This window comes from Lolium perenne, chromosome 3, assembly GCF_019359855.2.
Source record: "Lolium perenne isolate Kyuss_39 chromosome 3, Kyuss_2.0, whole genome shotgun sequence".
Taxonomy (NCBI): Eukaryota; Viridiplantae; Streptophyta; class Magnoliopsida; order Poales; family Poaceae; genus Lolium; species Lolium perenne.
In genome coordinates this window covers 118,463,792-118,607,970 of record NC_067246.2, presented here as the reverse complement: position 1 = coordinate 118,607,970, position 144,179 = coordinate 118,463,792, and the positions used below count along the sequence as shown (strand labels likewise).

At 47.0% G+C, this 144,179-nt stretch overlaps 2 protein-coding genes and 1 pseudogene across 2 annotated transcripts; 1 reads left to right on the top strand and 2 right to left on the bottom strand.

The window, feature by feature from the left end:
• Positions 1 to 55,872: 55,872 nt before the first annotated feature.
• On the bottom strand, positions 55,873 to 56,286 carry LOC127339558 (uncharacterized mitochondrial protein AtMg00810-like). Its single transcript, XM_051365396.1, has one exon. It carries the CDS (start codon positions 56,284 to 56,286, stop codon positions 55,873 to 55,875), a length of 414 nt encoding a protein of 137 aa, XP_051221356.1.
• Positions 56,287 to 67,325: 11,039 nt separating this feature from the next.
• Positions 67,326 to 74,035, bottom strand: LOC139837973 (uncharacterized). The gene is made up of 2 exons (XM_071827308.1): positions 73,482 to 74,035; positions 67,326 to 67,359 (listed from the first exon to the last, which is right to left on the bottom strand). The coding sequence occupies exons 1-2, from the start codon at positions 74,033 to 74,035 to the stop codon at positions 67,326 to 67,328; spliced, it is 588 nt and encodes a 195-aa protein (XP_071683409.1).
• An 825-nt stretch (positions 74,036 to 74,860) lies between these two features.
• Positions 74,861 to 123,671, top strand: LOC127339560 (endoglucanase 19-like; annotated as a pseudogene).
• The last annotated feature ends 20,508 nt before the right edge of the window (positions 123,672 to 144,179 follow it).

Below are 144,179 nucleotides of genomic sequence, written 5' to 3'. Positions count from 1 at the left end.
AATGAAAGTTGCATACATATATGAGGATCACTCACGTAAATTGGCAGATTTTTCTGAGTTACCTACAGAGAATTCAACCCAAATTCGTGACAGCAAGAAATCTGTTTCTGTGCAGTAATCCAAATCTAGTATGAACCTTACTATCAAAGACTTTACTTGGCACAACAATGCAACAAAATTAAGATAAGGAGAGGTTGCTACAGTAGTAAAAACTTCCAAGACTCAAATATAAAATAAAAGTGTTGTAGTAAAATCATGGGTTGTCTCCCATAAGCGCTTTTCTTTAACGCCTTTCAGCTAGGCGCAGAAAGTGTGTATCAAGTATTATCAAGAGACGAGGCATTGGCATCATTTTCACAACTTATCCAATTAGGTATCTTAGATGCTCCCTTTTCTATAGTGGTATTAAGAGCTTTATCAATTTTAGGCCTATAATAGTTTTTTGGTTTAGGCACCTTAGAGACATACATGAACTTTTGCTCCTTACCCACATAAGCTTTCTCTCTAAACTTAATAGATAAAAAATTTGAACCCAAGGTTCCCATAGCTTCTTCAAGTTCAGTAATCCTTTGGGTTTGATTATAATGAATAGCACAAGCTTCTAATATGGCAATTTTCTCATTAATTCCACCTAGAGATTTGTCAAGTTTATCGTTGCTATTAAGTAATTCTCCCAATTTAGTCTCAATACTTGGAAGATTTTGCTCTATGGTCTCCAACTTTTTCATGACATCTTCAAGAGAGATTTCAATTTTAACTTCAATAATAGGTGGTATTCCAAATAGACTCTCAATAATGCAACTAACTTCTAAAGCAGGAGTGCCTAGGAAATTACCTCCCGCGAGACAATCAAGAACATACCTATTCCAGCTAGAGATACCAACATAAAAATTCCTGAGTAGGATAGTGGTGGAGTGTTTCTTAGTGCACCTATTATAAGCATCACTAATTCTATACCAAGCATCTTTTAAACATTCTCCCCCTTGTTGCTTAAACGAACGAACTTCAACTTCAGGATTACTCATTTTAGCAATAGTAAATAAAGTAAACTAGATAAAGTAAATGCAAGTAACTAATTTTTTTGAGTTTTTAATATGGAGAACGCAAACAAGACAGTAAAATAAAGTAAAGCTAGCAACTAATTTTTTTGTGTTTTGTTTTAGTGCAGCAAACAAAGTAGTAAATAAAATAAAGTAAGACAAAAACAAAGTAAAGAGATTGGAAGTGGAGATTCCCCTTGCAGCGTGTCTTGATCTCCCCGGCAACGGCGCCAGAAAAAGCTTTGCTGCTTGTGACGGTAAAGCACACGTCCGTTGGGAACCCCAAGAGGAAGGTATGATGCGTACAGCGGCAAGTTTTTCCCTCAGTAAGAAACCAAGGTTATCGAACCAGTAGGAGTCAAGAAGCACATTGAAGGTTGATGGCGGCGGAGTGTAGTGCGGCGCAACACCAAGGATTCCGGTGCCAACGTGGAACCTGCACAACACAACGAAGATACTTTGCCCCAACTTAACAGTGAGGTTGTCAATCTCACCGGCTTGCTGTAACAAAGGATTAGATGTATAGTGTGGATGATGATGTTTGCAAAAAACAGTAGAACGAGTATTGCAGTAGATTGTATTCAATGTAAAAGAATGGACCGGGGTCCACAGTTCACTAGTGGTGTCTCTCCCATAAGAAATAGCATGTTGGGTGAACAAATTACAGTTGGGCAATTGACAAATAAAGATGGCATGACAATGCACATACATGTTATGATGAGTAGTGTGAGATTTAATTAGGCATTACGACAAAGTACATAGACCGCTATCCAGCATGCATCTATGCCTAAAAAGTCCACCTTCAGGTTATCATCCGAACCCCCTCAAGTATTAAGTTGCAAACAACCGACAATTGCATTAAGTATGGTGCGTAATGTAATCAACAAATACATCCTTAAACATAGCATTGATGTTTTATCCCTAGTGGCAACATCACATCCACAACCTTAGGGGTTGCTGTCACTCCTCCTGATTTAATGGAGACATGAACCCACTATCGAGCATAAATACTCCCTCTTGGAGTTACAAGTATCAACTTGGCCAGAGCCTCTACTAGCAACGGAGAGCATGCAAGATCATAAACAACACATAGATGATAGATTGATAATCAACATAACATAGCATTCATTATTTATCGGATCCCAACAAACGCAATATGTATCATTACAGATAGATGATCTTGATCATGTTAGGCAGCTCACAAGATCCGACAATGATAGCACAATTAGGAGAAGATGACCATCTAGCTACTGCTATGGACCCATAGTCCAGGGGTGAACTACTCACACATCACTCCAGAGGCGACCATGGCGGTGAAGAGTCCTCCGGGAGATGATTCCCCTCTCCGGCAGGGTGCCGGAGGCGATCTCCTGAATCCCTCGAGATGGGATTGGCGGCGGCGGCGTCTCTGGAAGGTTTTCCGTATCGTGGCTCTCGGTACTGGAACTATTATCGACGAAGGCTTAAGTAGGCGGAAGGGTAGGTCAGGGGGCGCCATGAGGGCCCCACACGCCAGGGCCGCGCGTCCAGCACCTGGGCCGCGCCGCCCTGTTCTGTGGGCGCCTCGTCACCCCACTTCGTATCTCCTCCGGACTTCTGGAAGCTTCGTGGAAAAATAAGATCCTGGGCGTTGATTTCGTCCAATTCTGAGAATATTTCCTTACTAGGATTTCTGAAACCAAAAATAGCAGAAAACAACAACTGGCTCTTCGGCATCTTGTTAATACGTTAGTGCCGGAAAATGCATAAATATGACCTAAAGTATGTATAAAACATGTGAGTATCATCAATAAAGTAGCATGGAACATAAGAAATTATAGATACGTTTGAGACGTATCAAGAAGCAAAGCCATGCGCAACGTTATACTCACGTAGGGTTAGGTTGAGCTCTTGCTAGGCCTTGACGATGTCCGCTGCACCGGAGAGCAGCTTCTACCGCTGTGCCTCCAGTTCGGCTTGGGTGGCCGCGGCGTTGGCGTTGTGCGCGATGGGCGTGGCCAACACGCTCATGGCCACTTGTAGTGGGGTTGCCACCGGTGGCGCAGTAGTGGTACCGGTGATGACTTTGACGCGCTCGGTCGAAGGCTTGGCCGTGCGCGTGGACTTGGTTTGCCCAGCGCCCCCCTGCAGTTTCTTTGTCGGCGCCTCCTGCGCCAGCCATCATCACCTCGACGCTGCCGGCAGCGCGGTCACAGCGCGGTTCGTGAGCAACTAAAGATCTTGGCATATCCGGCACCACCAGCACCATCGATGGGTACTAGCGCTCCAGCACGGTGCCGGAGTAGACGCGGTGGGAGCCGAACTCGATGATGCGGCCGTTCTTGGGGAAGCGGCCGCCGTTGGCGAAGAAGACTGCGTTGTCATTGACGAAATCCAGTGAGCCGAGGCGCACCACACGCTCGCTGGAGAAGGTGAGGAAGCCTGCCCGGATATGAACTCTAGCAAGCGCAGCTACTGGCCCCATGGTGGGCGCCAACTATCATCGTGGTGTAACAACAGATGCCATAAGATGGCTTAAGTTGGGGCCGAATGTGCACTAGAGGATCCGGGGGAGGGATTGGTTAACACGGAAAGAGAGAAAAGATAAGGTATTGTATTGATGAACTTAGCCTACTTCCAGAGGTTGAAGATGGTACGGTACAAGACCTCTCCTACTCGCTACTGATTGTCTCCCGCGCAGGGGTGTGCCTCCTCATATAGGGGAGAGGGTGGCTTACAGGGGAAGAAACCCTAATGGAATATTTGATGAGCTAAGCTACTTTATAAAGCTTCTTTGGCCCCGCTGACCCCGCTTCTATCTTTAATCAGGGACTGATGACCTCGTCCGGTATCTTTTACGTCACCTTCTGCTTTGGCGCCAGGGCTTCGATTAAAGCTGAAGTGCTTCGCTCATCTTGTCCTTTGTTCCTTGGGGGAATCTTTGACAGGAGTGCCGACATGCTACAATTGTGCCTATGTCGGTTCTCCGGTATCTTTACCTTAGAGCTCTGGCATCTTTTCCTTAGGTGGCATAAACTCTCTTGCTCCCCATACGCCGGCATACCCCTCCTGGGATACCAGCTTGTACCAGCTTAGCGTAGCTGAACTTAACCTTCAGAATCCGGATCAATCTTTAATCCTGTTTACAGATAACATATTATGGCATATTTACCATATTCTTGGCCTACCGGGGGCCATCCCCCCCCCCCCCGACACAGCTCTTCTTGCAAGAAGATTTTTAATAGCACTTGCATCTCTAGTAGCATGACATTCTTCAATGAAGTCATCATCAAGTTCAATATAAGTTTCATCAAGATCATAACTAGGATCCCCCTAGCTTCAGGTATTTTCAGCATTTTCAATTTGTTTAGCTCTAGCAATTGTAGTATCTAGGAATGGACCTAACGAACCACTCTTATCAAGCACAGTAGAAGCATCATCAAAATCATTAGGAGCATTATCAGATTCAGCGGAAGTAGCAGCATGTGGTGGAGTTAGAAGCTTACTTGTAACAGATGGAGAATCAAGAGCAACAGAGGTGTTCAGGGTTGTACCTCTTCTTGTAGTGGATGACAATATAGGGAACTTCGATTCAGAAGCTTTCCCCATAATAAATAAATTGCAGCGAACAATATCACCTTCAGGTGGGCTTGTAAATAAAGCTATGCTCCATGGCAACGGTGCCAGAATATAGTCTTAATGACCCACAAGTATAGGGGATCGCAACAGTCTTCAAGGGAAGTAAACTCAAATTTATTGATTCGACATAAGGGGAGCCAAAGAATATTTATAAGCTTTAATAGATGAGTTGTCAATTCACCTGCACATGGAAATAGACTTGTTCGCAATAGTTTATCAGTAGTAACAGTTTTATAGCAGTGGTAGTAGTGAAGTAACAACAATAATGAAAGAAAAACAGCAGTAGCGATGATTGCAGTAGACAACAGAATTAAAATACTGTAGGCACATGGATGGATGAACATGCGTTGCATGAATGAGAGAGTCCATATAATGGCAAGACCTAGGCATTTCAAGTAATAATGATATAAGCATCCTATTATAAGATAAGCATAGGCGTGTGTTCTTATTTAGTCGTGCGTGCTAGCAATGAGAAACTTGCACGCCATCTTTTATTCTACCGTCTCGTTGCAGCGGGGCCTCAAGAGAAACTACAGGTAATTAATGTACTCCTTTTAATAGAGTACCGGAGCAAAGCATTAACACTCTGTGAACACACGTGATCCTCACATCATAGCCATCCCCTTCGGTTATCCCAATTTCTATCACTTTGGAGCCTCGGGTTACGAACAACAATATGTGTATACAACTTGCAGATATGATCAAAAATAATAATTATCATCATGAATCAATAACATGTTCAGATCTGAGATCATGACACTCGGGCCCAAAGTGACAAGCATTAAGCATAATAAGTTGCAACAATGTCAAAAATACTAACAATGGATACTAGGCACTATGCTCATAATAATCTTATAGCTATTACATGAACAATCTCATCCAATCCCTACCATCCCCAACAGCCTACAGCGGGGAATTACTCACACATGGATGGGAGAATCATGGATGGTTGATGGAGAGGCATCGATGATGATGATGGTGATGATCTCCTCCAATTTCCTGTCCCGGCAGGGTGCAAGCACAGAGTTTCTGGTTCCCTGATTGAGGTTTCTGGAAAAATGTCAAAACCCTGGTATTTTCAGGTTAGGGGCTTTATATAGTGCGAAGGAGAGGTCGAGGGGGTGGCTGAGGCGGCCAGACCACCCCTAGGCGCGACCCAGCCTAGACCGCGCCTAGGGCAGGTGTGGGCCCCTCGTGGCCCCCCTCCGTCTCGTATTCTGGCTCCGTGAGTCTTCGGGTGAAATATGGATTTTGCGATATTTTCCAGGAATTTTCCTCAAAATTGGATTTCTGCACAAAGACGAGGCACCAGAGCAATTTTGCTGAAAACAGCGTTAGTCCGTGTTAGTTGCATTCAAAACACACAAGATAGAGGTAAACAACGGCAAAATTGTTCGGGAAAGTAGATACGTTTTGAAGTATCGTCATGCAAACAAAAAAAAGTACGAAAGTAATGTTTTTCTATACAGTCATTTCTGTTCTACGGCACAAACTTCATTCGGCCAAAATATTTCGCAAGAAAGATTAGGTTTCAATTTAAGGGTAGTTGAAAGAATCTAGCGATTTTTTTGTGCTAAAGAATTAAGTAAACTTTTAAGCAATAAATTCACATATGCATAAAGCTTCATAAGTACTCAAAATGCAAGGTCAAATTCAAATTATGTTCCCACTCTGTTGGTATGTACAAGGTTACTTTGTAGTTTGGGGTTTACCCCTCCAGTTCTAAATACAAGGCTACTATAAAGAATATGATTTTGGAGCTATGTAGTGCCACATATCTTTCAGAAAAGAATTGATTATATTTATACCATAAAATGATGCTCATTAATGTGAATGTTACATGTAACTATGAAAAAGATCCATCACATGCAACATACTCCTTCTATCCCAAAATATGAGGCGCCTTTAAAAAAAATTGCGGGTAAAAATAGACCTTTATTATGAAGTAGGAATTACAGATAGCTCAAGCTGAAGCTCCTTTTTTTCGAAATGGGGATATACCCCGGCTTCTGCATCATGATGATGCACACGGCCCTTTATTAATAATAAGGTTCAGAATAAATCTATTGTTTACAAACGAAACGCCAACAGTGATTGATACAAAAATCAACCAAAGCACAGAAAACGTGATAAAAAAGGAGAACTCATCAACAAAGCCTCCTAGTATGCCGCCAACAAGCCTGGCACAAGATATCCTGAGCGACCATCAGGAGCCGTGTGCATCCAGTAGCCATAGCATCCCGCTGTCCCTCCGGCGAAAGGAGAGACCAAAGCTGAACCCAATGTGCTACCATATGGATAACCTGTAAAAAATGAAAATTATTTTTCCTGTTAAAGATATCATTTCTGACCCTCCATATAGACCAGCATAAGGCGGAAACCCCAATACGAATCAAAGCCTTAGATTGTCTATCTACTCCATTTAACCAATTACCAAACAAATTAATAATATTTAAAGGAGGTGGAAGATCATAAGTGAAATTAACTGTGCGCCAAATAAATTTAGCTAAAGGACATTCCAGAAAGAGATGTTGGATAGTCTCCTGATCCCCACAGAAAACACATTTCGTACACCCATTCCAATGTCTCTTTGTTAAATTATCTTTGGTTAATAAGACTTTGTTACTCAAAAACCATATGAATATCTGTATCTTAAGAGGAATCTTAACTTTCCAGAGATATTTTGCAAAAAAGGAGTATGGTCATTCATAAGATCCTCATACATAGACTTAACCGTAAATAACCCTGTGGGTGTCAAATCCCAAATAAAACGATCATTATCTCCATTCAAATTTACCCTCATCAATTTGCGACATAAATTTACCCATGAAGTCCACTTATTCCCCCTCAACACTCTACGAAAAGTAATATTGAGTGGAGCTTGAGCTAAAACGTGGACAACCGTTACATTCCTATGGTGTACAATATTATATAAAGATGAATACTGTTGTGCTAAATGAGTTTTTCCTAACCACGTATCCTCCCAGAAGCGGGTATTCAGACCATTTCCCACTCTTAAAGAACCTCTAGAAAAGAACTCCCCCTTAACCTCCATCAATCCCTTCCAAAAGGGAGAATCAGTAGGTTTTGCTTGCACCTCGGATAAAGTGTAGTAGATATTTATTTTGAAGTAGCTCTTGCCACACCCCTTCTTCATTAAGAAGTTTGGAGAGCCATTTACTTAGCAGACATTTATTTTTAATCTCGAGGACTTCAATACCGAGCCCCCTCTGATCCTTAGGGCGGCACACAATATTCCATTTCGTAAGTCTATATTTTCTTTTATTTTCATCGGATTGCCAAAAGAAACGAGATCTATAGAAATCCAGACGTTTCCTTACCCCAATAGGTATTTGTAGGAAAGATAACATGAACATAGGCAAACTTGATAAAACTGAATTGATAAGGACTAACCTATCACCATAGGATAATAACTTCCCTTTCCAGCATCCCAATTTGCTTTCAAATCGGGTCTCAACTGGAGACCAATCAGAATTTCTTAGTTTCCTGTAATGAATTGGAATACCCAAGTATCTGAATGGGAATGACCCAGCATCACATCCAAAGATATGATTGTACTGATCCTCCTCTTCCTTGGCCTTTCCAAAACAAAAAATTTCACTTTTATGAAAATTAATCTTAAGTCCTGATAGTTCCTCAAACAGACACAATATTAATTTCATATTAACCGCTTTTTGGAAGTCATGCTCTAAAAAAAGTAATGTATGTTATCACCAGAATTTGACCGAGTCAGAGGTGGGCCACGATTGAGATAGACTTGAAGATATACATGGAAGGAAGAACAAGAATTGGCCTTATACACGAAGTTGGGCTGAATTGCCCATGTATCTGTAATATAGTAGATCGCATCTTAGATTAATAGTTAGAGTTTTACCCATGCACGGTTAGGTGCACGCCTGAATTAGAAAGTCCCTTGGACTATAAATATGTATCTAGGGTTTATGGAATAAACAACAACTCACGTTCAACCCAAACAAACCAATCTCGGCGCATCGCCAACTCCTTCGTCTCGAGGGTTTCTACCAGGTAAGCGACATGCTGCCTAGATCGCATCTTGCGATCTAGGCAGCACAAGCTCCACGTTGTTCATGCATTGCTCGTACTGAAGCGTCTTTGATGGCGAGCAACGTAGTTATCATAGATGTGTTAGGGTTAGCATAGTTCTTCGTATAACATGCTTACGTAGTGCAACCCTTGCATGTCTAGCCGCCCTCACACCTATCTCAGGTGTGGGGGCGGCACCCCGCTTGATCATCGTTTAGTAGATCTGATCCGTTACGATTGCTCCTTGTTCTACAAGGATTAGTTTAATATCTGCAATAGTTAGGCCTTACAAAGGGGGGGAGGATCCAGCGGCACGTAGGGTGGCGTTCGCAAGTCCTAAACAGGATGTTCCGATGATCAACTTCATGTTGGTTTTTAGGCCTTGTTTAGGATCGGCTTACGATCACCGTGCGTGGCCGCGAGGCCCAACCTGGAGTAGGATGATCCGATTATGCGGTGAAAACCCTAAATCGTCGTAGATCTCATTAGCTTTATCTTGATCAAGCAGGATCACCATATATTTGTGCACCCCGTACGAATCATGGGTGGATCGGCTCTTTGAGCCGATTCACAGGATAACCTGAGAGCCGATCGAGGCTCGTATTTAATGTTTACGTGTATGCCATGCAGGAAACTAAGCGAGGCATCCCCATCACCTTCCTGACCAGGTATAGGTCAGGTGGCACGCCCTTGCACTTCGCATCGGACGTGTGACCGTAAGAGCATTGCGGGCCGTCGCTCGGAGGGGTCTCGGCCAGCCGCAGCTCTAGGCTCTTCCCGGCTCTCTACGGTGTTGACAAGTCGCTGCCCGCCGGTGGGTTTTGGCAGTCAACACATTCGCACGCCGGTGGGACAATCGTCTACATCAACCACATCGCCATCTACATCTGAGATGGCGGACGGCACGCCAGTCACCTACGAGGAGCTGCCTGACGAGCTCAAGAAGAGATATGACGAGATCAAGGTCACCCTCGAAGCCGACCTCATCGGCTCTTTCCAGAGAACCCGTTCCCATGGCATCAGATGGAAGGGATTCTCACCGCAAGGTGCACTCGATGGGATAGACCTCTCTGCCCCGTCGGAGGAATGCACCAGGGGCCTGCGGCAGGAGATCAACTACTTGGTGGCTCATTCGCTACACCGCCACTCTGAAAACTTGGTCAACGTGTTGGAGCGTGTCGCTCTGCGCGTGATCCAGGAGATCATGAGCCACCAGTACTCGCCGTCAGGACCAGCTCTCGGGACGCATCAAGGAGAGTTGCCACTCCAGTCCCGTCCACCGCTGCCATATGCGTTGGCAGCACCAGCTGAAGTGCCGGCTACACCGGCATTCGTCGTCTACAAGATCGGTGGTGACCCTAGTGACTACCAGTTCTTGGTTGAGGCGCCTAAGGAGATCCCTCAAGGATACACGTGCACGTATGTGCCAGATTGTGGCAACTGGGCACTCTCAAACCAGGCCACAACATCAGGGACTCCGGCGAAAACAGGAGGAACGTCGGCGTAGCCGAGAAGCAGACGTGGCTAACTAAGTACGCCACCCCGACGAAACTCCCGAGCCCAGCTCCTGCAGTTGGCTCAGAGCTGGAAAAGCAAACATGGCTGGCTAGGTACGCCACCCCGGCGAATCTTCAGAGTGCAACTTCTGCAGCCAGCACAGCGGATCAGATCAGTACTATACTGAGAGACCAGTTCGGTATGGTGCCGAAAAGGAGGGCAATCGGCTATTCCAAGCCATACCCCGACGAGTACGAGATGATCCCGCTGCCACCTAAATATCGGCTCCCTGACTTCTCCAAATTCAGTGGATCAGATGGCTCCAGCTCCATCGAGCACGTCGGCCGATATTTGGGGCAACTAGGACCGGCTTCAGTGTCGGATCAGCTACGCGTGAGGCTCTTCTCGCAATCCCTCACGGGATCGGCTTTCGGATGGTACACCTCTTTGCCAGCAAACTCCATCCGGTCTTGGAAGCAATTGGAAGAACAGTTCCATATGCAATACCATTCAGAAGCTTCCGAGTCTAGCATTGCCGATCTAGCACAACTACGTCAGAAGCGCGGAGAAACGGTGACAGAGTACATCCAGCGCTTCAGAAATCTTAGGAACCGATGTTATTCGGTTCATATAACTGAAAAGGAAGCAGTCGAGTTGGCAGTAGCTGGCCTTGCAACACAGCTCAAGGACATGGCCTCCCAAGCAGATTATCCCTCGCTGGCGCACATGGTTCAGAAACTATCAGCATATGAACAGCGCCACCGGGACCTGTACCAAGACAAGTTCAAGCGTGCAGTAGTCCTGGTCGATGCAGAGGAAGACGAAGTTCCTGCGGGAGACCAAGAAGTAGCAGTGGCTGAGTGGACTCGGGGAGGAGCCCCCGTATCCTGCAAATGGGTAAAGCCACCAGGGCCGCCGAGGGGATTTGATTTTGACGTGACCAAGACTGAACAAATCTTCGACCTCCTGCTCAAGGAGAAACAGTTGACGATTCCTGAAGGTCTCAAGTTCCCCACGGTGGAAGAGCTGAACGGAAAGCCATACTGCAAATTCCACAACTCGCTCTCCCATGCCACCAACGACTGCAGGGTGTGGCGTCAGCACATCCAAGCGGCGATAGAGAAGAGGCGCCTAATTTTCAACCAGTACGCCATGAAGGTCGACACCCAACCCTTCTCCGCCGTTAACATGGTAGAAGTTACCTACCCTGAGGGTTGCCAGCCAGGTCCCTCGTTCAGCATCAACATGGTAGGACCTGGGAACCACTCTGGCAAAGATGGAGATGAGGGCAGCTGCTCTCATAGCAAGGACACAGAGGAGGCCGCTCCACGCGATCGGCTCCATCATGATGGCAAGCGCTACGTCACAGAGGGAGAAGTGAAGAACATAAGATATCAACGACCCCTCTCTGATCACCTCCTCAACAAATATGTGAGTCAGTATGACCAACGCCGACGATCCAACTATGATGATGAAGGAGATCGTCTGGCTAGAGAAGCCAGAAGACATCGTCGGCATGATCGCGATGAGGAGGAGCACGAGCGCCATACCACGGACAGGCCAAGGGAGCAAGATGACAACGCCAGACACTGGGACTGTCCTTTCTTCAGACACTGCTGGGATTCAGGAATGAGCCGATTGCCCACAATCGGCAATTGCCCAGAATGCAACAAGAAAAAGAAGGAGGCAGCCAACGTGTCTGTGTTCGAGCGCTTAGGGCCTCTCCCGCCACAAAGCAAACGCGCTGAGTCACCTCGTTGGGCAGATCTTGAGGATTCCGAAGACGAGGGACTAGAAGAAGAAGAAGATAGGTACCACCGTCCAAGGTGGTGCCCTGACGGACTCAGCCGTTCACAAAAACGCAGGGTTCAGCGGTTGCGCGGCCTGGAGGAAGCCGAAAGGTTATACCTGCATATGCTAAGGAAGGCACGACCTGATCTGGCTGCGAAGGTTCAGCGAGCCCTGGATGAAGAGGGTCGTCCACGGAAAATGGAGTGGCGCCCCAAACAAAGGAGAGCCGATGATGAAACATCGGCTGGCACGAACATGGTGTTCATCCTCCCTTCGGAGTTCAGTGCTCCAGGTTTAGATGAGACATCCGTGGCACAACTTGACTGCGGCCCACGGCCGGTTATCTTTGAGAAGCCACGAGAAAAGAGCTACAGGCATCTGAAGGCCCTGTACTTGCGAGGATATATCGATGGGAGGCCTATAAATAAGATGCTGGTGGACACCGAAGTGGCAGTTAACATCATGCCGTACTCTATGCTACGTCGGCTGGGACGCTCTAGCTCGGATCTAATCAAGACCAATGTGACATTGAGCGACTTCAACGGCCAAGCGTCTGAGGCACAAGGAGTTCTGAACGTGGATCTGACCGTAGGAAGGAAAACTATCCCTACAACGTTCTTCATCGTTGATAGCACGAGCAGTTATCTTTGTCTTCTGGGAAGAGATTGGATCCACGCCAACTGCTGTATTCCCTCCACGATGCACCAATGCATAATACAGTGGGATGGAGATGAGGTAGAGGTCGTCCAGGCCGATGACTCAGCCGAAATTTCAACGGCTGGCATGAACGCATGGGAAGCAGCAGGCCAAGAACCCCTCTCAGGCATCAACTTGGACGACTGCGAGCGCATCGATGTGACAAAGGGAAGGGTTAAGCTGGTTTTATCCACTGGCCTGACCATGTAGTTGAAGCAAAGCGATGTGCAACTTGGCGAGGCTGATCCTTGTGATCGGCCCCAAAGGTCTATGAAGGGACATTACAGAACCTTCAGTCAGCGCTCCAATCATTATGGAGGCCGGTCCCAGCAATCGGCCAAAATTATCCTCACCACATGTTCTGTTTGTGTTCGCCCTTGACCCTATCAGGAGACGACGTGCGAATTACAGAGCCGATATCTGCCATTCTTTGACAGCTTCGGCTCGGGGGGCACCTAAACATGGGAACAGATGCAGGGGTACATGTGTGCAATGAAATACTGGGGGCCGATAGGAGAAAATCGGCCAGTAAAAAAAAAAAAAAAAAAAAATTTAGCCGATGCAAGGGCATCGACTTTAGAATTGAGAAACAGCCGATGCGCAGCCATCGACTCTAGTGGAATTATGCGATGTTTATCGAGTCTCCACCAAAATCCAGGCCAGCGGTGGTGCCTTCTGTTGCTTCGAGGGAATAAAACAATGGAAATTTCTTCAGCTGCTTTGAGCCGATCCGGGTTCCTGAACCTTTTTGTCGAGGATTTCCAATCTTTGGGGCTAGTTCAGCTGAAACGGAAGATTATCGGCTGTCTGAGGAAGAAAGAGGATCGGCTTTGGCGCATTCTCTCTGACATTCTCGCCTCGAGTAAGGCTCGGGGGGTAGCAGGCCTGGTGGATGCTCTGTTTTGCTTTGTTTAAAGAGCCGATGGGGATACCATCGGCTGCTCCTTCATTGCAACCTTCTTCACAATGATGAGTACTGAAGAGGATTATTGGATTTGGTTGGAAAAGTTCAAAGGTTTCCCTGAAGATCCTGCATTTTCCACCAGATTTAGAAAATCATCAGTTGAAGAAGGGAAGGGTGAATTTCAAAGAACCGATGTGGTGCTATCGGCTCAATACGCATTGGCAAAGGGGACGAATCGGCAAGGTCAGTAGAAGAGGGAATCGGCTCAATTAAACTCAGAAGAAATCGGCAAAATCAAATTGGGGAAAAGTTCTTCATTGATAGGCGAGATTTCTTACATAAAGAGCTAATTGCTCTCAAAAGGAAATACTAGGGGATACATTGCCCCATCTACTACTGCTGGCCCTATTCTAGAGGTCCTATCTACGGGCCATCACTGCCCTCGTCGTCGCCATCGTCGCCACTATCGGCGCTGCTCCCGGCGGGCTCGTCGTCGCTCCAATGGCTGCCGACCGGGCCCTCGTTGTCTTCATCTTCTTCGTCAGCGTCGTCCTCGTCGCTGTCGAAGTCGCTAAGATTGCCCGGCCAAGGGCAGAACCGCTTGGCCGGCGGCTCGTCGGAGGAGCTGTCGTCGTCCTCCTCCTCCTCTTCCTCCTCCTCCACCCCCTCGGAGGAGGTGAAGTCATCCCAGGAGAAGCGATCGTCATCGCTCTCCTCCTCCGATTCCCCGTTGGCGAGGAAGCGGAGGTCGCTCTCCCCGTCCGTCGAGGACTGGTCGTCCTCGGACCAGATGGAGAAGTCATGGTCTGACTCCTCCCCGGCCGCAATGGCGCGGCGGATGTTCGCCGCGTGGACCTCTACCGGGTTGTACTCCGGCGTCGGCTCACGGGATGTGGAGGACTGGCTGGAAGGATCCGATGGAGCAGAGGAGGAAGAAGACATGGTGGCAGGAGGGCTTTTGGGGTGCTAATGCGAAGGAGATGCAGAGGAGAACTGTTCGTGGCAGTTAAATAAAAGGGGATATAGTGGAAATTCAATGCCACAGCAGTTTCCGAGGAAGTGGTGCCTAAAGAAAAAAAAAAACTGCCAGATCACGCGGAGAAGTTGAGAAGGCAGGGCATCATGATGAAGGGTACTGCAACGGTTCTGCCACGACATGACCCGACAAAGGAAAACAGAGTGATTTTGGAATTACCAATTCCAAAACCAGGGGGGCATGTGTTATCACCAGAATTTGACCGAGTCAGAGGTGGGCCACGATTGAGATAGACTTGAAGATATACATGGAAGGAAGAACAAGAATTGGCCTTATACACGAAGTTGGGCTGAATTGCCCATGTATCTGTAATATAGTAGATCGCATCTTAGATTAATAGTTAGAGTTTTACCCGTGCACGGTTAGGTGCACGCCTGAATTAGAAAGTCCCTTGGACTATAAATATGTATCTAGGGTTTATGGAATAAACAACAACTCACGTTCAACCCAAACAAACCAATCTCGGCGCATCGCCAACTCCTTCGTCTCGAGGGTTTCTACCGGAGTAGCGACATGCTGCCTAGATCGCATCTTGCGATCTAGGCAGCACAAGCTCCACGTTGTTCATGCGTTGCTCGTACTGAAGCGTCTTTGATGGCGAGCAACGTAGTTATCATAGATGTGTTAGGGTTAGCATAGTTCTTCGTATAACATGCTTACGTAGTGCAACCCTTGCATGTCTAGCCGCCCTCACACCTATCTCAGGTGTGGGGGCGGCACCCCGCTTGATCATCGTTTAGTAGATCTGATCCGTTACGATTGTAGGTGTGGGGGCGGCACCCCGCTTGATCATCGTTTAGTAGATCTGATCCGTTACGATTGCTCCTTGTTCTACAAGGATTAGTTTAATATCTGCAATAGTTAGGCCTTACAAAGGGGGGGAGGATCCAGCGGCACGTAGGGTGGCGTTCGCAAGTCCTAAACAGGATGTTCCGATGATCAACTTCATGTTGGTTTTTAGGCCTTGTTTAGGATCGGCTTACGATCACCGTGCGTGGCCGCGAGGCCCAACCTGGAGTAGGATGATCCGATTATGCGGTGAAAACCCTAAATCGTCGTAGATCTCATTAGCTTTATCTTGATCAAGTAGGATCACCATATATTCGTGCACCCCGTACGAATCATGGGTGGATCGGCTCTTTGAGCCGATTCACAGGATAACCTGAGAGCCGATCGAGGCTCGTATTTAATGTTTACGTGTATGCCATGCAGGAAAATAAGCGAGGCATCCCCATCACCTTCCTGACCAGGTATAGGTCAGGTGGCACGCCCTTGCACTTCGCATCGGACGTGTGACCAGAAGAGCATTGCGGGCCGTCGCTCGGAGGGGTCTCAGCCAGCCGCAGCTCTAGGCTCTTCCCGGCTCTACAGTGTTGAAAAGTCGCTGCCCGCCGGTGGGTTTTGGCAGTCAACAATGTATCATCGGCATATTGTAATATGGAGAGACCACCCTCAACTAGATGGGGTATGAGTCCTCCTACTTGGCCATCCTCCTCCGCCCTCTCAATTAAGATAGCAAGCATGTCCACTACAATATTAAAAAGCATTGGAGACAAAGGGTCCCCTTGCCGCAATCCTTTTTTTGCCTGGAAATAATGACCAATGTCATCATTAACCTTAAGACCAACACTTCCTCCTTGAACAAATTGTTGTATTAATTGGCCCCATTCAGGAGCAAAACCCTTCATCCTCAGTGTCTGTTGCAAAAAGGGCCATTTCACTTTATCATAAGCCTTTTTCAAAATCAATTTTAAACAGAACTCCATCCATCTTTTTAGTATGTAACTCATGGATTGTTTCGTGTAGAATGACCACTCCTTCCAAAATATTCCTCCCCAGCATCAAAGCAGATTGTGTTGGTTTTATCACTCTTGGGGCAATCCCCGAGATGCGGTTTGTACCAACCTTCGTAAAAAATTTAAAACATACATTCAGTAGGCAAATAGGTCTATACTGTTGTATCTGTACTGCATCCTCTTTCTTGGGAAGTAATGTTATGACACCAAAATTCAGTTTGTATAAGGGCAATTCCCCTTTGCTAAACTGAGAGAATAGCGCCATCAAATCAACTTTTATTACTTCCCAAAATTTCTGATAAAACTTTGCCGGAAAACCATCCGGACCAGGAGCTTTATTGAGTTCCATTTGTGAGATTGCCTCAAACACCTCCTCTTCAGTAAAAGGAGCTGTCAGAATCTCATTCTCAACCGGTGAAATTTGCGTGATACCATGTAAATGATTCTCTACTAACGAGATAGTAGTATGTGCTGGTGCCCCAAATAATTTCTTATAGAATTCAGTAATATATACTTTCAAATTATCTTCACCAACAATAGTACCCTCTTCTTGCTCCAATTGGAAAATTTTCTTTTTGCGATGTTTACCATTCACTATTAAATGGAAGTATTTAGTATTATTGCCCCCTTCCTGAATATGTTTAACCTTCGCTCTTTGAGCCCATTTAGATTCCTCTTCCCTCCTTAAGTTATTTAAGCTTTCATTTGCTTTTTTAAGCTCCTCTCTTTCATTCACACTCAACAAGTCTGATTCCTCTTTTAAATCCAAATGATCAATAATATTTAGTAATCTTTTTTTTCCTGTTTATATTTTACACTCTGATTCTTGGCCCATCCTTTGAGAAATCTTCTTAAATGTCTTAATTTGTTTAACCAATTCACCATAGGATCCGGCCCTCTCAAAACCGAATGCCACTCCTTTACTATCAAATCAAAAAAAAAACCTTCTTGTCGCAACCAATATAGCTCAAAGGAGAATTTTGACTTATTACCCAGATGTGCTTTCACACCTGAATCAATGAGTACCGGAGTATGATCGGAATCGGCTCTTGATAAGGCACGCACAGTAACTAATGGGAACTTCTGCTCCCAGGAGATGGATGCCGGCACTCTATCTAACTTCTCATATGTAGGAACATCCCGACGACTGGCCCACGTAAATTGTCTCCCAGTAAGTGCAATTTCGCGGAGGTTCAAATGTTCAATGATTGCATTAAAAACAAAAGTCCACCTTGCCTTAAAGTTATTATTATTCTTTTCTTCCTTTTTCCTAGTAATATTAAAATCTCCACCTATCAACATAGGTAGTGATTCGGATTCACAGGTTCTCACTAATTCCGCCAAAAATTCTGCTTTGTGCGCATCTTGGGCAGCCCCATAGACCGGCACCAGAACCCATTCAAAACCATCCCTCTTGCATTTAATATGGAGTTTGACACAAAAGTCACCAGTGGTCACCTTCAACACCTGAAGTGTATCCGAATTAATTCCCACTAGAATACCCCAGAACGACCATGTGGCGGTAAACAAAACCAAGAAAAATTATATCCTGCAGCTAGTTGATTTAAAAAGGGAATAGTGAAGTTAGACCTTCCAGTATCCAATAAGGCTATAAAGTCTAACTTATGTTCCCTAATTGCCTCTTTAACAAACAAGTGCTTAGCAATATCACCAAACCCCCCCAGATTCCAATTTTACCTTTTATATTCTGCATTAAGAAAATTGTTTCTTAATTCGTTTCCTATTCCTCCTTCTAATATTATTTGTATCGTAAACTTTTTTCTGTCTAGGTTTTCTTGCCCTCACAACCGGATTTAGGAGATCAATATCATCATCTACCCCCGACTGGATGTTATCTTCCTCCACTAAATCCTCACATAAGGTAGAGACTTTAGACATCACAAGAGATGACAAGCCCTCCTCCTCATTATCAATATCATGAGATTTGTTATGCAACAAAGTTAAAATCCGATTTTCTTCCACAAGCTTGATTCCTTTGATCGAGTTTTGGACCTCACTATCCGAACAACCCAAGGAAATTCCTAACCGTCCCGCTCTATGACTAATATCCTCATCCGGAATGTTAACAATCGAAAATTTTGGAATAGTGTTGCGGTCAAAACCCACCGGCGGGCAGCGACGGGCAACACAGTAGAGCCGGGAACAACTTAGGGCTGCGGCTGGCCCTGGTCCCTCCGAGCGACGGCTCGCAAAGCCTCTGGTACACACGTCCGATGCTGGTGCAGGGGCGTGCCACCTGACCTATACCTGGTCAGGAAGGTGATGGAGATGCCTCGCTTAGTTTCCTGCATGGCATACACGTAAACATTAAATACGAGCCTCGATCGGCTCTCAGGTTATCCTGTGAATCGGCTCAAGGAGCCGATCCACCCATGATTCACACGAGGTGCACGAATATATGGTGGTCCTGCTTGATCAAGATAAAGCTAAAACGATCTACGACGATTTAGGGTTTTCACCGCATAATCGGATCATCCTACTCACGATTGGGCCTCGCGGCCACGCACGGTGATCGTAAGCCGATCCTAGACAAGGCCTAAAAACCAACACGAGGTTGATCCCCGGAAAATCCTGTCTAGGACTAGCAAACGACACCCTACGTGCCGCTGGATCCTCCAACCCTTTGTAAGGCCTAACTATTGCAGATATTAAACTAATCCTTGAAGACCAAGGAGCAACCGTAACGGATCGGATCTACTAAATAATGATCAAGCGGGGTGCCGCCCCTACACCTAAGATAGGTGTAAGGGCGGCCAGATATGCAAGGGTTGCACTACGATAGCATGTGATACGAAGAACAATGCTAACCCTAACATATCTAAGATAACTACGTTGCTCGCCATCAAAAAGGCTTCAGTACGAGCAACGCATGAACAACGAGCATAAGCTTGTGCTGCCTAGATCGCAAGATGCGATCTAGGCAGCATGATGCTTACCGGTAGAAACCCTCGAGACGAAGGAGTTGGCGATGCGCCGAGATTGATTTGTGGTTGAACGTTGGTTGTTGTTTATTTCATAAACCCTAGATACATATTTATAGTAAAGGGGACTTTCTAACGTGGGAATAATCCCCACCGTGCACGAGACAAACTGTAACTAAACGACACGTAATCTACTATGTTACAGATACAAGGGCAAACTAGCCCAAACTTTGCATAACAGGCCGATTCACGTATTTCTTTCATGTATCTTCTTTAAATCCATCTTGATCGCGGCCCACCTCTGACTCGGTCAAATTCTGGTGATAACACATGCCCCCCTGGTTTTGAAATTGATAATTCCAAAATCACTCTGCTTTTTCTTCGTTGGGTCATGTCGTGGCAGAACCATCGCAGTATCCTTCATCATGATGCCTTGCCTTCTCAACTTCTCCGCGTGACCTGGCAGTTTTTTTTTTCTTTTAGGCACCACTTCCTCGGAAACTGCTGTGGCATTGAATTTCCACTATATCCCCTTTTATTTGACCGCTCCGAACAGTTTACTTCCGCATCCCCTTCGCATTAGCACCCCCAAAAGCCCTCCTGCGCCACCATGTCTTCTTCCTCCTCTGCTCCATCGGATCTTTCCAGCCAGTCCTCCTCTTCCCGCGAGCTGACGCCGGAGCCGAACCAGGAGGAGGTCCACGCGGCGAACACCTGCCGCGCCATCGAAGCCGGGGAGGAGTCCAGCCACGACTTCTCTGTCTGGTCTGAGGACGATAAGTCCTTGACCGACGGGGAAAGCGACCTCCGCTTCCTCGCCGACGGGGAAACGGAGGAGGAGAGCGATGACGATCGCTTCTCCTGCGACTTCACCTCTTCCGAGGAGGAGGAGGAGGTGAAGGAAGAGGAGGAGGAGGAGGAGGACGACCCCTCCTCCGACGAGCCGCCGGCCAAACGGTTCTGCCCCTGGCCGGGGAACCTCAGCGACTTTGACAGCGACGACGACGACGCTGACGAGGAGGACGAGGACAATGAGGGCCCGGTCGGCGGCCATTGGAGCAGCGACGACGAGCCCGCCGGGAGTAGCGCCGACAGTGGCGACGACGGCGACGACGAGGGCAGCGACGGCCCGTAGATAGGACCTTTAGTAGTAGATGGGGCAATGTATCCCCTAGTACTTCCTTTTGAGAGCAATCAGCTCTTTATGTAAGAAATCTCGGTTATCAATGAAGAACTTCTCCCAATTTGATTTTGCCGATTTCCTTTGAGCTTAATTTAGCCGATTTCCTCTCATACTGACCTTGCCGATTTGTCCCCTTAGCCAATGCGTAATGAGCCGATAGCAACGCATCGGTCCTTTAAAATTCACCCTTCAATTCTTCAACTGATGATTTTGAGATCTGATGGATAATGTAGAGTCTTCAGGAAAGCCTTTGAATTCTTCCAACCAGGCCTAATGGTCTTCTTCAAACACTCATCATTTTGTGAAGAAGGTTGCGACGAAAGATCAGCCGATGGTACCCCAATCGGCTCCTAAACAGAGCATCTACCAGGCCTGCTGCCCCCCGAGCCTTACTCGAGGCGAGAATGTTGGTGAGGATGCACCAGAGCCGATCACCTTTCCTCTTCTGTCAACACTGCTGAACTAGCACCAAGGGTTGAAAATCCTCGACAAGAAGGTTCAGGAACCCGAATCGGCTCAAGGCAGCTGAGGAAGCTCTCATTGTTTTACTCCCTCGAAGAAGCAGAAGGCCCCACAGCTGGACTGTACTTGGTGGAGAGACTTGGTAAAGATCCGGTAGACCTTAGTCCTAAAGTCGATGCCCTTGCATCGGCTGTCCTCTCATGAATTTTTTTTTTACTGGCCGATTTTTTCCTATCGGCCCCAATATTTCACTGCACACATGTTCTCCTGCACATGTTCACATGTTCATCGTGTTTAGGTGCCCCCCGAGCCGAATCTGTCAGGGAACGGTAGATATCGGCTCTGTAATTTGTACGTCGGCTCCGGTAGGATCAATGTCGAACACAAGCAGAACATGTGGTGAGGATAATTTTGGCCGATTGCTGGAATCGGCCTCCATATTGATTGAAGTGCTCAATGAAGGCTCTGCAATGTTCCTTCCTAGATCCTTGGGGCCGATCCAAAGGATCGGCCTTGCCACGTTTCTCATCGGTTTGTTCTTGCTACTCGGTCAGGCCAGTGGATAAGACCAGCCTAACACTGCCCTTCGTCACGTCGATGCGCTCACAGTCGTCTAAATTGATACCTGAGAGGGGTTCTTGGCCTGCTGCTTCCCATGCATTCATGCCAGCCGTTGAAATTTCGGCTGAGTCATCGGCCTGGACGACCTCTACCTCATCTCCATCCCACTGTATTATGCATTGGTGCATCATGGAGGGAATGCAACAGTTGGCGTGGATCCAATCTCTTCCTAGCAGAACAGCATAGGTGCTCTTGCTATCGACGATGAAGAATGTCGTAGGTATGGTTTTCCTTCCTACGGTCAGATCCACGTTCAGAACACCTTGCGCGTCAGACGCTTGGCCGTTGAAATCGCTCAATGTCACGTTGGTCTTGATTAGATCCGAGCTAGAGCGTCCCAACCGACGTAGCATAGAGTACGACATAATGTTGACTGCCGCTCCGGTGTCCACCAGCATCTTATTGACAGGCCTCCCATCGATATAACCTCGCAAGTACAGGGCCTTCAGATGTCTGTAGCTTCTTTCTCGTGGTTTCTCAAAGATAACCGGCCGTGGGCCGCAGTCAAGTTGTGCCACAGGTACCTCATCTAATCCTGGAGCATTGAACTCCGAAGGAAGGATGAACACCATGTTTGTGCCAGCCGATGTCTCATCATCGGCTTTCCTTTGCTTGGGGCGCCACTACATTTTCCGTGGTCGACCCTCTTCATCCAGGGTTCGCTGAACTTTCGCAGCAAGATCAGGTCGCGCCTTCCTTAGCGTATGCAGGTATAACCTTTCGGCTTCCTCCAAGCCGCGCAATCGTTGACCCCTGCGCTTTTGGGAATGGCTGAGTCCATCAGGGCACCACCTTGGACGGTGGTACCTGTCTTCTTCTTCTTCTCCCTCGTCTTCTGAATCCTCGAGATCTTCCAACCGAGGGGACTCAGCGCGTTTGCTTTGAGGCGGGAGAGGCCCTAAGCGTTGGAACACGTACACGTTGGCTGCCTCCTTCTTCTTCTGGTTGCATTCTGGGCAATTGCCGATTGTGGGCAATCGGCTCATTCCTGAATCCCAGCAGTGTCTGAAGAAGGGGCAGTCCCAGTGCCTATCGTTGTCGTCTTGCTCCCTTGATTTTCCTTTGGCACGGCGCTCGTACTCCTCCTCATCGCGATCATGCCGACGATGTCTTCTGGCTTCTCTAGCCAGACGATCTCTTTCATCATCATCGCTGGATCGTCGGCGTTGGTCATACAGACTCACATACTTGTTGAGGAGGTGATCAGAGAGGGGTCGCTGATATCTTATGTTCTTCACTTCTCCCTCTGTGACGTAGCGCTTGCCATCGTGATGGAGCCGATCGCGTGGAGCGGCCTCCTCTGTGTCCTTGCTACGAGAGCAGCTGCCCTCGTCTCCATCCTTGCCACAGTGGTGCCCAGGTCCTACCATGTTGATACTGAACGAGGATCCTGGCTGGCAACCTTCAGGGTAAGTGCACTCCACCATGTTAACGGCGGGGAAAGGGTGAGTGTCGACCTTCATGGCGTACTGGTTGAAAATCAGACGTCCTTGTTCTATCGCCATTTGGATCTGCTGATGCCACACCCTGCAGTCGTTGGTGGCATGGGAGAGCGAATTATGCCATTTGCAGTATGGCTTTCCGTTCAGCTCCTGTACCGTGGGGAATTTGAGGCCTTCGGGTATCTTCAACTGCTTCTCCTTGAGTAGGAGGTCGAAGATTTGCTCAGTTTTGGTCACGTCAAAATCAAACCCCCTGGGCGGGCCTGGTGGCTTTACCCATTTGCAGGACACGGGGGTTGCCCCCCGAGTCCATTCAGCCACTGCTACCTCTTGATCTCCCGCAGAAACTTCGTCTTCCTCTGCCTCGACAAGGACTACTGCATGCTTGAATTTGTCCTGGTACAGGTCCGGGTGGAGCTGTTCATATGCTGACAGTTTCTGAACCATGTGCGCCAGTGAAGGATAGTCTGCTTGGGAGGCCATGTCCTTGATTTGTGAGGCAAGGCCCACCACTGCCAACTCGACTGCTTCTTTTTCAGTCACACGAGCCGAATAGCATCGGTTCCTTAGATTTCTGAAGCGCTGGATGTATTCTGCCACAGTTTCCCCACGCTTCTGATGTATCTGTGCTAGATCGGCAAGGCTAGACTCGGAAGCTTCTGAGTGAAACTGCATGTGGAACTGTTCTTCCAACTGCTTCCAAGTCCGGATCGTGTCTGGTGGCAACGAAGTGTACCACCCGAAAGCCGATCCTGTGAGGGACTGTGCGAAGAACCTCACGCGTAGTGGATCCGACGCTGAGGCCGTTCCTAGCTAAGCCAAATATCGGCTCACATGCTCGATGGAGCTGGAACCATCTGATCCACTGAACTTGGAGAAGTCAGGGAGCCGATACTTGGGTGGTAGCGGGACCAACTCGTATTCATCGGGGTACGTCTTGGAATAGCCGATTGTCCTCCTTTTCGGCACCATGCCGAACTGGTCCCTCAGGATCGTGCTGATCTGATCCGCGGTGCTGGCTGCAGGAGTCGAACTCTGAAGATTCGCCGGGGTGGCGTACTTAGCCAGTCATGCTTGCTTTTCCAGCTCTGAGCCAACTGCAGGAGCTGTGCTCTGGAGGTTCGTCGGGGTGGCATATTTAGTTAGCCACGTCTGCTTCTCAAGATCTGTTGCTGATGTTCCTCCTGCTTTCCCAGAAGTCCCTGATGTTGCGGCCTGGCTTGTGAGCACCCAGTTACCGCAATCTGGCACGTATGTGCACATGTACCCGTGAGGGATCTCCTTAGGCGCCCCATGCAAGAACTGGCAGTCACTAGGGTCACCACCGATCTTGTAGACGATGAATGCCGGTGAATTCGGCACTTCTGGTGCTGCCAACGCAAATGGCAGCGGTGGACGGGACTGGAGTGGCATCTCTCCTTGGTGTGTCCCAAGAGCTGGTCCTGACGGAGAGTACTGGTGCCTCATGATCTCCTGGATCACCCGGAGCGCGACACGCTCCAAAGTGTTCACCAGGTTCTCAGAGTGGCGGTGCAGCGAGTGAGCCACCAAGTAGTTGATCTCCAGACGTAGGGACCTGGTGCGTTCTTCTGATGGGGCAGAGAGGTCTATCCCATCGAGTGCACCATCAGGCGAGAACCCCTTCCACCTGATGCCATGTGAACGGGTTCTGTGGAAAGAGCCGATGAGGTCGGCTTCGAGGATGGCTTTGACCTCGTCATACTTCTTCTTGAGCTCGTCGGTCAGATCCTCATACGTGACTGGAGTGCCGTCCGCCATCTCAGATGTAGATGGCGATGTGGTTGATGACGAAGCTTGTCCCACCGGGCGTGCCAGAATGTGTTGCGGTCAAAACCCACCGGCGGGCAGCGACGGGCAACACAGTAGAGCCGGGAACAACTTAGGGCTGCGGCTGGCCCTGGTCCCTCCGAGCGACGGCCCGCAAAGCCTCTGGTACACACGTCCGATGCTGGTGCAGGGGCGTGCCACCTGACCTATACCTGGTCAGGAAGGTGATGGAGATGCCTCGCTTAGTTTCCTGCATGGCATACACGTAAACATTAAATACGAGCCTCGATCGGCTCTCAGGTTATCCTGTGAATCGGCTCAAGGAGCCGATCCACCCATGATTCGCACGAGGTGCACGAATATATGGTGGTCCTGCTTGATCAAGATAAAGCTAAAACGATCTACGACGATTTAGGGTTTTCACCGCATAATCGGATCATCCTACTCACGATTGGGCCTCGCGGCCACGCACGGTGATCGTAAGCCGATCCTAGACAAGGCCTAAAAACCAACACGAGGTTGATCCCCGGAACATCCTGTCTAGGACTAGCAAACGACATCCTACGTGCCGCTGGATCCTCCAACCCTTTGTAAGGCCTAACTATTGCAGATATTAAACTAATCCTTGAAGAACAAGGAGCAATCATAACGGATCGGATCTACTAAATAATGATCAAGCGGGGTGCTGCCCCTACACCTGAAATAGGTGTAAGGGCGGCCAGATATGCAAGGGTTGCACTACGATAGCATGTGATACGAAGAACAATGCTAACCCTAACATATCTAAGATAACTACGTTGCTCGCCATCAAAAAGGCTTCAGTACGAGCAACGCATGAACAACGAGCATAAGCTTGTGCTGCCTAGATCGCAAGATGCGATCTAGGCAGCATGATGCTTACCGGTAGAAACCCTCGAGACGAAGGAGTTGGCGATGCGCCGAGATTGATTTGTGGTTGAACGTTGGTTGTTGTTTATTTCATAAACCCTAGATACATATTTATAGTCCAGGGGACTTTCTAACGTGGGAATAATCCCCACCGTGCACGAGACAAACTCTAACTAAACGACACGTAATCTACTATGTTACAGATACAAGGGCAAACTAGCCCAAACTTTGCATAACAGGCCGATTCACGTATTTCTTTCATGTATCTTCTTTAAATCCATCTTGATCGCGGCCCACCTCTGACTCGGTCAAATTCTGGTGATAACAAATAGCCAACTTACCTGAAGTAGCAGGGGACTGACGCATCTGCGTAATCTGCTTAGCTTTCTCCATCTGAGGCATATCCACATTAGGCAATTTCTCCAACCTAGCACTAACCCTGAGCGTATCTGAGGATTTGGGTATTCCTCCAAAAGCAACAATATCATCCAAGGAGGGTTGAACTGGTGAAAAAGTCAAACTTTCCATTAGAGATAAAGATAATGTGGGTACAATATTAGGTGTGTAATCCGAAAAAGAGACCGAAGAGGTACCAATAGCTTTCTTTGGTGAGGCAATCCTCACAGATGTCTGAAAACCGATTGTTTCTCCCGCTTCTTTGTCCCCCCTTGTCGTAATACCATCCTTTGGTTGGTTCAAAGATCCAACCAACACAGACTCTGAATTTTTACCTAAATCATTAGATACAAGTTGAGAATAAAAATCTGTATTGCCTGCCACATTATCAGTCAAAATATCATCATAATTCTGTAAAAACACACCCATACCCTTTGCTGCAATCTTTGCAAGCATAGAAGATCCTAGCAGATCAGTACACTGCGCCCCAATCATTGTTCCGTCAGTCTTCATGATTACCTCATCATTGTCCAAATCCACTTGTTCTGCCAAAAACTCAGTGTCTTTCACGTTTTGGATACTCTGTGGTGGGGGAGCCCCCTCGCGCCTCGCCTGAACACCCGAAGTGGTCACAGACGATCCCGCATCGAGAGCCCCACTGCCAGCCGACAACAGTCCTGCCTGCCCTGCGCCCAGGCCCATCGCATCGGCTTTTGGCACAGACAGTGATGACGCCAGGCACGTGTCCACCAGAGCATGGCTAGCTGCTGCTGTGTGCGTGCAGAGCATCTGCGTCTGCCCCAACACGCCAACAGCCCCACCACTTGGAGTATCCACAGCATCGGGAGACGCCAAGCCATTGGACGTGGCATGCCTCTGTTGGCTGCTAACGCTACCGCCAGCCCGCATGGCATGCTGTCTGCTGCTGTGAGACTGCAGCGAGCCTAACTGCTGCATCTGCTGCCCAACGGCCGAGGTCACCTGGGGCAATCCCGAGGCTGACACACAGGGCATCAAATGTGCATTGTAATCAGAGAGAAAATTGTCATTTTGCATCAGATTTTTAACATAAGGTAAAGGGAGAACCAAATGATCTTTTCCACCCAAAATTTGAGCATGTGAAGGAGTACCTTTTGGGCTAAGAGGCACATTAATAGACCCAAACTTAATCTCATCCAAATGATGAGCATGCATTTGCATCTCATGGGTTCCATTAATATTAACTTGACCATCTTGCTTGTCCTTGGTTGAGGTATCTCCTTCATCTAGCCCTTGAGGGTTCATATCCATTTCATTACCACCCTCCTTACTATGTTCTTCATTAGGTCCATCATGTTTGCCACCCTTATCATTATTGTCTTCTGTCATATCAACTTCTTGGGATCCATTATGTTCCTTGACCACAAAATGCAGCTTAAAAAACCTCTCCTAATAAACATTTCAATGGTCAGAGGAATAAGACCACGGTCCAAGCACCCAATTTTAATCCTAAGCATCTTATTCCTTCTAGTGTAAGCCGTATCAACATCTAGGGTCTTTCCAAACAGAGTCCCGACACCCCATAAAGATAAATAATCAGATATAATGTCACTTGGCAAACCATTTACTCGGACCCAAACTTCTGGTAGAGTATACATTGGCTCCTCCAATGAAGACCAAATGTCAAAAGACAGCATAGAATCCCTGTCAGTGCATATATAAGTACCAAAATTCTCCAACCTCTGTACCTCTTGCTTACTTGGCAATTTGACCCTGTATATATTGTCCTTGAAGTGGAAATACTTCCCAATGGAACTTATCAGAAGGAACAATCTTCTTGAGCTGATCAATAAGTTGAGGAATAGTCATAGCATCACCATCCACCATGACCTTAGCTAACTTTGGATTATCCACTTTGGCCTTGAAAGCACCACAAGCAAGCTCAAAAAACATAAGTGCCTCATTGGCATAACCATGTAAAATAGCAGTGGGCTTGGGAGCTTGATGAAGATGACAAGCATGGGTAGCATGATGTACAGACTCACATAAATCACAGAAAGGAGTTGGACAATCATCAATATAATGTCCAGGCTGTTTGCATCGAAAGCACCCTGCTTTTTCTTCCTTTTTCTTCTTCTGGGGACCATGACCTTCATTGTCCTTTCCTTTAGCTCCTTCATCTTGATTCCCATGTACTGCTTGTGCTGGTTGTATTGCTTTTGCTGGTTGAGAAATTACATTAGGCGCCGCAACCGGCGTGATCACCTTCTGGTCCTGCTTACCTCCTGCCCCAACATCAATATTCACTACAGAAGCTGTACTCTGGACTGGTTCTGTAACTTTGGTGGCTGCAGTAACAACTGCAACAACAGCCTGGACAGTTTGCTGAAGAAGGTCCGCATCAATACCACTCCTTGGTTGCACATTAGCCACATTATCACGAGCACGATATTGAAAACCTCGTTCAGCATTCCATCGTTGTTGATTACCAGAATTATAACCAGAACCACCCTGATAGTTACCAACCCACTGTTGTTGTTGATTTGCAAAGTTTGAGGCACCCGCAGCACTAGATTCCCCTTGCACATAATTACTATTCCCTCCCATGCCCGGATGAAACTCATTGTTACCTTGGTAGCCACGATTAGCCTCAAAACGTTGACCACCCCGACCAACGCCGGTATTCAGCCGGCCTGCTGTGAAGTTCTGCCGACCGCGCTGTGCCGCCAAACCCCGTCCATGGAAGGGTCCCCTACCCTGAAAGCCACCACGGCCCTGATAGCCGCCGCGACCTTGGTAGCCTCCCCGGCTAGCATTGAACCCGCCACGCCCAGGGTTAAAACCGCCGCGGCCACCGTCGCCATCCATGACGCACGATTGATTGCGCCGCCGCACGACAGGGTCACCTGATTGGATCTTTCGCCAGGAGAGCCCTAGCAAATTACGGAAGGCACGACCCGCCGCGTGATCGCCAACCTTGACTTGTCGTGGACCACGACCGGCTTCCGAAAAAGTCCTAGTCACCGTGCGTTTCCTTGCAGTCAAGGGGTTCCAACAAACCACGGTTTCGTTTGGGCTAGCCCGCTTTGCCAGGCCCAAAACCGAAGAATTCGAAAATTCCATAATTTTCGGATCGTGATCAGCACTGGTGGGCGCCGGCGAACCACCGTCGCCCAACGCCGCCGGCGAACCACCGTCCAACCACCAGAATTGTCATCACAGAAAAGTGATGGTTCCATGACCGGCAACACATGTTCTCTTAATTTTGTCACCGAACTGCCCAACGGCAGAGAAGAAACGCACCACGTACCTTCCGAAAAGTCGAGCATCATTGCTGCCTTGGTCGCCGCCCGTTGCTCCTCCCGTTTCTTCATCCTCCTGAGGGTCCGCCACGCTAGTTCCTGCGAATCATCAGCAATGTCCCGGCCACTCACCGGCGATGGAGAACGGCATAAGTATCGGATGGCGATGTCGAAGTCCTCAGTGTCCCGCGACACCTCGTCATGTACTCCCTCTTCCTCGTCATCGGATGGTTGAAGAAGCCAGAAGCGACTCCCATAGATCCACTCCGGCGATCCATCAGCCTCGCTTACCTTCCGGCGATCTCCCGGCGAGAGGGTGGCGAGATCGCCAGCCAGATCGCCAGAGCCTTCACCAATGGTCATATCCTCACTCATCAAGCTGAAGCTCCTGAATGTCCAAACGAGACAGTGACTAAACCTAACTTCTGAACGGTCTACTTTTATAAACTAACACAATCTATCCTGATTAGATTAAAGCATAATATCCGAAATGATTTTTAGAAACCTCAGTGAGCGATCTAGTGATTTCTCTGAAGCAGGACGAATTACCTGGGAGCAATCCAACTCCACTATGACAGGTAATGGACTATGTTTCAAGGCTAGTTCCAAGCCCTCCTTACAACATTTTCTAACTTTAACTATGATTTGTAGTTATAACATAATTTAAAAAATTATACTAATAAATGTGAAATAAAAGAGATTCGCAAGAAGGTAACGATACAATTTGAATATTCTGAAACTATATAATTTTGTTCAGCGACCGCGGTGAGAGGTGGTGGTCAGACTTCAGAGACGCGGCTGCTAACCGTGGCCGGTCGGTAGAGCCGGACCTGCATCCTCTTGCGCGCGAGGGTCGTTGCCGTATGGTCGCCGCCAACGTCGGCGTCGCAGGCTGTGTACGCTTGGATGAGACGGTTGTGACGTTCTGGCTGGGGTAAGACCGTTTGGCTTCCTCTTTCTTTTCTCTTGCGTCTTGGGAGAATACGTGTTGGCACCGCGTGCATTGTATGCGTTTTTCCAGCGTACGTGACTTTCTTTTCACGTGTACCTGCTCCAAGGAAAAGAAGAACTGAAGGCCAATCGTGTTCACACTATCCATAGACACCGAAACTAGATTGCTCATCTAGTTGAAACACGCTTCACGGCTCGTTTACATCCCTCTTATAAATATTGATTGGAGCTCATGAGATGTACTACTACAAGTAATTACTGATGGCTAAAGTTCCGTCTCCACGTAATACAAACACAAGGCACACATAAAATGTCCAAAAAATATGCGGAAACTATGCAAAAGAAATAACAATTGAAATCATAAATATGCAAATTGCCAACGCATGAAAATGAAATGATGATGATGGTACGAGTCAAATTAAAGCTAGCAATGTACGCTGACTTCACCAGCTGACGGTTTCGTAACGTTTCCAAATACTAGTGCTATCAAACCATCAATAAGTCCACATCCCGTCCCCCTCCCGTGTCGCCCCTGCGTGGCGGCCGGGGGGAACCCTACCGCGCCGCCGCTGCTTCCCCCCTCTCCCCCTCCTCTCCCTCGCAGCCGCCAGGGGGCGCGGTCAGGCAAAGCCTAGCTGGCGCCAACGGCGGCGGAGATATCATCATCCTCTCGAGCGCGGGGGTTAGGCGTGGGTCGCCCTCCTCGGGCCAGGGCGCGGCCCTATCATCAGGGTCCTCGATGGTGGCGCCTGGCCTCGGCTCGGCGGCGGCATGATGGACGACGAGACAGTGGTAAGCCTTGCTGGTGGCGGAGGGAGGGGTGGGGGCGGGCTGCAAGGGGAAACCCTAGGTCCCCTTCTCCTCGCCTATCGGCGGCTGGCGGTGGAGGGTTGGCGTTCGGCTGCGGCGGTGCCAGGCATGTGCGGTGTCTCCGGACTACGCGATATGTGCTTGGTGCCGCAGGCGGCAACCTTGGCCAGCCTGGAATGGTCGCCGGCGTGGGGGCCCAACCTGAATAAAGGCGGCGGTCCTAGGGTCTCTCTTTTGTGAAGATGAAGACTTACCTGAGCCCTGCCCTTCTCGATATGGCCGGAGAGTTGAGTTCCGTAAGGCGCCGCCGATGAATGTGACATTGCTTTTTTGCCTGGAGTTTGCTGGATCGGTGGTATTCGGTCATGCGCACCCATGCTTTTATTCCGACCGTTTGGTTCTGGAGGGAGCGGCGCGAAACTCTGTTCTGTATAGGTATCAAGAGACATTTTGGTCCATGATACAGTCAAAAGAAGGGAATAAAATGACTGCCGGATTGTAGGACTAGCCAAGAGAGGTTCAAGTCTCCGCGTTGTTGAGGGACTTGCTTGGTGTCCCGGGCTCCGCAGCAGTGGTACGAAAGTGGAGGCGGCAGCACAGATGAAGTTCAGAGTCCTATCTTTCAGGGTGAAAACTCAAGGTCTAACCTTAACTGGTTTTGTCTGACAATGATCTTGTTGGAGACATTGTTTTGAGAGCGGGATCTATCTTCAGGGTGAAAACCTAAGATCTTTGATCGGACGACGATGACGCTGGTGCACCGTTTCCTTCTTGGAGACGTCATTTTTGGAGAGTGTAACATCCCAAATTTTAAAACAAAGAGAAAATGAATTTCCTTTTTCCAAAAATGAGAACCAACAAAAACTTTTCTTACATAGAGTGCTATATAGAGTGCTCATACCTAATACTTATGTTTTGCCATGATTGTTTGTTTATTACTATGAACCCATTTTCAAAACCCTAAACCCTAACCTTCTCAAAACCAATTGGATCTTTTTGAGAAACCCAAAATAAAGAAAAAGACATATGTGGGCCTATAGCCCTAATATGTAAATCTTGAACCTTACCCTTTCTTACTTTGATAAATGGTGGTGAACCTTGGTGAACCCCACTAAACCCTAAACCTCATCCCTCTTGTCACCAACCTTTGAAAAACAAAATAAAAAGAAAAGATCTTAAATAAGAAAAAGGCAAATGCAAGCCTATGGCTACTTTTTGCAAATGCTAAACTTTGATTGTCTACCTTGGTAGATGATTTTAAATACCTCAACACACTCAACCAAGTACTTACCAACCAATTCAAGTGAGAAACAAAATAAAATCAAACATATGCATAGAGGCATATGTGGCACTTAGCCAAAATATCAAATCTTGACCTAGGCACCCACATTGCCCCAAAATGGTTTGAACCTTTTACCCAACTCAATCTAACATCAAATAAACCTCACCCTTGACAAAGTGAAGCAAAGAAAAATAAAAGAATAAAAGTTAGAAAATCACAAAACCCTCACATATGGTTTATGCCATTATTCCAAATCTTTGACCTAGACCATTTTGGTCTTCACCATTAGTTGTATTATGTTACTAAACACTTATTACAACTTTTGGACTCAAAGAAACACAAATCAAATCAAATTCAAACTCAAAATGGGATCACATATGATAATGGTCAAATCTGCCATTTATATTCTGGTCACTACTTTGAGCCCCTCTATCTCAAGTTTTTAAAACTAAACTTTCCCAATTCCTTGCACCTCATCCAAGATCACATGAAGGAGAACAACTTTGGTAAAGACCACCATGTCAAATTCATCTTGGATCAAATTCTATGCTCATGCTAAGTTGGAACTTGTCATCAAATGCAACAATCTCACTTTGAGCAAATTTGCATTTCTTTGATTTTTAAAATTCCACCACCACACATGTTTGTCTCTGGTCATTTGCAACTTATCCAAATGCACCATTTTCAAATTTTTGAACCATAGTGCACAAACCAAATTTTGGCAAAATTTGCAATTTTGCAAATAGGCATCAATTCAACACTATTTGAAATAGTGTTTTTCCCACCCTAAGCGACCACCACTTGACTCCACCTTGTTCCCCTATCCCCTCTCACCCTACACCATGCACAGAAACCCTAAGATGAGGCCAAACCTAGTCAAGACCAAGCCATGCCGGCCATGTTCCACATGGCAAGCCCTCTCTCTTTTCTCTCCATCCCAAACCCTGCCACCTTGCCCCTCTGCTCCACCTTGCTCCCCTACGCAGGCTAGCACCCGCCATTGCCGGAGAAGAGCACCCCACGCGCCAGACACGGACGCGCCCGTGGCGCCCAGATCATGCCGATCACGGCGCGGGCACGCGCCAGAGCGCGCCACGACCACGCGCCGCCCCAACCTTCTGCGCCTCCCCCAGACCCCCTTCCTTCGCCGTTAGCTTCGTCGTCGCAGCGCCAACCCGTGTGACACGCGCCCGTGCCCTCGCGCAAGCTGCCACCGTCGACATCATCGCCAATTTACCGCGCCAGTGCCGCCAGACCTCGCCGTCGCGCTCGCTCACCAGGCCGTCCCCCACCTAGCTGGCAAGCGCCCTAGCACCGCACGGACATCGTCTACCTAGCGCTGGCCTCACCGACCCCCTTCCCTTGCCGGAGTCGCCGCGCCACTGTCGACCTCACCGCGCACCCCACGGCCACCTCGCGCCCTATAAAAGGAGAGCCCCCGCGCTTGATTTCTTCACACCAACCAGCTCCCCTCCTCTCTCTGATCCTCCTAAACCTCTTCCCCTCCTCGATTTGGCCCTCCATCGCCGGAATTTGACCGGAGTCTGCCGCGCCCGTAGCTCATCGCCGTCATTGATTCAGTCCATCTCAAGCTCCTCCGCGACTACCAGTCGATTCCCCGTCGTCGACAACGTCGCCTCGCGTCAACACCGCTGCTCGCCGGAGCCCAGGATCGCCGCCGACCCCCTACTCCACCGTGCCAGCACCTCCCCTCTCATCAACGGAGACGACGAGCCTCGACTGTCGGATCGCCATCTAATCCAACCGCTCACGTTCGCAGGTACCGCTTCGGCGTGGATGACTCGCTGACAGGTGGACCCCTTTGTCAGCTGGCCCAAAACGTTACTGGGCTGGCCCTTCTGCGTTTCAAACAAATCGGCCCATTCCTTTTCCCGCCTAGCCCATTAGCAATTTTTCCAATTTAAATGGTTTCAGAGATTTCAAATACTGGTCCAGTCTTGGAAATTGAATAGTTTCAAATCTATAAGTCCAAATTTAGTAAATCAAAATGTTCTGGAATCCTTATGAATTTATCTAACTAACTCCACTGGATTCAACCTTATAGCTCGTGTATATTTTGAATAGCAAAAATAACAAGTCAGAGGCTTTTCAGTATTCAAATAAATCTTAAAAATAAACCAAAAATGATATTGAGTTAATTCCAACTCCAATAGCTCACTTTTAACTTACACTAATTGTTTCTACGAAAATATGGTGTGGTCACTTTGAGTGATCATGGCCCAAATTAAATAGAGGACTATATGGCTATTTTAGTTAGTTGATATTGTCCAAAACTATTATGCAAATCATATGAAGTGTTTCACTTCACTTAAATCTTGTCCCAAGTACTTTCATATGAAGTTTGAACCCCTGGTCAAATACTCTCACATGAAATACTTGGTGATTTTAAATCATGATAAGCATTGTTAAAGAGTATGAGGTATGCTACCTCATTTAAATCATTTTCTCAAATGATGATGATGAATGGTTGACTTAGGTCAACATGATTTCATGTATGATTTTTGAGGAAGTTAAATCTTAAGAAGATTCAATGAGAGGAAATTATTCCTCAAGAACTAAATGGAAACTATCATTTACATATGTAATGAGAGGAAATTATTTCTCCAACCCTAAGTAAGAAAACCCTAGATTAATTCTTGGTAGCAATGTTAAGTGATGATGCTAAATCATTTGGAGTGAGCCATTAAAGCTAATTAAGGCTACTTAAGTATTGTTTGGTGATTGTATCCTCGTATTCATGTATAGACGCTAGTACCGGAGAATACCAGGAAGAGGAAGGATTCTACCCAGAAGAAGAAGAGAACTTTGATCACCTCAACAACCAAGGCAAGCTAACACCTTTGCAAGCTCTATGGTTGCAAGCTAATATTCTTGCAAAGTGCAAAGCCCTTTGGGGCAAGGCACCATTAGTCTTACCTTTCTTACCACAAGCCTATCCCAAGTTTTTACCTTACAAGTTTTTACTTATTTATTTAAAGGGTTACTTTTATAGTTAACTTTGGTCTAAGTTAATGAAGGTTACTAGAGTAGCAAAGTTAGTCTTAAGTTAGCCAAGCAAGATAGCACCCCTCATGATTAGTGCTAGTGCTAAATACTAAAACTTGACTACTCTAGATGGGACCTTGTGACATGAACTAAAATTTGAAACCTTGGAATGATGAGTCATTCCATTGAATGATTTTTTAAGGTGAATATGACCAAGAGAAGATGGTGATTTTTGATAAAACTGATATTGGTTTGAATGCGATACCTTTCCAATATTGAGTACCCCCACAATACCTGATTATGGGTAGGGCTTAACTGGAAATTTATGCATCTTAGTATGGGTTCCTTCTGAACACACCTCATAGGGGTTATGCTTGAGGCTGCCTCCGTTGTTGAGAAATGATGTGAATTGAGGTGAATTGTACGGCCAAGCCCTGTGCAGTTCCTAGGTTGACAGTTGGTCTTCACTGGGAGGCCAAGCTCATGGGGAGAGGTGTTCATACTATGGTTTGTAAGTGAAAGGTTATGGTTGATGATCCGCGTACTGTGTTACGATGATTCGGGGTAATCCCGATAGATTAAATCAAATGTTGTGGCACAAGTGTGCAACCTCTGCAGAGTGTAAACCTATTCGAATAGCCGTGTCCACGGTTACGGATGGTTGGAAAGGCCATACAGTTTCCGTTGTCAGATTCTTGAAAATGTCGGTGAAATGAATGGTGAATGGTGACTTGTTGTGAATCACAACTTGAGTTGTGGGAATGACACTAATGTTCCCACTTGAGTTAGTTAGCACTTGAATATGTCTTTTCTCAAATACTTGTGAACTAAAATTGGCTTTATGCAAATAAACTAGAGCTTAGCACCCTTACTTGAATTGTTAGCACTTACACTAGTATTAGTTTGCGAGTACTTAAAGTACTCACGGCTTTGTCCCTGGCTATTCAAATGGCCAGAGTATGAAGATGAACAAAACTACCAAGGAGATGACCAGCAGGACTCCTACGACAACTAGGAGTCTTCCGACGTCAAGCGTTGGCCTGTGGACTAGAGAGTCCCTTCTATTTATGCTTCCGCCATGAACTTGTGTTTGTTCGTTGATCAATAGATCAACTATTTGTGTAATATGGATAATGTGATTCAACTTGTAAGACGACTATGGTATGTAATGAATGATGACTTATGATATTCAACTGTTATGTCTCGCAACAACAATATTCCTGGGATTGCGATGTATGGCATAACAGGCATCTGGACTTAAAAATCCGGGTGTTGACAAGTTGGTATCAGAGCCATTGTTTGACCTTAGGAGACCCTAGTTAGAATGGACGTCTGAAAAACTTAGTTTCAAAACTAAAGAAGTGAATATTTGTGAAAAACTTATTCTCACTCTTATCCTTGAGATCTTTTTCAAAATGAGAATGTCATGCTCTACTTTTTTCCTTTGAGAACTACATAAAAATGTACACACTTGACCAGTTCTTTAACTTACTCATCCTAATTGCTCACAGATGGAGTACAAATGGGAGTTCTATCAACTTGGTCATGGAGGAAACCTGATGTTCGAAAAGGATTTGAAGCAACTAATGGAATATCTAGGACGCCCGTATCCCGAGTTCTTCGGAACACCCCTCAACAATCAGTAGGGAGGACCACCTCGGTGGGAAGTTTCTGCTGATCTACGACGAAAGCTTGGAGCCCCGGTATGGGAAACCATATGGTTTTCTGTAACAGGAAACACTTGGAAGGAAGGACTAGTCAGAGCTATGCAAGAAGCAATTGCCCGTTTGTGTGGACAAAATGAAAACCAGATCAAGAACACTCGCTTCATCTACTACCAAAGACATGGCCCCATGGGAAGACCGATGACCATGCCCCCGCACACAGAGATGAACCACTATGTAGCACACCTCGACTTCATGCTGTACAAGACCCGCAAGGAGTTGGACAACGCCCTCGCTTCTCGTCAAGCACATTAACCGTGAAGCCGAAGAATCCACCCTAAAGAGTAGTATCACTCCAGCACTTGAGTAGGTGTGAGTGGTATCAGGATCCCCTTGTATCGTAGAGCGAATGAATGGTTCTTCAAACCAACGGTGTGTTAGATTTGTAATGTATGTTGTTTGGTATGAATGAAAAAGTGTTGCTGGTTTTTACCCCCTCAACACTACTCAAGATTTCAAGTTTTGAACTTCATGAACTTTAATTCAAACAAACCGTAGAAATTTCCCTCTTATCTTATCATCTACTCCGATGTTTAGATGGTCCCACCAACCTGCAGCGCCACCCAAGACGCCATGATGCAGATGCTAGAGATGATGATGGCCGACCGAGAAGCAGAGAGAGCTGAATGCCAAGCCAACATTGATGCACTGCAGCAGATCGCTCAGAACAACGGCCATGGAAACCACGACCACCCGGGGTCAAAACTGAAGAACTTTCAGAACACCAACCCACCCATTTTCATCAAGACCGAAGAGCCCCTCGACGACAATGACTGGCTCCAGACAATGGAGAACAACCTCGAAGTTGCGGGAGTTGAAGCCACAGAGAAAGTGCTATTCGCCACCCACTACCTGTCAGGACCTGCACGGGCCTGGTGGACAAGCGCCCGCGCAATGAATGCGGGACAGATGATGACCTGGGAGGACTTCAAGATGAAGTTTAGCAAGTACCATGTGCCCCAAGGACTGATCAAGAAGATGAGAGACGAGTTCCGCGAAGTCAAGCAAGGAAGGATGTCCGTGGTAGAATACCGCGACAGGTTTCTTACTCTGTCAAGGTACGCCCTGGACGAAACCGACACCAACGAGAAGAGGCAGGAGAGATTTCTGAACGGACTACACGACGAGATGACTGTACTGGTCAACATTCCCTTTGCTGACCTAGAAGCCCTGGTGGACTCCACCATCCAGATGGAAGGGAAGCTTCACCAAGCCAACGAGAATCGCAAACGCTGGATGATGAACCAGCATGGGTCCAGCAATACCCAGAAGTACAGCAACAACTCATCAGGAGGATTTGCTCCAAGATACAACAAGCCCACTGCCCAGACTTACCGCCCAAACTACACCAATAACCAAGGAGGACCTCCGAAGCCCGGAGGCAACAACAACAACAATCACACCAGCAACAACAACGCCAACAACAACAACAATGGGAACAACAACAACAACAACACTGGCCCTAGGACTGGAAGCAACGCCATCCCCATCGCCACCAAGGACAGGGCCACCATCACTTGTTATGAGTGTGGAGTGGTTGGGCATTACTCCAATGAGTGCCCCAAGAGGTTAGCCAAGATTGCCGCCAACACCGCTGCACCTGCTCAGAACCAGCGCCGCTTTGCCGCAAGGAGGAACCAGAACAACAACAACGGCCACCTCTACAACATAACTGCAACAGAAGCCCAAGAAGCACCTCAGGCCATGCCAAGTATGTTTCCCTGTTAAATCATATCGCCCAAATCTCTCTTAGGAACCTAACTTTTCTTAAAATCTCGGGACGAGATTTGTTTAAGGGGGAAGGGTTTGTAACATCCCAAATTTTAAAACAAAGAGAAAATGAATTTCTTTTTTCCAAAAATGAGAACCAATAAAAACTTTTCTTACATAGAGTGCTATGCATAGTGCTCATACCTAATACTTGTGTTTTTCCATGATTGTTTGTTTATTACTAAGAACCCATTTTCAAAACCCTAAACCCTAACCTTCTCAAAACCAATTGGATCTTTTTGAGAAAGCCAAAATAAAGAAAAAGACATATGTGAGCCTATAGCCCTAATATATAAATCTTGAACCTTACCCTTTCTTACTTTGATAAATGGTGGTGAACCTTGGTGAACCCCACTAAACCCTAAACCTCATCCCTCTTGTCACCAACCTTTGAAAAACAAAATAAAAAGAAAAGATCTTAAATAAGAAAAAGGCATATGCAAGCCTATGGCTACTTTTTGCAAATGCTAAACTTCGATTGTCTACCTTGGTAAATGATTTGAAATACCTCAACACACTCAACCAAGTACTTACCAACCAATTCAAGTGAGAAACAAAATAAAATCAAACATATGCATAGAGGCATATGTGGCACTTAGCCAAAATATCAAATCTTGACCTAGGCACCCACATTGCCCCAAAATGGTTTGAACCTTTTACCCAACTCAATCTAACATCAAATAAACATCACCCTTGACAAAGTGAAGCAAAGAAAAATAAAAGAATAAAAGTTAGAAAATCACAAAACTCTCTTATATGGTTTATGCCATTATTCCAAATCTTTGACCTAGACCATTTTGGTCTTCACCATTAGTTGTATTATGTTGCTAAACACTTATTACAACTTTTGGAATCAAAGAAACACAAATCAAATCAAATTCAAACTCAAAATGGGATCACATATGATAATGGTCAAATCTGCCATTTATATTCTGGTCACTACTTTGAGCCCCTCTATCTCAAGTTTTTCAAACTAAACTTTCCCAATTCCTTGCAAAAAATCCAAGAGCACATGAAGGAGAACAACTTTGGTAAAGACCACCATGTCAAATTCATCTTGGATCAAATTCTATGCTCATGCTAAGTTGGAACTTTTTATCAAATGCAACAATCTCACTTTGAGCAAATTTGCATTTCTTTGATTTTTAAAATTCCACCACCACACATGTTTGTCTCTGGTCATTTGCAACTTATCCAAATGCACCATTTTCAAATTTTTGAACCATAGTGCACAAACAAAATTTTGGCAAAATTTGCAATTTTGCAAATAGGCATCAATTCAACACTATGTGAAATAGTGTTTTTCCGACCCTAAGCTACCACCACTTGACTCCACCTTGTTCCCCTGTCCCCTCTCACCCTAAACCATGCACAGAAACCCTAAGATGAGGCCAAACCTAGTCAAGACCAAGCCATGCCGGCCATGTTCCACATGGCAAGCCCTCTCTCTTTTCTCTCCATCCCAAACCCTGCCACCTTGCCCCTCTGCTCCATCTTGCTCCCCTACGCAGGCAAGAACCCGCCATTGCCGGAAAAGAGCACCCCACGCGCCAGACACGGACGCGCCCGTGGCGCCCAGATCACGGCGCGGGCACGCGCTAGAGCGCGCCACGGCCACGCGCCGCCCCAACCTTCTGCGCCTCCCCCGGACCCCCTTCCTTCGCCGTTAGCTTCGTCGTCGCAGCGCCAATCCGTGTGACACGCGCCCGTGCCCTCGCGCAAGCTGCCGCCATCGACATCATCGCCAATTTACCGCGCCAGTGCCGCCAAACCTCGCCGTCGCGCTCCCTCACCCGGCCGTCCCCCACCTAGCTAGCAAGCGCCCTAGCACCGCACGGATATCGTCTACCTAGTGCTGGCCTCGCCGACCCCCTTGCCTCGTCGGAGGCGCCGCGCCGCTGTCGACCTCACCGCGCACCCCACGGCCACCTCACGCCCTATAAAAGGAGAGCCCCCGCGCTTGATTTCTTCACACCAACCAGATCCCCTCCTCTCTCTGATCCTCCTCAACCTCTTCCCCTCCTCGATTTGGCCCTCCATCGCCGGAATTTGACCGGAGTCTGCCGCGCCCATAGCTCATCGCCGTCATCGATTCAGTCCACCTCAAGCTCCGCCGCGACTACCAGTCGATTCCCCGTCGTCGACAACGTCGCCTCGCGTCAACGTCGCCGCTCGCCGGAGCCCAGTATCGCCGCCGAGCCCCTACTCCGCCGTGCCAGCACTTCCCCTCTCATCGATGGAGACGACGAGCCTCGACCGTCGGATCGCCATCTAATCCAACCGATCATGTTCGCAGGTACCGCTTCGGCGTGGATGACTCGCTGACAGGTGGACCCCTTTGTCAGCTGGCCCGAAACGTTACTGGGCTGGCCCTTCTGCGTTTCAAACAAATCGGCCCATTCCTTTTCCCGCCTAGCCCATTAGCAATTTTTCCAATTTAAATGGTTTCTGAGATTTCAAATACTGGTCCTGTCTTGGAAATTGAATAGTTTCAAATCTACAAGTCCAAATTTAGTAAATCAAAATGTTCTGGAATCCTTATGAATTTATCTAACTAACCCCACTGGATTCAACCTTATAGCTTGTGTAGATTTTGAATAGAAAAAATAACAAGTCAGAGACTTTTCAGTATTCAAATAAATCTTAAAAATCAACCAAAAATTATATTGAGTTAATTCCAACTCCAATAGCTCACTTTTAACTTACACTAATTGTTTCTGCAAAAATATGGTGTGGTCACTTTGAGTGATCATGGCCCAAATTAAATAGAGGACTATATGGCTATTTTAGTTAGTTGATATTGTCCAAAACTATTATGCAAATCATATGAAGTGTTTCACTTCACTTAAATCTTGTCCCAAGTACTTTCATATGAAGTTTGAACCCCTGTTCAAATACTCTCACATGAAATACTTGGTGATTTTAAATCATAATAAGCATTGTTAAATAGTATGAGGTATGCTACCTCATTTAAATCATTTTCTCAAATGATGATGATGAATGGTTGACTTAGGTCAACATGATTTCATGTATGATTGTTTGAGGAAGTTAAATCTTAAGAAGATTCAATGAGAGGAAATTATTCCTCAAGAACTAAATGGAAACTATCATTTACATATGTAATGAGAGGAAATTATTTCTCCAACCCTAAGTAAGAAAACCCTAGATTAATTCTTGGTAGCAATGTTAAGTGATGATGCTAAATCATTTGGAGTGAGCCATTAAGGCTAATTAAAGCTACTTAAGTATTGTTTGGTGATTGTATCCTCGTATTCGTGTATAGACGCTAGTACCGGAGAATACCAGGAAGAGGAAGGATTCTACCCAGAAGAAGAAGAAGAGAACTTTGATCACCTCAACAACCAAGGCAAGCTAACACCTTTGCAAGCTCTATGGTTGCAAGCTAATATTCTTGCAAAGTGCAAATCCCTTTGGGGCAAGGCACCATTAGTCTTACCTTTCTTACCACAAGCCTATCCCAAGTTCTTACCTTACAAGTTTTTACTTGTTTATTTAAAGAGTTACTTTTATAGTTAACTTTGGTCTAAGTTAATGAAGGTTACTAGAGTAGCAAAGTTAGTCTTAAGTTAGCCAAGCAAGATAGCACCCCTCATGATTAGTGCTAGTGCTAAATACTAAAACTTGACTACTCTAGATGGGAACTTGTGACTTGAACTGAAATTTGAAACCTTGGAATGATGAGTCATTCCATTGAATGATATTTGAAGGTGAATATGACCAAGAGAAGATGGTGATTTTTGATAAAACTGATATTGGTTTGAATGCGATACCTTTCCAATATTGAGTACCCCCACAATACCTGATTATGGGTAGGGCTTAACTGGAAATTTATGCATCTTAGTATGGGTTCTCTCTGAACACACCTCATAGGGGTTATGCTTGAGGCTACCTCCGTTGTTGAGAAATGATGTGAATTGAGGTTAATTGTACGGCCAAGCCCTGTGCAGTTCCCAGGTTGACAGTTGGTCTTCACTGGGAGGCCAAGCTCATGGGGAGAGGTGTTCATACTAGGGTTTGTAAGTGAAAGGTTATGGTTGATGATCTGCGTACTGTGTTACGATGATTCGGGGTAATCCCGACGGATGAAATCAAATGTTGTGGCACAAGTGTGCAACCTCTGCAGAGTGTAAACCTATTCGAATAGCCGTATCCACGGTTACGGACGGTTGGAAAGGCCATACAATTTCCGGTGTCAGATTCTTGAAAATGTCGGTGAAATGAATGGTGAATGGTGACTTGTTGTGAATCACAACTTGAGTTGTGGGAATGACACTAATGTTCCCACTTGAGTTAGTTAGCACTTGAATAAGTCTTTTCTCAAATACTTGTGAACTAAAATTGGCTTTATGCAAATAAACTTGAGCTTAGCACCCTTACTAGAATTGTTAGCACTTACACTAGTATTAGTTTGCAAGTACTTAAAGTACTCATGGCTTTGTCCCTGGCTATTCAAATGGCCAGAGTATGAAGATTAACAGAACTACCAAGGAGATGACCAGCAGGACGCCTACGACAACTAGGAGTCTTCCGACGTCAAGCGTTCGCATGTGGACTAGAGAGTCCCTTCTATTTACGCTTCCGCTATGAACCTGTGTTTGTTCGTTGATCAATAGATCAACTATTTGTGTAATATGGATCATGTGATTCAACTTGTAAGACGACTATGGTATGTAATGAATGATGACTTATGATATTCAACTGTTATGTCTCGCAACAACAATATTCCTGGGATTGCGATGTATGGCATAACAGGCATCTGGACTTAAAAATCCGGGTGTTGACAGAGAGTATGTATTCAGGTGTTGTTTTGGTGGTGGTTGTATTGTTGTTGCTAGGCCTCGGATGTTATAGCGAAACTTTTGTTTCTTAGTTTTCTTTTCTATTTTTTGGTTGTGTGCATCCGTACTGTTGTTAGGGTGTTGCGTAGTTGCAGAGACTGAATGTAATTGATATCTTTTAATATTAATATATTGTTTTTGTCAAAAAAATAAGTCCACCCAAAGTAATATTTGTGAATCGATGTCAACGTTCCCACGGCACTGGTCTCACACCCACCTAGTTTACGCGTGTTTATTGGTTGGAGAGCCTGGCATATCCTTTACTTTCAGTGAAACATCGACCAATACATGAATAGGAAGAGGTGATATCAAGTTTAGCTTTTGCCTAAGAGCAACTTCAATAGTATAGCCGGTTGTTGGCTATAAGCAAGATGTCATGTCATCTATAGTCAATACATAACCAACAAGTATAATAGTTGGCTATAAGATGTACTACTTTTCAATGGATGATCCACCTTTCATTCATACGACATGCCTAGAAACACGTGCTAGAGCTAGCTCTTGCATAAGAGCCCACTTACATTCTCTCTCCTCCAACTAGACATAAATATACTATTTTAATCCTTTTAGCCAGCTAACTAGGATTTATTGTACTTGCTCTAATGGAGAGGAAGTTGGACCAATATAAGTTCGTTTTCTACATTTCAACTAGGAGCTTGAGAAGAAGATTGGTTCGTGCTTGCTATTCCTCCGCCGCCCATCTCTATATGCAACCGTGATACGATTTGGTTCATATAAGTCAATTAAAAGATTGCTTAAACTAGTAACAGATATCATATAATAGTATCATGCATATGATACTAATGGATGATACTATCTTCATAATGCATAGTATTATGGAGTACTGTAGTATCATATGTTACACGTATTTAATGATTTGTAAAATCTCGGTACTACAAAAGTGTGTAGATTTGTTTGGCATTTATTTTTCTAGTTCTACGCGCTGTGATACGGTATCTACTACCTATAATATCACTATCATCTCTTTCATCATTAATTGATCTGACACATCAGCTTTTTACATGCATGTAACGCATGATACTAGATATGATAGTCCCATTATAAGTAGTCTTATTAATTCAACAAAAGCTATTGTTACAAGAAAAATTGTCTTGAGAAGGTCGATATGCACAAATATAAAATAAAAGGGTACGTTTCTAATAAAAGTATCACTAAGGGTGTCAAGTGGGATCCCACTTTTGTCCCACTTGTAGTATAATTTGACTTTTTTAGTACAAATTTTGACATCAAAATTTGAACTACATAGTACAAAATGACATCCCACCGGGATCCCACCTTGACACCCTAAGTATCACCTCAACGAATATTGTGAGATTTTACCCATTTTTTATTTTACAGGCAAAGTGAACTTGATTAGTGTGTTATGGCTCTCCATTTGTACTTGGTATACATCTACATGTTGTTGCCTGGTACACAATATCTGAAACAAGAGAGTCGATCCTCCAATAAGAAATAGGCGTGGAAGACATGGCAATCAACTAGCGAGTCGAGTAGGCAGGTAATTCTCGTTACCAAGCTAAACATCCATGAACACCTCCCGCGTGGAAGCAAACAAAAAAAGTACGAAACCTACTGTTTTTTGCTGAACAATCATTTCAGCTCTGCGACACAAAGTTTATCCGCCTAAATGGTTGCATTTTGAGAAGTTCGATATAGAAAATATTTCACATGAAGAGTAGGTACCAATTTTAAAGTACTCGAAAGAATCTCGTGATTTTTGCTGGTCTCATGCGCAGAGCAGGACGGCAAAGAAACACGTTGGGAACAGTGGGTCTAGCCGTAATTTCTTAAATCAATCACACATGGAGCTAAAGGCATCTTCATCGAAGCGACGTATTTTGGATGTTCAAATTATCCGCGAGCGTCCATTTGTGTCGTCTGGCGGACGCGAAAATGGCCCTGCGTCCATTTACGTCAGGAGTGGCTCCGGCGTGCCGATGCATTTTCGGCGCGGGCCAGTTTATTTTCAGGAAATTCAGAAAAGATGTTGTAGCCTTAAATTAGCTCAAATTTGCACGAAATTACAGTCACAAATTGAGGTCTGAAATAAGTTCATCACAGTTTGCACATGGTACGGCGCAAAGTGGAGTCCAAAAGGGACACAACAAGGCCCAAACAGCATAAAAAGTCCAAAATGAGGCCAAGGTGTTGGGCGCATGGCGGCGGTGACCAGGCGTCTCGCGTGCGGATTTCGGCGTGCCTCTTCATGAACCAGGCCCTGGTGTCATCATCGATGCTGCTCAAGTCGGCTAGCATGATCCTTGTGTCCTCTGCACGTGTTTTGGCCTCAGCGTCCATCCTCCTGGCCTCGGCGTCACGCAATTTTGCTGGGGCGTCTGCCTTTTTGGCCTTGACATCCATCCTTTGGACCTCAATGACCTCTTTCGTGAGGTTGAGATAGATGGCATCTGCGTCCTCTTTTTTTAGACGCCTCTTCTCGTCCCTAGCTGCCAAGGTGGCATGATTCTCTGACATCATCTTCTCCAGGCTCTGGGTGAACGCAATGGCCCGTGCCTCCCGGGCTAGATTGTGCTTGGTAGCCTTATGGCCTCGGGGACGAGCTGGAAGGGCTTGACGGCCATGATCGTCGTCTTCGCCGTCGAGGTTGACGAGCATGTAGGCCTCCGCTAAGCTCGGATGGAGGCCTACTTGCGCGACGCCGGCTTTCATCTGCATCTACCACGCCTGCTGGCCGGCGGTCGCAGCATTCCTCTCCTTCAGGTTCTTGCGCCGGCTGTGAGGCTTCGCAGCCTCGACGCATTTCTCCTCCTTGAACAGCACCTTCTTTGCCGCCTTCAGCTTTGGGTCCCGGCCGCCGGTGGCGGCCCACTTTGCTTCCGCCGGAGCTGCAGCCTCCATTCTGGCTATTGTCGTGGCTACGGGGGAGTGTGGGGCGGCGGCGGGTGCGAGGGTTACTTTGGCATCCATGGTAGTGGCTGCGGCGGCGAGGATGTCCATCGCTTCTGGACTGCTCGCGCCGGTCTACTTTGATTTTTCGCGCGAGGAATGGCCATTTGCGGGAATGTTACCGGCCTCCCTACCACTGACGCGCGGGTCCTACGTCATTTTCGGCAACACTCGACGCGACCGTGGAGACGCAAACCTGACGCATATTTGAACCAGGTTTGCATCACCACGGATGACCCGGTTACTTTGCGTCGCTAATATAAACTTATTTTCGATCATGGCGAACGTAAACGATCCCTCAGCGTCATGCTCTAATTATCAAGTGGCTGACCGGCGGTTGCGTCGCAGGCTGACCACCCACGTACTCTGCCCACTATGTGACATGGACGACAAGACCCTCGATCCCTTGTCCATGGAATGCATGTTCGCGCGTGGGATTTGGTCTGGTTTGGTGGCGCGCCTCGGCCTTCCGGACATCACGCCGACCGGGCAGATGCCATCAACATTTGGTGGTCGCAGGCTTCTACGTGTTTTGCCATGGCGAAGCGTAAGAAGGCAAACTCCCTGATCATGCTCGCCATGCGCGGTCTAGCTCGAACGTAATGCAAGGGTGTTAGAGGGTAAAATAACGTCAATGCAAAATACTCTCAACCTAGTGGCTGATAAAGAGAAGGAGAAAATTTTCAACCCTCCCGCACCCACGTGGCGGCGCCGCGCCACGCCAGGTGGCCCCCAACGGCTCCCCTCCTCCCCCACCCTTGGGCGCCTCCCTTCGGTCGCCGATGCTTGAGGCGTCGCCGGGCAAAGCCCTGGAGGCGGCGGCGGACTTCCTCGACCGCGACAGGTGTGCGGGCGCGGTTTCACGTCGCCAGCGTCGGCGATCCGTATCGGCCTGGTCGACGGTGGTGCCATGGAGCGGAGGCGACCAGATATTCTCGATGAGCTCCACCGTTTGGCAGGCGGCGGCGGTGGTTCGGGCCCGGTCTGGGCTCTGACGGGCACGGGAGGGCTGCGGTCATACTGCTGCGACAACGATGCCGGCTTCGTGCAGGTTTTTGGGCTTGTTTCGAGGCACGAGGATGCCATGGGCGACTGCCCTGGGCATGGTGGTGGCGGCCTCCTCCTTCGCCGGAGGTGGTCGGCTGGTTGCTGGAGTGGTGGATCACGAGATCCGTCTACTCCGGCGATGAAGATCTCACTAGGAAAAGCCTCATCAGTGGCGCACCAAAAATGGATTCTGTGGCGCATGGGAGGTGCGCCACAGAAACGTCGCCACAAAAATAAGGTTTCTGTGGTGCACCTGCCCATGCGCCACAGAATTAAGGTTTTTGTGGCGCACTTGTTCTTAGGTGCGCCACAGAAAAGCGTGCGCCACAGAATTGGTTCTAAGTGCGCCACAGAATTTGTTTGTATTATACACGATTTTGTGCTACCTGCTATACATATGCAGTTTATAGACAGCAATACAGATACACAGGTTATATACAGCAACATTCAGATATAATATAAATATCATGTACATTGCACAGATATAACATAGACATCATCATCACATTACTTAGAGCCCGATCGAGATACATATATAGTGGCAAGTGTCAAATGTTTTGCATACAACTCTTAATTCATACAAAATTCACAATTTCGAGATACAAAGTAGTCTTCATCCGGTTCCTCCTTTGCTCCGTCATCTCTACCCACCAGGCTCGCTTGCATCGGGGTCCTTCATCCAGTTCCTACTATGATGAAAATGGAAGAAAGTGAGACCAACAAGTTCGATGCACAAGAGAAATGGAATAAATGCCTCATACATTGTTGGTCAACACAAATATTAACATTCAGGGAAGGTGTAAGTGAGACCAAGTCCGATGCACAAGAGATTGATATTTGTGCTATCTTACCAGACTCACTTACGCCGCCCCCGAGTGTACGGTGACCAAACATTTTAATCATCGGCATTTTGAAAATCTCAAAGCAAATGGAATGACAAAATGGAATAAGTGCCTCATACATTGTTGGTCAACACAAATATTAACATTTAGGGATGGCGTCAGTGAGGCCAAGTCCGATGCACAAGAGATTGATATTTGTGCTATCTTACCAGGCTCACTTATGCCACCTCCAAGTGTACGGTGACCAAACATTTTAATCATCGGCATTTTGAAAATCTCAAAGCAAATGGAATGACAAAATGGAATAAGTGCCTCATACATTGTTGGTCAACACAAATATTAACATTTAGGGATGGTGTAAGCGAGGCCAGGTAGGATGCACAAGAGATTGATATTTGTGCTATCTTACCAGGCTCACTTACGCCACCCCCAAGTGTACGGTGACCAAACATTTTAATCATCGGCATTTTGAAAATCTCAAAGCAAATGGAATGACAAAATAGAATATGTGCCTCATACATTGTTGGTCAACACAAATACTATGGTCAGAAACCATAGTTGCAGTATACACCGCCGTATACTTTGCAGACGGGCCCCCTTTCCCCGGTCGGCGTTCCGTCAACGGGTGCTTGACGACACAACAACGCCGATCTGCATCTCCGGCGCAGAACCACGCCAGTCCCTCGCTGTCCAGTGAACGAGTCCTTGATGCAAAGACCGTGCCGGCCTGCCCAGCATTATGCCGGGCCGTGTTGCCGCGCTTCAAGCCGTGTGTCCCGCGCCCTGCACTGTTCGCCTTCTTGCCCGGTGAACCAATAGGCTGATCGTTGGAATAAGGAAACCGATGACAGCCGGTCGCAAGATTAAATTGCGATCGGCCGTCATCGGCTTCCTTATTCCAACGATTAGTCTATTCGTTCACCGGGCAAAAAGGCGAAGAGTGCAGGGCGCGTGATCGACACGGCCTGAAGCGCGACAACAGGGGTCGGCATGATGCTAGGGAGGCTGGCACCGTCTTGGCATTAAGGACTCGTTCACGTACTGGACGGCGAGAGAAGAAAAGTGGTGCTGCGCCGGAGAGGCATGTCGGCGTTGTTGTCTCGTCAAGGACTCGTTCACGGAACGGTGGCCAGGGAAAGGGGGGCTCGTCTACAAAGTATATTGCGGCGTATAGGTGACCAAACATTCTAATCATCGGCACTAAAATGGAAGAAAGAGCCAAGTGGTATCTCAACTAGATATCATATGCCTCATACTTTGTTGGTCGAAACAAATATGAACATCCCGGGATGGCGTTAGTGAGGCCAGGTAGGATGCACAAGAGATTGATATTTGTGCCATCACACCAGGCTCACTAGCGACACCCCGGAGTGTACAGTTGACCGAACATTCTAATCATCGGCACTAAAATGGAAGAAAGAGCCAAGTGGTATCAACTAAATGGAATGCCTCATACTTTGTTGGTCGAAACAAATATTAACATCCAGGGATGGAGTAAGTGAGGCCAGGTAGGATGCACAAGATATTGATATTTGTGCCATCACACCAAGCCTCACTTGCTCCACCCCCGAGTGTACGAGTGATCGACCAACCATCTAATCATCGACAAGTAAATCGCTTGGGGTAATGTTAAAATGTTTGTCTCCATATTTGGGAGACATTTTTAATATTGGAGTCTAGCTAATGGAAATCAAGAACTAGTCTTGATCTCCAAATGGTGATTAGAGGGAATTTATTCATCTTAAGCAACATTAGGGACAAATGGGATCATGCAAGGGACTTGGGTCATTTGGATCATAAGGCATCAATTAAGGAGGCAACCAGGGACAAAGGGAAACATTTGATGATCCATTATCATAGGCAACAAAGCAGCAACTTTTTCCCCTCTAATCTAGCTAGAGTCCTTAAAAGAAATCCATCATAAGCATGGTCAAATACACATATATAGCATGGGGCAGATGCTCCAAAGGGATTATATATTCATCACTTGGTAATTTGGAGAGCAAACAAGCAGTAGCCATATCACTCAATCCAATAATATAGTAATTTGGATCATAAGGCATCAATTAAGGAGGCAACCAGGGACAAATTAAGGGAAACATTTGATGATCCAGTAAGTGCATGACACTTTGAGCTACCCAAGAATAAAGGCCAACAGTGGATAAACATCTGCTCAACCATTTCTTGCACTAGAGGAAAAGTAACCAACATTGAAACTTGAATAGTCAAGTGACACTACAAGCAGCTCACACACACATGCAAACACATGTGTTGACAGTAACTAAACAGCAGAAGAACACCACCAGATATTCATGGGTACTTAGGATCAGTAGGGAATTGATAAAGTACAGTGAGGAGCAAGCATACCTTCAGAAACTGTCAATTTGAGAGAAATAACATTGGGGTAATGTTAAAATGTTTGTCTCCATATTTGGGAGACATTTTTAATATTGGAGTCTAGCTAATGGATATCAAGAACTAGTCTTGATCTCCAAATGGTGATTAGAGGGAATTTATTCATCTTAATTAAGCAACATTAGGGACAAATGGGATCATGCAAGGGACTTGGATCATTTGGATCATAAGGCATCAATTAAGGAGGCAACCAGGGACAAAGGGAAACATTTGATGATCCATTATCATAGGCAACAAATCAGCAATCTTTTTCCCCTCTAATCTAGCTAGAGTCCTTAAAAGAAATTCTACTTAAAATGAAGTAGCTCTCTGTTGGTATTGGTTACCAACAGGAACTCAAGCCACTACTTGATCTTACTAATTCAAAGCAGGACCAATGCAGGACCAGTGCTGATGTTGCCATCATCTCTGCCCCCAAGAACTCTCTCATGCTCTCTCTCACATGCCATGCCAGCTGCTTGCTCCAAAACACAAGCATCACAGGCAGAGCATAGAAAAAATATATAGCTAACAAAGACAAGAAACAAAAAGAATGTTTGACTGTTTTTATTCATGATGACCACAACAAGAGCACAACAAAGATCCAGATCGAGCACAACATCATCCTCTCTGTAATTTTGTCCAGAGCAGCATCAACATCCAGAGAACAACAGCAGCACAAGAGCATCCAGATCGAGCACAACATCAACACATCCAGAGCAGGGGTAGAGGAAGAGGGAGGGGAGGGGAGAGGTGGATCTCACCGACGCTAGGGGTGGATCGAGGAGGAGGTTGACGACGACGGCAGGGGTGGAGGAGGAGGGAGGGGAGGGGAGAGGTGGAGCTCACCGACGATAGGGGTGGAGGAGGAGGTTGACGACGACGGCAGGGGTGGAGGAGGAGGAAGACGCGGCGGCTCCTCCTCCTTGACGCGGCGGCCCCTCCTCCTCCATGCGGCGGCCCCTCCTCCTCCACGCCGCAGCGGCTTGTGCTGCAGGTGGCGGGGATGGGTGGAGAGTGGTGGCATGTGGCCCTCGCGGAGGAAGGAGGCGGCGGCGGCGACGGCCAGTGCGACGACCATGGCGGCGGCGGCGGGGGAGAGGGGAGGGGAGGTGAACGTACGGGCGTGGGGAGGGGAGGGGAGGGGTACGGGGATGATATAACTTACCCTAATTCTGTGGCGCACCAGCACAAGTGCGCCACAGAAATAACTACTTCTGTGGCGCACCAGAGCCCGTGCGCCCACGTAAATAACTACTGTGGCGCACCGCAGCCGTTGCGCCACGTAAATAGTTATTTCTGTGGCGCAGAAAGCATCGTGCGCCACAGAAATACCTACCCTAATAATTCGTGGTGGCAGAATGTGGGCCCCACATAATTTCTGTGGCGCACGGTTCAGCCTTGCGCCACAAAAATAAGCTATTTTTGTGGCGCACACTCCCTGGTGCGCCACAAAATAAGTTTCTGTGGCGCATTCAAAACGGTGCGCCACAGAACTAAGCTTCGCCTATAAGGGTTTTCCTACTAGTGTCTAGTCGATGACGATCTAGCGGTGAAGGGGCCACCGGTGTAAACCGCGCCTTGACTTCGTTCTTGGCGGATTAAGGCGGCGGCTATGGGCGTCGTTCCCTTGCGAAGGAATCATCTTTGTTGGTCTCTCTGCTTGCTCTTGCCGAGTTGGGGACTAGCGACTGTCGGTGAAAACCGTGCCACGATTGGCGGACGATGGCGGCGTTAAGCGTCGTTTCCTTCTTGAAGTCATCGTCGTCGCAGTCTACGGCTACTCACTCGTGCTGCTCCGGGGGAAACCTTAGATCCGGGTCTCCCGGATCGGATGATGATGACGCTTCCTGCATCGTTCTACCTCTTGGGGCATCATTTTTGGAGCAGCGGCTGGATGGAGGTGGATCTTGGTGGAGTGGTGTTCATCTACCACGTTGACATTGATGATTCTCGGCGACGTGGAGCTGCAGGGTATCGGGGCGCGGACTGCTGGACGCGTGCATGATGGTGGAGTTGTCTGGCATCATGGTGACATCGATGGCAAGTCTGGCAAGGTCAATGCGGTGATCCCTCTTGAAGATGGGTCTAAGGAAGACGGTGGTAGCGATTTATGTGGTGTGTGTTGGCGTGCGCTGAGAGTCTGCTTGACTGGATGTGCTTCTCACCTGCTATTGGACGGCTTGGGTAGGCATTTGGTTGTTTGGATGATATAAGTTGGTGTTTTGTCACCCCCTTCATCCCTCCGTAGGTTTAGCGAGGTGGCTTTGAGTTTAATCTTTTATATTACTCTAGTAAGATGTTGTGAATAATCTAAAAGAAAAATATCATGTGCATCCCTTGAATGCATCAGCTCTGGAGTGATTTTCCCCATTTAAAAAAAAAACTAGTGGTTGATAAGTTGAGGCCCTGGCTAGCTCGTAGAGGTGGATTGCAATGTCCTAAGAGCATCACTAGTAGAGCCCTTAAAACCTCAAACTCTCAAAAATAACTCCTGTTTTACAGTTTGTGAGAGGAAAAACGCGTAGACTAGTACCTCTAAACCCTCGAACCCTCAAAAAAATTTAAAGGCCCAACCCTCAAACCCATTTTCAACCTTTAGAAGTAGGGGTTGGGGAGGCCAAACAGCCCCCAACCCGCATTCCTCTTCCTCGTCGCGCGGGAGGGAAATTTCCCCTCCCAACCTCCTGCCGTGATTTCGGCCGCCGCCCGCCACCCGCAGCCACGATACGCGACCTCCCAAGCCGCCGCGGCCGCCCCCGAGCCGTCCCTGCCAGCCGCCGCCTCCCGCACCTCCCCGAGCAAGCCGACGCCTCCCGCACCTTCCCGAGCCGCGCCACCCCGCCTCGCCGCCGACCCCGGCCGCCCCGACTCCCCGAGACGCGCCACCCCGCCTCGCCGCCGACCCCTGCCGCCCCACCTCCTCCTGCGGTGGAGATGCCGCCGCGCCCTGCCGCGCTCGTCCACCAGCTACCACGGCGTGCGGCTCCGCCTCTCCGGCCGGTGGGGCGCCGAGATCACGAGTGGTGGCGAGCGGTTTTGGCTCGGGACGTTCGACTCGGCCGAACTCGCCGCCCGCGCGTACGACATCATGGTGTGGCGCTACGACGGCGGCGCTGGGCCGTGGAACTTCTTCGACGTCGACAACCTCGCGGCGGCCGAGTTCGTGGCGCCGCCGTTCAGCGTCGTTACCCGCGCCGAGGAGCGCGCTGTCCGCCGGGAATACATGCCGATGTCCATCCGGAACCGCGATGAGGCGGAAATGGCTGCCTTCCGTGCGGCGCATCCGTAGCACGTCGCAGAGGAGCTCGAGTTCTACGCGCAACTGGCGGTGCAGCGAGCTGCGGCGGACGCCTCTCGACCGTCTTCATCCTCGGCGCCGCCTCCCACTATCGTAGTTGACGATAGCTTTGACGACAACGATCCCAATTGGATCGATAAGCTGATCGCGGAGATGGAGGCGGAGGAAGCCGCGGAGGAAGCTGCGGAGGACCCCGATTGGTACGACAAGATGGTCGCGAAGATGGAGGCCGAGGATGCCGCGGAGGCAGCCGCCAAAAAGGCCGCGGAGGATGGCGACATCTCAGATTTCGATGAGGACTTCTGGGATAAACCCTGGATGGTGTCAGTGTCTACCGATGAACTATCTACCTAGTGTCTTCAGTGTTAAGTTTTTTATAATGCTGATATGAATTATTCACGTTTGGATTATTGCATGAGATATTAAGTGACAAAATGTATCTCGTTTTGAAGGATGTGTAATCTGACTGTTGTGATCAGGATATTTGTATGTTGATGACTGCCTTCGCTTTAGGCTTCATAAACTTGTCAGTATGATTGGACTGAGGGCTGAGCGTATTGCTAAGAATTGATTTCAGTAGTCACTACGGGAGCCTGGCAAGTGGCAAACTGGCAACAGTGAGGAAGATATGTGGATAACGGGGTTCAGTACCACGCAATTCCTGTTCTTTCCCAAATCAGACGACTGCCCCCCTCCTCCCCACCCCGGTGCTGCCCCTCCTCCCCACTCCGCGTCCAACCCAGCCCCAGGCAGCTCGCCAGCGTCTCCTGGCCCATCCTTCCACATCCCCTCAGCGCCGCGTCGGCCAGCAGTGTAGAAGGGAATTGGAGAATGCACAACACCAATTGGGCCAGCTGCTCATGTTTATATATACGGACACATGTACAATTACAGGTACAACCTAGACAAAACATGGGAACCTATACCTAGTACAACATGTTACTAAACACCCCCCCGGCAGTCGAAGGGTCGGCACCGACACATAGACTAGAGCGAAACTCAGAAAAAGTCGTGGACGGCAATCCCTTCATCATGATATCGGCAAACTGCTGAGACGTCGGTACGTGAAGAACGACCGAGGGCAACTTGCTCACGAACAAAGTGGATGTCCAACTCGATGTGCTTGGTGCGCCGATGATGAACGGGGTTGGCGGAGAGATAGACAACCGACACGTTGTCGCAGAAGACCACCGTAGCCTTGTCAACGGGACAAGAGAGCTCGGAGAGGAGCTGGCAAAGCCACGTGCACTCAGCCACAGCGTTAGCCACGACGCGGTACTCGGCCTCAACACTGGAGCGAGACACGGTGGGCTGCCTCTTGGAGGACCAAGAGACGAGCGACGAGCCGAGGTAGACACAATAGCTGCTGGTGGAGCGTCGCGTGTCCGGGCAGCCCGCGCAGTCCGCGTTCGAGTAGGCAACGAGGTCGGTCGACGTCGAGGGCGAAGCATGCAGCGACAGGCCGTAGCCCATGGTACCACATATGTACCGGAGAATCCGCTTCACCGCGGCTCAATGAGCATCCCGAGGATCATGCATATGCAAGCACACCTGCTGCACAACGTACTGGAGCTCCGGACGTGTCAACGTCAAGTACTGGAGAGCACCGACGATGGAGCGGTAGAACGGCGCGTCGGAAGCCAGCGACCCATCAGTGGCCGAAAGCTTGGCCTTCGTGTCGACAGGAGTAGGTGCATGGTTGCAGTTAAGCATCCCTGCACGCTCGAGAAGCTCATGGGCATACTTCCGCTGATGAAGGAAGAACCCGTCCGCACGCCGGACAACCTCAATGCCGAGGAAGTAGTGGAGCGAGCCGAGGTCCTTCAATGCGAACTCAGCGCGAAGACTGTCGGTGAGCTGTCGAAGACGACCAGCGGTGGAGGCCGTCAAGATGATGTCGTCGATGTACAGTAGCAGGTAGGCCATGTCGTTGCCGGTCCAGTAGACGAACAACGACGCATCGGAACGCGTGGAGCGGAAGCCGAGCTGATGCAGGAAGCCGACGATGCGCTAGTACCACGCGCGGGGCGCCTGCTTCAGTCCATACAAGGACCGAGAGAGCAAGCACACGTCATCAGGGCGCTCGGCGTCGACGAAGCCGATGGGCTGCTGGCAGTACACCTGCTCCGACAGATGGTCATGGAGGAAGGAGTTGGAAACGTCCATCTGATTCACCGGCCACGCGCGAGAGGCGGCGAGGTGAAACACCGTGCGGATCGTGCCCGGTTTGACAACCGGGGCAAACGTGTCCGTGAAGTCGACACCAGCGCGTTGCCCAAAGCTGCGCACGACCCAGCGCGCCTTGTAGCGCTCAAGAGTACCATCGGAGCCGAGCTTGTGCTTGAAGACCCATTTGCCGGTGATGATGTTAGCACGAGGTGGCCGAGGAACGAGCTCCCAGGTTCGGTTACGCTGCAGCGCATCGTACTCCTCCTGCATGGCGGCGCGCCAATGCGGGTCGCGCAAGGCGGCGCAAGCCGAGGTGAGCACCGGCAAGAGGACGGAGGTGGACGGCGCGCCAACAGCATCAGCCGCTGCCTGCCCGGTCGAGGTGCCGGTTGGACCGGCCTGGGCGCCGGCTTGGCCGGCCCGTGGCCCGGTCGGACCGGCCAGGGCACCGGTTGCGCCGGCCCATGACCCGGTCTGACCATCCTGGTGACCGTATGGGCGGCTGGGAGCCCGGTTTGACCGGGTCAGCAGGGAGGGCGCCTCCTCCTTGCTGAATGAAGGCACTTCGCTGTCATGCGGCAGGACACTGTTGCCACTGGCCCAGAAGGCAGACGCGGCGGACGGGGACGCCGTGTAGACGTACTGGTCGGCGGGGTAGCGCGTAGACGGCCGCCACATGCTCGCTCGTGCTCGGGTCAGCATGGGCGCATGAACCGCAGCGACGGGCGGCGAGGCAGGAGACGAGGCGGCCGATGAAGCGGGCGACGAAGTGGCGGCCGATGAAGCGGGCGACGAAGAGGCGGCCGATGAAGCGGGCGACCAAGAGGAGGCCGATGGAGCGGGCGATGGGGGAGCCGCGTGAGACGGGGGCGCCGGAGGCGCCTCGGGTGTCGCGGGCGACGGATGCGCCAGGGGTGCCGCAGGCGACGGAGACGCCGAGGGACCAGGCGGGGCCGGCGCAGAGGGGGCCGCCGACGTCCGTTGTCGGTGCGCGGGGCCGGCCACAAGGGGGCCAGCGGGCGCCGGGGGCATCGTCGTAGGCGTCGCCAAGAGTCCCTGCTGAAACGGAAAAAACCAACTCGTCAAAGTACACGTGCCGGGAGGTGAGGACACGATGGGAGACCGGGTCGTAGCAGCGATAGCCCTTGGTGCTGGCGGGATAGCCGAGAAACATACAAGGGAGAGAGCGCGGCGCAAGCTTGTGCGTGGCAGTGGCAGCAGTGTTAGGATAACACTGGCAGCCGAAGATCCGGAGGTCATCATAGGCGGGCGGCGCACCGTAGAGTAGGTGATGCGGCGTGTAAGACCAAGGCACACGACACGGGCGGATGTTGATGAGGAGAGTCGCCGTGGCAAGAGCATCCGGCCAGAATCGTGGGGGCATGTATGCGTGGAACAGAAGGGTGCGGACGCAGTCATTGAGAGTACGAAGCATCCGTTCAGCACGACCGTTCTGTGGAGAAGTGTAGGGACACGTGAGGCGGAAGACGGCTCCATGGGCGGCGAGAAGTGAGCGAATAGTGATATTTACGAACTCCTTGTCGTTGCCGGTTTGTAAGGCGTGGATGGGGCGACCGAATTGAGTGGAAAAAAAAGGCGAAGAAGGCGGTGAGGGTGGCGGCAACGTCGGATTTACGAAGAAGAGGAGAAGTCCATACAAAATGCGAGTAATCATCCAGAATCACTAGATAATAAGTATAACCAGAATTACTCGGAACTTGCGAGGTCCAAACATCACTATGAATAAGTTGAAACAGAAAAGACGCGACTGTGGAGGAGGAACTAAACGGGAGGCGAACATGTTTGCCTAGACGACATGCTTCACAAGAGTGGGCATCCGTTTTATTACAAGTAAAGGAAAAGCCTTGCATTATTTGACACAGAGCGGTGGAGCTAGGATGGCCGAGGTGGGCATGCCAGAGATCGACACCGGCGGAGAGGGCGAGCGGGCTGCTGATGGTGGTGGAGGCCAAACCAACAGGGTACAGATCGCCGGGGCTATCACATCGGTGGTGTAGCATCCGAGTACGACCATCCTTGAAAGAGAAACCAAAGGCGTCAAATTCCACAGTCACATTTTTATCACGACATAAAGATTTAACAGAAAAAAGGTTTTTAATCAAGTCAGGAGAAACAAGAACATTATTTAGAGAGAGAGGAGTGGAAGTGGAAGGAAAAGAAACGGAACCGGTGTGAGTAATGGGGAGAGCATGACCGTTGCCAATGATGGTGCGAGAGGAGGTGAAAAAGAGAGGTTACCGGGGTGCGCGGCCATGTGCGCGGAAGCGCCGATATCCATGAACCAGTCGCCACCGCCAACATACGCCCCAGCGGTGGGGACGCTCTGGAGGGCGGTTAGGAGAGTGGGATCCCACGTGGCCAAGCTCGCGGGGGCGTCGTAGGCCGGGGCGGGTTGGGGCACCGCGTAGAAAGCCTGGTGGGTGGCCGGATGCGGCCCCATGATGCACGGGTAGGGAGCGCGCGGCACGAGTATGGAGTAGGCATGAACGACCCCGCTCCACGGATTGTGACCCGTGAACCACGGCGGAGTGGGGAAGGTGTGCTGCGGTGGACGAGGCGCAGGGGCGGTGCCGCTGGCACCACCGTTTCCACTACTGTTGCCACCACCGCCACGGCGACGACGCACGCGGCGGCCACCGCTAGCAGCAGCTGCCTGCCCGGTCCAAGAGCCGGTTGGACCGGCCTGGGCGCCGGCTGGGCCGGTCCATGGCCCAGTCTGACCGGCCTGGTGACCGGATGGGTGGAAGCCCGGAGGCGGACCTGTGGGGCGAGGTGCGGGGGCGGGAGCGGGGGCGCTAGGTGCGGGTGCCTGGGCACCGCGGGAGAGGCCGGTGACAAAGGCGGTGTGGGCCGCCCGAGCCCGGAGATGCTTGAGGCGGTGCTCCTCGAGGCGCAGGTAGGCCACGGCCTGCTCGAAGGAGGGCGTGGTGAGGAGCGTGAGGTTGGAGGCAGCGTTGCTGAGATCCTCGCCGAGACCTGCCGATAGGGTGGAGAGCTGATACGTCTCCAACGTATCTATAATTTCTGATGTTCCATGCTATTTTTATGACAATACCTACATGTTTTGCTCACACTTTATAATGATTTCATGCATTTTCCGGAACTAACCTATTAACAAGATGCCGAAGTGCCAGTTCCTGTTTTCTGCTATTTTTGGTTCCAGAAAGGCTGTTCGGGCAATATTCTCGGAATTCGACGGAACAAACGCCAAACATCTTATTTCACCGAGACGGACCAGAACACCGAAGGAGAGCCGGAGGGGAGGCCCAGGGCTCCCAGACCACAGGCTGGCGCGTCCTGGAGGGGGGCACGCCGCCCTATGGGGTCGGCCCGCCAGGCACCTCCTTGCGCCGCCTCTTCGCCTATAAGTCCCTCGCGACCTAAAAACCCGATACCAATTGACGAAGCTCCAGGAAGACTCCAGGGGCGCCGCCGCCATCGTGAAACTCCGTTTCGGGGGACAAAAGTCTCTGTTCCGGCACGCCTCCGGGACGGGGAAGTGCCCCCGAAAGCCATCTCCATCGACGCCAATGCCTCCATCATGCTCCGTGAGTAGTTCCCCCATGGACTACGGGTTCTAGCAGTAGCTAGTTGGTTACCGGGGTGCGCGGCCATGTGCGCGGAAGCGCCGATATCCATGAACCAGTCGCCACCGCCAACATACGCCCCAGCGGTGGGGACGCTCTGGAGGGCGGTTAGGAGAGTGGGATCCCACGTGGCCAAGCTCGGGGGGGGGGGGGGGGGCGTCGTAGGCCGGGGCGGGTTGGGGCACCGCGTAGAAAGCCTGGTGGGTGGCCGGACGCGGCCCCATGATGCACGGGTAGGGAGCGCGCGGCACGAGTATGGAGTAGGCATGAACGACCCCGCTCCACGGATTGTGACCCGTGAACCACGGCGGAGTGGGGAAGGTGTGCTGCGGTGGACGAGGCGCAGGGGCGGTGCCGCTGGCACCACCATTTCCACTACTGTTGCCACCACCGCCACGGCGACGATGCACGCGGCGGCCACCGCTAGCAGCAGCTGCCTGCCCGGTCCAAGAGCCGGTTGGACCGGCCTGGGCGCCGGCTGGGCCGGTCCATGGCCCAGTCTGACCGGCCTGGTGACCGGATGGGTGGAAGCCCGGAGGCGGACCTGTGGGGCGAGGCGCGGGGGCGGGAGCGGGGGCGCGAGGTGCGGGTGCCTGGGCACCGCGGGAGAGGCCGGTGACAAAGGCGGTGTGGGCCGCCCGAGCCCGGAGATGCTTGAGGCGGTGCTCCTCGAGGCGCAGGTAGGCCACGGCCTGCTCGAAGGAGGGCGTGGTGAGGAGCGTGAGGTTGGAGGCAGCGTTGCTGAGATCCTCGCCGAGACCTGCCGATAGGGTGGAGAGCTGATACGTCTCCAACGTATCTATAATTTCTGATGTTCCATGCTATTTTTATGACAATACCTACATGTTTTGCTCACACTTTATAATGATTTCATGCATTTTCCGGAACTAACCTATTAACAAGATGCCGAAGTGCCAGTTCCTGTTTTCTGCTATTTTTGGTTCCAGAAAGGCTGTTCGGGCAATATTCTCGGAATTCGACGAAACAAACGCCAAACATCTTATTTCACCGAGACGGACCAGAACACCGAAGGAGAGCCGGAGGGGAGGCCCAGGGCTCCCAGACCACAGGCTGGCGCGTCCTGGAGGGGGGGCACGCCGCCCTATGGGGTCGGCCCGCCAGGCACCTCCTTGCGCCGCCTCTTCGCCTATAAGTCCCTCGCGACCTAAAAACCCGATACCAATTGACGAAGCTCCAGGAAGACTCCAGGGGCGCCGCCGCCATCGTGAAACTCCGTTTCGGGGGACAAAAGTCTCTGTTCCGGCACGCCTCCGGGACGGGGAAGTGCCCCCGAAAGCCATCTCCATCGACGCCAATGCCTCCATCATGCTCCGTGAGTAGTTCCCCCATGGACTACGGGTTCTAGCAGTAGCTAGTTGGTACTCTCTCTCCAATGTACTTCAATACAATGATCTCATGAGCTGCCTTACATGATTGAGATTCATCTGATGTAATCGGTGTTGTGTTTGTTGGGATCCGATGAATTGTTACATTATGATCAGTATATCTATATGAGTTTGTGAAGTTATTGTTGCTGCAATCTTGTTGTGTTCAATGCTTGTCACTAGTGCACGAGTGCCATGATCTTAGATTTAAGCTCTATATGTATTGCTTAGATTGTATCTACAAGTTGTTTGCACATGTCTATGTCCGGAACCCGAGGCCCCAGAGTGACAGCAACTGGGATAACTGGAGGGGAATGCTTAGATATGAGGATCACATGTTTTCACCAAGTGTTAATGCTTTGCTCCGGTCGGTGCTCTACTAAAAGGAGTACCTTAATTGTCAGTAGATTCCCTTGAGGCCCGGCTGACACCGGCTGGTAGGACAAAAGATGTTATGCAAGTTTCTCATTGCTAGCACGTATGACTATATATGGAAAACATGCCTACATGATTAATTATCTTGATGTTCTGTCTTAATGCTATTTCAATCCTATCAATTGCCCAACTGTAATTTGTTCACCCAACACTTGTCACTTGTTATTAGAGAGTTACCACTAGACAAAACATGGGAACCTATACCTAGTACAATATGTTACTCAACACCCCCCGACAGTCGAAGGGTCAGCACCGACACATAGACTAGAGCGAAACTCAGAAAAAGCCGTGGACGGCAATCCCTTCATCGTGATATCCGCAAACTGCTGAGACGTCGGTACGTGAAGAATGACCAAGGGCAACTTGCTCACGAACAAAGTGGATGTCCAACTCGATGTGCTTGGTGCGCCGATGATGAACGGGGTTGGCGGAGAGATAGACAATCGATACGTTGTCACAGAAGACCACCGTAGCCTTGTCAACGGGACAAGAGAGCTCGGAGAGGAGCTAGCGAAGCCACGTGCACTCAGCCACAGCGTTAGCCACGACGCAGTACTCGGCCTCAGCACTGGAGCGAGACACGGTGGGCTGCCTCTTGGAGGACCAAGAGACGAGCGACGAGCCGAGGTAGACACAATAGCTGCTGGTGGAGCATCGCGTGTCCGGGCAGCCCGCGCAGTCCGCGTCCGAGTAGGCAACGAGGTCGGTCGACGTCGAGGGCAAAGCATGCAGCGACAGGCCGTAGCCCATGGTACCACATATGTAGCGGAGAATCCGCTTCACCACGGCTCAATGAGCATCCCGAGGATCATGCATATGCAAGCACACCTGCTGCACAGCGTACTGGAGCTCCGGACGTGTCAACGTCAAGTACAGGAGAGCACCGACGATGGAGCGGTAGAACGGCGCGTCGGAAGCCAGCGACCCATCACTGGCCGAATGCTTGGCCTTCGTGTCGACAGGAGTAGGTGCATGGTTGCAGTTAAGCATCCTTGCACGCTCGAGAGGCTCATGGGCATACTTCCGCTAATGAAGGAAGACCCCGTCCGCACGCCGGACAACCTCAATGCCGAGGAAGTAGTGGAGCGGGCCGAGGTCCTTCAATGCGAACTCAGCGCGAAGACTGTTGGTGAGGTGTCGAAGACGACCAGCGGTGGAGGCCGTCAAGATGATGTCGTCGATGTACAGTAGCAGGTAGGCCATGTCGTTGCCGGTCCGGTAGACGAACAACGACGCATCGGAACGTGTGGAGCGGAAGCCGAGCTAATGCAGGAAGCCAACGATGCACTAGTACCAGGCGCGGGGCACCTGCTTCAGTCCATACAAGGACCGAGAGAGCAAGCACACGTCATCGGGGCGCTCGGCATCGACGAAGCCGATGGGCTGCTGGCAGTACACCTGCTCCGATAGATGGTCATGGAGGAAGGCGTTGGAAACGTCCATCTGATGCACCGGCCACGCGCGAGAGGCGCGAGGTGAAACACCGTGCGGATCGTGCCCGGTTTGACAACCGGGGCAAACGTGTCCGTGAAGTCGACACCAGCGCGTTGCCCAAAGCTGTGCACGACCTAGCGCGCCTTGTAGCGCTCAAGAGTACCATCGGAGCCGAGCTTGTGCTTGAAGACCCATTTGCCGGTGATGACGTTAGCATGAGGTGGCCAAGGAACGAGCTCCCAGGTTCGGTTACGCTGCAGCGCATCGTACTCCTCCTGCATGGCGGCGCGCCAATGCGGGTCGCGCAAGGCGGCGCGAGCCGAGGTGAGCACCGGCCAGAGGACGGAGGTGGACGGCGCGCCAACAGCATCAGCCGCTGCCTGCCCGGTCGAGGTGCCGGTTGGACCGGCCTGGGCGCCAGCTTGGCCGGCCCGTGGCCCGGTCAGACCGGCCTGGGCACCGGTTGCGCCGGCCTATGACCCGGTCTGACCAGCCTGGTGACCGTATGGGCGGTTGGGAGCCCGGTTTGACCGGGTCAGCAGGGAGGGCGCCTCCTCCTTGCTGAACGAAGGCACTTCGCTGTCATGCGGCAGGACACTGTTGCCACTGGCCAGAAGGCAGACGCGGCGGACGAGGACGCCGTGTAGACGTACTGGTCGGCGGGGTAGCGTGTAGACGGCCGCCACATGCGCGCTCGTGCTCGGGTCAGCATGGGCGCATGAACCGCAGCGACGGGCGGCGAGGCAGGAGACGAGGCGGCCGATGAAGCGGGCGATAAAGAGGCGGCCGATGGAGCGGGCGATGGGGGAGCCGCGTGAGACGGGGGCGCCGGAGGCGCCTCGGGTGTCGCGGGCGACGGGGGTGCCAGGGGTGCCGCAGGCGACGGAGACGCCGAGGAACCAGGCGGGGCCGGCGCAGTGGGGGCCGCCGAGGTCAGTCGTCGGTGCGCAGGGCCGGCCACAAGGGGGCTAGCGGGCGCCGGGGGCATCGTCGTAGGTGTCGCCAAGAGTCCCTACTGAAACGGAAAAACCAACTCGTCAAAGTACACGTGCCGGGAGATGAGGACACGATGGGAGACCGGGCCGTAGCAGCGATAGCCCTTGGTGTTGGCGGGATAGCCGAGAAACATACAAGGGAGAGAGCGCGGTGCAAGCTTGTGCGCGGCGGTGGCAGCAGTGTTAGGATAACACCGGCAGCCGAAGATCCGGAGGTCATCATAGGCGGGCAGCGCACCGTAGAGTAGGTGATGCGGCGTGTAAGACCAAGGCACACAACATGGGCGGATGTTAACGAGCAGGGTCGCCGTGGCAAGAGCATCCGGCCAGAATCGTGGGGGCATGTATGCGTGGAACAGAAGGGTGCGGACGCAGTCATTGAGAGTACGAAGCATCCGTTCAGCATGACCGTTCTGTGGAGAAGTGTAGGGACACGTGAGGCGGAAGACGGCTCCATGGGCGGTGAGAAGTGAGCGAATAGTGATATTATCGAACTCCTTGTCGTTGCCGGTTTGTAAGGCGTGGATGGGGCGACCGAATTGAGTGGAAACGAAGGCGAAGAAGGCGGTGAGGGTGGCGGCAACGTCGGATTTACGAAGAAGAGGAGAAGTCTATACAAAATGCGAGTAATCATCCAGAATCACAAGATAATAAGTATAACCAGAATTACTCGGAGCAGGCGAGGTCCAAACATCACTATGAATAAGTTGAAACGAAAAAGACGCGACTGTGGAGGAGGAACTAAACGGGAGGCGAACATGTTTGCCTAGACGACATGCTTCACAAGAGTGGGCATCCGTTTTATTACAAGTAAAGGAAAAGCCAGATATCGACAACGGCGGAGAGGGCGAGCGAGCTGCTGATGGTGGTGGAGGCCAAACCAACAGGGTACAGATCGCCGGGGCTGTCACATCGGTGGAGGAGCATCCGAGTACGACCATCCTTGAAAGAGAAACCAAAGGCATCAAATTCCACAGTCACATGATTATCACGACAGAAAGATTTAACAGAAACAAGGTTTTTAATCAAGTCAGGAGAAACAAGAACATTATTTAGAGAGAGAGGAGTGGAAGTGGAAGGAAAAGAAACGGAACCGGTGTGAGTAATGGGGAGAGCATGACCGTTACCAATGATGGTGCGAGAGGAGGTGGAGGCGGGTGTAGAAAAAGAGAGGTTACCGGGGTGCGCGGCCATGTGCGCGGAGGCGCCGATATCCATGAACCATTCGCCACCGCCACCATACGCCCCAGCGGTGGGGATGCTCTGGAGGGCGGTCAGGAGAGTGGGATCCCACGAGGCCAAGCTCGGGGGGGCGTCGTAGGCCGGGGCGGGTTGGGGCACCGCGTAGAAAGCCTGGTGGGTGGCCGGATGCGGCCCCATGATGCACGGGTAGGGAGCGCGCGGCACGGGCATGGAGTAGGCATGAACGACCCCGGTCCACGGATTGTGACCCGTGAACCACGGCAGAGTGGGGGTGGTGTGCTGCGGTGGACGAGGCGCAGGGGCGGTGGTGCTGGCGCCACCATTTCCACTACCGTTGCCACCACCGCCATGGTGACGACGCACGCGGCGGCCACCGCTAGCAGCAGCTGCCTGCCCGGTCCAAGAGCCGGTTGGACCGGCCTGGGCGCCGGCTGGGCCGGTCCATGGCCCAGTCTGACCGGCCTAGTGACCGGATGGGTGGAAGCCCGGAGGCGGACCCGTGGGGCGAGGCACGGGGGCGGGAGCGGGGGCGCGAGGCACGGGTGCCTGGGCACCGCGGGAGAGGCCGGTGACAAAGGCGGTGTGGGCCGCCCGAGCCCGGAGATGCTTGAGGCGGTGCTCCTCGAGGCGCAGGTAGGCCACGGCCTGCTCGAAGGAGGGCGTGGTGAGGAGCGTGAGGTTGGAGGCAGCGTTGCTGAGATCCTCGCCGAGACCCGCCGATAGGGTGGAGAGCTGATACGTCTCCAACGTATCTATAATTTCTGATGTTCCATGCTATTTTTATGACAATACCTACATGTTTTGCTCACACTTTATAATGATTTCATGCATTTTCCAGAACTAACCTATTAACAAGATGCCGAAGTGCCAGTTCCTGTTTTCTGCTGTTTTTGGTTCCAGAAAGGCTGTTCGGGCAATATTCTCGGAATTCGACGAAATAAACGCCAAACATCTTATTTCACCGAGACGGACCAGAACACCGAAGGAGAGCCGGAGGGGAGTCCCAGGGCTCCCAGACCACAGTCTGGCGCGTCCTGGAGGGGGGGCGCGCCGCCCTATGGGGTGGCCCCCCCCAGGCACCTCCTTGCGCCGCCTCTTCGCCTATAAAGTCCCTTGCGACCTAAAAACCCGATACCAATTGACGAAACTCCAGGAAGACTCCAGGGGCGCCTCCGCCATCGCGAAACTCCGTTTTGGGGGACATAAGTCTATGTTCCGGCACGCCGCCGGGACGGGGAAGTGCCCCCGAAAGCCATCTCCATCGACGCCAATGCCTCCATCATGCTCCGTGAGTAGTTCCCCCATGGACTACGGGTTCTAGCAGTAGCTAGTTGGTACTCTCTCTCCAATGTACTTCAATACAATGATCTCATGAGCTGCCTTACATGATTGAGATTCATCTGATGTAATCGGTGTTGTGTTTGTTGGGATCCGATGAATTGTTACATTATGATCAGTCTATCTATATAAGTTTGTGAAGTTATTGTTGCTGCAATCTTGTTGTGTTCAATGCTTGTCACTAGTGCACGAGTGGCATGATCTTAGATTTAAGCTCTATATGTATTGCTTAGATTGTATCTACAAGTTGTTTGCACATGTCTATGTCCGGAACCCGAGGCCCTAGAGTGACAAAAACTGGGATAACTGGAGGGGAAGGCTTAGATATGAGGATCACATGTTTTCACCAAGTGTTAATGCTTTGCTCCGGTGCTCTATTAAAAGGAGTACCTTAATTGTCAGTAGATTCCCTTCAGGCCCGGCTGACACCGGCTGGTAGGTCAAAAGATGTTATGCAAGTTTCTCATTGCGAGCACGTATGACTATATATGGAAAACATGCCTACATGATTAATAATCTTGATGTTCTGTCTTAATGCTATTTCAATCCTATCAATTGCCCAACTGTAATTTGTTCACCCAACACTTGTCACTTGTTATTGGAGAGTTACCACTAGTGTAGATAGCTGGGAACCTCGGTCCATCTCTCATCATCATATACTCGTTCTATAAGTCATTGGAAGTAGAATCAACTATTTTCTGGTGCCATTGCCTCTGTGTTACTGCTACTGCTGCTGTGTTACTGTTACTATTGCTCTCATATTACTACTGCTTTCACATCACCCCTGTTACTAGTGCTTTTCCAGGTGCAGCTGAATTGACAACTCAGTTGTTAAGGCTTATAAGTATTCTTTACCTCCCCTTGTGTCGAATCAATAAATTTTGGTTTTACTTCCCTCGAAGACTGTTGCGATCCCCTATACTTGTAGGTTATCAAGACTATTTTCTGGCGCCGTTGCCGGGGAGGCATAGCTCTACTCATAAGTTCACCTGGGGAGTACACTCTACCTCTCTCTCTGTTTTTATTTTATTTTATTTTATTTTATTTTGTTTTGCTTAGTTTACTTTTGTCTAGTTTATTTGTGCTTAGTTTATTTCTGTCTAGTATTATTTTGCTTAGTTTACTTTTGTCTAGTTTGTTTTTGTCTTGTTTTATTTTTCTTATATACCCAAAAATCCATAAAAATTTGAAAAACCAAAAAATAAAAAACTGTTGTTATGGGAGAACCTACAACCTATTTGGAGCTTATTAAAATATATATGAATTATAGAGAATCAAGAGCGGGTAAAGCCATGAGTGCTGTGATAGAAAAATTGAATACAATTGCTAAAATCTATCTTAAACGCCATGATATAAACTGTTGCTCTAAACATGATACTAAACATCTTAAATTCCAATGTCTCTTTAGTGAAGAAGTTTTAATTAAGAACTATAATTGGAATAACTATATTCATTTTGGGTTCGAAGAGGTAGAACAATTTGTCTTATTTATGGGAGCCTCTGAGATAGAATCCTTCATGTCTAAAAATTATGAAACTTGTGTTGCTTGTAAGGACCTTAAAGATTATGTCTCTTCTATCCTTAATTTTTTCATAGAAAGATACAGCGATAATCCTTATATCATTGATTATAAAGAGAGACTCATTAATGCACAAGAATGCACTCACAATTTGCAGGAACCTGTGGAAGAAGAAATTGATGAACCTGAAAGCTCATTGGATGAAAAAGAGGAGGAAATTGATGAACCTGAAAGCTCATTGGATGAAAAAAAGAGGAGAGTGATGAACAAAAGGAGGAAGAATGGATTAGCTACCCAAGCCAACCTTCTAATGAGAGTAACTCTTTATCTCTTACACTATTTTATTGTCCTCCATGCTTACCAAAGGAGGTTGAATGTTATGTTCCTGTGGATTCTCTTGAAATATTACCTATGAGTAAAACTTGTGAGAATAATAATGCTACTGTTATCTATGATAATCCATGCTATTTTGATAAATCTTATGATAATGCTTTGTTTGTGCCTGATATCGAAATGCATGGTACTAAAGAGTTTTGCTTGGCAAATGTTTATGATAAAGCTCTAGATGATGGTCCTATGTTACTTGATAATATTAATTGTACTACTAATGAAAATGGGATTGGAGAAATCTTGACTTTATCTAGGAGTCCCATATCTTTTGAGATTGATCAATCATCTTGTTATATTATTGATAAAAGTGGGTTTGAAAGTTCTAATCCCTTTATTTTTGAGCTTGATAAAAATTATGTGTTTGTAAATCAAGAAAAGCATGCTGCATGTGATAGTTATATTGTTGAGTTTATTCATGAAGCTACTGAAAATTATTATGAGAGAGGGAAATATGGTTGTAGAAATTTTCATGGTACTAAAACACCTCTCTACATGCTGAAAATTTTGAAGTTACTCTTGTTTTATCTTCTTATGCTTGTCATTTTGTTCTTCATGAATTTATTTGTGTACAAGATTCCTTTTCATAGGAAGTGGGTTAGACTTAAATGTGTTTTGAACTTGCTTTTTGATGCTCTCCTTTGCTTCAACTCTTATTCTTGCGAGTGCATCATTAAAATTGCTGAGCCCATCTTAATGGCTATAAAGAAAGAACTTCTCGGGAGATAACCCATGTCTTTATTTTGCTACTGTTTTGTTGTGTCTTGGAAGTTGTTACTACTGTAGCAACCTCTCCTTATCTTTATTTTATTGCATTGTTGTGCCAAGTAAAGTCTCTAATAGAAGGTTGATACTAGATTTGGATTTCTGCGCAGAAAAATATTTTTAGCTGTCACGAATTTGAGTAGGTCTCTGTGTAGGAACCCAAAAAATTCTGCCAATTTTCATGCGTGTTCCTCATATATGTACGCAACTTTCATTAGTTTTTAGTTTTCTGATTTGAGCAATGGAAGTACCTCTAAAAAATTCGTCTTTACTGGCAGTTCTTTTTTGACAGATTTTGTCTCTGTTTTTTGCATTGTCTCTTATGGACTTGAAGCAAGGTTTCTAGACGTGGAGAGCTGTAGCTAATGTTTTATTGAGTTCTTGCAATGTTTCACTACAGGACTAAAGTGGATTAAAGTTTTTTTTGAGTACTAAACCCTCTAATGAAGTTTATGAGAAGTTTGGTGTGAAGGAAGTTTTCAAGGGTCAAGAGAGGACGATGATATATGATCAAGAAGTGTGAAAAGTCTAAGCTTGGGGATGCCCCCGTGGTTCATCCCTGCATATTTCAAGAGGACTCAAGCGTCTAAGCTTGGGGATGCCCAAGGCATCCCCTTCTTCATCAACAACTTATCAGGTCACCTCTAGTGAAACTATATTTTTATTCGGTCACATCTTATGTGCTTTACTTGGAGCGTCTGTATGTTTTTGTTTTTGTTTGAATAAAATCGGATCCTAGCATTCCTTGTGTGGGAGAGAGACACGCTCCGCTTTTTCATATGAACACTTGTGTTCTTCATTTTACTTTTAATGTTCATGACAAAAGTTGGAAGCTACTGCACTTATTGTTATTTGGTTGGAAAGAGAAAATGCCTCATATTGTCTTGAATAATTTGATACTTGGCAATTGTTTTGAGCTCTCAAGTAGATCATGATTAAGCTCTTGCACCATGTAGTTTAAACCCATTAGTGGAGAATTACCGTAGAGCTTGTTGAAATTGGTTTGCATGATTGGTCTCCTAAGGTCTAAATATTTTCTGGTAAAAGTGTTTGAGCAACAAGGAAGACAGTGTAGAGTATTATAATGCTTGCAATATGTTCTTATGTGAGTTTTGCTGTACCGGTTCATACTTGTGTTTGCTTCAAACAACCTTGCTAGCCAAAGCCTTGTACTGAAAGGGAATACTTCTCGTGCATCCAAAACCTTGAGCCAAAACCTATGCCATGTGTGTCCACCATACCTACCTACTATGTGGTATTTCTCTGCCATTCCAAGTAAATACTTCATGTGCTACCTTTAAACAATTCAAAAGTTATCATCTCTTATTTGTGTCAATGTTTTATAGCTCATGAGGAAGTATGTGGCGTTTTATATTTCAATCTTGTTGGGCAGACTCTCACCAATGGACTAGTGGCTTCATCCGCTTATCCAATAATTTTGCAAAAAGAGTTGGTAGCGGGGTTCCCAGCCCCAATTAATTAACCTTCATTAATAATTCTCTTCACATGTTTTGCTCTGATTCATCAGTAAGCAACTTAATTTTGCAAATAGACACTCCTTCATGGTATGTGAAATGTTGGAAGGCACCAGAGGATTCGGTTAGCCATGGCTTGTGAAAGCAAAAGGTTGAGAGGAGTGTCATCCATAAATAAAACTAAAGTACATGTGTAAACAAAAGAGAAGAGGGATGATCTACCTTGCTGGTAGAGATAACGTCCTTCATGGGAACCGCTCTTTGAAAGTCTGTTTGATGAGGGGGTTAGAGTGCCCACTACCATTCGTTGACAACAACAAACACCTCTCAAAACTTTAGTTTTATGCTCTCTATATGATTTCAAAACTTAAAAAGCTCCAGCACATGATTTAATCCCTGCTTCCCTCTGCAAAGGGACTTTCTTTTACTTTATGTTGAGTCAGTTTACCTACTTCCTTCCATCTTAGAAGAAAACACTTGTGTCAACTGTGCATTGATTCTTACATACTTGCTTATTTGCATTCATCATATTACTTTGTGTTGACAATTATCCATGAGATATGCATGTTGAAAGTTGAAAGTAATTGCTGAAACTTAATCATCCTTTGTGTTGCTTTAATGCCTTTTACTTTGAATTTATTGCTTTATGAGTTAACTCTTATGCAAGACTTTTTGATGCTTGTCTTGAAAGTACTATTCATGAAAAGTTTTGCTATATGTTATCTATTTGTTAGCAACTATAGATCGTTGCCTTGATTCACTTCATTCATCTCATATGCTTTACAATAGTATGATAAAGGTTATGTAAGTAGCATGTCACTACATAAATTATTCTTTTTATCGTTTACCTAATCGAGGGCGAGTAGGAACTAAGCTTGGGGATGCTTGATACGTCTCCAACGTATCTATAATTTCTGATGTTCCATGATAGTTTTATGACAATACCTACATGTTTTGCTCACACTTTATAATGATTTCATGCATTTTCCGGAACTAACCTATTAACAAGATGCCGAAGTGCCAGTTCCTATTTTCTGCTGTTTTTGGTTCCAGAATTGCTGTTCGGGCAATATTCTCGGAATTCAACGAAACAAAGGCCAAACATCTTATTTCACCGAGACGGACCAGAACACCGAAGGAGAGCCGGAGGGGAGGCCCAGGGCTCCCAGACCACCGGCTGGCGCGGCCTAGAGGGGGGTGCGCCGCCCTATGGGGTGGGCCCCCAGGCACCTCCTTGCGCCGCCTCTTCGCCTATAAAGTCCCTCGCCACCTAAAAACCCGATACCAATTGACGAAACCCCAGAAAGACTCCAGGGGCGCCGCCGCCATCGCGAAACTCCTTTTCGGGGGACAGAAGTCTCTGTTCCGGCACGCCGCCGGGACGGGGAAGTGCCCCCGGAAGCCATCTCCATCGACACCAACGCCTCCATCATGCTACGTGAGTAGTTCCCCCATGGACTACGGGTTCTAGCAGTAGCTAGTTGGTACTCTCTCTCCCATGTACTTCAATACAATGATCTCATGAGCTGCCTTACATGATTGAGATTCATCTGATATAATCGGTGTTGTGTTTGTTGGGATCCGTTGAATTGTTACATTATGATCATTCTATCTATATAAGTTTGTGAAGTTATTGTTGCTGCAATCTTGTTGTGTTTAATGCTTGTTACTAGTGCACGAGTGGCATGATCTTAGATTTAAGCTCTATATGTATTGCTTAAATTGTATCTACAAGTTGTTTGCACATGTCTATGTCCGGAACCCGAGGCCCCAGAGTGACAGCAACTGGGATAACTGGAGGGGAAGGCTTAGATACGAGGATCACATGTTTTTACCAAGTGTTAATGCTTTCCTTCGGTGCTCTATTAAAAGGAGTACCTTAATTGCCAGTAGATTCCCTTGAGGCCCGGCTGCCACCGGCTGGTAGGACAAAAGATGTTATGCAAGTTTCTCATTGCGAGCACGTATGACTATACATGGAAAACATGCCTACATGATTAATAATCTTGATGTTCTATCTTAATGCTATTTCAATCCTATCAATTGCCCAACTGTAATTTGTTCACCCAACACTTGTCACTTGTTATTGGAGAGTTACCACTAGTGTAGATAGCTGGGAACCCCGGTCCATCTCTCATCATCATATACTCGTTCTATATGCCATTGGAAGTAGTATCAACTATTTTCTGGTGCCATTGCCTCTGTGTTACTGCTACTGCTTGTGTTACTGTTACTATTGCTCTCATACTACTACTGCTTTCACATCACCCCTGTTACTAGTTCTTTTCCAGGTGCAGCTGAATTGACAACTCAGTTGTTAAGGCTTATAAGTATTCTTTACCTCCCCTTGTGTCGAATCAATAAATTTGGGTTTTACTTCCCTCGAAGACTATTGCGATCCCCTATACTTGTGGGTTATCAAGAGAATGATCTTGTCATCGATTGGAAACTCCAAGTCGCGGAGCTCGTCGGAGAGGCTCTTCAGCTTGAGGACGTACTCATCGAGAGAGTGGTCGTTCTGGTGGGTGCCGAAGAACTCCTGCTGGAGGAAGGTGACCCGCTGGATTTTGTTGTCGGTGAAGAGGCCGGTGATCTTAGCCCAAACCGTGTGCGCGGAGTCTCCGTCCCGGACGACGGTGCGGAAGATGTCGTTGGAGACGGTTTGGTAAAACCAGCGGATGACGGTGGTGTCAATCGCGAGCCACTCGGGGTCGTGCGTCATGGCGAGGAGGTCCATGGTGCTGTCGACGTGATCGAGGAGATCATACTCGCGGAAGAGCAGCCCGAAGTACGTCTTCCACGGGAAGAAGTTGACAGAGGTGGTGGAGAGCGTCACCGGCACGCGCTCGGCGATGGGGATGTCGCGGATGACGGTGACGGAGGGGCCGGTGAAGGGGTTGCTGTTACCGGAGCGGGAGGATTCGAAGGGGTCAGAGGGGCCGGAGGAGGAGAAACCGGCCATGGCGGAAGCGATGGTGGTGGTGGGAGGAGAGGGGCTGGCAGCGCCCGGGGTAGGGAGGGGTCGGCGGCTAGGTCAGGGACCAGAGGGCCTCTGATACCATGTAGAAGGGAATTGGAGAATGCACTAGTGGTAATGGAGTAGTGGTAATGCAGCGCCCGGGGTAGGGAGGGGGCGGCGGCTAGGTCAGGGACCAGATGGCCAATGGAGTAACAAGCAGGAATTCTCGCGGGCCTTCTCATCACCCGTTGTCCATTGGCATAGCTCCATGCTCGTGCGGTGCCCGGCCACCAGCTCCAGCAGTTCCACTGGCTTGAGCTTGCTGTCCCCTGCGCCACGGATCAGCCGGTTAATGACCAAGTCGGCAAGCTTCGATTCCATGTACGCATCGAGGAGGACCAGCGGCGCGCTCCACCGCCACATCGCCACCGAGGAGCTCCTGGTCCCCCTCTTCGCAGGAGGAGCTGACCAGCCCGCAGCTCCCAGCCGACGCAGTGACCTGCATCGAGGTCGGCTACGTCGCGCTGCAGCTGGTCGAGCGGGACGTCCTCGGCGGCTAGTTCTCGTTGTCACGGATGGTTACCTCGCCATCGCAGTCTCTCCTGACCCTCAGGCCTAGCTGGCGCACGCCGCACAGAATTGGCGGCAAGGCATTCATATGCCATGGTCGAGGCCACGGCCGGCATTGGTCATCGCGCGGATCGAGCTTCTCCACTGCACGGAGATGAGGAGGGTGATGCAATTAGGGGAGCGGGGGTCGGCTCCGGGTGGAGCAGGATGCACTGGCCTAGGTGGTGGCACGAGGCTTGGAAGCTGCTCGAATGAGGGATGGCTGGATCCGACTGCGAAGAGTATTACTGGAGCAAGTGCGGATTGAATTCACAGTAACTGGTATGTTGCTTTGCCGTATGTAGTTATTCTGACTAATATATGTAACTATGACTACATATTGTTCATGTTTACTGCTGCAAAACGCAATGCAAAGATTAAAATAGAAATCATAGCTAAGGAAACTGAAAAGACCATGATACACAATTTAAGTTTGCTAACTATGGGAAGTGGAGCTCAGCCATGTTGATATCACTTCCCCGCACACTGTCCGTAAATTTGAATGCTACGCTTATATGAGATAGGTACTAATGTTTCTATTATGGCTACATATTATTATGGTATGCTTGGATTACCAAATATGGTCATGTGCACTTCAAATTTTCACCTTGTGATTCATCTAGTAATAAAGGTTTATAAAAAATTTTGAGACTACTATTGATAATCATTTACCTCTTAATTTCATGGTTGTGAACATGATGTTCATTGTTCTTTGTTCTACTGTCATGGGTGCTTCTTAAGAAACAGTAAGTTTCAATTCCCGCAAAATAAAGCAATGGGAAATTTCCCAGGAAATAAGCAATGCTCGTTGAACCTTGTGAATTAACCTTATTAACCAGAAAATCACTCCAAAGCTGTCTTACTATTTCGAGGGATGAGTAGAAAAAATTGTATATACATGAATCCATATGACAACGGGCTTACAACTTGACGCATGAGGTACACATATTAAGAATAGCAGACCATTGGATAACACGTAGAAATATCAATCGATAAGCTTATGTAGGAACTACCAAAAGTGCCCGTGCGTTGCACTGGGAGAAACAAATAAAACGCTTCAGCAAACCTTTCACGTTGACATTTTCCCTCTTCTCACCATAGGCTGCTGGTGGTTATTTTTGCTGCTATTCATTCGGAACACAATCAACCCAAAGAAGATATTAGGCGTCGCGTGCCCCTCGATACACCGACTTGTAATACCGCAAACTTTTTATTATGATGGACGCCAAACTTAAATTTATGAAGATATTAATCCAAACGATTTACAAAAATTTATTATCTACTAATCATCATTTTCATAGCCAGATGACCGAGCTCACATGCCCGTGCTATATCTGCAGGCTGTCAAAGCATATGTACCATTCAATTCATTGGCTGACATCTTAGCTTTTGTGAACTGAAGGGAAAACTACCACTAGTAGAAAAATGGGCATCCATCTAAACCTTTAGTACCAGTTCCCTTACGAACCGGTACTAAAGGGGGCATTAGTACCGGTTCCGTGCGAGGAACATCTATACCGGTTCGTTAAGGTCCTTTTATACCGGTTCGTGTTACGAACCGGTATGAAAGGGTTTGAGCCCAGTTTCAGACGGAGGTGGGGCCAGGGCTGGACCTTTAGTACAGGTTCATCTAAAGAACCGGTACTAAAGGGTCTCTGCCCTATATCAGCGCGCCGCCGCGCCCGACCCCCTGCATCTCTCATTTTTCTCATTCTCCTTCTCTCCTCTCACATTTCCAAATATTTTGCACCTCTCACACTCCAATAATCTTCATTTTTCTCCACCATTTTAACAAGATTAGCGGCATACATCTATCCAAGGGTTAGCAATATCATCCTTCCTTCCGGCGTTCCTAATTTAGCTCATTTCTTTGGTAGTTTTAACTCGTACTATTTTTCTTGTGCTAGCAAGGTGTTCGATGAAATGCCTAAGTTAGGGATTTTATTTTTTTATATGCAATTTGAGCTGAAATTATGGTATGTTTTGTAGGTTTTAATTAGTATCATCCCCGTCCTCACCGCCGTCGATCGCCAGTGTCGTCTCCTAGCCGGCACGGTACCACCTCGGTGAGCCTCTTCTTTTTTATAAAAAAAATTTAGTTTTATGTGATGAACTTGAATATTAATTAAATTGGTCACTCATATATCCACGATGTTGTGTACTTAATGATTTTTGATATACATAAAAAATGCAGATGAGTCGACAATGGATGTACGGTGACCGGTGCCATCCCGAGTTCATTAATGACATGCATTATTTTCTCAACGTGGATGAGGCAAACAGGCGGTCGAATGGTTTCATGTATTGTCCATGTAGTTCCTGTAAGAATATGAAGGATTACTCTACCTCAAAGACCCTTCACGTCCACCTGCTGGAGAACGGTTTCATGCCCAGCTATAATTGTTGGACCAAGCACGGAGAAAGAGGGGTTATATTGGAAGACAACAGAGAAGAAGAGGATAGTGACAACTATCCCTTATTCACTGAAGACAGTGATAGTAGAATGAGGGAAGACAAAGCTGAAGAAGAGCCCATTTTCGATGAGCCGATTTTTGAAGAACCGGATGATGATTTGGGTCGGGCCATTCTTGATGCGAAGATGAACTGCGGAAATGAAAAGGAGAGGTTGAAGTTGGAGAAAATGTTAGAGGATCACAACAAACTGTTGTACCCAAATTACGAAAATGGTCAGAAAAAGCTGGGTACCACGCTGGAATTGCTGCAGTGGAAGGCAGAGAATGGTACTTCTGACAAGGGATTTGAAAAGTTGCTGAAAATAATAAAGAAGATGCTTCCAGGGGAGAATGTATTGCCCCCTAGTACGTACGAAGCAAAGAAGGTTGTCTGCCCTCTAGGATTAGAGGTGCAGAAGATACATGCATGCATCAATGACTGCATTCTCTACCGCGGGGAGTATGAGAATTTGAATGCATGCCCGGTATGTAGTGCATTGAGGTATAAGATCATGCGAGATGACCCTGGCGATGTTGAGGGCGAGTCCACCCCCAGGAAGAGGGTTCCTGCGAAGGTGATGTGGTATGCTCCTATAATACCACAGTTGAAACGTTTGTTCCAGAACAAAGAGCATGCCAAGTTGTTGCGATGACACAAAGAGGGGTAAGAAAGATGTGATGCTGAGACACCCCGCTGACGGGTCGCAGTGGAGAAAAATCGATAGAGAGTTCAAGTCATTTTCAGATGACGCAAGGAACTTAAGATTTGGTCTAAGTATAGATGGCTTTAATCCTTTCGGGGAGCAGAGCTCCAGTCATAGCACCTGGCCAGTGACTCTATGTATCTATAACCTTCCTCCTTGGTTGTGCATGAAGCGGAAGTTCATTATGATGCTAGTGCTCATCCAGGGCCCGAAGCAACCCGGCAACGACATTGATGTGTACTTGAGGCCATTGGTTGAAGAAATTTGAGTGTTGTGGCGTGACGAAGGTGTACATGTGTGGGATGAGCACGAACAAAAGGAATTTAACCTACGAGCGTTGTTATTTGTAAGCATCAATGATTGGCCTGCTCTTGGTAACATTTCAGGGCAGTCAAACAAGGGATACAATGCATGCACACACTGTTTAGGTGAGACTGACAGTAATTATTTGGGAACCAAGAATGTGTACCTGGGGCATCGTCGATTTCTTCCAAAACAACATCACGTAAGAAAGAGAGGAAAGCATTTCGGAGGTGAGGCAGATAACCGAACGAAGCCTAACCGCCCTACTGGGGAAGTTATATATGATATGGTCAAGGATTTAAAAGTGATCTTTGGAAAGGGTCCCGGCGGACAATCTGTTCCGCATGATGTTGACGGACACGTACCCATGTGGAAGAAGAAGTCGATGTTTTGGGAGCTACCCTACTGGATATTCTTAGAGGTTCACTCTGCAATCGACGTGATGCACGTGACGAAAAATCTTTGCGTGAACCTGCTAAACTTCTTAGGCGTGTATGGGAAGACAAAAGATACACCGGATGCACGGCAGGACCAGCAAAGTTTCCACGAAGGAAACAATCTGAATCCAGAGAAGTATCAAGGTCCTGCCAGCTACGCTCTTACCAAAGAAGAGAAGGAGATCTTTTTTGATGTCCTGAGTAGCATCAAGGTCCCGTCTGGCTTCTCGTCGAATATAAAGGTAATAATAAACATGTCAGAGAAAAAGTTTCAAAACCTAAAGTCTCATGACTGCCACGTGATTATGACACAATTACTTCCGGTTGCATTGAGGGGGCTTCTGCCGAAAAATGTTCGAGTACCCATTGTGAAGCTATGTGCGTTCCTCAATGCAATTTCTCAGAAGGTGATCAATCCACTTACTCTACAAAATTTACAGAAGGATGTGGTCCAATGTCTAGTCAGCTTCGAGTTGGTGTTCCCACCATCCTTCTTCAATATTATGACACATCTCCTAGTTCACCTGGTCGAAGAGATTGGCGTTCTCGGTCCTGTATTTCTACACAACATGTTCCCCTTTGAGAGATTCATGGGAGTCTTAAATAAGTACGTTCATAACTGTGCTAGGACAGAAGGAAGCATCTCCAAGGGCTATGGAACAGAGGAGGTCATTGAGTTTTGTGTTGACTTTATTCCTGACCTTAAGCCGATCGGTGTTCCTGAATCGCTCTATGAGGGGAGACTGCGTGGAAAAGGCACGCTAGGAAAGAAAGCAACGTGTATGGACGGACATTCTTTCACTCAAGCACACTACACAGTTCTACATAATTCCATCTTGGTGGCTCCATACAAAGAGGAACACAAGGATATCTTACGCTCTAAATACCCGGAGCAACGTGAAGATTGGATTGATGGACAACACATGAAGACTTTCGGCGGTTGGTTGCAAACACGTCTCATGAATGTCACCGATGATGAGCAGATGTACTTGTTGGCCAAGCAACCATCTTCTACTATATCGACTTTTCAAGGGTACGAGATTAATGGGAACACATTCTACACTTTCGCCCAAGACAAAAAGAGCACCAACCAAAACAGTGGTGTCCGCTTTGATGCAGAAGATGGCAATGGGAACTAGGTCACATATTATGGGTACATTGAGGAGATATGGGAACTTGACTATGGACCTAATTTCAAGGTCCCTTTGTTCCAGTGCAAATGGTTCAACCTGAAAGATGGGGTACAGGTAGACCCGCAGTACGGAATGACTACAGTGGATGTCAAGAATCTAGGGTACAACACCGAACCATTCGTCCTAGCCAGTGAAGTGGCTCATGTTTTTTATGTGAAGGACATGTCTAGCAAACTGAAAAAAAGAAAAGAAATGCAAGAGGACACATCATACGATGAGCCAAAGCGGCACATAGTTTTTCAGGAAAAAGAAACATCATGGGAGTAGAGGACAAGACAGACATGTCAGAAGATTATAATAAGTTTGATGATATTCCACCCTTCAAGGTAAAAAATGACCCAAGCATCATCTTAAACAATTGTCCATGGTTGCGTCGCAGTCAGAAGAAAGGGAAACAGACAAAGAAAACTCAGAAGACTAGCTAGATAGGGATCATAATTGTGTATCTCAATATGGAAATCACTTTTGTGTAATGATGTTATTGTATGTAAGATATTAACAATGGAGATGGTTGGCTTGTTTTACTAGTTAAGTAGCTTTCACGGGCTGGCAGGGAAATTTTTCCGAGGCGGAACTTCCGAATATGCCATATATAGGGCATATGCACCAAGGGCATATTCGAGAAGTTCTGCCAAAGGAGATTTCCCAACCCTTTCCCCAACATTTTTAGAGGAGATGGAATCTTTCACGGGCTTGCAGGGAAATTTTTCCGAGGCGGAACTTCCGAAGATGCCATAGGGCGTGTGCACCAAGGGCATCTTCGACAAGTTCCACCACAGGAGATTTCCCAACCCTTTCCCCAACACTGTTAGAGGAGATGGAGTCTTTCACGGGCTTGCAGGGAAATTTTTCCGAGGCGGAACTTCTGAAGATGCCATAGGGCGTGTGCACCAAGGGCATCTTCGACAAGTTCCACCACGGGAGATTTCCCAACCCTTTCCTCCATCCATGGTGATGATACTCTCCATCCATGTTGGCTTGTTGAGCTGCTTGCCATGGCGTATCGATGCTCCTTTTATAGGCACGGCGCCGCTTCTACATTGTCTTCTTCCTCCGACAGGGCGTCGTGTGCTACATGTTTTATCTCATCGAGCAGGGTGTCCTTATCCTGCCGACAGCTTTAGTACCGGTTGCACCCACCAGCCGGTACTAAAGGTTACCCACGCGTCCTTATCCCACCGACACTTTTGTTACATGATAGAAAAAACACCTTTAGTACCGGTTGCACCCACCAGCCGGTTGATACGTCTCCGACGTATCGATAATTTCTTGTGTTCCATGCCACATTATTGGTGATATCTACATGTTTTATGCACACTTTATATCATATTCGTGCATTTTCTGGAACTAACCTATTAACAAGATGCCGAAGAGCCAGTTGCTGTTTTCTGCTGTTTTTGGTTTCAGAAATCCTAGTAACGAAATATTCTCGGAATTGGACGAAATCAACGCCCAGGGTCCTATTTTGCCACGAAGCTTCCAGAAGACCGAAGAGGAGACGAAGTGGGGCCACGAGGTGGCCACACCCTAGGGCGGCGCGGCCCAGGTCCTGGCCGCGCCGACCTGTAGTGTGGGGCCCTCGTGTGGCCCCCTGACCTGCCCTTCCGCCTACTTAAAGCATCCGTCGCGAAACCCCCAGTACCGAGAGCCACGATACGGAAAACCTTCCAGAGACGCCGCCGCCGCCAATCCCATCTCGGGGGATTCAGGAGATCGCCTCCGGCACCCTGCCGGAGAGGGGAATCATCTCCCGGAGGACTCTACGCCGCCATGGTCGCCTCCGGAGTGATGAGTGAGTAGTATACCCCTGGACTATGGGTCCATAGCAGTAGCTAGATGGTTGTCTTCTCCCCATTGTGCTTAATTGTCGGGTCTTGTGAGCTGCCGAACAAGATCAAGATCATCTATCTGTAATTCTATTTGTTGCGTTTGTTGGGATCCGATGAATAGAGAATACTATGTTATGTTGATTATCAATTCATGTCTATGTGTTGTTTATGATCTTGCATGCTCTCCGTTATTAGTAGATGCTCTGGACAAGTTGATGCTAGTAACTCCAAGAGGGAGTATTTATGCTCGATAGTGGGTTCATGTCTCCGTGAATCTGGAGGAGTGACAAGAACCTCTAAGGTTATGGATGTGCTGTTGCCACTAGGGATAAAACATTGGTGCTATGTTCGAGGATGTAGTCACTGATTACATTACGCGCAATACTTAATGCAATTGTCTGTTGTTAGCAACTTAATACTGGAGGGGGTTCGGATGATAACCTGAAGGTGGACTTTTTAGGCATAGATGCATGCTGGATAGCGGTCTATGTACTTTGTCGTAATGCCCAATTAAATCTCACAATACTCATCATAATATGTATGTGCATGGTCATGCCCTCTCTATTTGTCAATTGCCCAACTGTAATTTGTTCACCCAACATGCTGTTTATCTTATGGGAGAGACACCTCTAGTGAACTGTGGACCCCGGTCCAATTCTCTATACTGAAATACAATCTACTGCAATACTTGTTTTACTGTTTTCTGCAAACAATCATCTTCCACACAATACGGTTAATCCTTTGTTACAGCAAGCCGGTGAGATTGACAACCTCACTGTTTCGTTGGGGCAAAGTACTTTGGTTGTGTTGTGCAGGTTCCACGTTGGCGCCGGAATCTCTGGTGTTGCGCCGCACTTCATCCCGCCGCCATCAACCTTCAACGTGCTTCTTGACTCCTACTGGTTCGATTAAACCTTGGTTTCTTACTGAGGGAAACTTGCCGCTGTGCGCATCACACCTTCCTCTTGGGGTTCCCAACGGACAAGTCAACTACACGCATCAAGCAAATTTCTGGCGCCGTTGCCGGGGAGATCAAGACACGCTGCAAGGGGAGTCTCCACTTCCCAATCTCTTTACTTTGTTTTTGTCTTGCTTTATTTTATTTACTACTTTGTTTGCTGCATTATATCAAAACACAAAAAAATTAGTTGCTAGCTTTACTTTATTTACTGTCTTGCACTCTATATCAAAAACACAAAAAAATTAGTTACTTGCATTTACTTTATCTAGTTTGCTTTATTTACTACTGCTAAAATGGCCACCCCTGAAATACTAAGTTGTGTGATTTCACAACCACAAATAATAATGATTTCTTATGCACACCTATTGCTCCACCTGCTACTATAGCAGATCTTTGAAATTAAACCTGCTTTACTGAATCTTGTTATGCGAGAGCAATTTTCTGGTGTTAGTTCTGATGATGCTGCTGCCCATCTTAATAATTTTGTTGAACTATGTGAAATGCAAAAGTATAAGGATGTAGATGGTTACATTATAAAATTAAAATTGTTCCCTTTCTCATTAAGAGGAAGAGCTAAAGATTGGTTGCTATCTCTGCCTAAGAATAGTATTGATTCATGGACTAAATGCAAGGATGCTTTTATTGGTAGATATTATCCCCCTGCTAAAATTATATCTTTGAGGAGTAGCATAATGAATTTTAAACAATTAGATACTGAGCATGTTGCACAAGCATGGGAAAGAATGAAATCTTAGGTTAAAAATTGCCCAACCCATGGACTGACTACTTGGATGATCATCCAAACCTTTTATGCAGGACTGAATTTTTCTTCGCGGAACCTATTGGATTCAGCTGCTGGAGGTACCTTTATGTCCATCACTCTTGGTGAAGCAACAAAGCTTCTTGATAATATGATGATCAACTACTCTGAATGGCACACGGAAAGAGCTCCACAAGGTAAGAAGGTAAATTCTGTCGAAGAAACCTCTTCCTTGAGTGATAAGATTGATGCTATTATGTCTATGCTTGTGAATGATAGGACTAATATTGATCCTAATAATGTTCCATTAGCTTCATTGGTTGCACAAGAAGAAAATGTTGATGTAAACTTCATTAAAAATAATAATTTCAACAACAATGCTTATCGGAACAATTCTAGTAATAACTATAGGCCATATCCTTATAATAATGGTAACGGTTATGCTAATTCTTACGGGAATTCCTACAATAATAATAGGAACACACCCCCTGTACTTGAAGCCATGCTTAAAGAATTTATTAGTACACAAACTGCTTTTAACAAATCTGTTGAAGAAAAGCTTGGGAAAATTGATATACTTGCTTCTAAGGTTGATAGTCTTGCCTCTGATGTTGATCTTTTGAAATCGAAAGTTATGCCTAATAGGGATATTGAAAATAAAATTGTTACTACAGCAAATGCCATCCAAGTTAGAATTAATGAGAATATAAGACTAATGGCTGAATTGCGTGCTAGGTGGGAAAGAGAAGAAAATGAAAAAGAAGATAATATAGCTAAAGTTTGGACTATTACCACCACTAGTAATGCTAATGCTACACAAGTTGCTGCACCTCCTACTATTACTAATAAAAGAATTGGTGTTAGCAATGTTTCCACTTCTAATGCAAAGCGCGAGAAACTGCCTGAAACTGCTAAAACTGCTGAAACTGCTTGTGATAAAACTGCTGAAATTTTTTCCAACCTTGGGGATGATGATCCCATTGCTGTAGCTCATAATGATTTAGATTTTGATGATTGCCACATCTCTGAAGTTATAAAGTTCTTACAAAAACTTGCTAAGAGTCCCAATGCTAGCGCTGTAAACTTGGCTTTCACAAAACATATTACAAATGCTCTCATAAAAGCTCGAGAAGAAAAACTAAAACTTGAAACTTCTATTCCTAGAAAGCTAGAGGATGGTTGGGAACCCATCATTAAAATGAGGGTCAATGATTTTGATTGTAGTGCTTTATGTGATCTTGGTGCAAGTATTTCTGTTATGCCTAAGAAAGTCTATGATATGCTTGACTTGCCACCATTGAAAAAATTGTTATTTGGATGTTAATCTCGCTGATAATGCTAAAAAGAAACCTTTGGGGAGAGTTGATAATGTTCATATTATGGTTAACAATAACCTTGTCCCCGTTGATTTTGTTGTCTTGGATATTGAATGCAATGCATCTTGCCCCATTATATTGGGAAGACCTTTTCTTCGAACCGTTGGTGCTACTATTGATATGAAGGAAGGTAATATTAAATATCAATTTCCTCTCAAGAAAGGTATGGAACACTTCCCTAGAAAGAGAATGAAGTTACCTTTTGATTCTATTATTAGAACAAATTATGATGTTGACACTTCATCTCTTGATAATACTTGATACCCACTTTCTGCGCCTAGCTGAAAGGCGTTAAAGAAAAGCGCTTATGGGAGACAACCCATGTTTTACTACAGTACTTTGTTTTTATTTTGTGTCTTGAAAGTTGTTTACTACTGTAGCAACCTCTCCTTATCTTAGTTTTGTGTTTTGTTGTGCCAAGTAAAGTCTTTGATAGTAAAGTTCATACTAGATTTGGATTACTGTGCAGAAACAGATTTCTTTGCTGTCACGAATCTGGGCTGTTTTCTCTGTAGGTAACTCATAAAATTATGCCAATTTACGTGAGTGATCCTCAGATATGTACGCAACTTTCATTCAATTTGAGCATTTTAATTTGAGCAAGTCTGGTGCCTCAATAAAATTCGTCAATACGAACTGTTCTGTTTTTGACAGATTCTGCCTTTTATTTCGCATTGCCTCTTTTGCTATGTTGGATGAATTTCTTTGATCCATTAATGTCCAGTAGCTTTATGCAATATCCAGAAGTGTTAAGAATGATTGTGTCACCTCTGAACATGTTAATTTTTATTGTGCACTAACCCTCTAATGAGTTGTTTCGAGTTTGGTGTGGAGGAAGTTTTCAAGGATCAAGAGAGGAGTATGATGCAATATGATCAAGGAGAGTGAAAGCTCTAAGCTTGGGGATGCCCCGGTGGTTCACCCCTGCATATTCTAAGAAGACTCAAGCGTCTAAGTTTGGGGATGCCCAAGGCACCCCCTTCTTCATCGACAACATAATCAGGTTCCTCCCCCGAAACTATATTTTTATTCCATCACATCTTATGTGCTTTGCTTGGAGCGTCGGTTTGTTTTTGTTTTTGTTTTGTTTGAATAAAATGGATCCGAGCATTCACTGTATGGGAGAGAAACACGCTCCGCTGTAGCATATGGACAAGTATGTCCTTAGGCTCTACTCATAATATTCAGGGCGAAGTTTCTTCTTCGTTAAATTGTTATATGGTTGGAATTGGAAAATGATACATGTAGTAAATTTCTAAAATGTCTTGGATAATGTGATACTTGGCAATTGTTGTGCTCATGTTTAAGCTCTTGCATCATATGCTTTGCACCCATTAATGAAGAAATACATAGAGCATGCTAAATTTGGTTTGCATATTTGGTCTCTCTAATGTCTAGATAATATCTAGTATTGAGTTTTGAACAATAAGGAAGACGGTGTAGAGTCTTATAATGTTTTCAATATGTCTTTTATGTGAGTTTTGCTGCACCGGTTCATCCTTGTGTTTGTTTCAAATAAGCCTTGCTAGCCTAAAACCTTGTATCGAGAGGGAATACCTCTCATGCATCCAAAATACTTGAGCCAACCACTATGCCATTTGTGTCCACCATACCTACCTACTACATGGTATTTCTCCGCCATTCCAAAGTAAATTGCTTGAGTGCTACCTTTAAAATTCCATCATTCACCTTTGCAATATATAGCTCATGGGACAAATAGCTTAAAAACTATTGTGGTATTGAATATGTACTTATGCATTTTATCTCTTATTAAGTTGCTTGTTGTGCGATAACCATGTTTCTGGGGACGCCATCAACTATTCTTTGTTGAATATCATGTGAGTTGCTATGCATGTCCGTCTTGTCTTAAGTAAGAGCGATCTACCACCTTATGGTTAGAGCATGCATATTGTTAGAGAAGAACATTGGGCCGCTAACTAAAGCCATGATTCATGGTGGAAGTTTCAGTTTTGGACATATATCCTCAATCTCATATGAGAATAATAATTGTTGCCACATGCTTATGCATTAAAGAGGAGTCCATTATCTGTTGTCCATGTTGTCCCGGTATGGATGTCTAAGTTGAGAATAATCAAAAGCGAGAAATCCAAAATCCGAGCTTTCTCCTTAGACCTTTGTACAGGCGGCATGGAGGTACCCCTTTGGGATACTTGGTTAAAACATGTGTATTGTGATGATCCGGTAGTCCAAGCTAATTAGGACAAGGTGCGGGCACTATTAGTATACTATGCATGAGGCTTGCAACTTGTAAGATATAATTTACATAACTCATATGCTTTATTACTACCGTTGACAAAATTGTTTCATGTTTTCAAAATAAAAGCTCTAGCACAAATATAGCAATCGATGCTTTCCTCTTTGAAGGACCATTCTTTTTTACTTTTATTGTTGAGTCAGTTCACCTATTTCTCTCCACCTCAAGAAGCAAACACTTGTGTGAACTGTGCATTGATTCCTACATACTTGCATATTGCACTTATTATATTACTCTATGTTGACGATCATCCATGAGATATACATGTTATAAGTTCAAAGCAACCGCTGAAACTTAATCTTCCTTTGTGTTGCTTCAATACCTTTACTTTGATTTATTGCTTTATGAGTTAACTCTTATACAAGACTTATGGCTGCTTGTCTTGAAGTACTATTCATGAAAAGTCTTTGCTATATGATTCACTTGTTTACTCATGTCATATACATTGTTTTGATCGCTGCATTCACTACATATGCTTTACAAATAGTATGATCAAGGTTATGATGGCATGTCACTCCAGAAATTATCTTTGTTATCGTTTTACCTGCTCGGGACGAGCAGAACTAAGCTTGGGGATGTTGATACGTCTCCGACGTATCGATAATTTCTTGTGTTCCATGCCACATTATTGATGATATCTACATGTTTTATGCACACTTTATGTCATATTCGTGCATTTTCTGGAACTAACCTATTAACAAGATGCCGAAGAGCCAGTTTTTTTTTGCTGTTTTTGGTTTCAGAAATCCTAGTAACGAAATATTCTCGGAATTGGACGAAATCAACGCCCAGGGTCCTATTTTGCCACGAAGCTTCCAGAAGACCGAAGAGGAGACGAAGTGGGGCCACGAGGTGGCCACACCCTAGGGCGGCGCGGCCCAGGTCCTGGCCGCGCCGACCTGTAGTGTGGGGCCCTCGTGTGGCCCCTTGACCTGCCCTTCCGCCTACTTAAAGCCTCCGTCATGAAACCCCCAGTACCGAGAGCCACGATACGGAAAACCTTCCAGAGACGCCGCCGCCGCCAATCCCATCTCGGGGGATTCAGGAGATCGCCTCCGGCACCCTGCCGGAGAGGGGAATCATCTCCCGGAGGACTCTACGCCGCCATGGTCACCTCCGGAGTGATGAGTGAGTAGTATACCCCTGGACTATGGGTCCATAGCAGTAGCTAGATGGTTGTCTTCTCCCCATTGTGCTTAATTGTCGGGTCTTGTGAGCTGCCGAACATGATCAAGATCATCTATCTATAATTCTATATGTTGCGTTTGTTGGGATCCGATGAATAGAGAATACTATGTTATGTTGATTATCAATTCATGTCTATGTGTTGTTTATGATCTTGCATGCTCTCCGTTATTAGTAGATGCTCTGGCCAAGTTGATGCTAGTAACTCCAAGAGGGAGTATTTATGCTCGATAGTGGGTTCATGTCTCCGTGAATCTGGAGGAGTGACAAGAACCTCTAAGGTTATGGATGTGCTGTTGCCACTAGGGATAAAACATTGGTGCTATGTTCGAGGATGTAGTCAGTGATTACATTACGCGCAATACTTAATGCAATTGTCTGTTGTTAGCAACTTAATACTGGAGGGGGTTCGGATGATAACCTGAAGGTGGACTTTTTAGGCATAGATGCATGCTGGATAGCGGTCTATGTACTTTGTCGTAATGCCCAATTAAATCTCACAATACTCATCATAATATGTATGTGCATGGTCATGCCCTCTCTATTTGTCAATTGCCCAACTGTAATTTGTTCACCCAACATGCTGTTTATCTTATGGGAGAGACACCTCTAGTGAACTGTGGACCCTGGTCCAATTCTCTATACTGAAATACAATCTACTGCAATACTTGTTTTACTGTTTTCTGCAAACAATCATCTTCCACACAATACGGTTAATCCTTTGTTACAGCAAGCCGGTGAGATTGACAACCTCACTGTTTCGTTGGGGCAAAGTACTTTGGTTGTGTTGTGCAGGTTCCACATTGGCGCCGGAATCTCTGGTGTTGCGCCGCACTACATCCCGCCGCCATCAACCTTCAACGTGCTTCTTGACTCCTACTGGTTCGATTAAACCTTGGTTTCTTACTGAGGGAAACTTGCCGCTGTGCGCATCACACCTTCCTCTTGGGGTTCCCAACGGACGTGTCAACTACACGCATCACCGGTACTAAAGGTTACCCACGCGACCTTATCCCACCGATAGTTTTGTTACATGACAGAAAAACCACCTTTAGTACCGGTTGCACCCACCAGCCGGTACTAAAGGTTTGCCGCGCCATTGCGTTCCCGCCTATTTTCTTCCCACGCTTTCCACCGGTTCCCGCCTCTATATTCCCGCATCCGTCATCCCGCCTATATATATGTAGGCTTGGCCTCCATTTACATATCACATCTAGACTCATATCTGCAAACCTCATCATTCTCTCCCATGGCTTCCATCGTATCTCTAACCCCCCGGGAGGCGGAGGCGCTTTGCGCCTTGAACTACCCCTGCCCGCCGGGCTACCGCGTCCCGACCGGCTGGTTGCTGAGCGTCGGAGGCGTACCGGTCCCTCCTGTCCCTCTAGGTGTGGCGCGCGAGATTGCCATCACGAACCACTACTACTTCGAGCTCACGCCAGAGCAGCAGAGCAATCCCTAGTGGCATCCTGACTACAACCCGACTTGGGAAAGCTTCTTCATCAATCGGCGTGAGAGGGCGCTTGCCAGGCACGAGGAGGGCGGCCCACCTCCTTTGAAATTCAACGAGGCTGACCGTCAGCTGTGGTGGTGCGGTCGGACTCTCCAGTGCATCATGGCCTACCGTGGCCCTAGCCTGCGCTACCCTCAGTCCCAGCCCACGCGTGCTCTCCCGCCGAGGTTCGACTACCGCGACCCCGATGCCAGCGACGATGATGACGGCGACTACGACGACTACAGTGGCGAGTACTATAGGGCTAGGCACGAGTATGACTGAATGACTCCAACAGTCAAATCTGGCCATGTATCTTAATTTCCAGTTGAGCTATGTACTTTTAATTCGAGTTCAATCGTAATAAAATTTTATTCCCGCCCCTTTCTTTCCCGCCTTTTTTCTCCCACGCGCGGCGTCGTGGCGGGAAAGTTTCCCGCGCGACGTTGGGGCAGGAAACTTTCCCGCGTGGACAGCATCGTGGCAGGAGTAAAGAGAAGAAATAGAAATGAAACGGAAATGAAAAGGAAAAGAAAAAATAAATAGAAAAGAAAAGAAAAAGAAAAGCAATAGAAAAAATAAATAGAAAAGAAATAGAAAAGAAGAGCAATAGAAAAAATAAATAGAAAAGTAATATAAAAGAAAAGAAATAGAAAAATAATAGAAAAAATAAATAGAAAATAAAATAAAACGAAACAGGAAAAGAAAAGAAAAGAAAAAAGAAAAGAAAAAGAAACAGCAAAAGAAAAGAAAACAGTAAAAGAAAAAACAAAAACAAAAAAAAACTTTGGTACCGCTTGGTACCACCAACCGGTACGAAATGTCCAACCGGTACCAAAGGGTGTTCCCCTCAATAACACTTAGGCGCGCGGGGAAAATCCCCAAATCAACACCTTTCGCCGCTGCGCCACGAACAGAGAAGACTGATACGTCTCGGACGTATCGATAATTTCTTATGTTCCATGCTACATTATTGATGATATCTACATGTTTTATGCACACTTTTTATCATATTTGTGCATTTTCTGGAACTAACCTATTAACAAGATGCCGAAGTGCCAGTTGCTGTTTTCTGCTGTTTTTGGTTTCAGAAATCCTAGTAAGGAAATATTCTCGGAATTAGACGAAATCAACGCCCAGGGTCCTATTTTGCCACGAAGCCTCCAGAAGACCGAAGAGTCAACGGAGTGGGGCCACGAGGTGGCCAGGAGGGAAGGCGGCGCGGCCCCACCCTTGGCCGCGCCGCCCTGTCTCCTGGGCCCCTCGCGTCGCCCCCTGACCTACCCTTCCGCCTACTTAAAGCCTTCGTTGCGAAACCCCCAGTACCGAGAGCCACGATACGGAAAACCTTCCAGAGACGCCGCCGCCGCCAATCCCATCTCGGGGGATTCAGGAGATCGCCTCCGGCACCCTGCCGGAGAGGGGAATCATCTCCCGGAGGACTCTACGCCGCCATGGTCGCCTCCGGAGTGATGTGTGAGTAGTCTACCCCTGGACTATGGGTCCATAGCAGTAGCTAGATGGTTGTCTTCTCCTCATTGTGCTTAATTGTCGGGTCTTGTGAGCTGCGGAACATGATCAAGATCATCTATCTGTAATTCTATATGTTGTGTTTGTTGGGATCCGATGAATAGAGAATACCATGTTATGTTGATTATCAATTTATATCTATGTGTTGTTTATGATCTTGCATGCTCTCCGTTATTAGTAGAGGCTCTGGCCAAGTTTTTACTCTTAACTCCAAGAGGGGGTATTTATGCTCGATAGTGGGTTCATGTCTCCGTGAATCTGGGGAAGTGACAGAAATCTCTAAGATTATGGATGTGTTGTTGCCACTAGGGATAAAACATTGGTGTTATGTTCGAGGATGTAGTTACTGATTACATTACGCGCAATACTTAATGCAATTGTCTGTTGTTAGCAACTTAATACTGGAGGGGGTTCGGATGATAACCTGAAGGTGGACTTTTTAGGCATAGATGCATGCTGGATAGCGGTCTATGTACTTTGTCGTAATGCCCAATTAAATCTCACTATACTCATCATAATATGTATGTGCATGGTCATGCCCTCTTTATTTGTCAATTGCCCAACTGTAATTTGTTCACCCAACATGCTGTTTATCTTATGGGAGAGACACCTCTAGTGAACTGTGGACCCCGGTCCAATTCTCTTTACTGAAATACAATCTACTGCAATACTGTTCTACTGTTTTCTGCAAACAATCATCTTCCACACTATACATCTAATCCTTTGTTACAGCAAGCCGGTGAGATTGACAACCTCGCTGTTTCGTTGGGGCAAAGTACTTGGTTTGTGTTGTGCAGGTTCCACATTGGCGCCGGAATCACTGGTGTTGCGCCGCACTACATCTCGCCGCCATCAACCTTCAACGTGCTTCTTGGCTCCTACTGGTTCGATTAAACCTTGGTTTCATACTAAGGGAAAACTTGCCGCTGTACGCATCACACCTTCCTCTTGGGGTTCCCAACGGTCGCGTGATGTACGCGTATCAAGACTGTTTTCTGGCGCCGTTGCCGGGGAGATCAAGACACGCTGCAAGGGGAGTCTCCACATCCCAATCTCTTTACTTTGTTTTTGTCTTGCTTAGCTTTATTTACTACTTTGTTTGCTGCACTAAATCAAAATACAAAAAAATTAGTTGCTAGCTTTACTTTATTTACTGTCTTGCACTCTATATCAAAAACACAAAAAAAATTGTTACTTACATTTACTTTATCTAGTTTGCTTTATTTACTACTGCTAAAATGGGTACTCCTGAAAATACTAAGTTGTGTGACTTCACAACCACAAATAATAATGATTTCTTATGCACACCTATTGCTCCACCTACTACTACAGCAGAATTCTTTGAAATTAAACCTGCTTTACTGAATCTTGTTATGCGAGAGCAATTTTCTGGTGTTAGTTCTGATGATGCTGCTGCCCATCTCAATAATTTTGTTGAACTATGTGAAATGCAAAAGTATAAAGATGTAGATGGTGACATTATAAAATTAAAATTGTTCCCTTTCTCATTAAGAGGAAGAGCTAAAGATTGGTTGCTATCTCTGCCTAAGAATAGTATTGATTCATGGACTATATGCAAGGATGCTTTTATTGGTAGATATTATCCCCCTGCTAAAATTATATCTTTGAGGAGTAGCATAATGAATTTTAAACAATTGGATACTGAGCATGTTGCACAAGCATGGGAAAGAATGAAATCTTTGGTTAAAAATTGCCCAACTCATGGACTGACTACTTGGATGATCATCCAAACCTTTTATGCAGGACAGAATTTTTCTTCGCGGAACCTATTGGATTCGGCTACTGGAGGTACCTTTATGTCCATCACTCTTGGTGAAGCAACAAAGCTTCTTGATAATATGATGATCAATTACTCTGAATGTCACACGGAAAGAGCTCCACAAGGTAAGAAGGTAAATTCTGTCGAGGAAACCTCCTCCTTGAGTGATAAGATTGATGCTATTATGTCTATGCTTGTGAATGATAGGACTAATGTTGATCCTAATAATGTTCCGTTATCTTCATTAGTTGCTCAAGAAGAACATATTGATGTAAACTTCATTAAAAATAATAATTTCAACAACAATGCTTACCGGAACAATTCTAGTAACAACTAAAGGCCATATCCTTATAATAATGGCAACGGCTATGGTAATTCTTATGGGAATTCTTACAACAATAATAGGAATTCACCCCCTGTACTTGAAGCCATGCGTAAAGAATTTATTAGTACACAAAGTGCTTTTAACAAATCTGTTGAAGAAAAGCTTGGGAAAATTGATATACTTGCTTCTAAAGTTGATAGTCTTGCTGCTGATGTTGATCTTTTGAAATCGAAAGTTATGCCTAATTAAAATCATCATAATAAAATTGTTACTACAGAAAATGCCATCCAAGTTAGAATTAATGAGAATATAAGATTGATGGCCGAATTGCGTGCTAGGTGGGAAAGAGAAGAAAATGAAAAAGAAGATAATATAGCTAAAGTTTGGACTATTACCACCACTAGTAATGCTAATGCTACACATGTTGCTGCACCTCCTACTATTAATGGTAAAATAATTGGTGTTGGCAATGTTTCCACTTCAAATGCAAAGCGCGAGAAACTGCCTGAAAGCTAAAAGCTGAAACTGCCTGTGATAAAACTGCTGAAATTTTTTCCAACATTGGGGATGATGATCCCATTGCTTTAGATTATAATGGTTTGAATTTTGATGATTGCCACATCTCTGAAGTTATAAAGTTCTTGCAAAAACTTGCTAAGAGTCCTAATGCTAGTGCTATAAATGTGGCTTTCACAAAACATATTACAAATGCTCTCATAAAAGCTAGAGAAGAGAAATTAGCGCGCGAAGCTTCTATTCCTAGAAAGCTAGAGGATGGTTGGGAGCCCATCATTAAGATGAAGGTCAATGACTTTGATTGTAATGCTTTATGTGATCTTGGTGCAAGTATTTCTGTTATGCCTAAGAAAATTTATAATATGCTTAACTTGCCACCATTGAAAAATTGTTATTTAGATGTTAATCTTGCTGATCATTCTACAAAGAAACCTTTGGGGAAAGTTGATAATGTTCGCATTACCGTTAACAATAACCTTGTCCCCGTTGATTTTGTTGTCTTGGATATTGAATGCAATGCATCTTGTCCCATTATATTGGGAAGACCTTTTCTTCGAACTGTTGGTGCTATCATTGATATGAAGGAAGGTAATATAAAATATCAATTTCCTCTCAAGAAAGGTATGGAACACTTCCCTAGAAAGAGAATGAAGTTACCTTTTGATTCTATTATTAGAACAAATTATGATGTTGATACTTCGTCTCTTGATAATACTTGATACACACTTTCTGCGCCTAGCTGAAAGGCGTTAAAGAAAAGCGCTTATGGGAGACAACCCATGTTTTTTACTACAGTACTTTGTTTTGTATTTGAGTCTTGGAAGTTGTTTACTACTGTAGCAACCTCTCTTTATCTTAGTTTAGTGTTTTGTTGTGCCAAGTAAAGTCGTTGATAGTAAGGTTCATACTAGATTTGGATTACTGCGCAGAAACAGATTTCTTTGCTGTCACGAATCTGCGCAAAATTCTCTGTAGGTAAGTCAGAAAATTATTCCAATTTACGTGAGTGATCCTCAGATATGTACGCAACTTTCATTCAATTTGAGCATTTTTATTTGAGCAAGTCTGGTGCCTCAATAAAATTTGTCAATACGAACTGTTCTGTTTTGACAGATTCTGCCTTTTATTTCGCATTGCCTGTTTTGTTATGTTCGATGGATATTTCGATTCCATTGACTTTCAGTAGCTTTGTGCAATGTCCAGAAGTGTTAAGAATGATTATGTCACCTCTGAACATGTATATTTTGATTGTGCACTAACCCTCTAATGAGTTGTTTTGAGTTTGGTGTGGAGGAAGTTTTCAAGGATCAAGAGAGGGAGATGATACAACATGATCAAGGAGAGTGAAAGCTCTAAGCTTGGGGATGCCCCGAAGGTTCACCCCTGCATATATCAAGAAGACTCAAGCGTCTAAGCTTGGGGATGCCCAAGGCATCCCCTTCTTCATCGACAACATTATCAGGTTCCTCCCCTGAAACTATATTTTTATTCCATCACATCTTATGTGCTTTGCTTGGAGCGTCGGTTTGTTTTTGTTTTTGTTTTGTTTGAATAAAATGGATCCTAGCATTCTTTGTGTGGGAGAGAGACACGCTCCGCTGTTGCATATGGACAAGTATGTCCTTAGGCTTTCCTCATAATATTCATGGCGAAGTTTCTTCTTCGTTAAATTGTTGTATGGTTGGAAATGGGAAATGTTGCATGTGGTAGTGTATAATAAAATACTTGTAGAACATTGAGCTTTGATAACTTGATTCTTTGCAAATGTTTTGAGGTATTTAGATGGTAAGGCTTGCTGGATAAATAAGTTAAAATTAGTAGTGGATTGTTGTCTTTAAGCTTGTGCCGTACTACAAACTCTATTTAAATAGTTGAAGGCATAGTTGGACTTGATAGCTTTCCATGTCAGAGAGTTCATCATAATAACTAAGTTGTGCTGAAGGTCGAGGGAGCTACCGGGGTACTTGTGCCACCATGAACGGCCCTCCTTGGAGTAAATTTTAATCATGCTCTTAATGATGAACCTGCTAGTTGTTTGCAATAAGCTTGTGAGTTCTTTTTGACTAATGTTAAGCTACGGTTTTTGGCACTTCCACCATCTAAATTTGCTAGCCTCTTCGGTACTGTGCATTGCCTTTTGCTCACATTGAGAATTGTGCATACTTCGCCGGTACATCCAAACCCGTGGGAGAACTTTCTCTTGTTCTCCTACACATAAGCCCATACATCTCCTCAAAACAGCCACCATACCTACCTACCACACAATTTCCATAGCTGTTCCGAGATATATTGTCATGCAACATCCATTTTACATTACATGCCATGTTGTCATTTATTATTTATATATTGCTTTGCATGATCATATACAGCTGATGTGTGGTTTACCCATGTTACGCTAGATCATTGCACATCCTGCTACACTGGCAGAGGCATACATTTTCATACATCATGTTTCATTCATTATGAGTTATTTGTACCAAAAAGTGTGTTGTCGTATTAGGATGTTGCCCCTAAAAATGAAAGGAGCCGTGGAGGCCATCAAAAAGAAAAGAAAAGAAAAAAAGAAAGAAAAAAAAATGAAAACAAAGAAAAAAAAGAAGAAAAAAGAAAAAAGAAAAAAAAGAGAATAAAGAAAAAGGGGGCAGCATTACTATCTTTTATCCACACTTGTGCTCATGTTTTAGCACCCGCATTATTCATAGTCATCATTTGTGCTCATGTTTAGCACCTACATTCATATGAGAGAGTTTTCATGTTTTACTAGTATAACTATGTGGGGAATTTACACTATAGAACTTGGGTTGTATAATCCAATGATGAGCCTCCTCAAAAGTGCTCTAGGTCTTCGTGAGCAACCAAGTTGGATGCACCCCCACTAGTTCCATTGGAGAGCTTTCATACACATATAGCTCTATGTGCATCCGTTGCATGGAAATCACTACTCCTTGCATAGCTTCGATCATAAGGCTTCCTCTTGTCTAATGGTCATTTACAGCTTTGCAAGCCTTTCTTCCATTTGGCCTTCCAAACCCCCATTAATGTTCTTTATGCCGTAACATCCTGGTGCTAATACCAAATGCTTGCGCTCACCGGTTGAGTAGACTTCGAAACAGTTGATTCATGACGTTCATGTTTATGTTTACTTGACTGAATCCTTCTTATGTTGTGAAAATTTACTTGATGCTTGGAATGAAGGATAGAACTTCTATGCTGAATACTTAATACATCTTTAATGAACTTTGTACGGTTGCATGTCTTTAGAGCAATAGTTCATGAAAACTTCTAGCTTGTCTAACTCTTGCATTATCATCTCTTATATCAATATAGATACTTGCTTTGAATGATTTGATCGCAGCTCATATGCTTTACAATAGTATGATCAAGGTTATGATGGCATGTCACTCCAGAAATTATCTTTCTTTATCGTTTACCTGCTCGGGACGAGCAGGAACTAAGCTTGGGGATGCTGATACGTCTCTGACGTATCGATAATTTCTTATGTTCCATGCTACATTATTGATGATATCTACATGTTTTATGCACACTTTATGTCATATTTGTGCATTTTCTGGAACTAACCTATTAACAAGATGCCAAAGTGCCAGTTGTTGTTTTCTGCTGTTTTTGGTTTCAGAAATCCTAGTAAGGAAATATTCTCGGAATTGGACGAAATCAACGCCCAGGGTCCTATTTTGCCACGAAGCCTCCAGAAGACCGAAGAGTCAACGGAGTGGGGCCATGAGGTGGCCAGGAGGGCAGGCGGCGCGGCCCCACCCTTGGCCGCGCCGCCCTGTCTCCTGGGCCCCTCGCGTCGCCCCCTGACCTACCCTTCCGCCTACTTAAAGCCTTTGTTGCGAAAACCCCAGTACCGAGAGCCACGATACGGAAAACCTTCCAGAGACGCCGCCGCCGCCAATCCCATCTCGGGGGATTCAGGAGATCGCCTCCGGCACCCTGCCGGAGAGGGGAATCATCTCTCAGAGGACTCTACGCCGCCATGGTCGCCTCCGGAGTGATGTGTGAGTAGTCTACCCCTGGACTATGGGTCCATAGCAGTAGCTAGATGGTTGTCTTCTCCTCATTGTTCTTAATTGTCGGGTCTTGTGAGCTGCCGAACATGATCAAGATCATCTATCTGTAATTCTATATGTTCTGTTTGTTGGGATCCGATGAATAGAGAATACCATTTTATGTTGATTATCAATTTATATCTATGTGTTGTTTATGATCTTGCATGCTCTCCGTTATTAGTAGAGGCTCTGGCCAAGTTTTTACTCTTAACTCCAAGAGCGGGTATTTATGCTCGATAGTGGGTTCATGTCTCCGTGAATCTGGGGAAGTGACAGAAATCTCTAAGATTATGGATGTGATGTTTCCACTAGGGATAAAACATTGGTGCTATGTTCGAGGATGTAGTTACTGATTACATTACGCGCAATACTTAATGCAATTGTCTATTGTTAGCAACTTAATACTGGAGGGGGTTCGGATGATAACCTGAAGGTGGACTTTTTAGGCATAGATGCATGCTGGATAGCGGTCTATGTACTTTGTCATAATGCCCAATTAAATCTCACTATACTCATCATAATATGTATGTGCATGGTCATGCCCTCTTTATTTGTCAATTGCCCAACTGTAATTTGTTCACCCAACATGCTGTTTATCTTATGGGAGAGACACCTCTAGTGAACTGTGGACCCCGGTCCAATTCTCTTTACTGAAATACAATCTACTGCAATCTTTGTTCTCTTGTTTTCTGCAAACAATCATCTTCCACACTATACATCTAATCCTTTGTTACAGCAAGCCGGTGAGATTGACAACCTCGCTGTTTCGTTGGGGCAAAGTACTTGGTTTGTGTTGTGTAGGTTCCACGTTGGCGCCGGAATCCCTGGTGTTGCGCCGCACTACATCTCGCCGCCATCAACCTTCAACGTGCTTCTTGGCTCCTACTGGTTCGATTAAACCTTGGTTTCATACTGAGGGAAAACTTGCCGATGTATGCATCACACCTTCCTCTTGGGGTTCCCAACGGTTGCGTGCTGTACGCGTATCAAAGACGCCGCCGCCGTTGCCACGCCGCGCCACGCCTTCGCCGCTGCGCCTCTGCAGGTACGTGGCCGCGCCCCCGTCGCCTCTCCCTCCCCTTCTCTGGCACTGTCCCCGGCCGCTGATGCGTCGCCACTGCTGATACGCGTACAGCACGCGTCCGTTGGGAACCCCAAGAGGAAGGTGTGATGCGTATAGCGGCAAGTTTTCCCTCAGTAAGAAACCAAGGTTTATCGAACCAGTAGGAGCCAAGAAGCACGTTGAAGGTTGATGGCGGCGAGATGTAGTGCGGCACAACACCAGGGATTCCGGCGCCAACGTGGAACCTGCACAACACAATCAAAGTACTTTGCCCCAACGAAACAGTGAGGTTGTCAATCTCACCGGCTTGCTGTAACAAAGGATTAGATGTATAGTGTGGATGATGATTGTTTGCAGAGAACAGTAGAACAAGTATTGCAGTAGATTGTATTCGATGTAAAGGAATGGACCGGGGTCCACAGTTCACTGGAGGTGTCTCTCCCATAAGATAAATAGCATGTTGGGTGAACAAATTACAGTTGGGCAATTGACAAATAGAGAGGGCATGACAATGCACATACATGATATGATGAGTATTGTGAGATTTAATTGGGCATTACGACAAAGTACATAGACCGCTATCCAGCATGCATCTATGCCTAAAAAGTCCACCTTCAGGTTATCATCCGAACCCCTTCCAGTATTAAGTTGCAAACAACAGACAATTGCATTAAGTATGGTGCGTAATGTAATCAATAACTATATCCTCGGACATAGCATCAATGTTTTATCCCTAGTGGCAACAACACATCCATAACCTTAGGGGCTTCTGTCACTCCCCCAGATTCACGGAGACATGAACCCACTATCGAGCATAAATACTCCCTCTTGGAGTTACAAGCATCAACTTGGCCAAAGCATCTACTAGTAACAGAGAGCATGCAAGATCATAAACAACACATAGATTGATAATCAACATAACATAGTATTCTCTATCCATCGGATCCCAACAAACACAACATATAGTATTATAGATAGATGATCTTGATCATGTTAGGCAGCTCATAAGATCCGACAATGAAGCATAATGAGGAGAAGACAACCATCTAGCTACTGCTATGGACCCATAGTCCAGGGGTGAACTACTCACTCATCACTCCGGAGGCGACCATGGCGGTGTAGAGTCCTCCGAGAGATGAATCCCCTCTCCGGCAGGGTGCCGGAGGCGATCTCCTGAATCCCCCGAGATGGGATTGGCGGCGGCGTCTCTGGAAGGTTTTCCGTATCGTGGCTCTCGGTACTGGGGGATTCGCGACGAAGGCTATAAGTAGGCGGAGGAGATAGGTCAAGGGGCGACGCGAGGGGCCCACACACTAGGCCAGCGCGGCCAGGGCTTGGGCCGCGCCGCCCTAGCGTCTGGCCACCTCGTGGCCCCACTTCGTATCATCTTCGGTCTTCTGGAAGCTTCGTGTGAAAATAGGCCCCTGGGCGTTGATTTCGTCCAATTCCGAGAATATTTCCTTACTAGGATTTCTGAAACCAAAAACAGCAGAAAAACAAGAATCGGCTCTTCGGCATCTCGTTAATAGGTTAGTGCCGGAAAATGCATAAATATGACATAAAGTATGCATAAAACATGTAGATATCATCAATAATGTGGCATGGAACATAAGAAATTATCGATGCGTCGGAGACGTATCAGCATCCCCAAGCTTAGTTTCTGCTCGTCCCGAGCAGGTAAACGATAACAAAGATAATTTCTGGAGTGACATGCCATCATAACCTTGATCATACTATTGTAAGCATATGTAATGAATGCAGCGATCCAAACAATGTAAATGACATGAGTAAACAACTGAATCATATAGCAAAGACTTTTCATGAATAGTACTTCAAGACAAGCATCAATAAGTCTTGCATAAGAGTTAACTCATAAAGCAATAATTCAAAGTAAAGGCATTGAAGCAACACAAAGGAAGATTAAGTTTCAGCGGTTGCTTTCAACTTATAACATGTATATCTCATGGATATTTGTCAATGTAGAGTAATATAACAAGTGCAATATGCAAGTATGTAGGAATCAATGCACAGTTCACACAAGTGTTTTCTTCTTGAGATGGAGAGAAATAGGTGAACTTACTCAACAATAAAAGTAAAAGAAAGGTCCTTCAAAGAGGAAAGCATCGATTGCTATATTTGTGCTAGAGCTTTGGTTTTGAAACCAAGAAACAATTTTGTCAACGGTAGTAATAAAGCATATGTGTTATGTAAATTATATCTTACAAGTTGCAAGCCTCATGCATAGTATACTAATAGTGCCCACACCTTGTCCTAATTAGCTCGGATTACCTGGATTATCATCGCAATGCACATGTTTTAACCAAGTGTCACAAAGGGGTACCTCTATGCCGCCTGTACAAAGGTCTAAGGAGAAAGCTCGCATCGGATTTCTTGCTATTGATTATTCTCAACTTAGACATCCATACCGGGACAACATAGACAACAGATAATGGACTCCTCTTTTATGCATAAGCATGTAGCAACAATTAATTTTCTCATATGAGATTTGAGGATATTTGTCCAAAACTGAAACTTCCACCATGGATCATGGCTTTAGTTAGCGGCCCAATGTTCTTCTCTAACATTATGCAATGCTCTAACCATTTTAGTGGTAGATCTCCCTTACTTCAGACAAGACGAACATGCATAGCAACTCACATGATATTCAACAAAGAGTAGTTGATGGCGTCCCCAGGAACATGGTTATCGCACAACAAGCAACTTAATAAGAGATAAAGTGCATAAGTACATATTCAATACCACAATAGTTTTTAAGCTATGTGTCCCATGAGCTATATATTGCAAAGGTGAAGAATGGAAATTTTAAAGGTAGCACTCAAGCAATTTACTTTGGAATGGCGGAGAAATACCATGTAGTAGGTAGGTATGGTGGACACAAATGGCATAGTGGTTGGCTCAAGGATTTTGGATGCATGAGAAGTATTCCCTCTCGATACAAGGTTTTAGGCTAGCAAGGTTATTTGAAACAAACACAAGGATGAAGCGGTGCAGCAAAACTCACATAAAAGACATATTGTAAACATTATAAGACTCTACACCGTCTTCCTTGTTGTTCAAACTCAATACTAGAAATTATCTAGACCTTAGAGAGACCAATTATGCAAACCAAATTTTAGCATGCTCTATGTATTTCTTCATTAATAGGTGCAAAGTATATGATGCAAGAGCTTAAACATGAGCACAACAATTGCCAAGTATCACATTATCCAAGACATTATAGCAATTACTACATGTATCATTTTCCAATTCCAACCATATAACAATTTAACGAAGAAGAAACTTTCGCCATGAATATTATGAGTAAAGCCTAAGGACATACTTGACCATATGCAACAGCGGAGCGTGTCTCTCTCCCACACGAAGAATGCTAGGATCCATTTTATTCAAACAAAACAAAAATAAAAACAGACAGACGCTCCAAGCAAAGCACATAAGATGTGATGGAATAAAAATATAGTTTCACTAGAGGAACCTGATAATGTTGTCGATGAAGAAGGGGATGCCTTGGGCATCCCCAAGCTTAGACGCTTGAGTCTTCTTGATATATGCAGGGGTGAACCACCGGGGCATCCCCAAGCTTAGAGCTTTCATTCTCCTTGATCATGTTGTATCATCTCCCTCTCTTGATCCTTGAAAACTTCCTCCACACCAAACTCAAAACAACTCATTAGAGGGTTAGTGCACAATCAAAACTTACATGTTCAGAGGTGACATAATCATTCTTAACACTTCTGGACATTGCACAAAGCTAATGAATGTCAATGGAATCGAAAAATCCATCAAGCATAGCAAAACAGGCAATGCGAAATAAAAGGCAGAATCTGTCAAAACAGAACAGTTCGTAAAGACGAATTTTATTGAGGCACCATACTTGCTCAAATGAAAATGCTCAAATTGAATGAAAGTTGCGTATATATCTGAGGATCACTCACGTAAATTTGCATAATTTTCTGAGTTACCTACAGAGAATTTGGCCCAGATTCGTGACAGCGAAAAAATCTGTTTCTGCGCAGTAATCCAAATCTAGTATGAACCTTACTATCAACGACTTTACTTGGCACAACAATGCACAAAACTAAGATAAGGAGAGGTTGCTACAGTAGTAACAACTTCCAAGACACAAATATAAAACAAAGGTACTGTAGTAAAAACATGGGTTGTCTCCCATAAGCGCTTTTCTTTAACGCCTTTCAGCTAGGCGCAGAAAGTGTGTATCAAGTATTATCAAGAGACGAAGCATCAACATCATAATTTGTTCTAATAATAGAATCAAAAGTTAACTTAATTCTATTTCTAGGGAAGTGTTCCATACCTTTCTTGAGAGGAAATTGATATTTAATATTACCTTCCTTCATATCAATGATAGCACCAACAGTTCGAAGAAAAGGTCTTCCCAATATAATGGGACAAGATGCATTGCATTCAATATCCAAGACAACAAAATCAACGGGGACAAGGTTATTGTTAACGGTAATGCAAACATTATCAACTCTCCCCAAAGGTTTCTTTGTAGAATTATCAGCAAGATTAACATCCAAATAACAATTTTTCAATGGTGGCAAGTCAAGCATATTATAGATTTTCTTAGGCATAACGGAAATACTTGCACCAAGATCACATAAAGCATTACAATCAAAGTCATTGACCTTCATCTTAATGATGGGCTCCCAACCATCCTCTAACTTTCTAGGAATAGAAGTTTCGCGTTCTAGTTTCTCTTCTCTAGCTTTTATGAGAGCATTTGTAATATGTTTCGTGAAAGCCAAATTTATAGCACTAGCATTAGGACTCTTAGCAAGTTTTTGTAAGAACTTTATAACTTCAGAGATGTGGCAATCATCAAAATCCAAACCATTATAATCTAAAGCAATGGGATCATCATCCCCAATGTTGGAAAAAATTTCAGCAGTTTTATCACAGACAGTTTCAGCAGTTTTAGCAGTTTCAGGCAGTTTTTCACGCTTTGCATTAGAAGTGGAAACATTGCCAACACCAATTATTTTACCATTAATAGTAGGAGGTGAAGCAACATGTGTAGCATTAGCATTACTAGTGGTGGTAATAGTCCAAACTTTAGCTATATTATCTTCTTTTTCATTTTCTTCTTTCTCCCACCTAGCACGCAATTCGGCCATCAATCTTATATTCTCATTAATTCTAACTTGGATGGCATTTGCTGTAATAACAATTTTATGATTATGATTTTCATGAGGCATAACTTTCAATTTCAAAAGATCAACATCAGCAGCAAGACTATCGACTTTAGAAGCAAGTATATCAATTTTCCCAAGCTTTTCTTCAACAGATTTGTTAAAAGCAGTTTGTGTACTAATAAAGTCTTTAAGCATAGCTTCAAGTCCAGGGGGTGTATTCCTATTATTGTTGTAATAATTCCCATAAGAATTACCATAGCCGTTGCCATTATTATAAGGATATGGCCTATAGTTGTTACTAGAATTGTTCCGGTAAGCATTGCTGTTGAAATTATTATTTTTAATGAAGTTTACATCAACATGTTCTTCTTGAGCAACTAATGAAGCTAACGGAACATTATTAGGATCAATATTTGTCCTATCATTCACAAGCATAGACATAATAGCATCAATCTTATCACTCAAGGAAGAGGTTTCTTCGACAGAACTTACCTTCTTACCTTGTGGAGCTCTTTCCGTGTGCCATTCAGAGTAATTAATCATCATATTATCAAGAAACTTTGTTGCTTCACCAAGAGTGATGGACATAAAGGTACCTCCAGCAGCTGAATCCAATAGGTTCCGCGAAGAAAAATTCAGTCCTGCATAAAAGGTTTGGATGATCATCCAAGTAGTCAGTCCATGGGTTGGGCAATTTTTAACCAAAGTTTTCATTCTTTCCCATGCTTGTGCAATATTCTCAGTATCCAATTGTTTAAAATTCATTATGCTACTTCTCAAAGATATAATTTTAGCAGGGGGATAATATCTACCAATAAAAGCATCCTTGCATTTAGTCCATGAATCAATACTATTCTTAGGCAAAGATAGCAACCAATCTTTAGCTCTTCCTCTTAGTGAGAAAGGGAACAATTTTAATTTTATTATGTCACCATCTACATCTTTATACTTTTGCATTTCACAAAGTTGAACAAAATTATTGAGATGGGCAGCAGCATCATCAGAACTAACACCAGAAAATTGCTCTCGCATAACAAGATTTAGTAAAGCAGGTTTAATTTCAAAGAATTCTGCTGTAGTAGCAGGTGGAGCAATAGGTGTGCATAAGAAATCATTATTATTTGTTGTTGTGAAGTCACACAACTTAGTATTTTTAGGAGTACCCATTTTAGCAATAGTAAATAAAGCAAACTAGATAAAGTAAATGCAAGTAACTAATTTTTTTGTGTTTTTAATATGGAACTTGCAAACAAAACAGTAAATAAAGTAAAACTAGCAACTAATTTTTTTGTATTTTGATTTAATGCAGCAAACAAAGTAGTAAATAAAGCAAGACAAAAACAAAGTAAAGAGATTGGGATGTGGAGACTCCCCTTGCAGCGTGTCTTGATCTCCCCGGCAACGGCGCCAGAAAAAGAGCTTGATACGCGTACATCACGCGTCCGTTGGGAACCCCAAGAGGAAGGTGTGATGCGTACAGCGGCAAGTTTTCCCTCAGTAAGAAACCAAGGTTTATCGAACCAGTAGGAGCCAAGAAGCACATTGAAGGTTGATGGCGGCGAGATGTAGTGCGGCGCAACACCAGGGATTCCGGCGCCAACGTGGAACCTGCACAACACAACCAAAGTAATTTGCCCCAAGGAAACAGTGAGGTTGTCAATCTCACCGGCTTGCTGTAACAAAAGATTAGATGTATAGTGTGGATGATGATTGTTTGCAGAGAACAGTAGAACAAGTATTGCAGTAGATTGTATTCGATGTAAAGGAATGGACCGGGGTCCACAGTTCACTAGAGGTGTCTCTCCCATAAGATAAATAGCATGTTGGGTGAACAAATTACAGTTGGGCAATTGACAAATAGAGAGGGCATGACAATGCACATACATGATATGATGAGTATTGTGAGATTTAATTGGGCATTACGACAAAGTACATAGACCGCTATCCAGCATGCATCTATGCCTAAAAAGTCCACCTTCAGGTTATCATCCGAACCCCTTCCAGTATTAAGTTGCAAACAACAAACAATTGCATTAAGTATGGTGCGTAATGTAATCAATAACTACATCCTTGGACATAGCATCAATGTTTTATCCCTAGTGGCAACAGCACATCCATAACCTTAGGGCCTTCTGTCACTCCCCCAGATTCACGGAGACATGAACCCACTATCGAGCATAAATACTCCCTCTTGGAGTTACAAGCATCAACTTGGCCAAAGCATCTACTAGTAACGGAGAGCATGCAAGATCATAAACAACACATAGATTGATAATCAACATAACAAAGTATTCTTTATCCATCGGATCCCAACAAACACAGCATATAGTATTACAGATAGATGATCTTGATCATGTTAGGCAGCTCACAAGATCCGACAATGAAGCATAATGAGGAGAAGACAACCATCTAGCTACTGCTATGGACCCATAGTCCAGGGGTGAACTACTCACTCATCACTCCGAAGGCGACCATGGCGGTGTAGAGTCCTTCGGGAGATGAATCCCCTCTCCGGCAGGGTGCCGGAGGCGATCTCCTGAATCCCCCGAGATGGGATTGGCGGCCGCGGCGTTGATACGTCTCCGACGTATCGATAATTTCTTATGTTCCATGCCACATTATTGATGTTATCTACATGTTTTACGCACACTTTATGTCATATTCGTGCATTTTCTGGAACTAACCTATTAACAAGATGCCGAAGTGCCAGTTGCTATTTTCTGCTGTTTTTGGTTTCAGAAATCCTAGTAAGGAAATATTCTCGGAATTGGACGAAATCAAAGCCCAGGGGCCTATTTTTCCACGAAGCTTCCAGAAGTCCGAAGACGAGACGAAGAGGGGCCACGGGGTGGCCAAACCCTAGGGCGGCGCGGCCCCACCCCTGGCCGCGCCGGCCTATGGTGTGGGCCCCCCGTGCCGCCACTTGACTTGCCCTTCCGCCTACTTAAAGCCTCCGTGACGAAACCCCCAGTACCGAGAGCCACGATACGGAAAACCTTCCAGAGACGCCGCCAACGCCGATCCCATCTCGGGGGATCCAGGAGATCGCCTCCGGCACCCTGCCGGAGAGGGGAATCATCTCCCGGAGGACTCTACGCCGCCATGGTCGCCTCCGGTGTGATGTGTGAGTAGTCTACCCCTGGACTATGGGTCCATAGCAGTAGCTAGATGGTTGTCTTCTCCCCATTGTGCTATCATTGTCGGATCTTGTGAGCTGCCTAACATGATCAAGATCATCTATCTGTAATTCTATATGTTGCGTTTGTTGGGATCCGATGAATAGAGAATACTTGTTATGTTGATTATCAAAGTTATATCTATGTGTTGTTTATGATCTTGCATGCTCTCCGTTACTAGTAGATGCTCTGGCCAAGTAGATGCTTGTAACTCCAAGAGGGAGTACTTATGCTCGATAGTGGGTTCATGCCTGCATTGACACCTGGGACAGTGACAGAAAGTTCTAAGGTTGTGTTGTGCTGTTGCCACTAGGGATAAAACATTGATGCTATGTCTAAGGATGTAGTTGTTGATTACATTACGCACCATACTTAATGCAATTGTCTGTTGCTTTGCAACTTAATACTGGAGGGGCTTCGGATGATAACCTGAAGGTGGAATTTTTAGGCATAGATGCAGTTGGATGGCGGTCTATGTACTTTGTCGTAATGCCCAATTAAATCTCACTATACTCATCATGATATGTATGTGCATTGTCATGCTCTCTTTATTTGTCAATTGCCCAACTGTAATTTGTTCACCCAACATGCTGCTTGTCTTATGGGAGAGACACCTCTAGTGAACTGTGGACCCCGGTCCAATTCTCTTTACTGAAATACAATCTACTGCAATACTTGTTCTACTGTTTTCTGCAAACAATCATCTTCCACACAATACGGTTAATCCTTTGTTACAGCAAGCCGGTGAGATTGACAACCTCACTGTTTCGTTGGGGCAAAGTACTTTGGTTGTGTTGTGCAGGTTCCAGTTGGCGCCGGAATCCCTGGTGTTGCGCCGCACTACATCTCGCCGCCATCAACCTTCAACGTGCTTCTTAGCTCCTCCTGGTTCGATAAACCTTGGTTTCTTTCTGAGGGAAAACTTGCTGCTGTGCGCATCATACCTTCCTCTTGGGGTTCCCAACGAACGTGTGAGTTACACGCCATCAAGCTCTTTTTCTGGCGCCGTTACCGGGGAGATCAAGACACCCTGCAAGGGGAGTCTCCACTTCTCAATCTCTTTACTTTGTTTTTGTCTTGCTTAGTTTTATTTACTACTTTGTTTGCTGCACTAAATCAAAATACAAAAAAATTAGTTGCTAGTTTTACTTTACCTGCTATCTTGTTTGCTATATCAAAAACACAAAAAAATTAGTTACTTGCATTTACCTTACTTGATTCATCATGTTTCCTTTTAATTTTACCACAAAAGACATACCGGTTGGACGTGGGTCTATAGTTGGGAGAAATAATATAGAAGAATTTTTCAATCATGTTAGTACCATTGAAAATTTTGAAGATAGACACTTGGTAGACCTTGCGCCTACTTATGAAATTGCTGCTGCGCATTTAGTTCGCCTGTTGGAAACTAAATTTGTTAATATTAATCCTATAATCCAACACATGTTTCTCACACTTGGTGATATGGAAGAAGGGGTAAAGAAAGATTTTGTTTTAGAAACCCTTCTTAGAGAATTTGGTGGTCTAGCAAGAGAAGCTAGAAAGGTCTTTGCTAAATTTAACATGCTTGGTTCTCATACTAATTTTGTTAGTCTCCTTGAAAAAATGGACATGGATAGAATAAGATACACTAATAATATTGATGACGGTGAAGAGATCAAAGCACCAATACCATGTAAACTCTTAGCTATGAATGATGCACTAGAAAATAACTATGCTTGGCTTGTTCCTAAAAATTTGTATGATGAGAGTAGCACACCTAAGATTAATGAAAAGGGAGATGCTAAAACTTATGTATCTAATATACTATGCCTAGTTGAGAAAACTCCGCACCCCGCTGAGAATGCATCACCCTTTGATAATACTTGATACACACTTTCTGCGCCTAGCTGAAAGGCGTTAAAGAAAAGCGCTTATGGGAGACAACCCACGTTTTTACCTACAGTACTTTGTTTTTATTTTGTGTCTTGGAAGTTGTTTACTACTGTAGCAACCTCTCCTTATCTTAGTTTTGTGTTTTGTTGTGCCAAGTTAAGCCGTTGATAGAAAAGTAAGTACTAGATTTGGATTACTGCACAGTTCCAGATTTCTTTGCTGTCACGAATCTGGGTCCACCTCCCTGTAGGTAGCTCAGAAAATTAAGCCAATTTACGTGCATGATCCTCAGATATGTACGCAACTTTCATTCAATTTGAGCATTTTCATCTGAGCAAGTCTGGTGCCATTTTAAAATTCGTCAATACGAACTGTTCTGTTTTGACAGATTCTGCCTTTTATTTCGCATTGCCTCTTTTGCTATGTTGGATGAATTTCTTTGATCCACTAATGTCCAGTAGCATTATGCAATGTCCAGAAGTGTTAAGAATGATTGTGTCACCTCTGAATATGTTAATTTATATTGTGCACTAACCCTCTAATGAGTTGTTTCAAGTTTGGTGTGGAGGAAGTTTTCAAGGATCAAGAGAGGAGTATGATGCAACATGATCAAGGAGAGTGAAAGCTCTAAGCTTGGGGATGCCCCGGTGGTTCACCCCTGCATATATCAAGAAGACTCAAGCGTCTAAGCTTGGGGATGCCCAAGGCATCCCCTTCTTCATCGACAACATTATCAGGTTCCTCCCCTGAAACTATATTTTTATTCCATCACATCTTATGTGCTTTTTCTTGGAGCGTCCACTACTAGGAAAAAGCTATTCAGTGGCGCACCACTATCCCCCATCAGTGGCGCACTGCTGGTGCGCCACTACTATCACACCACTGCTAAGTTTTAGTAGTGGCGCACTACTGGTGCGCCACAACTACCCTAAGTAACAGTGGCGCACTGCGCCGTGCGCCATTGATAGGTACACTGGTGCGCCACTACTACTCCAAAGGGGTGCGCCACTGTTGTTCAGCAGCAGTGCGCCACTACTGTCTGCTGTCGGTGCGCCACTGCTGCCTCCTTGGGTGCGCCACTGTTACGGCGAGCTGGTGCGCCATTGCTGCTTGTTTAGGTGCGCCACTGTGGCATCTCAGACGTGCGCCACTGCTGGCAGCTTTGGTGCGCCACTACTAGTAGTTCATTTTCATTTTTTGTATCTCTGGCATGTATTTGTACAGGTTGTATAGCACAGTATAACAGCACAGATACAGAATATATAACACATATATACAACAGCACAGTATACCAATACATAGTCCTTCACATTAGCCTCCATGATTCACAAGATTTCAAATATTAGACAAGTGTTACGGTGTTACAAGTCAAATGAGCTAGTGGTTACACAAGGTCGATCATCTAAACTAGCATCACATAGAAGAGAGCTAGAGTCACTACTAGCACCGTCCCGATGAAAGTGGTCTTCATCCGGTTCCTCCTCCGCTCCGTCCTCTCTCCCGCCAGATAGCGTGCGTATCTGTCTTCGGCCTCCGCTCTAGTGGTGTACCCTTTGTAGCTGTTACCGCTAAAACGGTGAACCTGTCTCCGACACTCCTCCCAGTCGTTGTAGACTCCGGGAACCTTGCCCTTGTACACGACATACCACGTCATATCTGCACATATATGAACAAGCCAAAGAAACTAAGAAGTGCAAACTCAAATAAGAGACAAGTAGCTAGTATGAACTAAATGGAATGCCTCATACATTGTTGGTCCAAACAAATATTAACATTTAGGGAAGGCGTTAGTGAGGCCAGGTAGGATGCACAAGAGATTGATACTTGTGTCATCGCACCAGGCTCACTAGCGCCTCCCCCAAGTGTAGTGACCACAAAATTTAATCATCGGACAATGCAATTAAGAAGTGCAAACTCAAATAAGAGACAAGTAGCTAGTATGAACTAAATGGAATGCCTCATATTTTGTTGGTCGGAACAAATATGAACATTTAGAGAAGGCGTCAGTGAAACCAAGTAGGATGCACAAGAGATTGATATTTGTGTCATCGCACCAGGTTCACTGGCCCCTCCTCCAAGTGTATAGGTGACCAAACATTCTAATCATCGGCATTCTGAAAAACCAAAGCAAATGGAATGACGATGGCCTCATACATTGTTGGTCGAAACAAATATGAACATCCTGGGATGGCGTCAGTGAGGCCAGGTAGGATGCACAAGAGATTGATATTTGTGCCATCACACCAGGCTCACTGGCGTCACCCCGGAGTGTACAGTTGACCAAACATTCTAATCATCGGCATTTTGAGATACCAAAGCAAATGGAATGACAAGGGCCTCATACATTGTTGGTCCAAACAAATATGAACATCCCGGGATGGTGTCAGCGAGGCAAGGTAGGATGCACAAGAGATTGATATTTGGACATAACATCATCATACCTAACATCGTAGCTTCATACAATTTAATATAGAATTCAAACAACACGAAGCAACGAAGATAGAGTTGACAACACTCTAAGTTCTAACTATCGGTGTCCGAGCCGGATTCGCCGGTGTGGGGGTAGTGCACACGGCAGGCGGTGTCGTCGAACACCTTGACGATCATCTCGCCGTCCCCTCGTACAGAAGGTGAGCTGGCAGCCGGGCTCGAGGTGGAGGTCACGGGCGAACTTGTCCCACCCCGTGTGCAGGTACATCTTGCCCTGCCCGTCGAACAGGACCTCCACGGACCAGCGGCAGAAGTTGCAGCTAGCCTCCCGTAGCTGCAAGTGCGCCGGCTCGACGCCGTCGACGAACTCGGCGAACTTGTCCGGTAGCCTCTTGATGCCGAGTGGGTCATCGTCGATGCGGAGGAGGAACTCGAAGCAGCGTTCCTCATCCGAAGACGAGGAGGATGCAGGTGACGGTGACCGTGGGGCCCTTGCTGCTCCACCGCGGCGGCCCCTTCCCCGGCCCCGGGGGCGCCCAGGACCGCGGCCTCGACCGCCTCGCCGGCCACCGGGACCGGCCATCCTACATGTTTACATTTTTGAACCATATTACGATCCATTCCACTAACAAAATTGGGCATGACCTATGCTAATTTATGTACATATGAGTGCCCCATTTTCGCCGAAACGGAAATGAATCAATATTTCGGCGATAATGGGCAACTCTGTCGATCCCTGCACAAGAATATGTCACTATATACACCAGCTCAGCACCATGGCACATGTACAATTGTTCCTCATATACACCAGCTGAGCACCATGGACTAGAACTAGTGTTGTAAACATCAAAATAAACACTGTGAGCATCAACCCTTCACTCTGATCCCAAATTATATGCATTTGAATGGAAAAATAGTAACAAATCAGTATAAAATGTGAACTTGAAGAACCTAGCAGCAGCAGTAATCAACCTAGCAACCTAGCAGCAGCAGCAAGCAAAAAATACACAATTTTACAGCCCTAGAGCAGCAGCAAGCAAAATATACCCAATTTTACAGCCCTAGCAGCAGCAGCAAGCAAGCAAATAGCCAAAGCACTAGGCTAAAATAATCAACTATCTAATGCATACATAGTACAATAGAATTTCATTGAAGATAGAGTCGGCAATATCAGATACATAATAGTCAGTAGCTTAAATCAGCAGTAGTATGTTAAAATTTCCTAAACCTAAATTTGCTACTACCACCACGATGGTTCAGCATTGATTTGTCCAGCTTTCTCTAATCCTTTTCTCATTAGTTATCTACTACAAGGATGCACCAAAGCAAGCAAGCAAAAACTACTGCAAGGGCAAGCATATGAAACAGCAGGTTTATCTGACGAAACTGAAAATTTGCAACAAAACAAATGTGCAACAAAGAACTACTGCAAGGACAAGCTACATTTGCAAAAAAGTGAGTCACTCTATTTGGATTCAGCAGTTGACAGAATGTGCACTTGCATTGTGTCTGCCCAATTTAGAGAAGCTCCTTTTGATTGACTTGTAAACTTTAAGCCATCAACTTATTCATAACTAACTTCTGTACATTTCGCCTAAAAAACAACCAGAGGCAGGGTACCTAGGTTATTTTTTTTTCTTACGAAACAACCATCAATGAGTTATGTATTGTAATTTTTTTTTTGGTAAAACCGACTATGGAAGAAATGATCCATTTTTTAAGCAACCGGCAGGAGCACTACCTATTCATAAAGAAGAAAGAAAACCCAAACACTATACATATGAGGGTCTGTTTAGATTACGGTGAGAACATGCCAAACCACCCTGTGTAAATGATCCGTTTATAGAAAAACTGGACTAAAGAGAATTCAAGGCCCGGTCAATTTGAGGAAAACCTGGCAAAATACCTCACAACAGGCATTGTGTCATTCGAGACTAGGTGCATTACGTCATTGGAAAACAGGTATGCATGTATGACTCAAAGCAAACTGAAATAAACATGAGACTAAGCCTATACAACAAGGTTAACTCCAACACAGTACATACATAATTGATCTCATGTGCATAATTGATCTCATGTGCCTAGTAGATGATAACAGAAGAGCACAAGTGCATATATTGGCTAGCTATCTGTTATTGAGCCAACGGAAATCAGGAAGAGAATCGATTTGCGACCTACCAGAGCAAGTCGATTCGGCGGTAGAGAAACCGAGGGAGGAAGAAGCCGGCGGGGGCAGGTAGCCGGCGGGCGTCTGCTGCGCTTCGATCCGATTCGACGGCAGGGGCGGGGGCAGGTAGCCGGCGGGCGTCACTCTGCGCGTGGCGGGCGTCGCCGGGGTCCGAGGTGAATCGAGGGAGGCGGCCGCCGGTGGTCGCCGGTGGGAGGTGGCGTCGGAGAGGGCGTCGCCGGTGGGAGGTGAATCGAGATCGAGTGGGGAGAATGGGGAGTGGGGAACCAAGGGACGGCCGGGGGATTTTTGTCTAAGTCACAGACCCCCTTAGCAATGGCGCACTTCCAGGGGTGCGCCACTATGAGGCTTAGCAATGGCGCACTTCTAGGGGTGCGCCACTACCAGTATAGGTTTGGGTCAAAACGCAAACAGACCAGGGTTTGACAGAAATCGATTAGTACCGCACCGCTCTGTCCCTTGGTTGGTTTGCCAAACCTGGCCGGCCAGGTTCGAACCCCCGGCCCCATTTTTTTCACTTTTTCATTAAATTGATTTAACACTATAGTACATAGCATAATACACCAAAATAAAAGGCATAAATAATTATTATTATGTAGAATATTTAAAATACTATAGAATCTAGAAAATATCCAAAAATATAAATTATATGTCTATTTTGATCGGTACAATGTGTAGATTAACAATATGACATCCATTATTCATACAAGAAAATGATACATAATTGATCTCAAAAAAAAAAAAAAGATACATAATTATCTTTTCACAATCTTCTTGCCCTTCTTTCTCGCGGTTGAATAATTTAGCCCCGGAACTCCTAGACTTCTTCTCTTGAATGGACGGCCTTTAGGTAGGGTGGTCCTGCTTCTTCTTGTTGTGTATGGTTCTTCATCATCGTCGTCGTCATCTTCCATCTTCGGATCGATGTACTGGTCAAAGTCTAGCTCGTTGGCGGCTCCATCCATTCCGATGATGCTCCTTTTGCCTCTCCTCACGACAACACGGCTGGGCTTTTGCGGGTCGGTAATGAAGAAGCATTGGTCCACTTGGGAAGCTAGTACCCATGGCTCATATTTCGCGGTGACCTTTGCGCCCGCTGTCTTGGATTTGGCTTCGGGTATAACCATGGTGGTGAAATGCCGGTCTTCTTTTATGACGTTCTTGGCCCACCTGACATGGAACATCGGCACATTCTCTCCGGCGTAGCTCAGCTCCCAGATCTCCTCGATCTTTCCGTAGTATCTCTGCTTGACGTCACCGGTGTAGGACTCCATCGTTACCCCGGAGTTCTGATAATCGCTCTTCATGTCCTTTTCCTCGGTGTAGAATGTATAGCCGTTGATATCGTACGCCTGAAATGTCATCAGGTTGTGTTCGGTGCCCTGTGACAAGGCGAATATGAGTTTTTCTTCCGCGGAAGAATCCTCGTCTATAGGGTACGTCAGCATCTTGTCCTTGAACCACCGCGTGAAGGTTGAGTTGTGCTCTTTGATTATATCTCCGTCTGTCCTCTGTTGGCCCTGATCACTGTACGTCTTTGCGATGAAGGTTTTGTGCTCTACCACCCAAGGATCGACCACGTCTATGTGTTGTAGCGCGACTAGGTTTGCTCTTTCAAAGTCAGCGATTCGACCCTTGAAGTCGACATGCATTTCGCAGCTACCGTCGCGGTGACCCCATCCAGCGAGCTTCCCGAGATGCCTGTTTACGGGCAGGCCAACGGGGTTCTCGATTTCTAGATAACTCGTGCAGAAGGAGATGCACTCTTCGGTCAGAAAGCCCTTGGCTATGCTTCCATCTGGACGTGACCTGTTGCGAACGTACCCTTTGATGACACCATTCATCCTTTCGAACGGCATCATGCAAGTGCAGAACATCGGCCCCGCTTGGATGATATCCTCCACGATATGTACCAGCAGATGCACCATAACGTCGAAGAAAGCGGGCGGGAAGTACATCTCAAGCTCGCACAGTATCACCACGATCTCTTCCTGTAGCCTTCTAAGTTGCCTCACGCCAACAGACTTCCGAGAGATGACGTCGAAAAAGTTGCATAGGCCAAAAAGCGTTTCACGGACGTGCGCGTCCATGATCCCACGGATTGCAACCGGAAGTATCTGCGTCATCAGCACGTGACAGTCGTGAGACTTCATCCCACTGAACCTCTGCTTCGCTTTGTCTAGGTACCTGCTTATCTTCCCCGCGTAACCGTAGGGAAGTTTTACTCCTAGGAGACAGTCGAAAAACTGCTCGATCTCCTTCTGACTTAGAGTGAAGCACGCGGGGGGGCAGTAATATTCAATCTTTTTGGCATTTTTGCCCTTGCGATGACTTTGCGTGTCCTCCGCCTCATCATCGTCATCGTCATCATCATCATCATCATTAGGGCGTCCCGCGTGAAGCTCCTCCCTGATCCCAATTGATTGCAAGTCGTACCTTGCTTTCGGCCCATCTTTGGTCTTCTCTGGCATGTTGAGGAGGGTACCAAGCAGACTCTCGCACACGTTCTTCGTGATGTGCATGACATCAAGGCTGTGAGGCACACGGAGGATCTTCCAGTACGGCAAGTCCCAGAAAACAGACCTCGTCTTCCATACCTTAAGCAGCGGCTCTGGCGCCTTTCGCTTCTTTCCCGGCGGTGGGCACTCTTTCCAATTTTTCAATAGCTCGTCTATTTGCTCGCCGCTTCTCGTACGTGGCCGTCTTCGGGGTTCGTCTTGACCATCGAACAGATCCTTGCGTTTCCTCCATGCGTCGTCCTCGCGAAGCCACCTTCGATGTCCCATGAACACCGTTTTCGAGGACCCGGGATCTCTATCTAACTGGCGGTACGTTGTGTCATCCTTGCACCTGACGCATGCATTGAATCCGTGGACCACCTGCCCCGCGACATATCCGTAACCGAGAAAGTCGTGCACCGTCGTGAGCAGTGCGGCTCTCATAGGGAAATATTCTTCCGCGGCGGCGTCCCACGTATTGGCAGGCGTGTCCCATAGCGTGGCTAGCTCCTCTTTCAGAAGCCCCATATATAGATTGATGTTGTTCCCTGGTTGTTTCGGCCCTTCAATTAGCATACTCATTTGAATGTACTTCCTCTTCATGCACAACCAGGGGGGGAGGTTGTACATCCATACAAACACGGGCCAGGTGCTATGCGTGCTGCTCTGGCTGCCAAACGGATTGACTCCATTGGTGCTCACGCCTAGCCTTATGTTCCTAGGATCGTCCCCAAATTCTGGGTACTCGAGGTTCAACGCATTCCACTGGCTAGCATCCGAAGGGTGTCTCAACATCCTGTCCTTTTCCTTTTTGTCCGGATCATCTGCGTCATCTTCTACCTTCCTCATCTCCGCGTGCCAGCGCATTAGCTTTGCTTGCTTAGGATCCGCGAAATACCGCTGCAGACGAGGAGTGATCGGAAAGTACCACACCACCTTCCGAGGAGCTTTCTTCCCCTTCTTGTACCGACTGACGCCGCACACCGGACATATGGTACACGCCGCGTGCTCGTTCCGATAAATGATGCAATCGTTCAAGCACACATGATATTTCACATGCGGTAAATCCAGAGGACACACGATTTTCTTGGCCTCCTCGATACTAGTCGGACACGTGTTACCTTTGGGAAGACGTTCCTGCCAGAATGACATGTTGTCGTTGAAGGATTTGTCGGTCATTTTGTGCTTTACCTTCATCTCCAGTGCCATGAGCGTTACTTTCAGGCGGGTATCCTCCAGCCTGCATCCTTCATACAATGGAGTAACCGCGTCTACCTCCAGTTGATCCATCTTGGCTTTCTCTCGGGCGGCAGCTCTTGCGTTACTTGTTTGCTTGAGAAGCAGCTCTTGAAGATAAGGGTCCTGCACCCAGTCCATCGACGATGGTCCATCGTCTTCATCTTCATGATCGTCATGATGACCTCCATCTTGATCTTCCTCATCATCAGGTCCAGGATCTCCCACATTGTGATCATGATCATCTCCGGGATCTTCTACATCCTGATCATGCCCGAGATCTTCTACATCCTGATCACCTCCTTCCTTATTTCTTGTTGACATCCCATGGACAAATTCATAATCATCTTCGTCGCCTTCCCACCGATAGCCATCCATGAAACCACGCATGAGAAGGTGGTCCCGCACCATATCGGCTTTAGGGTCCATAAGGCTCGTCAGCTTGCATCTTCGACACGGACATCTTATCTCCTTTTGGTTATTTCTAATCATCTCGGCTATCGCGGCTTTCAAAAACCTAGCCACAACGCCTTCGCTCATCATGCGGACCATGGTCGCCTGCGGGTATAGAGAAAATGGATATCTTAGCATACCAAAAGAAAATTTTGGCATGACCTTCCCTAAAAATAGGACATATGTATATGCGAGTATGCCCACTATTCGCCGAAACGGAAATGAATCAACGTTTCGGCAAAATATTGGCAACTCCATCGCATTTCAAATCCCTGCAAACAAACACATGCAACACATGTGTGGATCGGAGGCTTTGCATATACAACACATGTGGAGGCTTCGCATACAATAACACACATGCACGTGATCGCGACAAGCTTTTCGCGCATGCGCACAACACATGAGCTTCGCATAACATATGTGCACACACACGTGTGTGTGCAAGACGATCGGAACCGGTCACACACAAAGCATAAAACCAACAAAGTTACCGATACGGCGAGACCTAGAGTGTTGGATGAGGTAAAAAGTTGAGATTGAGTAGGTATTGAGCTAAGAAAGCTTCACCATTACTTACCTATGAAGAAAATTAAGTTTACCAACTTAATTTTGGTGAATGAATAGGTGAAAATGAGGTGGGAAGGAGGGGCAACACGACCAGATCCAGATTTGGTGGGAGGTGATGGTGCAAGAGTGTTTGGGGAAAGTGGGTGGCACATGTGAGTGGAGGGTGAAAAGCAGGAAATGGTCCCAGGTTAGCAGTGGCGCACCACATAGCCGTGCGCCACTGCTAGGGTGACATAGCAATGGCGCACTGCTAAGTGCTGCGCCACTGCTACGCCTCTCATCTCTAAAGGGGTTCTGGCCACCCCCTAGCAGTGGCGCACCTAGTGACATGCGCCATAGGTAACCTATGTAGCAGTGGCGCACCACAGCAGTGCGCCATTGCTAAGCCTATCATCTCTAAACGGGCTCTGGACACCTCCTAGCAGTGGCGCACCTCTACAACGTGCGCCATAGGTAAGGAATGTAGCAGTGGCGCACCCCGGAGACGTGCGCCACTACTAGGTTGGGGGAGGACCTGGCCTCCTGTCACCACTTACTTATGGCGCACCATAATCAAGGTGCGGCACTACTACTTTTGTAACAGTGGCCCACCGTTTTGTGGTGCGCCACTGCTAAGTAGTAGTGGCGCACGGCAGCCTTGGTGTGCCACTGATGGCAGTCTTACGGCTAGGCCTTTTCCTAGTAGTGGTCGGTTTGTTTTTGTTTTTTGTTTTGTTTGAATAAAATGGATCCTAGCATTCACTTTATGGGAGAGAGACACGCTCCGCTGTAGCATATGGACAAGTATGTCCTTGGTTTCTACTCATAGTATTCATGGCGAAGTTTATCCTTCGTTAAATTGTTATATGGTTGGAATTGGAAAATGATACATGTAGTAATTGCTATAAATGTTTTGGGTAATGTGATACTTGGCAATTGTTGTGCTCATGATTAAGCTCTTGCATCATATGCTTTGCACCCATTAATGAAGAAATACATAGAGCATGCTAAAATTTGGTTTGCATATTTGGTTTCTCTAAGGTCTAGATAATTTCTAGTATTGAGTTTGAACAACAAGGAAGACGGTGTAGAGTTTTATAATGTTTTCAATATGTCTTTTATGTGAGTTTTGCTGCACCGGTTCATCCTTGTGTTTGTTTCAAATAAGCCTTGCTAGCCTAAACCTTGTATCGAGAGGGAATACTTCTCATGCATCCAAAATACTTGAGCCAACCACTATGCCATTTGTGTCCACCATACCTACCTACTACATGGTATTTTCCGCCATTCCAAAGTAAATTGCTTGAGTGCTACCTTTAAAATTCCATCATTCACCTTTGCAATATATAGCTCATGGGACAAATAGCTTAAAAACTATTGTGGTATCGAATATGTAATTATGCACTTTATCTCTTATTAAGTTGCTTGTTGTGCGATAACCATGTTTACTGGGGACGCCATCAACTTTCATTGTTGAATTTCATGTGAGTTGCTATGCATGTTTGTCTTGTCTGAAGTAAGGGCGATCTACACTGAGTTGAATGGTTTGAGCATGCATATTGTTAGAGAAGAACATTGGGCCGCTAACTAAAGCCATGATCCATGGTGGAAGTTTCAGTTTTGGACAAACATCCTCAAATCTCTAATGAGAAAAGAATTAATTGTTGTTGAATGCTTAAGCATTAAAAGAGGAGTCCATTATCTGTTGTCTATGTTGTCCCGGTATGGATGTCTAAGTTGAGAATAATCAAAAGCGAGAAATCCAAATGCGAGCTTTCTCCTTAGACCTTTGTACAGGCGGCATAGAGGTACCCCTTTGTGAAACTTGGTTAAAGCATATGTATTGCGGTGATAATCCAGGTAGTCCAAGCTAATTAGGACAAGGTGCGGGCACTATTAGTACACTATGCATGAGGCTTGCAACTTATAAGATATAATTTACATGATGCATATGCTTTATTACTACCGTTGACAAAATTGTTTCATGTTTTCAAAATCAAAGCTCTAGCACAAATATAGCAATCGATGCTTTTCCTCTATGGAGGACTATTCTTTTACTTTCAATGTTGAGTCAGTTCACCTATTTCCCTCCACCTCAAGAAGCAAACACTTGTGTGAACTGTGCATTGATTCCTACATACTTGCATATTGCACTTATTATATTACTCTATGTTGACAATATCCATGAGATATACATGTTACAAGTTGAAAGCAACCGCTGAAACTTAATCTTCTTTTGTGTTGCTTCAATGCTTTTACTATGAATTATTGCTTTATGAGTTAACTCTTATGCAAGACTTAATTGATGCTTGTCTTGAAGTGCTATTCATGAAAAGTTTTTGCTTTATGATTCACTTGTTTACTCATGTCATATACATTGTTTTGATCGCTGCATTCACTACATATGCTTTACAAATAGTATGATCAAGATTATGATGGCATGTCACTCCAGAAATTATCTGTGTTATCGTTTTACCTGCTCGGGACGAGCAGAACTAAGCTTGGGGATGCAGATACGTCTCCGACGTATCGATAATTTCTTATGTTCCATGCCACATTATTGATGTTATCTACATGTTTTATGCACACTTTATGTCATATTCGTGCATTTTCTGGAACTAACCTATTAACAAGATGCCGAAGTGCCGATTCTTTGTTTTCTGCTGTTTTTGGTTTCAGAAATCCTAGTAAGGAAATATTCTCGAAATTGGACGAAATCAAAGCCCAGGGGCCTATTTTTCCACGAAGCTTCCAGAAGTCCGAAGACGAGACGAAGAGGGGCCACGGGGTGGCCAAACCCTAGGGCGGCGCGGCCCCACCCCTGGCCGCGCCGGCCTATGGTGTGGGCCCCCCGTGCCGCCTCTTGACTTGCCCTTCCGCCTACTTAAAGCCTCCGTGACGAAACCCCCAGTACCGAGAGCCACGATACGGAAAACCTTCCAGAGACGCCGCCAACGCCGATCCCATCTCGGGGGATCCAGGAGATCGCCTTCGGCACCCTGCCGGAGAGGGGAATCATCTCCCGGAGGACTCTACGCCGCCATGGTCGCCTCCGGTGTGATGTGTGAGTAGTCTACCCCTGGACTATGGGTCCATAGCAGTAGCTAGATGGTTGTCTTCTCCCCATTATGCTATCATTGTCGGATCTTGTGAGCTGCCTAACATGATCAAGATCATCTATCTGTAATTCTATATGTTGCGTTTGTTGGGATCCGATGAATAGAGAATACTTGTTATGTTGATTATCAAAGTTATATCTATGTGTTGTTTATGATCTTGCATGCTCTCCGTTACTAGTAGATGCTCTGGCCAAGTAGATGCTTGTAACTCCAAGAGAGAGTACTTATGCTCGATAGTGGGTTCATGCCTGCATTGACACCTGGAACAGTGACATAAAGTTCTAAGGTTGTGTTGTGCTGTTGCCACTAGGGATAAAACATTGATGCTATGTCTAAGGATGTAGTTGTTGATTACATTACGCACCATACTTAATGCAATTGTCTGTTGCTTTGCAACTTAATACTGGAGGGGGTTCGGATGATAACCTGAAGGTGGACTTTTTAGGCATAGATGCAGTTGGATGGCGGTCTATGTACTTTGTCGTAATGCCCAATTAAATCTCACTATACTCATCATGATATGTATGTGCATTGTCATGCTCTCTTTATTTGTCAATTGCCCAACTGTAATTTGTGCACCCAACATGCTGCTTGTCTTATGGGAGAGACACCTCTAGTGAACTGTGGACCCCGGTCCAATTCTCTTTACTGAAATACAATCTACTGCAATACTTGTTCTACTGTTTTCTGCAAACAATCATCTTCCACACAATACGGTTAATCCTTTGTTACAGCAAGCCGGTGAGATTGACAACCTCACTGTTTCGTTGGGGCAAAGTACTTTGGTTGTGTTGTGCAGGTTCCACGTTGGCGCCGGAATCCCTGGTGTTGCGCCGCACTACATCTCGCCGCCATCAACCTTCAACGTGCTTCTTGGCTCCTCCTGGTTCGATAAACCTTGGTTTCTTTCTGAGGGAAAACTTGCTGCTGTGCGCATTATACCTTCCTCTTGGGGTTCCCAACGAACGTGTGAGTTACACGCCATCAGGCGTCTCTAGAAGGTTTTCCGTATCGTGGCTCTCGGTACAGGGGGTTTCGCGACGAAGGCTATAAGTAGGTGGAGGAGATAGGTCAAGGGGTGACGCGAGGGGCCCACACACTAGGCCGGCGCGGCCAGGGCTTGGGCCGCGCCGCCCTAGCGTCTGGCCACCTCGTGGCCCCACTTCGTATCATCTTCGGTCTTCTGGAAGCTTCGTGTGAAAATAGGCCCCTGGACGTTGATTTCGTCCAATTCCGAGAATATTTTCTTACTAGGATTTTTGAAACCAAAAACAGCAGAAAACAGCAACTGGCTCTTCGGCATCTCGTTAATAGGTTAGTGCCGGAAAATGCATAAATATGATATAAAGTATGCATAAAACATGTAGATATCATCAATAATGTGGCATGGAACATAAGAAATTATCGATACGTCGGAGACGTATCAACCGCCGATGCGTCGCCACCCGACACCGCCTGGAGGCCGGTCGTCTGCGCCACACGCCGCCGACCACCACCGCTCGACGCCGCACACCAAGTGCTCGACGGAATGCGTCACCACCGTTCGGGCTGCCGATGGCCTTCATGATGACGATGCTGGCGTGGAGCGTGGCGGACTTCGGCAAGTTCATGGGCGCGGAGCTGCCCCACACCAGGGCCGCCGTGCGCTGGGGCGCCGACTACCTCCTCAAGGCCGCCACCGCCACGCCGGGCGCGCTGTACGTGCAGGTGGGCGACCCCGGGCGCGATCACGCGTGCTGGGAGCGGCCCGAGGACATGGACACCCCGTGAGGCTTGTACCGCGTGGACGGCAACAAGCCCGGGTCCGATGTCGCCGGCGAGATGGCGGCCGCACTGGCCGCGTCGTCCGTGGCGTTCCGCGCGGCTGCTCCACGCCACCATGGCGGTGTTCGAGTTCGCGGACCGGCACCGCGGCTCCTACAGCGACTCCCTGAGCGCGGACGTGTGCCCCTACTACTGCTCCTACTCCGGGTACCACGACGAGCTGCTGTGGGCGGCGTCGTGGCTGCACCGCGCATCGAACAACGCGATGTACATGGTCGCTGTGAAGCGGCGGAGCACGTGTACGAGCACGCGATCGTAGAACATAGGAGATGCTTCGTAGAACAGATGCCACAGCTTCGGCTCGCCGGTCGGCAGCACGTCGCCCTCCATCACTATCGCCGCCTTGTCAAAGAACCTTAGCATCATTGAAGAAATAACAGTTAGTTCATTAGCGAGCTCGTTCAGCTTGCTAAATTATTGTCAATAGCTTGCAGCGCCGCCATACCAACATAGGAGATGCCGGCTAGTAGCAGCGCCCCGAAACCTCGCGTGGGAACATTGGAGCCACCGCCGATGCCACCTCCCTAGAAATGCTATTGAAATGTGCCGATGCCACCGCCGTCGATGCCACCGCCCTACTTGGATGGGGGGCTTTGTATCGTTGTTACTGTTTTATAGCTTTCAACAAATGCTTGCTTGTGTTATTGTTTGGCATATATATTTCAAAAGGAGGGCATATGTGTTTGTATTTCACAGGATTATGCTATTAATTGCTTTCTTAATTTTGCAGTGACATTGAGGTATGGAGGACGGCACCTTCGTCCGAGATGAGGAGGGGGAAGAAGGGGTGCAGAAATTGATCTATGATACTGCCCGTGGTACGGAACCCGATGGAGATGACAACGAGTTCCAAGACTTTCTGAATGATTTCGGCGAGGGACGTGAGTCTGAACAAATTAGAAGAGACAACGAAGTGTCCATCACAAACTCCGGCGATGTGTATATTTATGTTTCAATTAGTCTATGTTCATCCCTAGATGCATTCATTTATTTGTATTGCACTTATTAACGAATATTTTTTTTCTTTTAGCCTTCTGGATCATCGAGCAAGTCTGTTAGAACAAAACGAGGCCCGATGCAACTGCTAAAGGGAGAGGGCAGGTTAGCCCTCACGGCATTCAAGGCTAATGGTGAACCAGAGCATCCCAAAGAGTTTTGCCGCAAATTTACAAGTCAAGCCGGAGTTCTTGTTAGGGACCATGTACCGATCAGCATTCAAGAGTGGCATATGCCGAAGAACGCGGAGAGTAGTGCTAGTTATGTCAACGACACGATAAAAAAATTTCTTTGGGACACGCTACTGACAAAGTTCAGCCTACCGGAAGACATGACGGAAGGCCAGAAGAATAAAGTCAAGGAATGGACATGGAAGAAGATGGCCATACAATTCCAGACATGGAAGAAAAATTTATGGGACAAATATAAGAATGAAGATCCAGTATTCGATGATAATCTAGTGAAGATAAAAGATCACTCGCCCGCATTTAAGAGGTATAAGAAATCGTCTACTTTTGTGTCCCGATCGATCAAAAATACCGAAAATGCTTCAAAGAAGAAACTTCCGCATCATTTGGGGTCAGGTGGCTACAAGAGTGCCATTCCGAAGTGGACAACGTTTGAAAATAAAATGATGAACGCAGGAATCACTCCACAGACATGGGACTGGCCCGAACGGTCCAAGTTCTGGTTGTTCGCTCATGAGGCAGGGTTGGAACCAAAGACAGGGTTGATCATTGCGCAGGGAAAATGGAAGGAAAAAATTGAGGCAATCGTACCGAAGCTTGTAGATGCAATTGACAAGGTCAGAAAGGGAGAGTACATTCCCGATCGAGAGAATGACGAGCTGACACTCGCTCTGGGGAATCCTGAACACGTTGGAAGGGTACGAGCTCGCCCAGGTCTCACCATGAAAGAAGCGTGGCCGGACAGCGCTGACACTTATAGAAGCCGTTCGCGAAAGAAGAAGAAGGACGCCGACACGTTAACGGAATTGTTAAATAGAGTGGAGGCGCTTGAGAAAAATCAGAAGGCACCTGATCAGCCGCTGTTTCTACAGGATCCACAAGCCGATGCTGCCCCATCTCAGCGAAGAAGCAGTGTCGATTCCTCGCATCTTGACGGATGTGGAGGAAGCTACCCTGTGGATTATGTCACGGAGAAGACAGATAGCGCACTACATATGTTATTCAGGACCGCGTCCATTAAGGTGGCGGTCGGCTATGTGTACTCAAGTGAAGATGGACCAATGCACCATCATATGCCCATTCCACCTGGCTGTGTTCGTGTCGGGGTGGATGAAGTTGTTCCGGGTTTTGAAACAGTGGAGCTTGATATTCCTAGAGGTGAAGATGAGAGGACACTGGCCGATGTCAAGCACGGTTTCACCCTATGGCCGAAGAAGTACGTCGTCCTTTTGCAAAGGTCATCAACTCCTATACATGAGCAGCAAATGCCATTGACTCCTCCTGGTAGTAGTCCTCGTGAGCAGCCAAGTCCACACCTACCAGAGAGGGACCCCAGCGTGAGTCCACCATCTCGAGATCCTCCGCGTAAGACAACGTCCGTTAAGTGAAACGGTACGCCACCCAGGAAGAGATCTAGAAAGGAGAAACCACAGCCGCCCATTGAGAAGTTACCTTGGGAAAAAAGCGTCGAGGAAAACAGGGAAGCCGTTGAGGCCGAGGTGAAAAAAAATTTTGCACCGAAAGTGCCAGAGATACCTTTCGAGAAGACACTAGATCCGGTGAAAGTTGTGCGTACCATTGAGAATCTATATGACCCTGTACCATCGCTGCCATCTGAGCATAGGCGTTCTATTGAAAGGTCGTATGACAAGATGATCGAGGCGACAAAACCCGTTCAATCGGGTATCAGGGAGATAAAAGGGATACACCAAGTCTACCAGCTCGGACAACAACCCGTTCAATCGGTCGCCCCTCTCAAGGTGTTTGACGGGAAGCCTGTTCAAAGTTCTCGACAAGACACAACTGATTACACCTTTGCTGAACGAGCATATCAATTTGTTCAAGGGAAAGATTTGGTCGAGAATCTCAGGAAGCTACCAACATGTATGTGTAACTAGCATTCGTGGTACCTTAATGCCTCAAAGGAAGGGATCGAGACTACCATGATGCGAGTTAGGGAAGAGCACTACTTCCAGGAATACTGTGTGAACGTTGACTTCAACGAGCTTTTCCAGTTATACAATTTCCGGGCCCTCGACAAATCTATCATCAGTTCCTATTGTCTGTAAGTGATTTATTTAATTTGAGAAGTCTTTAGCTCAGCTCGTTCATTGTCTGCAGATTATAATCTTTTGTGCGCTATATTATGCAGATCGAAGATGCTTGAATACAAAAGGGACGAAATCACGGACATTGGGTTCATTGACCCGCACACAATGGATGTTAAAACCATAGAAGATCCCCTCTATAACAAGGATACACCGGAGACTTTGCTAAGGTTTTTGAAGCGACAATGTGACAAAAGGCTAATAATTTGTCCTTACAACTTCGAGTGAGTCTTACTGTCTTATAACACATTATATTTTGCTCACCGTATGTCAAAATTTTAACTAATGACTTATATATATGACACTACATATTTAAACCTGCGTAGGTTTCACTTTATTCTACTCGTCATCAATATGCACATTGGAGAAGTTGAAGTCTTTGACTCACTAAGCAAAAAATTGGAACTATACTTGTCTTGTTATTTAATGCTCAAAAGGTAATTTTAATTCTTATCGGTTTGTTTCGTTAATTTCCTGCTATGAACTAATTGATAACTCTTTTATGCATTTTCTTTTGTCGGGCAGCGTATGGGAAACTTTCATCAAGGAAGATAAGTCCCAGGAATGGACACCGAAGCTGCGATGGCGTGCGAAAGTAAGTAGTACTACCTAGGTCCACACACCTTTAATTATCATACTTGACTATTGTTTGATTGAATTATATTCTTCTAAAGAAATGCCCGCAACATCCAGAAGGGACTGATCTCTGTGGATTCTACGTTTGCGAGTACATCCACAGAATTGTCAGCGAGAGAATGAATAATGAAAGAAATAAAGAGGTACGGAAACAATATTCACAAATTTGTTTTCTTATCATAAGTTGTGCTGAGTTTCAGTAATAGTTGTTTCATTGTGGTTTGAATATATATATATATAATTGGGGCACCATGGTGCCTGGGCACCAAACGTGTATTTCGTACATACCTGGAGTGTGCGTGTCTAAATTACACATACCTAAGGTTTACATACCTAGCATATACACATACAAGTTATACATACCTAACATTTACATACTTAAATACACACATGCAAGTTACACATACCTAACATATATATGCACGTATCAGTGTACGTACACCTTAGGTATGTATCACTTGAGTATGCATATCTTAGGTATGTATACCATAGGTATGTGTAACTTAGGTATGTATACCCTCAGGTATGCATAGTGCTATTTAATTTGCGATCTTATGCAATTACATGTGTGTTATATTATATGCACCAACTTGCTATGCCTCATCTTGATCTTCATGTACTACATAAACCCAAACACGTTTCTGGTGCATCGACGCGATATGAAACAAACCGATATCCCTAAACCCCTCCAAAAACCCTAAAACTTTAATTCTCTGCCGCGGCAGAGATTCATGCATATTCCCTGCCGTGGGTGGCAACCTTTGGTACCGGTTCGTATTACCAACCTGTACCAAAGCTCCTTGGCCCTGAGCTCTCCTGGTGGCCCACGTGGAGGCCCCTTTTATACCGGTTCGTAAGCAACCGGTACGAAAGGGGGGTTAGTGCCGGAAGTTTTATACTGGTTGCTCAACCGGTGCGAATGCCTCTCTGGAACCGGTATTGATGAGAGGTTTTCTACTAATGTACATGGCAGGTGGACAAGATTTGGAGGAAATAATTATCGTCCGTGTAGAAAGCAATATAGAATGGTGGTGACGTAACAGTTATGGCTTTCCTCTTTTTATGTTGTGCACCGAAGACGTAGAAAGAAATCAGGCCATGGCCGTCGCTAGCTCTGTCTTACGTGCTCATGCCTCCTCCTAGAGTCCTAGCCATTGTCTCGTTCGTATGCATCAGCAGATGTCGACGCGCAGGGCTCGCGGCCCACGGCCGCCAGTGCAACTCCACCATGGACTCCCAGTGGTGGTCTCCTATGCCGACGCATTGCGCGAGAATGGTGTTCTGCCTGTCGCCTTAGCCATCCCCGAGGGCGTCTAATGGATCGTCGACCATCGAGCTGCTCCCGGCGCGTGCGCTCCTTCCGGAAAGCTGATTCGGGCGGGGCAGTAGGCGGCATCGGCGGCCTAAACTCAGAAGCTACTGGCCTGCTCGTCTGTACGTATCATCATCGGGAGCAAGTTCAATGACCGGCCAATGTTCCTGGCGCTGCTAGGACGCGACAGTACGAATTAAGCTAGAATCATCGGCATAATGGTATTCTGCCTTGCAGCCGCCGGTCCGGCGTGCGTGGTACAGGGTCGACGTCGGAGGGGATCAAGGCGCAGACTCCTGTCGAAGGAGCTCCAACAGTGATACCCGTGTGCCCTGAGGCTACCTCCCACGCGCGTCATTGCACCCGCCTGTCGGCAGAAGTCAAAGGAAATCGAGGCAGGATTGTATGGAAGGAGCTCCAATAGTGTACGTCGCAGGAGATCGGTCCACGACGGTTTGGTCGCACATCGTGATGACGATGTCGTGCATGATACCCATGTAGGCCTGTTGATCGCCAAAACCCACCGTCGGGCAGCGGCCTGTCAACACCGTAGAGCCGGGAAGAGCCTAGAGCTGCGGCTGGCTGAGACCCCTCCGAGCGACGGCCCGCAATGCTCTTCTGGTCACACGCGGCGATGCGAAGTGCAAGGGCGTGCCACCTGACCTATACCTGGTCAGGAAGGTGATGGGGATGCCTCGCTTAGTTCCTGCATGGCATACACGTAAACATTAAATACGAGCCTCGATCGGCTCTCAGGTTATCCTGTGAATCGGCTCAAAGAGCCGATCCACCCATGATTCGTACGGGGTGCACGAATACTTGGTGATCCTGCTTGATCAAGATAAAGCTAATTAGATCTACGACGATTTTAGGGTTTTCACCGCATAATCGGATCATCCTACTCCAGGTTGGGCCTCGCGGCCACGCACGGTGCTCATAAGCCGATCCTAAACAAGGCCAAAGAACCAACAATGAAGTTGATCCGCGGAACATCCTGTTTAGGACTTGCGAACGCCACCCTACGTGCCACTGGATCCTCCCCCCCTTTGTAAGGCCTAACTATTGCAGATATTAAACTAATCCTTGCATAACAAGGAGCAATCGTAACGGATCAGATCTACTAAACGATGAACAAGCAGGGTGCCGCCCCCACACCTAAGATAGGCATGAGGACGGCTAGATATGCAAGGGTTGCACTACGTAAGCATGTTTATACGAAGAACAATGCTAACCCTAACACATCTATGATAACTACGTTGCCCGCCATCAAAGACGCTTCAGTACGGGCAACGCATGAACAACGTGGAGCTTGTGCTGCCTAGATCGCAAGATGCGATCTAGGCAGCATGTCGCTTACCTGATTGAAACCCTCGAGACGAAGGAGTTGGCGATGCGCCGAGATTGGTTTGTTTTTGGGGTGAACGTTGTGTTGTTGTTTATTCCATAAACCCTAGATACATATTTATAGTTCAGCGGACTTTCTAATTCGGACGTGCACCTACCGTGCACGAGTAAAACTCTAACTTTTAATCTAAAGATACGATCTACTATATTACAGATACAATGGGCAATTCAGCCCAATTTCGTGTATAAGGCCAATTCTTGTTTTTCCTTCCATGTATATCTTCAAGTCTTCCTCAATCGTGGCCCACCTCTGACTCGGTCAAATTCTGGTGATAACACATGCCCCCCTGGTTTTGGAATTGGTAATTCCAAAATCACTCTGTTTTCCTTCGTCGGGTCATGTCGTGGCAGAACCGTTGCAGTATCATGATGCCTTGCCTTCTCAACTTCTCCGCGTGGCACCACTTCCTCGGAAACTGCTGTGGCATTGAATTTCCACTATATCCCCTTTTATTTAACCGCCATGAACAGTTCTCCTCTGCATCCCCTTCGCATTAGCACTCCAAGAGGCCTCCTGTGCCACCATGTCTTCCTCCTCCTCTGCCCCATCGGATCTTGCCAGCCAGTCCTCCACGTCCCGCGAGCCGACGCCGGAGTACAACCCGGCGGAGGACCACGCGGCCAACACCCGCCGCGCCATTGCGGCCGGGGAGGAGTCTAGCCACGACTTCTCCATCTGGTCCGAGGACGACAAGTCCCTGACCGACGGGGAGAGCGACCTCCGCTTCCTCGCCGTTGGGGAAACGGAGGAGGAGAGCGATGACGACAACTTCTCCTGCGACTTCACCTCTTCCGAGGAGGAGGAGGAGCAGGAAGAGGAGGAGGAGGACGACGACGAGAGCTCCTCCGACGAGCCGCCGGCCAAGCGGTTCTGCCCTTGGCCGGGCAATCTTAGCGACTTCGACAGCGACGAGGACGACGCTGACGAAGAAGATGAAGACAACGAGGGCCCGGTCGGCGGCCGTTGGAGCGACGACGAGCCCGCCGGGAGCAGCGCCGATAGCGGCGACGACGGCGACGACGAGGGCAGTGATGGCCCATAGATAGGACCTCTAGAATAGGGCCAGTAGTAGTAGATGGGGCAATGTATCCCCTGGTGTTTCCTTTTGAGAGCAATCAGCTCTTCATGTAAGAAATCTCGCCTATTAATGAAGATCTCTTCCCCAATTTGATTTTGCCGATTTCTTCTTAGTTCAATTTAGCCGATTCCCTCTTCTACTGACCTTGCTGATTCGCCCCCTTTGCCAATGCGTAATAAACCGATAACAACGCATCGGTCCTTCGAAATTTGTCCCTTCCTTCTTCAACTGATGATTTTTTCTAATTCTGGCGGATAATGCAGAATCTTCAGGAAAACCTTGGAATTCTTCCAACCAAAACCAATGGTCCTTTTTAATACTCATCATCTGTGAAGGAGGCTGCAATGAAAAATCAGCCGATGGCACCCCCATCGGCTCTTTAAACAGAGTATCCACTAGGCCTGTTGCCCCCCGAGTCTTACTCGAGCCTGCTGCCCCCCGAGCCTTACTCGGGGCGAGAATGTCAGAGAGAATACGCCACAGCCGATCCTCTTTCTTCCTCCAACAGCCGATAATCTTCCATTTCAGCTGAACTAGCCCCAAAGATTGGAAATCCTTGACAAAGAGGTTCAGGAACCCGGATCGGCTCGAAGTAGCTGAAGAAGTTTCCATTGTTTTACTCACTCGAGGCAACAGAAGGTACCACCGTTGGCCTGGATCTGGTGGAGACTCGATAAAAATTGCATAAATCCACTAAAGTCGATGGCTGCGCATCGGCTGCCTCTCAATTCTAAAGTCGATGCCCTTGCATCGGCTGTAAAATTTTTTTTGTTTTTTTTTACTGGCCGATTTTCTCCTATCAGCCCCCAGTATTCATTGCACACATGTACCCCTGCATCTTGTTCATGTACCCCTGCATCTGTTCCCATATTTAGGTGCCCCCCGAGCCGAATCTGTTAAAGAATGGCAGATATCGGCTCTGTAATTCGCACGTCGGCTCTTGATAGGGTCAAAGGTGAACACAAATAGAACATGTGGTGAGGATAATTTTGGCCGATTGCTGGGATCGGCCTCCATAATGATTGGAGCGCTGACTGAAGGTTCCGTAATGTCCCTTCATAGACCTTTGGGGCCGATCACAAGGATCAGCCTCGCCAAGTTGCACGTCGCTTTGCTTCGACTACATGGTCAGGCCAGTGGATAAAACCAGCTTAACCCTTCCCTTTGTCACATCGATACGCTCGCAATCGTCCAAGTTGATGCCTGAGAGGGGTTCTTGGCCTGCTGCTTCCCATGCGTTCATGCCAGCCGTTGAAACTTCGGCTGAGTCGTCAGCTTGGACGACCTCTACCTCATTTCCATCCCACTGTATTATGCATTGGTGCATCGTGGAGGGAATACAGCAGTTGGCGTGGATCCAATCTCTTCCCAAAGAAGACAAAGATAACTGCTCGTGCTATCGACGATGAAGAACGTTGTAGGGATAGTTTTCCTTCCTACGGTCAGATCCACGTTCAGAACTCCTTGTGCCTCAGACGCTTGGCCGTTGAAATCGCTCAATGTTACGTTGGTCTTGATTAGATCCGAGCTAGAGCGTCCTAGCCGACGTAGCATAGAGTACGGCATGATGTTAACTGCCGCTCCGGTGTCCACCAGCATCTTATTCACAGGCCTCCCATCGATATATCCTCGTAAGTATAGGGCCTTCAGATGCCTGTAGCTCTTATCTCGTGGCTTCTCAAAGATAACCGGCCGTGGGCCGCAGTCAAGTTGTGCCACGGATGTCTCATCTAACCCTGGGGCACTGAACTCTGAAGGGAGGATGAACACCATGTTCGTTCCAGCCGATGTTTCATCATCGGCTCTCCTTTGTTTGGGGCGCCACTCCATTCTCCGTGGACGACCCTCTTCACCCAGGGCTCGCTGAACCTTTGCGGCCAGATCAGGCCGTGCCTTCCTTAGCGTGTGCAGGTATAACCTTTCGGCTTCCTCCAGGCCACGCAAACGTTGAACCCTGCGCTTTTGTGAACGGCTGAGTCCGTCAGGGCACCACCTTGGACGGTGGTACCTGTCTTCTTCTTCTTCTAGTCCTTCGTCTTCGGAATCCTCAAGATCTGCCCAACGAAGTGACTCAGCACGTTTGCTTGGTGGTGGGAGAGGCCCTAAGCGCTCAAACACAGACACGTTGGCTGCCTCCTTCTTCTTCTTGTTGCATTCTGGGCAATTGCCGATTGTGGGCAATCGGCTCATTCCTGAATCCCAGCAGTGTCTGAAGAAAGGGCAGTCCCAGTGTCTGGCGTTGTCATCTTGCTCCCTTAATGTGTTCGTGGCACGGCGCTCGTGCTCCTCCTCATCGCGATCCTGCCGACGATGTCTTCTGGCTTCTCTAGCCAGACGATCTCCTTCATCATAATTGGACCGTCGGCGTTGGTCATACTGACTCACATATTTGTTGAGGAGGTGATCAGAGAGAGGTCGTTGATATCTTATGTTCTTCACTTCTCCCTCTGTGACGTAGCGCTTGCCATCATGATGGAGCCGATCGCGTGGAGCGGCCTCCTCTGTATCCTTGCTATGAGAGCAGCTGCCCTCATCTCCATCTTTGCCAGAGTGGTTCCCAGATCCTACCATGTTGATGCTGAATGTGGGACCTGGCTGGCAGCCCTCGGGGTAGATGACTTCTACCATGTTAACGGCGGGGAAGGGCTGGGTGTCTACCTTCATGGCGTACTGGTTGAAAATTAAACGCCCCTTCTCTATCGCCGCTTGGATGTGCTGGCGCCACACCCTGCAGTCGTTGGTGGCATGGGAAAGCGAGTTGTGAAATTTGCAGTACGGCTTTCCGTTTAGCTCTTGCGCCGTGGGGAACTTGAGACCTTCAGGAATCGTCAACTGTTTCTCCTTGAGCAGGAGGTCGAAGATTTGTTCAGTCTTGGTCACGTCAAAATCAAATCCCCTGGGCGGCCCTGGTGGCTTTACCCATTTGCAGGACACAGGGGTTCCTCCCCGAGTCCATTCAGCCACTGCTACTTCTTGGTCTCCCGCAGGCACTTCACCTTCCTCTGTATCGACCATGACTACTGCACGCTTGAACTTGTCTTGGTACAGGTCTGGGTGGCGCTGTTCATATGCTGATAGTTTCTGAACCATGTGCGCCAACGAGGGATAATCTGCTTGGGAGGCCATGTCCTTGAGCTGTGTTGCAAGGCCAGCTACTGCCAACTCGACTGCTTCCTTTTCAGTTATACGAACCGAATAACATCGGTTCCTAAGATTCCTGAAGCGCTGGATGTACTCTGTCACCGTTTCTCCGCGCTTCTGACGTAGCTGTGCTAGATCGGCAATGCTAGACTCGGAAGCTTCTGAATGATATTGCATATGGAACTGTTCTTCCAATTGCTTCCAAGACTGGATGGAGTTTGCTGGCAAAGAGGTATACCATCCAAAAGCCGATCCTGTGAGGGACTGTGAAAAGAGCCTCACACGTAGCTGATCCGACACTGAAGCCGGTCCTAGTTGCGCCAAATATCGGCCGATGTGCTCGATGGAGCTGGAGCCATCTGATCCACTGAATTTGGAGAAGTCAGGGAGCCGATATTTAGGTGGCAGCGGGATCATCTCGTACTCGTCGGGGTACGGCTTAGAATAGCCGATTGCCCTCCTTTTCGGCATAATGCCGAACTGGTCTCTCAGTATGGTACTGATCTGATCCGCCGTGCTGGCTGCAGGAGATGCACTCTGAAGATTCGCCGGGGTGGCGTACTTAGCCAGCCATGTTTGCTTTTCCAGCTCTGAGCCACCTGCAGGAGCTGGGGTCTGGAGTTTCGTCGGGGTGGCGTACTTAGTTAGCCACGTCTGCTTCTCAAGCTCTGTCGCTGACGTTCCTCCTGTCTGCGCCGGAGTCCCTGACGTTGTGGCCTGGTTTGAGAGTGCCCAGTTGCCACAATCTGGCACATACGTGCACGCGTATCCTTGAGGGATCTCCTTAGGCGCCTCAGCCAAGAACTGGTGGTCACTAGGGTCACCACCGATCTTGTAGACGACGAATGCCGGTGTAGCCGGCACTTCAGGTGGTGCTGCCAACGCATATGGCAGCGGTGGACGGGACTGGAGTGGCAACTCTCCTTGGTGCGTCCCGAGAGCTGGTCCTGACGGCGAGTACTGGTGGCTCATGATCTCCTGGATCACGCGCAGAGCGAGACGCTCCAACACGTTGACCAAGTTTTCAGAGTGGCGGTGTAGCGAGTGAGCCACCAAGTAGTTGATCTCCTGCCGTAGGGCCATGGTGCGTTCCTCCGACGGGGCAGAGAGATCTATCCCATCGAGTGCACCTTGTGGTGAGAATCCCTTCCATCTGATGCCATGGGTACGGGTTCTCTGAAAAGAGCCGATGAGGTCGGCTTCGAGGGTGGCCTTGATCTCGTCATGTTTCTTCTTGAGCTCGGCAGGCAGCTCCTCGTAGGTGACTGGCGTGCCGTCCGTCGCCATCTCAGATGTAGATGGCGATGTGGTTGATGTAGATGATCGTCCCACCGGGCGTGCCAGAATGTGTTGATCGCCAAAACCCACCGTCGGGCAGCGGCCTGTCAACACCGTAGAGCCGGGAAGAGCCTAGAGCTGCGGCTGGCTGAGACCCCTCCGAGCGACGGCCCGCAATGCTCTTCTGGTCACACGCGGCGATGCGAAGTGCAAGGGCGTGCCACCTGACCTATACCTGGTCAGGAAGGTGATGGGGATGCCTCGCTTAGTTCCTGCATGGCATACACGTAAACATTAAATACGAGCCTCGATCGGCTCTCAGGTTATCCTGTGAATCGGCTCAAAGAGCCGATCCACCCATGATTCGTACGGGGTGCACGAATACTTGGTGATCCTGCTTGATCAAGATAAAGCTAATTAGATCTACGACGATTTTAGGGTTTTCACCGCATAATCGGATCATCCTACTCCAGGTTGGGCCTCGCGGCCACGCACGGTGCTCATAAGCCGATCCTAAACAAGGCCAAAGAACCAACAATGAAGTTGATCCGCGGAACATCCTGTTTAGGACTTGCGAACGCCACCCTACGTGCCACTGGATCCTCCCCCCCTTTGTAAGGCCTAACTATTGCAGATATTAAACTAATCCTTGCATAACAAGGAGCAATCGTAACGGATCAGATCTACTAAACGATGAACAAGCAGGGTGCCGCCCCCACACCTAAGATAGGCATGAGGACGGCTAGATATGCAAGGGTTGCACTACGTAAGCATGTTTATACGAAGAACAATGCTAACCCTAACACATCTATGATAACTACGTTGCCCGCCATCAAAGACGCTTCAGTACGGGCAACGCATGAACAACGTGGAGCTTGTGCTGCCTAGATCGCAAGATGCGATCTAGGCAGCATGTCGCTTACCTGATTGAAACCCTCGAGACGAAGGAGTTGGCGATGCGCCGAGATTGGTTTGTTTTTGGGGTGAACGTTGTGTTGTTGTTTATTCCATAAACCCTAGATACATATTTATAGTCCAGCGGACTTTCTAATTCGGACGTGCACCTACCGTGCACGAGTAAAACTCTAACTTTTAATCTAAAGATACGATCTACTATATTACAGATACAATGGGCAATTCAGCCCAATTTCGTGTATAAGGCCAATTCTTGTTTTTCCTTCCATGTATATCTTCAAGTCTTCCTCAATCGTGGCCCACCTCTGACTCGGTCAAATTCTGGTGATAACAAGGCCTTCGTCGGCGATGCCGATCTCCTCCCCGCCTCCTCCAATTAATTACACGGCAACATGTGATCACATACGGTCATCCTAGCTACGTCGAACTTGCTGATTCCTGCCGGCAGGAGTGGCGGAGCACCACCTCCTAATAGTAAATCACACGCCATCGGACTTGCTGATTCCTTGCAAGGTACTTCTCGGCATCCTCCGGTGACTCGACGGCTGGCCTGTCCATCCGCTCACGCGAGCTAACACTGTTGCGAACTTGCGATGTACGGACTAAACCACTAGTAGAGAAAAGGCCTTCCATCCTAACCCATTAGTCCCCAAATATTTTGACACGGGACTAATGGGGTCTTTAGTCCCGGTTCTCCTGGTGAACCGAGACTAATGCTTCAGCCCGGGACTAAAGGGTACCCTTTAGTCTCGGTTGGTAACACCAACCGGGACTAAAAGGCTATGGTAGGATGCGGCCGGCGCAGGCCTCTTTAGTCCCGGTTGGTGTTACGAACCAAGACTAAAGGGTAGTCTCGATTCGTAACACCAACAGGGACTAAAGGTTATTTTTCTGGTTTTACTCCGCATGCACTCTTCACCACCCCCCATGGATCGCCTTTTTAGCTCTGTAAAATAGAAAAGAAAATGATAGAAAATTCAAAAAATAAAATCTTTTGAGATTCTTATATGTTACGCAATCTACTATTAGGGAAAATTAACAAATTCGATTTTTCACTTATTTTGCAAAAAAGGTTTAAAAAATGGTAAAACCGCATTAACTTTTGCATACGACGTCGAAAAAAACGTATAATATATCAAAATCATCGTGGGAAAAAGTTACATCCGAATTCACCAGGGATTACCCGGTTAGCCAATTTTTAGATTCTCAAAATTCCAAATGAAAATACGAAAGCAGGAGGATTTTAGTTTTTGCTATAAATTACGGATTTTAAATTTTTATTTTTTTTAAAAATAAAATTATTAATTGCATTCTGCATAAAGATTACTATTACTTTTAACCAATTTTTAGATTTTCAATTTTTTAGGTTTTAGGTTTGGCAAAAAAAATTAATATTTTTTAAAAATACAAATTAAAAAGTTAATGTTTATTTATTTATTCAAGTTCATTATTACATCATTACTTTTGTTTGTTAAAAGAATTATTTGAAATTCAAACAATAAATAAATGTGACATCAACCAACATGTTAACAGGATTGATATAATAGTAGTATCATATACATGCGCGCGAAGCACTTGGATGCGGGACGGAATGAAACTCGGAAGTTAAGCGTGCTAGTGTGGGAGGATGGGTGACCGAGCGGGAAGTGTGACCACGAGTAAGTAATTTCACTAGAGATAATTGCAGTTAGACCCTAAACTATGTAAATAACTGAAATAATAGAAATTCTGAAAAATAGAAAAAAAAGAGGAAGTGAAAAATAATTAAAAACCTAAAAAAATTAACGAAATAGCCTTTAGTCCGGACCGGGACTAAAGGTCCTTCGCCCTGGCGCACGCCAGCCACCCACGTGGATGGACCTTTAGTCCCGGTTCGTAACAAAATCGGGACTAAAGGGGGGTCTTTAGTCGCGACCCTTTAGTCCCGGTTGCACCCTTTTTCCTCTACCCACGAGGAGGAGGCCACTTGAGGACTTGAGGTGGCGCGTAGACCTCCACGGTCGTCTCCAATGAGGCATCATCGAGAGCTCCAGAACCGCGTCCATGGCTGCAACAAAATATTTTCGATCTCGCGTGTATATATACCAGAGGGTGTTAGTTTAGGTAGGAAAGTCTAATCGGTACCGACGTGGAGTTGTTTATCGCAACGTTGTTGCTTCGACCGGGTTCGTTTCTTCCAGATTTTATTGGGCATTGGCCCAGGATGAATCGCTCTCTTTCCTTCGGATCCCGCTATGAACAGATACAGGCATAAGGCAGAAACTTACTAAACAAATAAACCATGTAACAAGCGATGTACCAGGTGAGACTGCGGGTTTATTTCACGTTTTTCAGGGACTAAACTTTAAAACGACGGACGAGGACGACGGAAACCCTTTTCGCTTTATTATTACTAGGAAAAATGCCCGCGCGTTGCTACGGTCAACGTGTACAAACTCAACGGGAACATCAATATATCCCAGTAACTCTGTTCCAGTTTACCATTTGCCCATTTTCTCCTTGTGCATAGTGCGACGGTTTCTTTCTATATAAAAAGTCTACTTGGAGAGTTATAAACTCTCGCTTTGTTTTCTACCGATATTTTGATGGGCTCTCTAATTCTTACTCCATGATTTCACTAATATTTATTTTCACAACAATCAAATAATGATACCAATTCATATAGTGGATGGAAAATACATTTAAATAGATCATTAATACATAATTCAAATAAGCCACATGTGTATGCTTTTCATGATTTGACGTACAAGATGACTTTCCTAAATACCTAAATATAAGGATGTTCTTTCTATACTAAGGTTCAAATTGTAAAACCCTCCAACTTAGCATTGTTTTGCTTCTATGTCTTCTACTATAGAAATTTCCATAACGTAATTTAAAATTTTGTGACACCCATGAACGAAACCTTGAATTTGTAGTAAAAAAATGCAAAGACGTAAACCAGGTGGAGAGATAATAAATGTGGAAACAAACAACTCTCGGTTGCTCATATGGTCTCGTATTCACTGACTCGTGTCAAAACCACGCGAAATCTGACGAGAAAATGACACCAGAAATTTCAAACTAAACTCAATCCTCTCTTGCTATTTCTTCCACCAGGCTTGCGAAAATTCTCATAAACTGGCACTATTTACAAACATCAAGAAGGCGGTTTATCTTACTCTATGAGAAACGTAGGGGAACAAAGCCACAAATACCTGATATGCAAGCAGTAAAAGTAAGCCTCATAATGTTCTTCTCAGCAATCTTTTAGTGTCATAGACTCCAACGAATGTTCTTATTCGCTACTCAGCGCCCTGTATCTACTGCACCGCTGCCTGTGAGGTTGACGGCAAGGGGCTGAACCACGCCAGCAGTGGTGATGCTGCTTGCGAGCGTGCGTTGCCTGCAGCTCAAAGGTGAGCATGTCGACATGACTTGCACGTCCTTGTATCATCGCTGCCTACATTACGATGGTGCAAATTCAATGCCAGATGAGTTTTTTCTCCGAGCGCCTCCATGGTGCATGGCCCCCCGGTGAGCCAACCCATCGCGCCGAACCCAGCCACCCACCACTTCGCCCTGGTCGCCTACCGCTCCTCACCGACAAGAGCCCCACCCACCACTCCGGGAGGGCCCCTTCTCCTACTCCTCGCCCTCCGCCTGCATACACACCGGCACCATCCGCCCTGCCCCGAGTACCTGTACTCTAGCGTCACGACGCGCCCTCTACCATCTGCACACCGACGCCGCGCCCCGCGCCCTCTGCCTGCCTAGACTCAGGCATAGCACAGCCATGGCCTTGTTGATCCAACGCAGTGACGACCTGGAGAAGCACTGGCAGAGACAACCGAGACGACGCCGGTGTGGTTTACTTGGAGAAGCACCGGCCGCTCCTGCTGAAACCTAGGTGCAGACGTCGTCCTGCTCGAGAGTGGCGGTGCATGGCCTGCCGGCGCTGCTCCTTTTCTTTGAATCAGGCCTTGCTGACCAAGTGCCTCCGGTGATGGAGATCAACAAACTTGCACTGGGCTAGGTGTTCGGTTACAGCTCCAGTAACTCGATTCAGTTGCCGCATGCCTCGATTCACACGTGGTGCTCTCACCGCTGCGCCAGCGAACTCCGCTTCGCCACGGTGCTCTCGCTGCTGAGCCAGCGAGCTCCGAGCCGCTACGATCCTCCCACCGCTACCATGTTCTGCCGTGGTCTCCCGGCCGCCGCCCCTTGTTTAGACGCCATCTAGCGCTTGACGGTCTTCTCCTCCCTGCTCCCAGAGGTGATTGTCCACTCTAGGAGTCGTGGTACACGCCGCAGATGCAGTAGGCTTCCAGCAGTGAGAGGTTGTGCCCGTAATTGATGTCGTTGTGCAGTTGGTGTCGAACGCTTCCGTCGTTATCGTCCTGGTGGACACCATCAGCTCGATGGCGTCGCTCCGGCGGGCTAAAAGAGCGAGCGGACCGCAGCGGAAGAAGTCTTCGGTCGCGGCCTTTCTCGGCTCGCGCCTCGCCGGCGTGGAGCAGCTGATCGAGCTGATGGTGTCCACCAGGACGATAACGACGGAAGCGGTCGACACCAACTGCACAACGACATCAATTACGGGCACAACCTCTCACGACTGGAAGCCTACTGCATCTGCGGCGTGTACCACGACTCCTAGAGCGGACAATCACCTCTGGGAGCAGGGCCTTTATTATTAGGTATAGATAGAATTGGTGGGAGGGTAAAACAGTCCAAAAAAGTGTTGGACGATGGAAACAATCCTCCCTTTATTATTAGGTATAGATAGAATTGGTGGGAGGGTAAAACAGTCCAAAAAAGTGTTGGACGACGGAAACAATCCTCTCTTTATTATTAGGTATAGACTAGGAAAAATGCCCGTACGTTGCATCGGGAGAGAAAAATGTTTGTCATGGAGATAAATTATTAACATGCTTGTACAGCTCAATGACACCACCGGTGGACAGCCACATATATCACCAAAATTCAGACAGAAAGACCTCGCGCAGCTCTGTCACAGTGTTCGTCGCCGATTGGAAAGTCATCATCACCACACAGGAGAAAATTGAAGCATTCCAGTTTAGCTACTTGTTATCACCAGATTTTGGTCAAATCAGGAGGTGGGCCGTCAGAGAGATGGGCTTGGAAGATTACACGTGGAAGATCTCTGAAGCGGCCTTGCACGGAGAATTTGGGCTAGATTGCCCGTGTATCTTTAATTATAGTAGATTGTATCGTAGATTAAAAGTTAGAGTTTGTCTCGTACACGGTGGGGATATTCCTCCGTTAGAAAGTCCCCTGAACTATAAATATGTATCTAGGGTTTATGGAATAAACAACAACTCACGTTCAACCCAAACAAACCAATCTCGGCGCATCGCCAACTCCTTCATCTCGAGGGTTTCTACCAGGTAAGCGACATGCTGCCTAGATCGCATCTTGCGATCTAGGCAGCACAAGCTCCACGTTGTTCATGCGTTGCTCGTACTGAAGCGTTTTTGATGGCGAGCAACGTAGTTATCATAGATGTGTTAGGGTTAGCATAGTTCTTCGTATAACATGCTCACGTAGTGCAACCCTTGCATATCTAGCCGCCCTCACACCTATCTCAGGTGTGGGGGCGGCACCCCGCTTGATCATTATTTAGTAGATCTGATCCGTTACGATTGCTCCTTGTTCTACAAGGATTAGTTTAATATCTGCAATAGTTAGGCCTTACAAAGGGGGGGAGGATCCAGCGGCACGTAGGGTGGCGTTCGCAAGTCCTAAACAGGATGTTCCGGGGATCAACTTCGTGTTGGTTTTTAGGCCTTGTTTAGGATCGGCTTACGATCACCGTGCGTGGCCGCGAGGCCCAACCTGGAGTAGGATGATCCGATTATGCGGTGAAAACCCTAAATCGTCGTAGATCTCATTAGCTTTATCTTGATCAAGCAGGACCACCATATATTCATGCACCCCGTACGAATCATGGGTGGATCGGCTCCTTGAGCTGATTCACAGGGTAACCTGAGAGCCGATCGAGGCTCGTATTTAATGTTTACGTGTATGCCATGCAGGAAACTAAGCGAGGCATCTCCATCACCTTCCTGACCAGGTATAGGTCAGGTGGCACGCCCTTGCACTTCGCATCGGACGTGTGACCAGAAGAGCATTGCGGGCCGTCGCTCGGAGGGGTCTCAGCCAGCCGCAGCTCTAGGCTCTTCCCGGCTCTACGGTGTTGACGGTCGCTGCCCGCCGGTGGGTTTTGGCAGTCAACACATTCTGGCACGCCCGGTGGGACAATCGTCTACATCAACCACATCGCCATCTACATCTGAGATGGCAGACGGCACGCCAGTCACCTACGAGGAGCTGCCTGACGAGCTCAAGAAGAGATATGACGAGATCAAGGCCACCCTCGAAGCCGACCTCATCGGCTCTTTTCAGAGAACCCGTTCCCATGGCATCAGATGGAAGGGATTCTCACCAGAAGGTGCACTCGATGGGATAGACCTCTCTGCCCCGTCGGAGGAACGCACCAGGGGCCTGCGGCGGGGAGATCAACTACTTGGTGGCTCACTCGCTACACCGCCACTCTGAAAACCTGGTCAACGTGTTGGAGCGTGTCGCTCTGCGCGTGATCCAGGAGATCATGAGCCACCAGTACTCGCCGTCAGGACCAGCTCTCGGGACGCATCAAGGAGAGTTGCCACTCCAGTCCCGTCCACCGCTGCCATATGCGTTGGCAGCACCAGCTGAAGTGCCGGCTACACCGGCATTCATCGTCTACAAGATCGGTGGTGACCCTAGTGACTACCAGTTCTTGACGGAGGCGCCTAAGGAGATCCCTCAAGGATACGCGTGCACGTATGTGCCAGATTGTGGCAACTGGGCACTCACAAACCAGGCCACAACATCAGGGACTCCGGCAAAAACAGGAGGAACGTCAGCGACAGAGCTTGAGAAGCAGACGTGGCTAACTAAGTACGCCACCCCGACGAACCTCCAGAGCTCAGCTCCTGCAGTTGGCTCAGAGCTGGAAAAGCAAACATGGCTGGCTAAGTACGCCACCCCGGCGAATCTTCAGAGTTCAACCCCTGCAGCCAGCACAGCGGATCAGATCAGTACCATACTGAGAGACCAGTTCGGCATGGTGCCGAAAAGAAGGGCAATCGGCTATTCCAAGCCGTACCCTGACGAGTACGAGATGATCCCGCTGCCACCTAAATATCGGCTCCCTGACTTCTCCAAATTCAGTGGATCAGATGGCTCCAGCTCCATCGAGCACGTCGGCCGATATTTGGCGCAACTAGGACCGGCTTCAGTGTCGGATCAGCTACGCGTGAGGCTCTTTTCACAGTCCCTCACGGGATCAGCTTTTGGATGGTACACCTCTTTGCCAGCAGACTCCATCCGGTCTTGGAAGCAATTGGAAGAACAGTTCCACATGCAGTACCATTCAGAGGCTTCCGAGTCTGGCATTGCCGATCTAGCACAACTACGTCAGAAGCGCGGAGAAACTGTGACAGAATACATCCAGCGCTTCAGGAATCTTAGGAACCGATGTTATTCGGTTCGTATAACTGAAAAGGAAGCAGTCGAGTTGGCAGTAGCAGGCCTTGCAACACAGCTCAAGGACATGGCCTCCCAAGCAGATTATCCCTCGCTGGCGCACATGGTTCAGAAACTGTCAGCATATGAACAGCGCCACCCGGACCTGTACCAAGACAAGTTCAAGCGTGCAGTAGTCCT

What these genes read in the sequence shown, in the direction of transcription:
- LOC127339558 (XM_051365396.1), bottom strand. Translation starts at nt 56,286, where the DNA reads ATGGCCTACCTGCTACTGTACATCGACGACATCATCTTGACGGCCTCC.
- LOC139837973 (XM_071827308.1), bottom strand. Translation starts at nt 74,035, where the DNA reads ATGGCCGGTTTCTCCTCCTCCGGCCCCTCTGACCCCTTCGAATCCTCC. An exon ending in ATTCTCTTGATAACCCACAA is followed by an intron (nt 67,360 to 73,481) that starts GTATAGGGGATC and finishes TTGACCTACCAG; the next exon opens with CCGGTGTCAGCCGGGCCTGA.